The following is a 120,637-nucleotide window of genomic DNA, read 5'->3' as shown; positions in this document are numbered from 1 at the left end:
TTCTCAGCATTCATGTGAGGACCAAATAGTACCTTGTACAGCTGTAGCTGGGCAGGAAACAGGGATTGCAAAGAAGAGGCATGGTTGCAGCAGCATTGGGCACAGCATCCCTCCCCTGGCCCTTGGGGAGCCCTCACGTTACCCCCAAGTCCTTGGAGATGCCAAGGGCTATGGCCAGCTCTGCTCTGGCTGCAAATCTGTGCTCCTTCCCTTCACAAACTCCTCACCTCATGCCCATAATTCAAGGAATTTGGGGGTTCTGGACAGTAAATAAAAAGCCTGGTTTCTGATAGACTTCTGTCTTGTGGTCAGTTTTGACGCAAACTCTGACCAAAGCTTTTGGGACCCTTTGCAGAAAAGACTGAAACCAGAGAACATTGTTGAGCCTTACTGAGGCAGACGAGGGCCGGCAGAGTTGCTCAGTCACGGGGAGGCAGCAGCACACACAGCTTCAGGGCAGACAATACGCAGCCTCTTGGCACTGACACTATGGGGAGAGGAGATGCTGCCTTTCTAATCAGGTGTTGGCCACCACCTGGTCCACGTAGAGCAATACCTAGTACCATCCCGAGTGCTTTGCAATTGTTGTACTCAGTGGTGCTATGGGTGAAAGCACATCTAGCAAAGGTTGTTCAAGGTATCCCTTTCTCCAGTGTCCGAGCAGGATCTGCAAGGCCACCGCTACCTGGAACACTTTCTTATTCACCACATGCTTCTCCAGAGGTCTCATCATCCTAATATTCAAGCATTTGAGCACTTGCTTAGGTAGGAATCTCCCATGGGAGAGCAGCAAGGTACTTCACAAATACAATGACAGCTCTATGAAGAGATGGGAATTTGTTGGTCTTTATTTAATAACCATGGCAGACAAGGAAAAGAGGATTTTAAGAAAGGGTCGTTGATTTGGGGGACAGCTTTTAGAAGGGCTGAGCACCTGCGGCTTTCTTCCAAATCAGGGAGTGCTGTAAAGGCTCATCACCTCCACGGTCTCACTCTTGGGTATTCTGAGACAGCCACTAGATCATGGAAACCACAGGACCACATGGCTGAAAGCAGCCTGCTCCATGGGACAGTGAGTTACCCAGTCCCTCATGGCAGGTACTTGTCCAAGTCATTGAAAATCCTTCATGAGAGACACTCTGCGCCCTCCCTAAGTAATGTACTTGAGTGCATTATTAACCTCACAGTTTTTAATATTATCTATCCTAAATCTTCTTTGCTGTACCTCCTGCCATCCCCACAGAGATAAAGGGCAATCAATTACCCTTTTTGATACCATATATTTTTTTACAACTTTAAAGTTTATTAGGATGTTTCAAATCTTGTAGACTAAACAAGCCCAGCCCTTTCAATCTTTCCTCATAAATCATGTTTTCTAGACCTCTGATCATTTTTGTTGCACTCCTCTGGACAATTTCCAGTTTGTCTGTATGTTCTTTATATTATTTAAGTGCAGGGCCATGGCTCATGCTGAGAAGGGCAATAAACCCCTTCTGCATCTTACCCACAGAACTCACAGTCTTGCAGCCCAGAAGGACTTTTGGGTTTTTGCAGCAGCAGCAGATTACTGACTTGCGTTCAACTGTGCCTGGGATTAGGGAATGCTTGCAAGTTTGGGCAAGGTCACATGGAAAGACTGCAGGAGATCCAGGATCTCCCAGGGTTATGCCATAACTCCATCTCTGCTTTGGCTCACCAGCATCCCGAGCCAGATCCCATTAAAAACAATAAGTCTCTCCATGGGCTTCAGCAAGGAGCTTTGGACCAGGCCCTAATTATTGTGTCCTCAGCTGGGTTCATCACTAATTCCATTAATTTTAACAGAAAATATTTAATGTTTGAGTCATTTTTTATACTAGGGGAAAAGTTTCAGGGAAGAAAAAAAAAGGAAGGAAGGAGATTGCATTTTCTTTTTAACTTTCTTCCACATCCCTTGCTGCAAACTCAGAGCTGAATCCTGCTGCACAGGAATCTTTGCTTTGATCTTAGAATAAGAGCTTCGTAGGTTAAGCCTGTGCTTTTTCACTGCAACCATTTATCAAACAATACAATCCTTTCCAAGGGCAGCCTTTTTCTTGCGCAGTAATATGTTTATAATTGTAATGCATTTCCTGCTTCTTTTTTATTAAACACACCTGACAAGGTAGGAAAAATGTTGATGCATAAACAGGCACTCCGAGTTCATCCCTTTGTCCGTTCTTTTTTTCCAAATGCCAAGGAGTTCACTGTGAGGTGAACCCTCTAGCTGAGAAGGAAACAACTGGGGAGAGCATTTATGAATAGTATACAGGGTAATTTATCCCTGGCATTGTTTCTTAGCCTGACCTGAGAGCCATTAATAATTGACAGCAGCAAAAACAATCCCTTTTTAAAAATATAAACATCCATACTTTTTTTCCAGCTGCCTGAAAGCTCCCACACAGAAGTTACAGTCATATTCTCCATGGCACAAATGAGCATGAATTCCTTGGTGCAAGCTTGCAAGAGCAAAGGAGATGAGACCTGCTAATTAGTGGACTGCTAATAATGTTTTCAGCGGATATTTCTGATGAGTTTGACTAAGGTCCAAATGAAGCACAGTGCATATGGAGAAACTGGTGTCTCAGGCTGCTGCTGCCACCAAAGTCAATGGGGCTCCTCAGGGTTTATGCTGGAGCACTGAGAGGTTGATCTGGCCTCTTCTGTTTATTGAAGTTTCCAAAATAGTAGCAGAGTAGCGAGGAGCCCAACTGCTCTGTCATCCACCGGCAAGTCACCCGCCAGCTCCAGCTGCTGCTTGTCACTTCTCTCCCTGGGGCTCTTTGTTTGCCTGCACTTCTTTCATTTTGCAAGAACCCTTTCCGAGAAGAGCAAAGGAGCAGCATGTCTTGAGCAGTCCCAGGCTGTTAGGTGGATGCCTTGTGGCTGCTTTAAACATGAGGCATCCCCCCAGCTGTTGGAGACATTTGGCTTTAGGCTGGAGGTGACCCATGTGGTAAAATACTGCTGCAGGTAGGGAAAGGTGGGAGAATCTGACCCACTTCTGTCAGGAAGACGTCTATAAACCATTCTCCTATATCTAATCCTTCCATGTCTAGTCCTCTGAAGTTTGTTTCTTGATCAGGCTGTGTCTTCTGATGAATAAGCCATATCCCAGCACCCTTCCCTAAAGCAGACATGCTGGGACAAGGGTAAAGGCATGTCCCCTTCTCAGGTCCCCCAGTGCCACAGCTGTAATGACATATCCTGAGTTTTGCCCTGGTCTTGGTGCATCGCTGAGGTTTCTGCTCTCAGACACCTTCTCACACCAAACAGCTGGGCAGATGTGCTCTACAGGTGCCCCGCAGCCATGTTTGGAAGTGGCAATGACTGCCCAGAGCACCAGGAAGTGAAAACAAGGACACCCAAGCCCAAATTTTCAAGCTGATGGGATGCTCCTGGTCTGGCAAATTAGCCAAAGCCAGTCTGAGCCTTAGAGCAGAGCCCTGACACCTCTCTGTGAGAGCCGAGGGACTGTAAGGGAATGTGTCCAGCCCTGAGGAGCAGAGAGCAAACTTCATGGAGGGTGCTGCAAAGTGAAACTAGACTACAAAGCTTCAGTGCTGGGAAAGTGCAGTGTTTTATCCAGATCAGCAGCAAGCCCTGGAATTAATAGGGTTGATTAAACCCGTTTTGATGTGCATGGTATGTGGAGATAAGGGCCCAATTCCCAAGGGCTTCCAGTGAAAATTAGATGTTAACCATAACAGTATGTGACATCCCCTGACAGGGGTGAGGAAGTGAGGAAGGCTGCTAGAAGACAAGAGACAAGTACAAACCAAGGGGCAGAAGAGGCAGGTCTTGGGAGAGCAAAGTTACCACAAACTTGCTGGATCTGTTTTGATGCTGAAATGACGTGGACCCTGGCACCAGACAGATCAAAATGCCTGCTTTATGTTGTTATGACACATATATTTCCCCAAAAATGACATTAAAGAGTACCAGAGGCTCAAACATTGTTCTGTTTATCTGTTCCCTGAGCAGGGCTCTTACTCTTAGAGACAGCTTGAACACTGCAGAATATGGCCCCTGTCAAGAAAACTTTGCCTCTGGCATAAGGATTTTTAGCAAGCACAACACAACACGTGAAGCCAGCCCAGGGGGTCAGCGCATGCACAGCTACTGCCTGCTGCGGCCTGGCAGGATGGCATCCCTTTGAGACAGGCAAAGGGATTAGCCACCAAAGGAGACTCCCCTGCCACACACTGAGGTTCTCAGACAGGAGATGATTCCTCCCTGAGTTGTTGGCCCAGGGTTCATCCTGTGCCAAAGTATGGAAAAGCTCCTCATCACCCAGGCTGTGTCAATGGTGCCTCCATATGCTTCAGGCCCCATTTCAGCCCTGGGACTCCCTTGCATGGAGCTTGCACCTGAGTTAGCCATTAATGGAATCCCAAATTCCCCCTACCCATGGCATGAACTAGCCCATGCTTGTGTAAGCAATGCACACATAGCTATGGCATCCTAAGGAGAAGACTCCCAGCAGCTTAACTGGGTGCCAGCTGAAGCCTTGACCGAGGAGGAAAGCAGAGAGGTTCTATGGATGTTCTTCAAGATGCTGTGATATTTAATGGATAATTCAGACCTTTTTAAAAAAGGAGGCAGACTTTGGGTTTGGGAGGTGCTGGCTGAAGCTCTGAAGGCTTCTAGCTGAGAGTTCCTGTTTAGAGACTACAAGAGCTGTCTTTCTGCTCATTATAACTTGGAACAAATGTCAGTAAATAGAGTCTGATTCTTCTCCAGGCACAGGGGGCTCTGGAAATTTTCTCAAGAGAAAAACAGCAACACGCAGTGAAAGAAGTGGTGCCTGCAGACTGAAATACAAATGGCAGAGAAGCCAAAAGCATGTTCATCCTTCCAAGATTGAGCTTATGTTTTTCATGGCATGAAATATGACATGCACAGTCAATCACGGATTTCAAGCCGAGAGTCCGTTATTTGTGATGGCAGCATAAAATACATGGGTCTTTACTCCAAAGAGCTTATGAGAGTTTCAGAGCAGAGGACACAGATGACCTTCAGAGCATCATCAGCTGGAGTTTCAAAGCATCCAGGTCATTCATTAGGCAAGAGCAACACCTTATGCCATAACCCGGATAACTGAAGTACACCTCAAAAAAAAAAACAAACAACCCAGCTCTTCCCTGTGGCTCCCTTGTCCACAACCCATCCCACAGATCAGCACACAAATTCAATCAAACAAGTTCCAAGGCCCAGGGCTTCCTAGAAACTCAGGCAATGCATGGCAGATGGGCATTATCTATCTAACACCAACCTCTTCTGTCCCCAGGTGCCCCATAGCCAGAAGGGCATCATTACACTAAAACACACCTAGAAGAAGAGTTTTTTCCCTGTTTTTCAACATCTAGATTTTCCCCTTCCCCAGGAAAGGCAGTAGAAGGTTTGGGACAACTCTAGGAATGGGCACACAATTGGGAAAGTGTATCCCTTCTGCTTTTAAAAACAAATCCTTTATAGAGTGAGGAGAAAACATTCAGACAGCTCAGGGCTCTCTGATTTCCAGGAACAAACTATAAAAGCCATTTAAACTGACCGAAAATACTTTGGCATTTCCCTTTCATATTTCCAAAGCAATTTCAAAGATAAGGTGATAGTGCAGACTGACCTTACTAGGACTGTCACCAGGGAAGGGAAATGCAGCATGGATCGGTAGGGTTTTGCCTTTATCATATTTGTTTGGTTCTAGAATACATGGTCCTCTGCTGATCTGTGGCTGAACTACTGCAAATAAATGGATTTTCATGTAAATACAACATACTGCTTTGTGGCTGCAGAATGTTGGTGAGCTCAGCTTGATCAGGAGAAAATCCCTGCCCAGGTTTTAGTAGAAATCTGCAGACACACTGCTAGCAGAATCGTGGTACTGCCAGGCTCAGTGGGATATGGCACTTGCAAACAGCGTGAGTCATTTGCCCTGGAGCTGCAGAAGCAGAGAACATCTGAAGATCTAGATCAGATTGGTGAATCAGCAGCATCTGACACAGTTTAAGAGGTTAAGCCTATTTATAGACAAATGAGGGTAATTTTCATAGCTGAAGGGATTGGATTATTTTTTTTAATAAATTCATAATAAACTCTAGGAAGGCGAATACTGAGTTCTGTACTCAGTTAACTCCTTGGAGACAAGAGGAAGTTTGTCCAAGACAGGGATGGAGTCAAAGGAGCCAGAAACTCCAGAGTGCATTATCCTCATGGTTTTGCTTTTCATCCACTCGCAGTATTAAGTTACGCTTTCAGGACAGTACAAAGCATCCCTGTGGACCTTACCAGGATTCCCCTGGCACCTGTGTGAGCACTTTTGATCGGGGAAACTGGGAGGGACAAATAGGATGTGCGCCCATGGGGAAACAAGTCCCTTCTTTACAGGGGACTTCCTATTCATCATTTCTTGCCTTACTTCATACTTTACTCTTGGTTATCACTAATGGTGGACCTGAGAGTTAGTTTGCCATTGTGTATCAGCAGCGGAGTTACGTGGCCTCATCAGTCAAGTGAGAAAGATGGGACTTGCTGAGTGATTGTGGGTAAAACATTATTTCTTTTATGTCTCCATTGCCACATCATTAATATAAGGATGATACCAACCCCACAAAGGCACTGTGCATGAATCCACTAAAGCCCGAAAAATGCTGTCTTTTGTGAATTGCCAAAGACTCCTGTTGTACAATCGCACTGCAGCTACTTGCTATTTAGGAAGTAACCACACCTATAGAAACAGTACTCTTAAATGAATATAATAATGCTCTTAAATGAACTTGTAATCAGCTGGATAAGTACAAAGACTTATAAAATTAATATGGGTCTGATTTTGACCGAGACTACCCGCCCCCCCCCCAAAAAAAGAAACCTAAAAGCTCCTTTAAAGACTACCAGTGTTAAGAAAAACCTTTTATAAATAATAGGGCTGAAGTTGACCCCCACCTCCTCTTCCTACAATGTGTTTTTGTACACTGCTTTCCACAGAAATCAAGAATGGATTGAATACGGAGTTATAGACTCACTGGGAGAATGGGCCTTATGAAAAGGACATAAACATTTGCAGGGTCTGCAGGTGGATCATGCCAATACACTAGTAATGCTTTTACTTAAGCAAGGGCTCTTCTGCTTGGCGGCAATCTCCCAAGTAAGCTTGAAGATATGAAAATTATCCCTTTGAGGTCATAGGAAACTTTTTTTCAAATTGAGAGTAATGATGTATGGAGCACTCCACGCACTCATTTCATTCCCAAGTCTGCAATTTCAGATCATGCCAAAACATGGCATTTCCATAACATGTGTTTCTACATCTAAGGTCTGTAGGACCAGGTCCTTGCTTGTTCTCTTGGAAAAAGCAAGTTTTTCAGTTCTTTCAATGTTTTTGCACCAGCCTTTCTGAGACGCCTTCTTATAATCTTCCCTCAGCATCTGTTTTATTTTAAAAGGCTAAAAATGCACCAAAGTCTCACACATTCTTTCTACTTTCAAGGTTCTCCAATTATGTTATTTATATGAACCCATTCCCTTTTTTTGTTAGTTCTTTTTTTTCTAGTTTAAATTTCATATACCCAGTGGCAAGGACAGAGACCTGCAGGGTGTGTTGTTTTTCAAAACCATTTTATTTTGTCTGTTCTGTGATGAAAACTGCCTGCAAACGTAGGATTGTAAGGATGTTTGGGCACGCGCCATCACTCTATTAACTTTAAGCTGATCCTAGGAACTGGCAGTACTTGACTATCCGGTTCCCAAGTAGCATTTGTAAACTCCAGGAGTCCTTCAACCTTGTCTTCCAAGCATGACTCCTTAGGTCCCTGCACTCACTGCTTGTCTTGGTAAGTTCAACTCATCCTGAAATCTTAAAGCTAACACGAGGCATCTCCATTCTTTGGCCCCTGCATGCCTGTCTTGGCACAAAAGGTCACACTGTGGAGACACCCAAGCTGGCAAAGTAGGAGACTCAACAGCATATGCTTCATCTGTGCTTGTCCAAGTGAAAATTCCCTAATTTATACCCTGGAGTTTGATCTGACCATAGATGGGTCAAATGCTTCAAAGCAGCCTTGGGGCATTGGTTAAGTCTCCCAGGACTAGCATGGGGCTCCTTGGTGCTCCACTGTTTCTCACACCTTCCCAAAAGCAGCTCCACTCAGCGTGCTTCAAGCAAGGCAAACAAACCAATTAACTGCTTTTGAAAATCCTGGCCTTGGTCTGTTATGACAATACCCTCTTGATAACAGCACTGCCTGGGGTGAGCAAAGAGTTTTTCTTGTTTCCTCAATTCAAATTCAAGCAAACTTCTTAAGACCTCTTCATTTTGGCCATTTCATTTCAATGGGAAATGGACTGCACATGGACCTTTGACCTCAAGCCTTGATTATTTTCTCTAATATTCTTTTATCTTCACTAAAAAACATTTACTAATATTTTAAGCTAATGTTTCTCTTCAGAGGGTCACACGCAGTTCAGCATGCATCTTGCATCCAAAGATTTCTTCAGGTCTCTAGTGTTAAGTTTTTCTAAACAGGTCAGGTATTTACTTGCTGTTGCCGAAAGGAGCAAGCAGAGCCCTTCTAGCTGACATCTAATATAATGAAAGGAAAACCATATGTAAACTATACTTTCTGGAAATAAACCGACCCTTCTACATTTACAGGGTCAGGGGAGTACAAATGACCCCACGTGTCCCCATGTGACTGCCCAAGTTTCTACACAGCAGGAGAGAACAGGTCACACATATGTAGTTACAGAAGTTGAAATGGGGATGCAGGGGAGACGAGGAAACGCCGCCAGATTTAGAGTAACAGGTGGTTCCTCCACGGCACCCATGAGGGATGAGCAGAGCTGGACACTGAGAGCAACCTCTGCTGAGGCGCCTGCATGGCATGAGGTGGAAAAGTGTCTGCAGGGATGGGGCACCGTGGAAATAAACAGAGGAACTGGCACCTGCAGCATCAGCCCTTTCCTAGGATTGGTCCTGCAAGGAGCTTGGGAGAAACCCGAGCCTGCGATAAGGGCTGTACCTTAGGACTTTGGAAACATGGGGTTTATGCACCTGCTGTCCCAGACTGCGTGTGACTATCAACAAATCATTTGGCCATGATGTGCAGATCCCAGTGGGTGCTTAATACCTTCATAGATGTGGGCGTTGGTGTCTTAGTTCTCCTGTTTCCTTTCCATGCTGGGGAGAAAATAACTCTTCCCTACCTCGCATGTTGAAGACAAACGCGTTCTGTCATGCCAAATGCTATTTGAAATGAGGTCCTTATTTTAGGGGCCCACTCGACTCAGAAGAAATAACCCATTCCTGTGTTTCCAGCTCAGCACGGGCACCTCGTGTGACCCTGCAGGTTTCTTCCCAGCAGAGGACAGGTCACACAGAGGCGGTGACAGAAATCCTAGCAGAGCACTGTGAACTGGAGATTATCAAGCCCCAGGCAGCTATGGGAGTGAACTCATAGCAGGTCAGGAAGAAAACAACTAACACAAGGTTTGAAACACAATCTCTGGGGAAGTTCAGAAAGACTTCCCACAGACATTTCAGTGTCTCATGTGGACACTGAGCTTGGTTCTTCACCATCCTACCCCTCATGTGGGCACTGGCACATAAAGTGCATGAGAAATACCATTCAGCTTTAAGTCATGGTTTATCTCCAATTCATGCTCTTGAGCCTGTCCAAGAGAAGGAAGAGCTGAATTTTTACATACTAAGTTTACAGGATTACACTGCTGCCATGTGGCTGGGGCTTTCAGAAGCTGAAGCCAGCTGCAGACAGACCCTTCCTAGTCCCACTGACCTTTTCCCATCGATGACTAACCTCAGGCCTGCCTGTACGAGCAGAGAGCAAACAAGTCCAGAGTGGCAGTTCCTTGGCAGGGACTTAGCTTACCTTTCAGTGCCACATTTAATAACACTGGATGGCACTTATCGGAATAGATTTTCCAGCAAGTGGCATGCCAAAGCCTTGATGAAATCAGGCCTTCTGTCTGATGTCAATCACCTACCCTTGCCAGTTCAAAAGTGCTATCCATGCTGGAAAAGCAAGACCCAAGGAGCAATTCAGTCCAGAAGCACACAGCTAAACCTGGCCTAGCAAAATGGTGTAGTAAAAAGAGGTCATCAGTGCATGGCCTTCAACCCATTCTTCTACACATAGCGTTAAACAACAGACTCACCAAACCACTGGATGTGTTTCCACATGTCTTCCCATCTGTTTTACAGGGAATCTATCTTGGACACTGGAGCTGGAATATGTGCATAGATAGAGGTGCAACAAAGTGGAATTGTATCCACCACCTTATTTCGCAGACATTTAATAGTCTTTACAATAGATTGACCCAAACAGCTGATTACAAATGTGAAGATTTTAGGATGTGGGCAAAGCTAATTCTCAGCTTGTGGCCTCAGCCTATCCTTGTTTAATATGCAAAAATAGACATTGTTCTCACCCTAGATTAGGTTATAGTTTTGGTTCTTGTTGTTCCCTGGTGTCAATAGGAAGTATGTTCTCTGGCATCTGCATTAGGCCCATTTGCACCAGTCCCCAATGGCTGAGGAGCTGCAAGTTCTGCTTGTGGGTGGCGACTTTGCCTCCTGATCTTTTGTTTTCGAAATGCAGCTGCAGAGGAGAGGAACATGGCATCATTACTGCTATGAAAGGTCTTTTCATCCTCTGTGGTTTCCGGGTTAGAGCTGTGTTGGCTAAGGATTCCTCCCCCAGGGTGGAGGAGTAATGGAAACACAGCCTAAAACAGGATCAGGAGGAAGATGTGAAAATGAGCGCAAACGTACAGTGTATGAGTCAGTGCCACAAGGAATCTCTATCCCATAAGTCAAGATCACACCTCCTCTTGGTACAGCAGAGCTGTTCCCACACAAGGAGAAGGCATCATGTGGCATTCAGCATCTTAAAAAGGACTTATGTCCTGACTGAAAGTTTAATAGTGGGAAAATGTTTTCAGGTCAGTAATACTGCAGCTTCAGAGAAGGATAAGAAAAGAAAGCATGACATGTTGCATTCATTATCTGCTGTAAAATAATATAGACCGGGCACTGAGGCCAAATCCTCTGCATGTGCAAATCAACAAAGCTTCACTGATGCTAAACTGATGCTGAACTGATTAACTCCAGCCGATGAGCTGGCCTTTGTCAACAAAACCAGTTCTTGTACTATGAGGGGGGTCTCTGATGGGGTATTATGTTTTTAAATTTTCATTATCAGCTTCACCTCAGACTGTTCAGGGGAATGAAACTGTAGCTTTAGCACAAGGAGTAGGCAACATGGGCTGAGAAATACCCAAAACCACAGCTCTGCTGTCAAGTGTCTCCAGAGTCCCAGGCCCTAAAGAGACAGTCCATGGCAGCCTGGGGCTGCCGGTGGCTGGAGCTCAGACCTGAGCCCGTGGGTTCTCCAAGGCATATATCAAGTCCATCAGAGTGGGAAGAATTTGTACCCCAAGGAAAGAGTGAGGACCCAACAGAGAAAGACCTTATCCTCTTAGATAAGCATGAATAGGGCAAGGCAGGGTCAAGCCCAAAAAATAGGGCCAGGTTTGAGCCCAGGCAGGATTAGGATGTTGGCACTCAAGTCAAGGCAGCCACAAAGCAGACTATGGAAACTGCAATCTGCTCTGAACCAAAGGTCCAAGGGACTGGCATGGTTGAGGTCAAGGAACAATATAAAAAGAGTTATTTTTATTGCTGTTTATGTCTTGAGGACCAGACTCTTACCTGAAGCAGAAATGGGATGTAAGGGGGCAGGGTAGAGCACAGCAACAGGGTGTGGAACTGCTGATGGGACTGCTACATAGATCTGACCATGGGGCAAGCATCAGCCCCACTTCAGCTCCTCCTAGTGAAGCTTATCAAGGCCTGCCTCTCCCACAGAGCTAGCTGCAGTCAGGGAGCAGAGCTCATAGCCCAGGTAGAGCCTCATGGTCCATCCAGCTAGACATCTGAGCACACATCATGCTTGACACAAGCCCACCGCTTCTCCGGATGGGCCCCACCAATAGCTGCAGAGCAGTGGCACGCCACACCGCCTGCTGCTCATCCATCATGCGGCAGACAGAGCAATGCACCAGCTGTGCAGCCGATGCAGCACTGAGCCTGCCCACAGGCTACCTTGCAGCCCAGGGAGGCACATCGCATTCTCCTGTCATGAGTGTGGCTCGTCCGGCCGCACCCAGCGCCCTGCCACATCAACATTGGGTGTTGCAGCACCAAACCTCCCACCAGCAGCTGTTCTGGGGGATAGGAACAGCTTTTTCAGTGGAGAAGGTGCTCACAGAGGTGGTGGATGGCAGGTCTCACCCCCCCACTGGAGTGGGCAGATGGCTTTGGGGACAACTACCTCCAAGGAAATGCAGGATGAGGATGCCTCAGGTCTCCCTGCATGCTTGAGCATCCTACCAGCCTGGGAGATACCCCAAGGAACCCAGGACAAGGGAGGCCCAGGACTTGGCCTGCGAGGGCAGCCTGGGCCATACCTGTGTCTTTGACACCCATTTACCAACTGGTTCCTCAGAGGTGTCTATGCAGATGTGCACCTGCACAGGCAGAGGGGACACCTCTGTCACCCCCTGGATCAGTAGGACACGGCCAAAGGCAGGCCCTGACCCATAGTGAGTACACATCTCCTGTTTTGCAGGGGGCAGTGATATGGTACAGTATACTATAAAAGCCTCTGTGTAATTTCTCACAGTAACTGGTCTCTGCTGCATTCAGTTTATAAGCAATGACTTTCTTCCTAAGAGCTGGACTGATGAATGCTGCTGGCATCTGAGGTTCAGGATGTTCCCAAATAAAAATCATGTTTCCGAGGACCGATACACATCCTCCTCTCTTCCATGAATTTGCATGGCTGGAACCTGGTGAACTGCTGACCAAGGCATGAGAAGGAGCGGAATGCAGGTCATTCTCTGGTATCCATCCTGGCTTATTTGAAAGCAGACCTTGTTTCAAATACAAAGCGCTAAGTAGAAGATGTCATTTGTCACTCTTGGGAACAGATTTTCACTGTAGAGTCTCCACTCACATTTACAATAAATCACCTCATAATGTGCAGGTGATTTATGCCATTCTTCAACTATAAATTATATTTACATCCACTCTATGGTCTCTTTAAATTGTTAAAGTGTAGTAATGTGACTGTGGAGTAAGTGATAGAGATAACTTGTCTACAAGGAGAAATTAATCAGAATAACTGTGTGCATGAAGAAGAGTCTTTTTCATCTCAGAAAAATATCCTGTCTGGTTTCCTCATGTGAAAAAAACATTCACATCACAGATTCGATCTGCAGGCATCATTTTCCTTGACCCAAACACCACAGATATGTGCTGTATCTTCCTCTGATATGGGATCAGGAATTATGAATCTCTTCTGTAACTAACATTATTTTTATTCACATCCAAAGATCCTAAGCAGAGAGTAGAAAGCTTCCATCAGAAGCAATCTAAATTGTGGAGGATAAATTTGTCCTGTTTGCTTTTTTGATTTGTTTTTCCAGCATCCAGAGAATATATCTCTTCCTATTATAAGCTATTTTTCAAGGGTGATTTTACTTACAGTCAAAAATGAGCATTGTGAAATCAACTGTTAAATTTAGATCTTCAAGCTGTTTTCATCAGAACAAAAACACAGGGATTTGTATCTGTCAGCTTCCCTAAAACTGATTCATACAGAAAGACGAAATCCTGAGCTCAATTACCTTAAGGTGGTTTCCAGTGATACCGGAGCCACAGGCATGAAATCAAGGTCCCTTTGGACCTTAGGATAAGGGATCTTTTGAGCATTTCAGGTGATGACCAGATCAGGAGAGGTAATTGGGAGAGAGCCGTTTTAGCAGTTTCTCACTGCTAGCTTCCTGCTGAAACTTTTGAAAGAGGAAAAAAACATTTCTGGTTTCTCATTTTTCTTTCTATTTTAGGATGTTACTTTGGCTACAGTTGGAGCTTTCTAGCTTTAAGAGCCAAATTCTACCATTGGATCTGCAGGGCATTTTATGTGGGAGAGGAAGAAGAAAGTTGGCTGGAACACGTAATGGAGGACCAGCAGAATTCTTCTGCACTGCAAATACTGGTCTCAGTGGATTCATGCTGATTTTGTGCTTGGGATAATGCTGTATTTTATATGAGATGGGGGCAGTTCTAGTACAACCTGCACCACTAAAACACATGCTATTATTGTCTGTACTAGAGGCTAAATCCTCCCATTTACTGTCTGATGACTTTTGAGGCCAGATTGCTTAATATGCTAAATTACAACCAATTATCTTATTATTATGGATAGAATATTTTCATCCAACATGCCGGGAAGATGAACATTGTACATAACACGATGCCTCTGAAGTTCACAACAGTGTTTTCTGAGAAGTGATGTCCATCTGGTTCACCGGTAAAAGTGATGTCTTTTATTGCTTCCCAGCAGAGGGAATCAACCAGTTGCTGGATGAGCTCCTGTATTCAGAGTTGCGCTCTAGTCTTGGAATTTAGTCCAAGAATTAAATTTTGGGCCAAAACTCTGGTATCTGCCAGCTTGAGTTTTTATCCTCCTCTGTTAGTCCAGCAAACCAGATCAATGGTCTGACTGATACTTTTGTCAGTTTAATTGCAGGAATCGTGTTGCACCACTTAAGCTTTCATGTGCAGGCTCATTTTTATGTTGTTTTGAATGTCCTTTACATCAGGTTAGTTTGTCCCAGCCCTGACCCTTCACATCATCTCTGTGTTGCTTTTTCTAGGGGGAGAATAACAACAGCTTGCTACCAGACTGCTGCTGATAGCTTGTACAGCATAAAGTAAATTACAACCATGCATGTGGTTGGGCAGAAAATTAAGTTTACATGTGAAGAGGCATAACTCCAGTGCTGACTTTTTTGTATCCCTGTTAAACATTATGGAACCTGTAGTTAATGTACTTTATGCTGCCAGCTGTATGGGTCATTTCACTGGTAAAGACCAGGAGCCTCAGGAAGCACTGAAGTCTGTCCTCCTGGAGAAGGAAAATGGTATGTTGTGAGAGTCATTGATGCTGGTGCACCACAGAAGACCTTCTGTGGCTGAGAAGGACAGCACATAGAAAAGGATAGAAAAGCAGAGAAATAAAAGTCCTGCCTCCTGGGGCACACTGAGGTAATACCACCATGGCAGTGAACTCTTAATGTTTCGAAACCCAGAGTTTCCCTGGAAAGCATACACTTCATGAAACATGTCATAAAGTTGATTTTAACCTTATCCTGCTGGAAACATTGCAGCCAGACATTTTGCCTGCTGATAGAGGATGACCCTTTTCCTTTTTCCTTTCTTTTGTTAATGATAGAAATATTTAGGCACATTGCATGGACAGTCAGGACGTGACCGGGCTGGAGGTGGGGGAAAAAGATGGAGTCAGAATTTGGGAGGCGATGTCCTCTTCTGCCCTTTGTGCTCTCCATGTCTGGGGAACAGGGAGATATTTTTGGAATATTACTTTAAATAGCAGGGAGGGGCTATCAGATTTCGTTTCATCTGTTGATTCTGGTCTGTGGTGCCAATCAAGCTGTAATCGTAAATTATAAAATGGATTCCTATGTGGCGAGGAGCAAAGGAAGAGACAGTGCCCTCCTTTGCAGCTAGGTCATACCTGTGGCGATCTGTGTTTTCACCACTAAGCCCATGTTACTGCAATTACTGTCTGCCTCGGACTTATTTATTTGAAGCCTATTATGTCAGCTTAGTCAGATCAGTGCAGTGAGGTTTCAGCTCTCAGTGGGAGAGAAAATGCGTTTCTCTTTTTAGAGGGAACTGTGTTTTTTCTGACAGTGTGCAATGGCACATGAATTCATGGCGTAGCTGACATCATTTAAATCCTCAAGCCTTTACCCAAGCCCTCTCAGGAAAATCCATCCACCCATGCACCTCAGTGTAAGAGGATCAACAGGGAGCATGACTGGCCCCACACATACTCCCCTCCTCTCTAGGAATAGCATCCATCTGTGCTTTGCATTTTGTCCCTTCTTTACAGCCTACAAATCTTTCAGCCATTTTGTTTTTACACCAACTTCTGCTGCTGAAACAGCTGATGATCATACAGTCTGACCATATGGGGAAGATGGCCCAGAGATGCCCTGAGCATCTCTGTTTACATCCAGATAAGGCTGGGTATTGGGATGGGGAATGGCTTTGAAGAACCATCAAGATAAGGGAGTTGAGTGGTATCCCCAGTTGACTCTTCTTGAGAAATACATTTGGATGTAATCTTGCAGAAATCCCAGCACCAGGCAAGGGTGAAAAAGGGATCAACTGTTCTCATGGTATCAGCCATTCTTGTAACCCGTCAGCCACAGTGAAACCACACTAAAAGATGAGGTGGCTTTTGACTGTGATGACACAAATGCTTTGGGGCTCATCTTGGGTCTGAAGATTTTAAGTTGAATTTACCTTCTCTTTCTTCCTTCAACTTAAATGCTCTATTCAAAAGACAGCAGGAAGGCTTGTTCCAAAAACATTGTGAAATTGGTTTTATGGGAAAAGTAATAAATTTACATTCTGGCTTGCAGGGTTGTACATTGTCTACACTGCTACAGTGATCTAATTTAGCTGGAGGAATTAGACTCCAGTATGATGACAAAGGCTGTTTATTCACAGGCTAAACAATAACAGCTTTGTACAAGGTAAGCTGCAGTGCCTGGGAACAGGAGGAAAAGATTGGTTTCAGGCAGTTTAAGGTAGGTAGCTGTCTTACAATGTATCTCTGCATTTTAAATAGGTCAGAGACATAAAAATTCAGCTGTTTAATCAGCTGTCACCTGTTCAAGGTTTCCTAATTCTTCTATGCTATGCACACTGCCTTAGATGATATGTATTTTCCACAGACACATGATGATACCTCTGTTAGGCCCCATGTGTCATTACCCTCCCACACCAGAGCTTTCCAGGCTTTTTCTTCATTAAGTTAACCTCAATTGTATTATCTGGAATTAATTTTGCTGCAGTACTTGTTAGATGTTCAACAGAAAGATGAATGCTATAAGCTCTTACACAAGTTTCATGCTCAGTGGAATAGCTGGTCACTAAACTTGGATCTAGGAACATTTTCCTTGTGCTCCAGCTGGGACACTTACAGTGGTAACACTAAAAGTCAGCATACTCTGCACAGTGCTCAACACCCTACAATATATAGCACGATATCCACTGGGAAATGTTTTTTCTTGGCCACCAGCTCTGCCTCCAGACAACAGGGCTAGGGGAAGAGGACTACTGGTCTGCTGCAGCCATCAGCAAAAAGTCTTATTTGAACCACCATGGAGTTTCAAGCTATTCTTTATGGACACAGACTTCAACTTTAAGAACAAAACCTGTTCCACTAATATCAGTAGGAAAGTCCACAACAGCAGCTGCAGATGCCAAATTAGCTGTTCTGGCAGCAGAAGAGACTATTTTGCACTCTCAGATACAGCTATTGTGTCCCACCTGGCCTGGGCAAACCCCTGGTGAGTTATAGTAGAAGAACCTTAAAATTAAATGCAAACTTAAGAGGACTCACCTTTTTTTTAATGCAATATGTGGGAAATCACATTAGAGTATATAGCTCTGAAAAAAAAGCTCCAGGGGACCTGCAACCTAAAGAACAGGCTGAGACAGACTCAACTGACAGACTCATTCTTGCAGTTAATTACTGAAATTTAACAATTTCCTGCCTGTGAGGTGAGCCACGGTAACTGTCCCAGAGCACACTTCTGACTCCAGTGAAACACAAGGTAATCTGACCTCATTTAACAAGTGGGGAGGCAGATTGCATCACCCTGCAGCTGGTGCCCATGAAGAGCACAGAGCCACGGTGTTCCTGCAGCTCTCTCCTCATGCACAGGGATTCGGCTGCCAAAAAACAGAAAGGTCCTGTCCTGGGCCAGGTGATGCATTTTGGATCAGAGGGACAAAATTTTCTCCTGAACTGGCCTATAATTGTAATGTGGCAGCTCACATATCTTACCATGAGCCAAGGAAGAATGACAGGTAACTCTTTTTTCCCTTTAGGACTGATTTGCGGTGGCTGGGTAGAGCACCTAACTGCTTCTGCAGAGCTCAGAGGCTCTTAATGCACACCAGCTCTTGCCAATAAAAACCCCAAAATCGATGTCCCAGCCATGCAGGTGGCCTGCTTGGGCTTCTGAATTATGAGCCCACTGAGCTTGCTGAGTTACTCAAGAGTCCTGCAGCCCCGTACCCCAATTTCACTATGGCAGGGATTAATTTTTTTTTCCATCAACCTGAAACACCTGATCATCTGCCAATGTTTAAAGGGGCCTTTTTGTGACTTTGAGAGACTGTCACGGCTTGTACCTCAACCTTTAGGAAAGAAACCTATAATACTCTCCAAAAAATGCTTCTGCCCATCCTCCAAGTGCTGAGATGAGCAACTTAGCACTAACCTGTGTAACTGCAGTATTAGCCCCAATTAAGAGACAGGACTTGTCTTTTCAATGAGAAGACCCTCAAAGCAGCAAGTTCCTTTATTTCCTGCAGTTTTAATTATAGTTTAAAATTTAAAAATCAAGCCACTAGATATACATTTATAAAGACAGATCTTATTACTTAGACCTTCCTTCTAGTTTACAAGGAGAAGACTGCCTCTTTCCCAGCTAAAACTTGGAAAAGAGATAACTGCAGCCAAAGAAATATGGACTTAAATTCTGAATTCATTCCTCCACTCCATTCAACCACTGTTGTACCCTTTCCTTGCAGCTACCAGCCCTGGATTGATGAAAAACACCTTGGAGAATATTGTCCTTGAGCTATCTCTGGGCTGCTTCTCCTTTTCTGGCATCTACTAGGAGCTGGGCTCCCATTGCCTGCACAAAGACTAAAAGATCCTAAAGATGTAGTAGCCACCCATCATCATTTCAGCACAGTGTGTGCTGAAAATCCCCTCCTTGTAATAACAGTGATGCTGCTGTGACTCCTTGGCACTTTCTCTGCAAATCCACTTGCTTCCTGGAAAAATCAGGCACGCTCTACTCCATGCCTGGCCAAGAAAGTCCAGATGCTTTATTGCTTCATTCCCGTGCTGTGTTTAGTTTGTTAATGCTTTCATGTGAAAACAGTGTGACACATGGGAACCCTAAGTCGATACTCTATTTATTTCTTCTGTAAAGTCACTTCTTGGTGCGAGAGTTAAAGGTTACAACAAGTGAATGGCTGTTGACTCCAGGGGTTACTCTTGTAAAGCAAACCAACACTGATTTTTTATTTCTGTTTATCTGAAGCTTGCAGAACACTACACACCATGTAAACATCACAAGACAGCAAGGGGGAAGTTGAAAGCAAGGACTGACCACTGTGATTATGTCTGCACACAGCACAAGGAAGCACAAAAGAGCGGATTAAAAACTGTGGTTGCAGAGCCACAAAGTCTTTGCCTCTACTGGAGCAATACCAAGCCTGAGAGAGATGAAGCCAAAGCCCCTAAGATATGTCTTCATGTTACCTGCTGGAAGGGAAAAGCTCAGATGTGCAGTCGTCTTCAGCAGGAGGTCTGATGTTCCTCTTTCATGCAGCCATTCATAAAAAAATAAAAAGGTTATAAAAATATCTTACTTGTATGTATTTAGATTAAGAGCGCTGGCATTAAGGTCGCCTATGGGCAGTGATAGGTAGGGCAAGGGAAAGGAGCCAACCTGGTCTGATGCCTCCTACCTGCTCCTCTAAAAGGTCCTGGGCACAAGCGGCCCACTGAGCCCACCACTGAAGCTGTGCCTTCTCAGCACTTCCTAGGAGCAAAGGGAAGAATTTGTCACCTATTCCAGAACACCTAAATCCCTGCAGTCCTGTATCTCAAAATTATGGTTAGCTTCTCCATAACAAAAATGCCTGACACACAGGCATCTTTCCCCAAGATTGCCAAGTACTCAAGGACCACAACTTAGCCTTAAAAAACCATAATATTCCTTTCTGATTGTCTTCTTAACCAAAGCACAGGATATTTTGCATAGCCACGGGAGCACACTTGGAAGTCACTTTGCAGCTTCTCTCTGCAACAGCCAGGGCTGCAAATGTACATTCTGGGTTTAAACCGAAAGCTGAGCTTCTCACCCCAAAACTATGCTCCAGATTTTGGTGCTGTCAAAAGAAAGCCAGCTATCACAAGACTTACGATAAAAATCAGAAAGCTGGTGACTGCCCTTCCAGCAAAGCATTCTTGTGGCTATGAGTAGCCAGCTGAATCTCAGCTATGTGGTTTTAGAAACAGAAATTATTACCTCCAGCTGCACGACAACAAGCCTTAACTATATTAACTTAAGAAGGTGGGTCCGCCAGTGTCCCTGTTCACCAGCACCCGTGCTGGCCTGATGTGCAGCCCAATAGAAGGCAGTGATACATGCACAACATCTGTCATATGCTCAAGAAACAGAAAACAAAGCTGAAAGAGTGGTGGTGCTTGTAAGTCACGGATGTGAGAAATAAAGAATAGATGGTTTTGGGTAGAAAATGGCAAAAAGACCAGTAATTACAATACTTCTCTCCTGGTCCAAGTTCAAGCACACAGGCCAAGTGGCCCTTTTCAATTAAAGATGTATTTGGGAGAGGTCCCACACGAAGCCGCAGCGCTATTCCGGGTGAGCTACGCAGGCAAGGAATGTGTGCTTCAGGAATGCAGCTGGACAGGCTGTGTTTAGGAAAAGTTGTGTATCCTACCAACAGGGAGGAGGACCGGAACTCTCTAATAACCACGCTCCTCCCTCTGCAGGGGGTTTTACATGGCGAATCACCCTGCTGCCCTTTGCAGCAAGCTCCCGTGGCTGCGCTGGGTACTGGCCACCCATGAGACCCAGCCACCCCGAAGCAGCTTTGTACCACCCTCCCAGTCAGGCAGGGATGCTCGCTGCATCCCACTGATGCTGCTGGGGTGGTGTTGAGGTAAGCAAAATGTAGAGTGACCCAGGCTGGAGCTTGCCACAGACACAGAGGCAAGCATCCTGAGAAACTCCTGTGGGCTCCTCAGTGAGACTGAGCAGTTGAAGCTCTGGCTTTTGTGGAAAGCAGCTGCTGATGCAGGAGATTTCTTGCATACACAAAAATGAGTTGTTTTGTAAAACAGGTAGTTCTGGGTTAGAAACACAAGGGAGAAGAGGGTCAGCTAAGGGGCACCTTCAAACCCAAGCCAGGAACAACTTCCTGGGCTGCTTCCCCTGCAGTGGTTTCTATAGCATGACCATGAAATCTTCATTTGCTTAACAGCTGGTAAGAAAAACACCTTTCAGAGCCTGAGAGAGGGTAGATGTGCTGTGTGGTTCAACAGCAAGGGGTTACCTCCAGGTTTTCTTCCCCATCATCTTGAATGGAGGTTTGGAGCGAGCAGCATGCCCGATAGGAAGGGCTGTGACCCCCTGGCACTTTCCCAGACCTCACCTGGGGCCACCTCTCACCTTTGAAAACTGCCCTGCCCAGGGATGGCTCTTCACACCTTCACACAATGGAAACAGCTGCTTTCTGCAGGCTGCTGGGGGTACAGAAGGGCAGAAATTTCACACTCCATTCCCTCCATCTGTGTTCCTACCTTCCCTTCCAGGGACATCCATCCTCTGCAGCAGGCTCTGCCCTTTAGGAGACAAGAAAATTAAGAAGCAAGGAGGCTGCAAGAGGGAGTACCCAGTGTTAACCACCTTCCTGTAACAGGCATCCAGAAAACAAGAGCAGTGGCCAAAAAAAGGGAGAATTTGAGTCACCAAACTGGGTCCCCTGAGACTGTGGGAAACCAGGCAGCAATGCTTGTTGCACAGGGGGCCACAAAAGCCACAGAAAACACTGAAGTGCCAATAACAAACTTCAGACCCATTGTAAGAGCCACAGACATGATATGCCACAAGGAGGACGGAAGAGACGAATGGCATGGCCAACTGTGTGATGCTCCTGGGGTAATTACAGGAGCTCACTGGTTATTCTAGGTCAGCCATGACCCGCACTACAAAACCAGGCCAAGCCAACCCCACTGCGGACTTATCTCTGCAGGTGCAATACCCTCAGAGCTTAGTGCCTTTTGGTGGCTTTTGATTTCCCCAGCACTGGTAGTGCAGCACACACACTGCTGTGGACCTCGGGGAGGCCCTGAAGCTGATCCAGCTCTTGGCTTGGTGCATTTCTGTCTCACAGAGAAACCTGTGTCCTGCAGGACTGTCGCCATGGCCAGTTCAGGCGCCACTGGCCTCTTGCCCACTGTAGCTCTGAACTCTTGCTCTTCTCCATTGTGGAACTGAATGTCAAATACTAATAACTCCTGGCTGCAAAATCCTGGGCTTATCCCAGTGGGCGGGAGGCAGAGACACCCTTTGACATGGAAAAGATATATTTTCTGTGAAATCAAATCCCAAGACCTTCTGTCAGCTACATCATGCACAATTTACTATGAGCAAGAAATAATTCCTGGATATACTTCCAATTTGACAAGACAAAAGTCCCTCAGGCTGCTCTTCTTTTCAATCAATTTGCTGATATTAATTTGCTGCCAGCCTCTTTCCTCCTTTAGAGCTACCTATGGCGCGGGGAGGAGGGAGGACAGGCTGGCCCATCGCGTGCAACCTACGTGGAAGTTGGCTCGCAGACAACACCCTGCTGTTTGTCTTTTGTGCACAGGGAACTGCCAGTACTATTGTGGCTTTCTCCTCTCTATTATCTGGCCTAACCACATCACCCTGTGTTTAAGGGGTACGTTTCTGTTAACCGAGGTAAAGGCAGGGCATCCCTTTACTTTTCCTAAATATTTTCTATTTTCACACCAAACCCACTTGCAGGTATTTGCCCAGGAAACTATGTTGTTCCTCCTGCTTTGGTTCCCAAGGAGCTGCTGCTCTGCACCGCTCCTGTTTCATTGCAGAGCAGGCTTCTGCCTGGGGAGATCGAGTAACTCACCCAAGGTCAAGCAGCAGCTGGTGAGACCAAATCTGCCCTTGGGCCAGTCTTCTGGCTTGAGTCCCCAGCAGTGATTTACGGAAACAGCCCTCTCACCCCAACATCAGCAGCCAAGACCCCATCCAGAGGGCTAAAATCTTAGCTCAAACTTTCAAAGGCAACAAAGAAAATGTTTGATACTTGGATCCTGCCAGGAGCTTCTTCCCTCAGCCTTTCAGCATCCTTAACTGGGTGATCTCATACTGCTGGACCCTGGGAGTGAGTTTTTGGAGGATGCACCCCACGACTCCTCAGCCACATCCAGCCCTGCTTCCAAAGGTGAGTCATGACCCAGCACCTCCCCACAGGCTTCGTGACTTGCCACCAGAGGAGAGGCTGGCTCCTGCCCCTCCTTGAATACCAGCTACCTCCTTGATGACTACATAAGGTCTAATGGTCACGGGACAGGCAGGCAGGAATTGCCATGATTTCGTTGCAGCCGTGACCTGATTCACCCTTCATCACATCATTTACTCTGTCTCTCTGTGGAGCAAGGGTCATGAGACTCACCTGCCTGGTATGAGGATTAATTCCCACCAGCTAATGCTTTGAAGATGAGAAGTTATTGCTGTTAGACCTGTGCTCTGCCCACCTGCAACCAGGCTCTGGTAATGCACAGGCAGGAATCCGTGGTGAGGGACATTTATGTCATTGGCGTTTGTGTGACATCTGTCTCCCGGGAGGATCCTGAAGGGATTCACTGTCAGGTGCCTTGAGGGACCCACCTCTACCAGGTAGTCACCAGGAGGCTGCCAGGCAGGGGCAGGAGGGTCACCTCTCATGCCCAGAGCCAAAGGGAGGCCTGATTCAGGGTAGAGCTACTGAATTTTTGGAAAGATAAGGTTCTGCAGGACACCTGTGAATATCTAGACAAGAGAAATAGAGAGTCCCAGGGGAAAGTTAGCTCCCCTGAAGCATCCCTGTAATGCACAGACCAGCAAGCCAAGCTTATTTCTGGCATTTGCTCCCTCTCAGTGAGTTGCTGCTTTCAGGGAACAGAGGTGTAGGAAAATAAAGCTTGGGCCACACCATGACTCACCGTTCCCAAAGTCAGATGCCCTTCATCCTCACTGCGTGGCTTTGCCAGACAGCAAACCCTCCTGCAACGGCGTGAGCCACGGCATGCCAACTCATCTGCCAGCATGCTCAGCCAGGGATGACAGGGGCATGGAGGCTACCTGACCTGTCTCCCTAAGGAAATATCCATCAGCTGAAGCTCTTTTTTGGGTAAGAGGGACACGTTTGCTTCTGAGGTTTGAGAGCGCAGGCTGCTGCAGCCAAACATGGGCTCCTTGCCTCTCCCCATCAGATGGTGGGAGAACATCTGGGATAGCCTGAGTCTGTGGCATGGGCAGGATCCTGTAAGATGTCCCAAATGCGGGTTTGGTGTCCAGTTTTCTCTGAAAGAGGGTTTCTGGCTTTATCCCCATGCAGGAAATGCATCCTTTAATGCAGGCATTGATGATACAATGACCACATTGATAATTCTCCCAAAGTCCACTTACCTGTGGGAACCCAAGTGAGTCACAACCTACAGTCAAGCACCTATTGCCTTTCTGTAAACCAATGCTGGTGGGTTTTGTTATGCACTGCCTGGCGCAGCACCCTTCACTCGCAGCCTCGGTGCCCATTTTCACTGCCAGAGTGGATTTCCAGCGTTAGCTTTGCCCTATGGTATTTGTATGTGCTGACTGTGAGTCTGCACAGGTTGAAGTCAAGACACCGTTGGAACCAAGTCCTCACCACCCCTGTGCAGAGCAGCTGCACCACTGCCCCAGGACTGCATCCAATCCCAGGTGCACTCTGTGGCCACTCGGCAACATCGCCCTGTACCCAGCTCATCCCAGAAATTCAGTTTTTCCCTTCAAAACTGTGCTGCAACGAATTCCCCCTTGCTCCAACCAGCCATGGACAATGGCAGAGCCACCCTGCCCAGTTCATGCATGCCCTGAGATAAAACTCATTCCTCAATATGAGGAGCCCAGCCTTGGAGGGGTTCAAGGTTGGGGAGGTGGGGTTGTGTGCAGGAGCTCCAGGAGGAGGCATAAGAGGCTGCTTTGATGTCTGTGCAACATGCATGTGCATGTGCACACCAGGCTGGCTGCGTGCCGCTAATGCCGGCTGTGATGGACGTGCTGCACAGAGGCCCCTGTAAGAGCCACCACACTGGTGTAGGGAGGGGGACGTTCTCCTTTCACAGCTAAACACACTACTTTTAATCCCTCTGCTGCCAATTCTCAGATCTGTAAACACAGAGCCACAATCAGTCACAGATGTACCAGCTTTGGACAAAAATGATGCCTCCGCTGGGCTTGTTTGCAAATCTCTGCACCTTCCTAGGCATGTGCATGGGTTTGTCCATGCTTCATTAACCCCTGCAGGCCGACAGCCTGCGGAGGAACAGAGGCAGAGTTTGAGTGCCTGTGGTACCTGCTAAGTAAAGGCTTAAGTAAATAAAGGAGACTGCTGCCCTGCAACATCCTGGTGTGGAAACACGCTTGTCAGAGAACCCCTCAAAAAAGCCACCCCCTCCACGACCTGCTCCAGGCAGACCATTGCTGCTGTGCCTGGCCGGTGGGAGCGGAGCAGCTTGACCACGAGTGGATCTATTTTGGTCCCCGGGGAAAGGGTCTGTGCTCTGGAGCAGCAGCTCCGGTTTCCGTCTGCCCCACCATTTCTAAAATGTCAGTGCCCGTGGCAGGTTCAGCCTGGCTAACCCTGTCTCTGCACCTGCGTGTCCACTCAGCAAGCTTCATTCTTGGTTTTTTGTTGTTTTTTCAGTCATAAAATTTTTTATCTTGTGTTCAGGCTGTCCTACAGTGCTGATGGCAGCGGCTTTCCTGCCACACCATATTAAAATCTCCAGAGATTTTAACACACCCCTTTCTCAGTTGAATCCACGGCTCTCACTGGCGCATGGTCTGACATGGTGCTTTCAGTCAGCAGCTGATTGCCGCTGCAGACTGCCAGTGGCTCCCTGGCTGCTCACAGCAGTTTGACGGGGTTTGCGGGTTATCACCCCAGATCACAATGCTTTTTAAGAGGCGGAACACATCAATCCCTGTGTCTGCCTTCCCTAGCACACCCATTTCTCTCTCCATCCCCTTCTGCAGACTGAACCTGATCTGCACTTCAGAGCTGCCGAGCGATCCACATTGAAAGGATGAAGATATTTTCAGTGACATGGATCTGCCTGGCTTAACCCACTCTGCAGGGCTGGATGTGGGTGACAGGCAGCCACAGCCTTTCGGGGACACACCGAGCTCAGTGATGCTGTTAGGAGGTCGCCTCATCCCAAGCAGCTCCACTGCCACAAGCCCAATTCCCTCTGGTGTCTCCTGGCGTGTGGAGGGCAGTGTCACCTGCAGCAATGCTGTTGGAAGATGCTCACTTGTTGAAGGCACAGGGCACTTAAATTGAAGAAGAAACCTGCTGAAGATGATTTCGCAGCTCAAAGCACTCTTGCAGCTTAAACAGTATCCCCTGCCACTCAAAAAATAGCTGGCACTGCCTGTAAGGGAAGGTGGGACCACTGCCCTGAAGGAGTGGATCAAATGGGCAGAAGGAGGCCTTGGCCCTGGTGTCCTTGTATTTGGATTTTAATTTTTGCATGTGCTCTGGCTCACCGCTGCTCTCAAGTGCTCTGTTCCCAGGGGCTGCAAGCACCCTTCAAATGTGGCAGCTTTTAGCTAGTGGGTTTTCACTCTTCCCACTGACACCCATGTAACACCTGCCCCATGGCAGGAGACAGAGATGGGGTGGCTGGGGCGGCCAACGCTCCTGGTGTGGAGCTCCCAGCATCAGCCCCGCCACGCTCCTGCCCGCAGAGCTCCTGCTGCCTTCAGCCCTGGCAGCACCGCACCTGCACGTGCAGCCTTCCCTGAACCCCCAGTGCTTGTTTTTATTAGGGTTTTTTTAGGGTTTTGAGGGTGAATACATAACACCGTCACTTACAAGCACCAGATGTTGCCGAACGCCCCACAGTGGCAGGCAGCGCAGCCAGAGAACAACTGGCACCATGACCCGGACTGGGGCACTTTATCCCCCCGGCCTCGCAGCCAGCCACTCGCCATGGCTCTTCTCTTCAGTCCTTGGCCCCAAGTGCCAGTCAGGCGACGCCGATGGCCACCCCATCCTGAGACCCAGCCCCCCTTCCTACGGAACTGGAGCTGCTCCTGTCCACCCAGAGACCCCACACGCAGTGCCCCCAAGAAACGTCGACTTGGCAATTTGAAAATAAACATATGGAGATACGCCATAGCACAGGAAAAATATGTCATAATCCTGACACAAAATGTCCTATATTTATGAAATGAGCCATAGTGCATTCCTGGCTGTGAAGTACCCCTCAGCCAGGGCTTGAATGCAAAAAACCCCCATGTTTTTAATATTCAATATATAACACTTTTGCTATCAAGTACCAGAGCATGCACCCAATAAATGACATGTATATATCATATATATTTTCATATATAGTACTGTTTTATATATATTTATATATCTTTCAGTCATACATATTTATCTATAAAATATAAATAGCATTATGTATAAAAACATAACATATAAACCCACATAAATATAGGATACATGTTATACATAAACATGCAAGTATAAAATATATACATATGAAGCATACATTTAGAAAACATTCTATATATTTTTTTTGTCTTTATATAGTGTTCTCTGTATAGAATCACATATATATATTCTGTATGTTTTCACAAGGTTCTAAATTTGGCTAGATTCTATGTTTCTATATGTTTAGATTCTATGATTCTATAAACAGAATATAATTTTGTGACACATAAGTATCTAAACCACATTTATAAGCATAAACAAACATGTCTATGTGAAAATATTTGTATCAATAGATAGATGCGAGTTATATATGAAATTGAAATATGCATAAACATTAATTTCATACATATTTGTATTCTGTATTTAATGATTTTTATCTACAACTCAAACACGTAGAAACGTTTTTAGGCTCAGTATATAAATGCAATAGACGTACACACGTACGCGAGTTGGGTGCACGCACACAGCCAGGCACAGCCGAACCCCACAGGCGCGGCTTGTACCGCCGCGCACGCCGGCAGCTCGCTGGCCCCGCCCTCAGCAGCCGGGCCCCGCCTCCAGCAGCCAGGCCCCGCCCCGCCCCGCCCCGGAGCGCTCGCGGAGCGCGAGGGCGGTGCCGATAAACACCGCCACGTGCGGCGGGGCGGGGGCGGGGCCAGCCCCGCGCTTCCGGCAACACGCCGCCCCGCCGCCGCATAAATAGCGCGGAGCGAGGCGGCGCCCGCAGCCCTGCCGCCGCGGCACTCACCACTCGGCTCTGCTCCGCTCCGCCTTGCTGCGCTCCGGCCACTGGTGCCGCCGCCGCTCTCGATCTCGGTCCCGGTTTTGGTCCCGCTCCGTCCCGCCGCCATGCCGTTCCTGGGGCAGGACTGGCGCTCCCCCGGGCAGAGCTGGGTGAAGACGGCCGACGGCTGGACGCGCTTCCTCGACGAGAAGAGCGGCGGCTACGTCGGCGACCTCAGCAGGTACCGGCGGCGGCTCGCTCCCGTCCCCGCTCCTCTCCCTCCCCCCGGTGGCGCCGCCAGGGGGCGCCGCGGTGCGGTCGCGCGCTGCCGTGGGGGGGGTGGTGAGGGTGGCAAGATGGACGGCGGCGCCTGGCCCCGTCCCTCGGCCGGGGGCGGTCTGAGCAGGGGCCGCCGAGCTCCGTGGGACGGGGGAGGGTCGCGGTGCGGGCCTGCCGGTAACCCCGGGCCTTGGCGTCGCTGAGGCGGAGGGGCTTGGCGGCTTTCCCCCGGGCCTGCCGTAAGGCCAGAACGGGGCTCCCTCAGCCCCGGCGGGGTCCCGGGGCGCCTGGGCACGGAGGCGGCTGTCCCTGCGTAGGCAGCCAGGACGTCCCTACGGCTGCGAGATGGGGTGGAAAAGCGAGGTAAAAACAGCCGCTGCCCCGCGGCCAGGGCCATGTGCCCTCGGGGAGCATCGCTGAGCGCCTCCCGGGGGGCCCGGAGGTGTCCCCCTTCCCTTCCTCCTTCTCCCGGATCAACCCTGCCTCAGGCTTCCCGGCTCTCAGGCTGGAGAAGGATGATGTGTCTGAAGCCATAAATCTTCCCCAGACCATGAGTAATGTACCTTACGTGCTGCTTGACTAATCTGGCTGCAAAACATCAACAAAACCCCCAAGATGGTGAAGCACCGCGGAGCTGCGTTGTGTGAGCAGGAAGCCTTTGCAGCAGCGTGGGTGTATGGTCTCTGGCCAGATTGCTCCTGTCAAAACCAAACTTTTCTTGCAGAGCTTGTTTTCAGCTGTGCGCAGTCAGATTTGGGTTTGCAACCGGGCTAAGGGATGGGTCAGGAATGTCCATGACAAAAAGACGTGGAGCAAACAGGGATTCGCTGTGAACCTCAGCTGAGGTGTTATTGTGCAGGGAGGTTTATGTAGCAGGTCTCTATCTCTTGCTCTCTTTTTATGCAAACTGTAAATAAAAATCAATCCAAAGCATCTGATTTGTAAATAGGTAGAAAAATGTCTGGCTGGTGCTAGTGTGATTGTGTTGGGAATACTGAGTTTGGCACAGGTTTATACATTTCCCATTAGACAGTGAGGAGGTGACATACTGGCCCTGGCCTGAGGTCCTTGCAGTGCCAGGTCCTGGTGCCCAACTGTTTGACCTGTCAGGATGCCTTGGAGGAGTGTGTGGAAACCTGGCAGTACATAAACAGGGGAATAATCTGCCTCCCATATTGGAATTTGGCCACTGCTGTTGTTATGGAGGTTTCACATTACAGTCATTCAGTAGGAAGTCAACAGTCAAGGGTGTGCTGTTGACATGTAAGATTTAAAGCAGATCTGTCTTGAGTTCTTGGGCTTGGATTCCGCAACTGCATGGGGCATGTTAAACTGGCCCATTATTGGTTTTGTGTAACCCTAATAAAATATGAGCTTGAACATTTCAAAACTGCTTCTTCCTTAGTGCCATACTCTGTTCTCAGGTTTTGGTCCCCCCAGCAGAAAGCAGCATGGATGGGGGAAATGTGCAGCTGAGATGTTCTGCTCTCAGGTTTGGGTTGTTCTGAGCCAGCTCCTGCTGATCAAAGTGTCTGGTTCCCCGAGCTGTTGTTGCTGTGAATATTGTCCACCTGCATTGCTGCTGCTGTTCTCCCTCTGCAGTGTTGTGGTGGAGCCCGTGGGAGTGGTGCCTTCCCTGCAGCTGTGATGCCCTAGGAGGGGGCATGTGGAGTGGGAAGGGGGAGCTTATGGTGCTTTGAAGCTGGGGGAGATTTCCTCCACCTCTGGGGCCACGTGCAGGTGCCAAACCAGAACACCCATCTGGACCCTGCTGAAGGAGGTCTGGGTCCCTGATGGGGCTGAAACTCTGACTTGGTCATGTCACTTGTGTATGCTGGTGGTGTGGCTGTCATGCTGACAGACAGCAAACAGGGGAAATGAGGAGCCGTGTCTGCAGGTTACATTCCTTTGCAGGACCCTGTGCTGAATAGCTGTTGGTGTGAGTTAGTATGGTGCTTGTGTTAGTTTTTTGAGGCTAAACAGTGTGAACACTAAGTCTGTAGAGGAAGCAGCCTAGCTGTGTAAGAGTCCTTGTGGCTGTGACAGAGGAAGCTCGCCCAGTGCTGTGAGCAGCAGCATGTTTCAGTGCATGCTAGAGCTCCAGGGGTGTCCCAGTCACAGCAGCTGAGAGGTGCAGTGAGGTGCCTGGACCCTTTGAATTTAGACCTGCAGCCAGCCATTCTCCCAGCCCTTGCAAGCTACCAGAGCAGTGAGGGTGGCTCTTTCGTTCTCCTGGATGCATTGTTTGGCTTCTCCCCAGCACCTGTGAGGCATCCCCACAGCTCTGGGCTGTATGCTGTGTGCAGGGGGGCCTCTGCTGAGAGCTCCTGGTGGGTGCTGCCTTTCCCTGCCACCCCCAGGGATCTACGCTGTGGTTGCCCAGGGGCTTCTCAGTTTCAGGTTGCTGCTTGGATCTGCAGAATGTGGAGATGTTAATGCACAGCCTCTTTATAGATAGTCTTTCATTGCCCTCGAAGAAAATATGGGGTTATAAGCTCCCTTCACTAATAATATAGTTACAGCAAAGCTCCAGCAAAAGCAGATGATGGGTAGTCTTGGACAAGAGATCCTAGCTGTTAATTTGTATAGTCACTGCTGTGTGGGGTTTGGAAAACCACCAGCCAAGTCTGAACTTCAGCTGAGCTTTTCCTGTAAGCTTGAAAGAATGTTTTGTAGGGAGTCTTTTGTTAATAAATATCTTGAGTGCATATATATATGTTCTCAGAGATGTCTAAATATGTCTTTTCGTAGAAGTCTGACTGGCTCAGAGGCATCTACCACCTACAGTTGGAGGATATGGTGTTACTTAAGGATAGAAACAGATTAAAAGGAGGAAAAGGGTACTGCCCAGCAGTGTCCCAGCACTAACTGTGCAATCTGTATTACCTGCTCCTTGTCTGTTATGGGTGTCTTACCTAGCACAGAAATGCAGCACCAGAGGCCCATTTAAAAATACCATTACTGGATGCAAAAATTGCATGCAGACTTTTTGAGAGCAGCCTGCAAGGAGGCAGCTTTGAAGCTCACAATGAAAACCTGTGTATTTTCTCTCCTTGTAGGAAACATAGTGTTCAGCAGACCTCAGAAATAAACAGAATCCTTGCTTTGTGTCATTCACAGCTTTTGTAAAAAGGATGATTACAACAAAGAGAATCTCTTCAACAGCCTGAACTATGATGTTGCTGCCAAGAAGAGAAAAAAAGACCTGCTGAATAACAAAGCCAAGATTCAATGTAAGATGTCTATTTGGGCTTCTTTTATTAAAAGTTGCAGCAAGAGAATGGAAAATGCTTCATATCTATGGCTTTTGCATAGTGCGTGAAGAGTCTTCCAGAGTGTCTTGAAGGGCTTTGCGCCCATGTTTGACCTAAGTAGAGAACTTGGATACAGTTTAATGTGAAGATTTATGCCCCTGTTAGTAATCCCTGCTCTGAGGAGTTGTGCTTGTTGTGTTGAAATTTTTGTCATTTGTCTTTGTCAGAAGGAGGGTAATTTTTTCCTATGGTACATTCAAATGAACCAGTTCCAGATTTTTTCCCCCTGTAGACTTCCTTGTGCACAACAGGCTAAATTTATTCTTCCTTCCATATGCATGTTGAGCACTAATCTACATTACTGGAGGCTACAAGCCTGAATGTGAGCTTTGATCCTATCTCTGTGCGCAGAGTGCGTGAAAAATGAAATGAGATTTCGGCTCGCTCAAAACAATGGAAGGTTTGAAATCTTTCTATATGTGCAGCAAGCAGCCAGGGTCTCAGATGGCACACTGGGAGGACTCGGGGGAACCTGCAGGGACAGCAAGGTCTGCGTTAGTCTGATTGCAAGATAGGTGCTGGAGTTAGATGTGAAGGCTACAAATGTAAACATACACAGAGGAAATGAGTTACAATTCCCACACTGCTATTAGCTCATTGTGCATCCCCCAGGATTTTGGAAACTGATGCCAAAAGTTGGCCCCTCAGTGCATTCGGTTCTCTGAACAAACAAATGTTACCATGACAGTTTTTGGCTGGATTCTGCTGTGACCTACTATTTAAAAGAGCCTGATGTAGGGTCTGCATGCCTGTAACTGAGACTGAGTTTGTCCTTGGGCTCACAGTACCAGGCAGGAGTACATTGCTTCACCCTTAGGTGGAAAAAGACTCCAGAAGCACAGTATTTCCTTTAAGGAAAGGAGTCTAACGGGACAGGGAGAAAAATTTTTCTTACATTAGCTGTTGAATTGCCAGTGTGTGCTAGAAGTAGGCCCATGTGAAAATGGGGTGAGAGAAGGATTGAGCAGCATAACTGCTTACAGTAAGGGCTTTTCTGCAAACCAAGTTAGCAGCATGTGGTGGGTACAGGGAAGCTATTTTGGGGAGTGGATGGGACAACTCCCATTTCTGAGGGAAGGGAGGGGCAATTAGAAATAGGAAAATTTTGTTCCCAAATAGTTTTTTCTTTTTTAGCAAGTTAGCTGCAAGCACAAGCATGCTCCTCTGAGCCTGACCTCACTGCTAAAAGCGCTCTCCCACATGCCTGGTGTCTCATGACATTTTTGCTCAACTTCAAATTTGACATTCAATCCCAAGACTGTAACCAAGGTAATGAATAGTTAATAAAATCAATAACAACAAAACCTGGCTGTCAGCCATGCTTACTGTCTGGGACCAAAGAAGAGGAGGTGCTATGGTATATCTGTGCTTGGCAGATTAAACATTTACAGTCTTGAGCTGTGTCACTGAAACAGAAGCCCTTTCTAAGGCTCAGGGCTTCAGTCTCAAATGAAACAGTATGGAAACAAAGCATCTCAGCAAGTTGCTGGTTTTGGTTTCAAATGTGGCAGTGTAAACACAAAATAACTTCATTTGCACTAAAAGGGCAGTGTGTTATGAGTAGAACAGAGATCCAGCCCTCTGGAAGGTGGAAGATTAACTGAGCAAAATGTCTTTGTCCAAACAGATTTCCACCAGGAGAAGTGGATCTATGTTCACAAGGGGAGCACAAAAGAGGTGAGTGTCTCTGTAGATATGTTCTTTGTTCCCTTTTCTGCTGTTTTTTCCAAGCGGTGGAATATCCTGTGCTGATATAAATCAGCAGAAGCTCTTAAGAGATAAGTGGAAGATCTGGCTTGTGGCTGGAATTTCAGTAATGATTTTAAGCCCCAATCGGGGAGCCAGAGCTTGCTCTACAAGGCTTTGTACATGTGTTTAAAATATGACTTGTTTGCTTCCCTCAGTTAAAAAAAAGGCCAGTTGCAGACCAAGCCATAATACTGTTCTTGGCTTTTACCCAGTACAGTCCTAACATGGAAAATCATTGGAATTCATCACAACGGCTCACTTGCGCTTATGGAGAGAATCGGCCGTATGAGACCGCTCTGAACTTGCACTATATATTGAACCCCGGGAATGTGTGGCTCATTCTCACCCATAAATTCATGGGTCATGAGCAGAGCTTGGGTCACTCTTGGGAAACTACAATAATCTACATTGGCCATGCCCACTCTTGACGTCAATAAGTGCAGCTCTGCAGGAGGCAGGCCTGCCTCCTCTGGCCCTGACCTGGTCCCATGGTTTGTATCCATTAGCCTGCTATATTGAGTTGCCCTGTGTCATGTCTTCCTGGTGCTGTCTGGACTCATGTCTGCCAAAACATGACCCAGACTGTTTTTAATTCTCAGCGCCATGGTTACTGCACCTTGGGAGAAGCCTTCAACCGACTTGACTTCTCCAGTGCTATCCTGGACTCCAGGCGATTCAACTATGTCGTGAGGGTGAGTGAAAGGCCAGGGTTTATTTTGCTGTGATGGTGGTGGAGGCTCTGAACTGAGCACTAGTTGGATGGTAGGAAGCAGTGGCAAAGAGAGGTCCAAACATGCAAGTGGGGGTGCTGGGCTTTGCTGCATGAAGTAACTGATGAAAGTTGTGTGGATAGATGCCCAAAACCTCCTCTTCAATCTGTTAAAATGGAGAGGGAGGGAGGTGGTGGTAACATAGACGATGGGCTGTCCTTAGCCTAGCATTCCTACTACTTTTCATTTGTGAAATTCACTTCTGAAACCCAGTAGACAGTTTCTAATTCCCGAGTTCTCAGTTCAACTTCTAAATGTGATTCTTGTAGACCTGAAAGGAGTATGGGCTTTCTGCAGAGGCCACAGAGCAGTGGGGGACCTCTTTGCACAGGCTGTGGAGTTTTGTCTCCATTGAAGTGATACAGGAGAGACTCTGGGGAGCTGAGCATTTTGGGAATGGGAGGATGGGCTGAACCTCTTAGAGGCACTGGTCTTAAGCTCTCTGTTAAGGATCATGGTTGCTCTTAATTCTGTGTGACAGGCAGCAGTTTCAGTGGGTGAAGCATTTGGTTAGTCCTGACACCATTAGTTGGTAGGAAGGAGTCATCAGCCTCAGGTTCCCCATGTTCTTGGCTTTGCATAACAGATCAGGGCTTCACTTTTGGGTTTGGGTGGCCAAGGGGGGTGGTAGTGGTTGGGGGAGCTACTGTCCTGAGGGCTGCAGATGCTTGTATGTTTATGCACATGTGATCTGCAAATTGATCTCGAATTTCAAAACACTTATCAAGGTTTGGAATTCAATAAGCTTAAAAAGAAATCTGTTAATAACTTGAGGCTGTTTATAAACAGCTCCTTTTCATGTCTCATCAGCAGTTGATCACTGGTGAGGCACCAGCTGTTCAGGTTTTAGATTCTGAAGCAAGCAGCATTGGTATTGCTTTCCCTTTGCCAAGTCAAATGTCATGAAAAGTGTCTAAAGAAATAATCCGAGCAGGTTCACCTTAGTTTATTCACCTGTTGTCTAGGTGAACAAGGACCCCTGGGAGGGGTATGGGCATTGGGAGTGATTACCCACCTGCTGTGCAGGAAGTGCACTGGCAATCACTTGGGTGTCCCCCTGCAGGGGTGGTGGCAGGGAGTGGGGATGCTGGGGGAGGCAAAGCTGGGTACAAGTCCATGGAAACTCAGGCTGTCCTAGGTCTGCTGGTTCTGGGACAACTTGTTTTTCTGCTTGTGCAGAGAAGGTGATCACCAGTGCTGAGGTACTCAGTGTTTTCTGATACTGGATATATATATACACACAGCTGTGTCATCTCCAGGGGGATTATTGAGGAAGGAACACTTCATACCAAGGCTTATAACCCTTTAGTCAAACATAGAGGAGAATAAAACTTGTATTTGGTGCTCCAGAGATCCCTTTGACAGACTTCCTGTCTTATGAAAATGAAGAACTCCAAAGACCTCTGCTAAGCATGGCCTCAGGTCATGCTGTGACACTTGATGAGCTTCTACTGCTCAGCCCAGTGTGGTGGGTGTTTCACATAGGACTGCAACGATTGAGCAAAAGCCACATTGAATTTTTTGAAGAGCAAACTCAAATTTTAGTGAAGATGGTGTGGTCTGGTGGGGAGGCTCAAGCTGACCTTCTTCCTCCTTTTTCCCTTGAGGTCTTCATAAAAGCATTCCAAATCTGCTGTGTATCCAAAATATCAGTGTTCTGTGTGGAAGTCAGCATGTGTCCTTGTTTCTACAAATTACCTCTCTTCTAAGCTTTTAGGAGTAGTTTTCCCCCCAGTAGTTTTAAGGATACAGTGCTACTGAGAAGTATGAAGCTTTCTAATTGAGGCTGACTTGTGGTTTGGCAGATGAAAGAAGATATTAAACCTGGTACCATGGATCAAATATAAAACTGATGTCTTAAAATGAAAGGCTTGTATCGGCCAAGTCTCCGGTGGATAGTAGCTCACAAAATGCCTTACATGCCAGATTTACTCATGAAAAGGTCTGCCTAGATGTGGATCTTGTTCATGGTCCTTTACAAATTGCAGGCCTCCTAGAGCACATAGATGAGCAATCTGTCACATGGAAAATGCCTTGAACATTGGCAGGCAAAACATTTTTCCCTTCCCTCCCTTGTTCTTTCTAGTTCCACCCGTTGCTCAGGGTATCTGATTAATCTCACACTATTTAGTTCATCAAGCAACTGTTTTCTAAGGAGGAAAGTTGAGTTGGAGGCTGGGGGAGAACATGAGTATGTCTGTGGGGAAAGAAACAGCTGCAGGCTTGGGATTCTGCTGGCTACACCCAAACTTGCCCTATAGAGAAATAAGCTACATCACTGCTGATAGCAGAATGGGCTTTCAGGCTGAACATCAACTTGCCTTTCTCAAAGCATTCCTTTCTGAATTTCTCTGAACTTAAGTGCTACAGCGTCTTCAGTGCTGATTTTTTTGTTGTACAATAAGTGTCTGCTGCTTAAGATATACCTAAACTAAGTTCTTGGGGTTCCTAATGGTGCACTGCTAAAACGGGCACCTCCTTCAAGTGAAGTGAGCAGCAAGAAGCTTGGCAAGTATTCTTCATGGGCAAATACCATCAGCTGTAACCAGTGAGTTCATGTAACTGAAGCAGAAGAAATTTTCCTCCAACATCAATCTTGTCTTGACAGTCTGCTGATATAGTGCTGGAAGTGCTAAGTATAGGTATTGGTGCCATGACTTGGTCCTTGCTGATCTTTTAAACTACAGCATCTGCCTACCTGTTACAGGACAATGGTCCCTTTTTAGAGCTAGTAAGGAAGTTTGTGATTGACCCAGAGGACCCAAACTGTTCTTGGTCTTGAAGGAGCCCTAGTTTCTCTGGTCTTATGGTCAGATTTAATGAAAAGACTGGAAGCGTTCTGCAAGCATAAGTAATATGAGCAGAGACAAAAGTGTCTGCAGCCCAGAAGTTGTTGGTTCTCCTTCGGGAACACTCTGTTCAGATGACAGTGAGGTTTTGCAGGCTGTTTCCCTCAAAGAGATTTGTCATATGATGGTTGTGTAGTAATGTCTCAAGGGAAGGTGCTGTTTCTGATCATAAAAGCTTAGGTCAGGTTAAGCCACATGGGCACAGCTCTTCAGGAATAAAATTATCTAGATAGTGTGCAGCCTGTTAAAGTAGTCTCTTAAATTTGTTTCTTAAGTTTTTATAGCAGTTAGCTCTGGGAGTCCTGGATTTATGTTGTGGTGAAAGAGTATCAGCTCAATGCTGTCTCATGGAGATCTGTCAGCACCTGCACTGTAAATCATTATAACTTGCCTTGCTCTTGCTCTACCTCCCAGCTGAAAGCCAGTGTGACATTTCAGCCACAAAGTGAAGGACTGTGAGAGCAAGCAGAGGCTAGAGAAGGAATTTTTCATTGCAATACAGTAGTTTAAGCAATCAGATGTGAGGAGCCACATCCCCAACCAGGAGGACCTTATGGATCTTCACAGGGTGCATGTCATGGTTTAACCCCAGCCAGCAACTAAGCACCACAGAGCTGCTCACTCACTCCCCCCCTCCCAGTGAGATAGGGAAGAGAATTGAAAAACAAGAAGCAAAATTTGTGGGTTGAGATAAGAATGGTTTAAAAACAAAATAAAATACAATAAAAATATAACAATTGTAATGAAAAGGAATACAATATAAGAGAAATAAAACCCCAGAAAAGATAAGTGATACACAATGCAATTGCTTACTACCTGCTGACTGAGCAGTGGTCTGCCCCCAGTCAACTCCCCCCAGTTTATATACTGAACATGATGTTCTGTGGTATGGAATATCCCTTTGGCTAGGTTGGGTCAGCTGTCCTGGCTATGCTCCCTTCCAGCTTCTTTTATATACCTGCTTGCTGGCAGAGCATGTGAAACTGAAAAAATCTTTAACTTAGGATAAGTGCTACTTAGCAACAACTAAAACATCAGTGTGTATCAACATTATTCTGTACTATATCCAAAACACAACACTGTACCAGCTACTAGGAAGAAAATCAACTCTATCCCTGCTGAAACCAGGACAATGCAGTTCAGCTTCCCTATAGCTGGTTTGGGTTATTCAAAGGGGGATTTACACTTCAGTGGTTTCAAATTTGTGATTTTAATCATTACAAAGAATTTCCCTTTTTAAGGCAAAGTTATGCCCTCCTGCTCGGTGCCACAGGCCTGCTGAGGATTTTTTGGCTCTGTGTGCTGTAAGCCCCTAGCTGTGGGTTATTTGGGGCATGAATTGCCTGTGCACCCTGGTGTTGAACTGAGACAGTGGCAGAAGTGCCATCTGGCTGTAGCAGGTCTAAGCACTGCTGCACACAGTAGTCATGGGTGCAGAGCAGTGTGTTTTCATGGCCCTGAAACGGGCCCTTGTTCCCTGCCACATGGCACTGTTTTGTTTGCTTTTTTTTTTCCCCTTGTGCTTATGGGAGGAGGACCTGCTCTGTTCCAGGAGCTAAGTGGCTCGTTGCACCAACTGCTTACATCAACTGCTAATGGGGTTTGAGCAGGAGCCCCATCATGCTCATGGGGAGGTGAGCAGGTTATTGCCTTGTTGTGGAAGATGCTGCCTCCTGCCAGCTTTGCATAGGCTCTGGAATAGCCCACTGCATCTCTTGCCTTTTCTTCATGGCTCTGGCAGACCTCTGAGAGCAAATAAAATAGGAGTGAGGTGGTAGGAAGGATTTCCAGGGGAAGCTACCAGGTCACCTTTTTCAACTTCTGAGGAGCTGAAAGAGTGAATTGGGATCTAATTCCCTGTTTTCCAGAGGTGTTGCAGACTTCCCAGCTCCAGTTAAAATTGGCTGGAATGCAATCCCTTAGTATTTTTGAAAAGCAGGCCTTTTAAAATTTCTCTTAACCTTTTCCTGTGCACTCTCTCCTACCATCTGTCCCTCTCAGTTGAGCGTGGGCTGGACTTAATACAACTGCATCATAACACACGCTTGCAGCTCTCCAGCCTTTTTACCCTACTCAGCATTAATCTGAATTCATCAGGCTGCTTTTAGTCTGTATTATGTAAGTGGCAACATTGATTTATTTTTTTTATAATGATGTAGACCCCAGTTTGGCAGTCTGTTAACTGAGATCATACTCTGCTGGGTCTGTGCCAACACTCGAAGACCCTCAATGCACTGAAGCATGTGGGGCACAGATGTATTGCTTACCTGTTTTTTGTGTCTTATATGAGCAGAGAAGAATAAAAAATGTCTTTTGATTTGGAGGGCTAGCCAGTCACTTCAGCCAGTGGTCCCTGGGGAGCGGAGTAGTCCTCGAAGTATTCACAACATAGTTTTCATATGGAATTTCATCCTGTGTTTATTGCTGCAGGGGAAGGGAGGTGACACATGATATCTGAGCTGGTTCACTGAACATAAATTGAACCTTGATAAACACAGACAAGGCAAATTTGAATCTGTACCTTTGACTAAATTAATTTTGTACCAATTTAAAGTTCTTCAGGGAACTGAGATTTTTATCCTTGTTCCTCTTAAAGAATGGCCCTGCTGTCTAGCTCTTACAGTATTGCATTATGTGATGCTTATCACTGGGTGTTTTTTGGTGTTTTCAGTAAAGGGCACAACACTGCTAACACCCAGCCTGGAGGAAGCTGTCTCTGTGCCAGTTCCAGAACGGTGCAATCTGGAGACAGCAGTTGTTTGTGCACAGAAGAGCTGATCTGGGTGCATGTGTGCCTAATGTACAGATGGAGTCTGGCAAATTGATCACTATAATCAAAGGTCTGAAGGCTAAATAGTTTAGTGTAAGCAGAGTATTACAGACTACTTCAGGACACTGATTATTTTTTCTTCTACTTATTCCTTCAGTATTTCAAAAAAAGAAGAAAAGACCTATAAAACTTCCCAAGCATCTTGCAAACTGCCTTGTTTTTAAGAGTATCTAGTTATTGCAGTCTCAGTTTAGCTGATATAGCAAGAAGATCCATTAATGCCTGTGCACAAAATATTACCCAGCTCTCCTACATCTCTTGTTTCCCCCAAATGAGCCAAGAAAACAGGCAGCTTGCCCTTCACAGGAGTTAGTGCGAGTCTTTTTTCATCTTGTTTTCTTTCGGTCATGCGAGAGGTGCAAGATATTAATAGAGTGTAAACTCAGAGACATCTGATGATGGTGTTGGCGTGGAAATTAAACGGAAGAAGCGATCGGTCACTCTAGGCGACTTCACTGCTCCTAACTGGCAGTCACATGCCAGCGGCCCAGACGAGCAGAGCAGGCGAGCGACTGCAGTAATACACCTCCCTGAGCTCCCCGCTTCATGGCAAGCTGCCGGTGACTTTTTGGGTGCATTCCTGTCATTCTTATAGCGGGGCAAACAGTTCAGCTCATGACTTATCAAGTCTTGTCAAAAGCCATCTTAGTTACTTGACACAAGTAGTTGCACCTTCTCTGGACTCTCTGCAGTGCCAGCAACAGGATACCGTAGCTGCAGATGATAAAGGATTAATAAGCTAGTCATGCGGTAACGTGTTGATTGATTTGTAGCATAAAAGGTTTTTCCTTTCCTTTCTAAATTAAAACAGAAGGCTATGTACATCCAAAACAAATGGACTGACACGTGGACAGTCTGTGTATTTATATAATGCTGGGGGAAGGGAGGAAGGCTTGCAAGATCATAGGCCACATGTTCTGCAGAGCATGATCTGTAGGAAACTTCCACAGCTGTTCTTGTGGTGGTAGAGAGCTGGGAAGGAGAGGGCATCTTCCCCGTGGGAAATGCTTCCTTTAGCAACTGCAGCCCAAATTCAGCATGTACACAAGTCAGGAGATCAGTGCTGGGAAGCAAATCCTAATTGAAAGTAAAAGTGAGATTTCCATTAGGGGCAGTTAACAAGTAAACAGGACAAACAGGGAAAGGTGGTTTGGTGTTGCAGCTGTAAGAGCTGAACAGGGGAGGAAACCTTGGGGGAATAGGGGTTTGTTGGGGGGGAGAGTTTGTTTTTAATATAGTACTTAACCTTTCTGTCGTGGCGACAGCACTCTGACAAAACCCATGCAACCCAGCAGTTTGACGTAAATTGTGGAGTCTGATTCTCATTAATGCTCCATCAATAATATTCCCATCCAAACAGGCATTTGCTCGTGTTCCCTTATGACACTGCTTGTTTATGCCCCAGTGAAGGACAGTGACGTTGGCCGTTTGTTGTTCCCTTGGTGTGAATAGATGCTGTCAGTCAGAGCACTGCTCTGTGGTTTCTCTGCATCTCTGAACCATGAAATCAAGTTTTTCTTCCCCCTGAAGATCATTAGAATGCCTTTTTTTCCCCACCCCTTTTGTGTGTGTGAGTTTAATTATTTGGCCTCTGCTCTCCTCCCCCTTTGCATTAGTTTGCTCTGTCGTTCTGTCTCCCTTTTATTTTCAAGCAGCAAACAAGTCTCTGGACTGTTTTGCTGTGTCATGTGACCAGGAGTCAAGATTAGAAAGGTATCTCTGTGCTCTAAGGCTTGCAACTTCTATTTTTATCCACAGCTGTTGGAGCTGATAGCAAAGTCTCAGCTGACGTCACTGAGTGGCATTGCCCAGAAAAACTACATGAACATTTTGGAAAAAGTGGTGCAGAAAGGTAAGAAACGGAAACAGTGAGGGGGAGGAGTCGTCTGATTTAATCTGGTGTAGTCCGTGTGAACCACATCCTCAAGAACAGTCAGGCAATGCAAGATGGGTGAAGAGGGGCACCACTGCTTATTTCTGTAGTGCAGTTCCACTTTCCGTCAGTGAAGGACTGTAGGGGGGAGTGGGAAGAAATGTCTGAATTCTGGTAGGTATCTGAGAGGCGATTCCTCCTTCTCCAACTTTCCTCACTACCACCCCTTCTGCATCCTACTGAGTCCTATTTCTGACTGCAGAAGAGGTGGCTGCTCCTGCCCCCAGCCTGGCACATCTGCAGTCTCTGCTGCCGCCTTGTCACCAGTTTGCTGCATCATCAAGTGCTCCCACTGCTCTGGAGGAAAGGAAAGCTCGAGGGCTGTCTTCACCTGCTGGGGGGGCTGAATTATGGTTGAGATGTGGTACTTCCCTCCCTGATGCTTTAGCTCTGTCTGAAGCCTGGGAATTGAGAGCACCTTGTTAGTGCATGTATACATAATGAGAAAGGAGATCCTGAGCTGTCTCCCTGCACATCAGCTGGGGTAGATGGGGAAGAGGTGCATATAGATAACCTCTTGCACATACCAGAGAGGAAAACTGGCTGGTTGCCAGCAGCTGGAAATGGGAAGTGCTGCAGAAAGGGCAGATACCTCATCTGCTTATCCTGGGAGGATCTCTTTCCATCTGCTGTCTAACCTGCTATGCCTGGCTAATGTTTAAGTGCTTTCCTCTAAAAAGAATAGTGCAGGCTGAATTTCTTGGCCTGTGAGGTTATAGCAGATGACTTGCCTGAGAAACATGTAGATTCAGAAAAGGATTTGGGCAGTTCCCATTTTTAACCTTTACTGTTCTCCCAAAGTCCTTGAAGATCAGCAGAACATCAGGCTAATACGAGAATTGCTGCAGACCCTCTACACATCCCTCTGCACGTTAGTTCAACGAGTCGGCAAGTCTGTCCTGGTTGGAAACATCAACATGTGGGTGCACAGGATGGAGAGTATTCTCCACTGGCAGCAGCAACTGAACAACATTCAGATCACCAGGGTAAGCACAAATCCTGAAAGCTAGAAATAATGTGGCTCCTTCATGAAACCTCACTTAGCAGCTCTCATTTAGGTGACTGCATCCCACTTCAAGCACAGAGTGCTGGGGAAGGACCTGGAGTTGCCAAAACTGGATGCATTTGTAGCATTACTTGTGTCCCTTAATTCAAACTCGGTGTACACAACCCAGGATCATGATCCCTGTTACTGGTCACAGACTGTGGCTTTGACTCCTTAATGGCCATGAAGTGCTGTGCGAACAGAGATGGGCAGGAAACCATCTCCCCCTCTTGAGAGTCTTCAGAGACTAGGCCTCACTATGGAAAGTCAACTTGGTCTTTCAGACTTTCAAACTGAGAAGCTGCCTTCAAAACTTGTTTATCAGATAGTTGAGGTTTTAAGATTTGTTTAATCTGTAAATTAAATGCAAATTTCCAAATAGCTGCATAACTTCATGCTTCCTGGCTGAAAATATCAGTGATTCTTCCAGTAGTCTGGAGCTGCCTGTTCCAGCCAGACAAGTCCTGCTTTCACAACGTCTATTTTTTCAACAGCGTCTGTGGGGATGGGAAGGAGATGCATTAGCTGATAAATTCCTAACCTGGCTTTGCATGGGAATCAAATCTGAACTTGCTCCACTTCACAGAATCACAAAAGGGTTGAGGTTGGAAGGGGCCTCTGGAGGTCATCTGGTCCAATCCCCCCTGCTCAAGCAGCGACACCTACAAGCAGTTGCTCACCTTGAATGGATACTTACTCCACAGAAGTGCTAAAGCTTTCCCCCAGTGCTGATTTCTGTGTTGCTGTGATCCTTGTAGGATTTTCTGCAGTGAACTGGACTGTGAAATTCCCACTTGGGCAGACCAAGCCATGGCCCAAGGGAATATAAAAAGCACCTTTTTCCCTGGTGGGTCAACCCCATTTGCAAAGGATTAAGCAAAGGACGTGCTTTCATCATTTTACATGGCTGTGTTCTCTGGGAATGCCAGGAAACAATTTCCTACCCTTCAGTTAGAGTAACAACAGGCAACAGGATGCAGGAGATGATGAACTCTGGGAGGTCCCAGGGAGTTTGAAGATCTGCAAAAGCAGCAGTGCTTTATCTGATGGTGGTCTCTGCGCCACCTCTGCTGTCCCTTCTGGTGTCCAGCTCTTGGGATGGGCTGCAGCTCCCTTTGCCTTGCAGGGGAAGCAGTGGCCCAACTGTGGGGTGGCTCATGGAGCACAGCAGGTCTGCGAGATGGGGACTGTCATGTGCCTGGGCACTACCAGGGTCAGCTCCACCCAGGCATTTGCTGCCCTGAGTGCATCACAGGTCAGGACCTTCCTCCTGCTGCTCAACACAGTAGTACAACGTGGGGTTTTTACCTCTACTTTAAGGGCTCATAAAACACAGACAAGCATTTCACAGAACTCTGCCTATCTAGACAAAAGTGCATCAAAATACTGCTTGTGAATGGAACTGCCTTTTATGCATACTTAGTTACATGTAGGTTTACAGACGCTTTTCTAAAATAAATAAAATAGATGTTAAGCTTGCAAAAAAAATTTCACACCACTGAAAATGACTCCAGGTCAAGCTAGAACAAAACCAGCTGAGTTTAGAGGAAGGAAGAACAAGCTCAGCTCTGTAGCCAGTTACAGCGCACTGGGTGCTTCTGGTGTTTCTGGTGGGGGGGGGATGTCTTGCAACAGCCAAGACCAAAACCTTTTTAAAAAAAAAAAAAACAAAAAAAAACAAACTTGCAAAATATTGTGTGTGCTAGAGCTGCTTTAAAAAAAATCTGTCCAGAAAGTGACAGCTTACTGATCTGCTCTGATCTAATCTGTGTTCTTTCTCCAAAAAAAGTAATGTTTGAAAAGTCCTGGAAAGGAGTACTGAGGGAAAAGAAGTAGCAGATAAGTCTTTGGCCCTGACTCAGAATCTGTAAGGATTTGCTTGAGTCACACTGGTTTCTTCAGAAATAGGACATAAGCATGAGCTTTGGGAGTTTTTTGGCCCAAGAGCCTCTGAGCTTAGTCTAGTCTGTTGTGCCCTAGCAAAGCTTTTATGTAGAGAGAGTGCAGGAGAATGCTAGAGACAGGCTGGCAAGGGGTATCAATGGGAGGTAATCCAAGGCTCCAGTGCATTCTTCCTACCCCAAAATATGACCTCAGTTTGCACTGATGGGTGCTGAGTCTGGACTTCTCGATTGTACCAAGGAAGTATCTATATGTAGCCAGGCAGTGCACTTAGCTTAACAGTCAGCATGCAGCGTTAAAGCTGTCATGGGAAGAAATGTCCTCTGGAGATGGCAGAGACTGTTCACTCCTCCTGGAGGGGTTGTTTCAGGCCTGTCTTGCTGGTGGAGCTGGCCAAAAATGATGCCTTGGTTGAAAAGCTGTGGTCCTTGCAGGTACCAAGCAGTGCTGCGTGGTCCAGGCAGGCTGGTCACTGGGGCACTGAAGGGAAGGTGGGAGCTATTTGTGTACAGACATACTTGTTGTGCCTGTGGAGTTTCATATGCAGTAGGGTGGCTAGAGGTGGGACCGTATGATTAAAAGCAGCCTCATGCAATGTTCCCCTGCTGATGGCAGTCCACGTGCTTCTTGTTTGAAACAGTTAATAGCTCTGCCAATTGCAAGACGGGTGCTGTGACTCTGTGACTTAAAATAGCAGCATCTCTGTGCAGGGTAAATGATAAACTTGGCACATCTGTCTAACATTGTTTCTTTGTTGGGGCCCAATCCTAAAAGCTGCTGTTTGCCTTAATAAGGCTGGGGCTGGTTTTGGAGCAGCAGAGCCCAGGTTGTGGTCCTGGCTGATGCCTTGCTCCCATTTGTGCCCTGGATTTCCCCCGAGTGCAGGACCTGCAGATCCATCATTGTCAATTTGTCCTGGAGCTGTGCTGCCATGCGGACTTGCAAAACAGTCTTTGTAGACCAGGCAAAGGTGGATGTGGGGTGAAGGTGGCTTTGGGCTCCTTAGTCTAGGATGTGCTTTGGTGTGGCTGAACAGCCTGGAAAACCATGACTGCAGCTGATGGGGAAGGGGCAGGTCCTTTGGGTGTTCGCAGAGGAAACATTAGCCTTGCCAGCAGTGACCTGAGAAGCCATGCAGGGAAAAATCCTGCTGTGGGTACTCATCAGCCACTGCTGCGGTTACAGCAGGATCCTGTGACGACATAAACTAAAACACATGTCAGAAGAGTATAAGATTCCCAGCAATGTGTGTAACAGGAGGCTGAACTTGAGAAGTAATGTTGATGTCCCTCATGGTGGAGAGATCTGGATGGTTAAGAGCTGATACCATGATGTAGCCAATGTCCTGCTGGTGGTGGTGGTTCTGGGAGCAGTCTCACGAGTATGGACATGGGGCAGACAAAAAGGGGAGAAGGACTGCAACTCTACTTCTAACTACTATAATACAAATACGTGTCTCCTTCCTTGTGGATATCTCAGACTGTTCTGAGGCAGAAGGTCAAACATCTTTATGTAAAATATCTCCTTATTCAGAAGAGAGAACTGCTGCTTATTCTCTATGTGATGAGCAAAGCTTAAAAAGCAGTAACTGAACTGCAAGCTAGAATTGCTTGGGTTTTCAGCTTCCTGTGAGCTCAGTTTTGTCTGTCTCTTCCAGCCTGCCTTTAAAGGAACCACTTTCACAGACCTGCCGTTGTGTTTACAACTGAACATCATGCAGCGACTGAGTGATGGGAGAGACCTGGTTAGCCTCGGTCAGGTGGCTCCTGACCTGCAAGTGCTCAGCGAAGACCGACTGCTGTGGAAGAAACTCTGCCAGTACCACTTCACGGACAGACAGGTACAAGGAGTTGCTTGTTGTACCCCACTAGCAAGTGAACACACATGGCTGGGACACTCTTACTTGACTGTCTCTTGGATCTAAAGGCTGTGCTGCAAGCTAATAACACAGGCTGGCATGAGAATGGCTGTGTAGATGATTTATGTAGAGATTTTTGTGCTCATGAGGGCATGCCACAGCAACGATTCCTGAAATAGGAGCCTGAGGAATTAGTCATACAGTGAACTTCAACCCTAATCCAGGTGGTAACAACTGCAAGTCATGCAGTTGCTCCTCGCCCCATGTGTGCAGGGAAAATGTGCAGGCAAGCTCCAGCAATCACCCTCATGTCCCAGGGACTGACACCCTTGCAGAGAATCTCTGTGGATGCGGTCCATGAGCAATGAGTTGTACTCTCTTGCCCTTTAGAGCAAGAAATCCCCTCTGAGCTGTTTCATGAGTGACAGGACAGTATGTGGAAAACAGCCCTGCTGCTACCCACGTTGTACCTGTGTTAGCATCTTTGGCCCTTTGCAGGCTGGTAATCATCTGGAGTCTTCTAAACTTAAAAACAAACAAACAAAAATCCCCCTCTCTGTTTATGGGCAAATGTCTGGTGTGTTTATATCTGATCTCTGCACTTCAGGGACCATGTGCCAGATTTCTCTGCTGACTTGGCTTTATGTGCTCACTCTCAATCTGACTTTGGAAGTGACTCTGGGGAAGTTATTTCTCTTAACAAGTAAATTCACATTCAAGGTCTGCAACTAAGGAACCCTAAAAGAAAGATGGGTGTCTCCCAAGCTAATGTGACAAATCACTGACTCTTAGAATCCATGAAGAAGCAAAATACTTTAACTTCTGAAACTGTTAAATGCACCTATACTCATTGTCCTGCCAGCCAGAAGCAATGGCTAAAATTGCTCCCAGGGTTTCAGGCTTTCATACAGTAATGTTCATGAAATGAGGATAGACCCTGATAATGGTATCAGGTGAGGCTGTTGCCGTCAGGACACTGGTTATAGCTGGATATTCAGAGCAGGAATTTTCTTGGTGTTACAAGGGAACTGTTATGGGAGCGGCAAGGATGACACTTAAGCGAGGGAGAGAAGAATGTGAGTTGGAAAGAACAGATAATTTTTTTGACCTGCTACAATTATGATTATTTTTCCTTTAAGATTCGCAAACGGCTAATCTTATCTGACAAGGGACAACTGGATTGGAAAAAGATGTACTTCAAGCTCATAAGGTGTTACCCACGGAAGGAGCAGTATGGTGACACACTGCAGCTATGCAGGCACTGCCACATCCTCTCCTGGAAGGTATGAAGTGCTGGTGGGACAAACACAACTGGGGCAAGAGCCACAGGGCACCCAGTGCTTCCTCTGATTGGAGCTGGTTTAGGGTGCTGCAGTTTCTTTGCCTGCATAACCTAGTGTTTTCCTACATCCTAATCCTCCCTCAACTGTTAAGACCCTTTCTCCTCTGTGCTTCGGAGATCCCATCTTTACATTGAACATGAGTAGTGGCCAGAGGGGAGGGAGATGGGCATACTCTTGGGCTGCCTGCAGTAAATTATCTTAGCACTGCCAGCAACTACTTCTACCCATTACATGGAGGTGGAGATCTTGGCAACAGAATTAACTGGAACGAGAGCTGATGGCTACAAAACAGCCCAGGACAAAAATCTGCTGGCCACTGTGGTGATATCCAAGGCATGTGTCTGGAGTTAAACTCCTGTAGCTGATGGTAGGGCTCCAGCCTCTCTTCCGTCAGAAAAGGGGAAAAAAAATGAATTGGATCTTTGCTGGTTTTATTGCCCATGACTTGCCAGTAGCCCCTAAAATATGAAGCCCAGTTTTGAGCTGTCTGCTTTGGCAATAGTAGAAATATTATTCTAGGCTCTGCTCTATTTGCAAGCGGGATGTCTGGCAGAGGGCAGTGCTAGGTTGGCTGATGCTCTGGTGCCCTTTCTGCAGTCTCTCTAAATGGAGTTGTTTTTTCTTTTCCCAGGGTACTGATCACCCTTGCACAGCCAACAACCCAGAGTCTTGCTCCACCTCTCTTTCACCGCAAGACTTTATCAACTTGTTCAGGTTCTGAACTTGGGTCACTGCAGCTTACGTGATTTTTACAGGACACTTTATGCCACTGAGCTTGGACACTCCATTTGTAAATAGTGTAAATATTCGTGTTTGTTCGAAGCTCCTGAGTCAAGGAACAAGAGGATCTTGGAGACGAAAGGTGAAATTGCTCACTGATGCGCAGCACTTAAGGAGTACAGACTTCCACAGGACTGGTGTATAAATGCAGCATGTTGTACAGAGTCCCTTTTTTATGATCAGAGTACAAGATACAGGGCAAAAAACTTCATTTTTTTGTTTTTAGAAGTTAAAAATGAATTTGCCCCACAACCATTTGAGAACTCTTTTGGTTTGTTTCTAATAGAGAGAAAGCAATATGAGGCTAGGACTGTTGAACTGTTCCTCCATCTGGTTTTATTTAGCATACATATTTATAAATATGATGTTTTAAAAATATTTATGAAAAATATCCCTGTGACAAGTTTAATAATACTTCTACTTTTTAAAAGGACACATTCTGAAATACTTAGGATAGAACTCTAGCCTACTTGCGAGAGAATCGCAACATACCACTTTCTACCTCTAATAGATTGAGTACCTTTCAAACAAAAATCCAGTGTACAATGTGAACTTTTGTATTTTGTACAATGATTTAAAGGGAAATGTTTGTGATAGTAAGCATCTTTTCTTGTATTAATGCTTACCTCTTTACATTAGTTTTCTTGCTCTACTCAGTGCTTGAATGCCTAGATGATAGGCACCATATAAATACCTAAGACTTTACTCCATCCTCTTTTAATTTGTTGGTTTTATGAAAGACTAAGCAAAAGGGAAAAGAGAAGCCACAAGGATGAAGATTGTCTAAAAGGGAGTAAGTTCTGTTATAGAGAAAAAAAGGACTGTATTTAATCTCACAATGTAAATTCGTATCAACTCCACTAGGAGTTAATTGCACTGGTTGAAATACCAAATGAGGTTAGAATCTGGTTCTTCAAGCCCATGTTTTCCAACATATACGCTGCTCTGTATTCCCACTGCTGTCAAGTGAATTCTGTCATCTTGGAGCTGGTAAAATATAGGGAGAACTGGGCTGTTGAATCTAGTGAAATGATGCGGTTTTTATTCACTGGAGACTGGCACCATCATGTTTAATTTCAGACTACTGGAGTTTAGGGTGATGAGCGAGACAGCATGAAGAAATTGGTCAGCGTTTTCCTAAAACCAGCAGTCAGGACTGTGATAAGCAAGGAATTTCCAACATGGCACTTGACATCTTTGGTTATTCTTCCATGCCAGTGGCAAAGACCCAGCCTAGTCCCTTCCACTTCCAGTGCTGAGCTTCTTTATGGGATCTTCTTACACTAGCCTATAGCTAAATTTTCAGTCCTGTGGAGTAAGTGGCCATGATCTGGATCACTGTCTCCTTTTTTGCATACAATGCTTCACTTTTCCTTATAGTGGAGCTAGAAGAATCCAGCTCGTATATAACAATTTGAAAACCTGCAGTGGAAAGTTCTTGCTGTTTGCCAGTAGATTTCCTGGATAGCACTTTCTCTGTGCATGATGTAAGCAGGATACCTCAGAAGGGTAAATATTTAGTAGGTTGTGTGTGACTATGTACAAAGAATTGTGAGGAAGAGGAGTACTCAGGACAATTCAGGAAGAACTACTTGAGTTAATTATTGTTAAATATTCTGTTCCTTTTTTTACATTTTTATAACTGGCTTTCAACACTTTTCTGCAGCTGTTTATATTTTAAAATAGTTGACAGTATTTGCATTTTTGCAAACTAAATCAAATCACTTTGCATACTCTTGGAAGAGATGCAAAAAGGGAAAAAAGCTGCCTCTAGATGGAGCGGTGGAGAAGTGGGGAGGAAAATGGGGAAAATGCTGGCAAGAACTACCCTTCTTCTGCCTTCCAACAGTAATCCAAGCTTTTGCTCTTCCAGAGAGCTCTGGGAGCCTGTGCCACCCTTAGCCATGGTCAAGAGCTTAGCACTCTCCAGAGATGAGGAGAAAACACGTGCAGGATAGGGAGCTTTATCTGGGTGTTGATGCCCCATCCATCAGTTTGACTGCTGGTGGAAAGCGTAAGCCTGCTAATCATATTCAAGTCAACTGAAAGTGATTTAAAAGCTGTTACCTTGGCAAAACGGACTTGTGCTGGTTTGGGGGGATGTTTGTGAGTGGAAGAGGCCAGTTTCTGTTTTCATTCCTGCATTGATGGCAGTGGGTAGATGAGGCTAAAATCTGGCTTGGTGTATGAGGACATTAAGGACAGAAACCTGCAAGTGAAGTGTGTAAAGCATTTCCACTGTATTTGGAGATTCCTGTAGCTCCTTTGTCTAGCAGTGAGGTGACCCGTGCCCCTTGACATCTTCTGTTTCAAGCTCTGACTTTGGGTTGGTTTGTTTCATAGTCTTGCTTCTGCTGCCCATAGTGAGCCAACATGTTGTGATGGAGAGGCAACAGTATTTCGGTATGAAATACTGGGGGTTCTGCCTAATCTGAGTCCATGCTTAGCAGATGACGCATCCACTGTGAGATTGTGACACTGGGTGAATTTTAAGCTCAGGTTTGAATCCAGTCTAGTGCATTCCCTGCACAGCAAGACAGAAAAATCTCAGTGTTTAGCTGCGATTTGGGAATGTCTCGGCTCTAGTCATTGCCTCTATCAGCCCTTCACTGGTTTTGAGTGAAGAGTTTATTCTGTGTCCCCTGCCCAGAGAGCATGGGTTATGCTGACAACATACTTAATGTGCAGCTGAGGCTCCTATTTACAAAACTTACTTCAATTAGAGGTTTTTTTTTTTATTTTAGCACTGTGTAATCTTAAAGAGTCAAAGTGCTGAAGATGATTTCTTAATACATACAGACACTTGTGTGTTGCTTGTGTGAGGTCCTGAGATGTTGCCGTCAGTGTCCAAAGCAGCAGAAAGCCAAGCAACTACTGTACTAGAGAACAAAACAGACTAAACAAAAAGAAACAGAATAAGCCTCATTCAGTTACTGCCTCAGTCATTACCCTCCTGCTACAGCAACTGTCAAGTAAGATCTTGGTCTCTTTGGGAGACTTATTGTTTCTGAAGTGGCTGGTACAGGGAGATATTGTAGTGAATTCAATACTCTTGTTTTCTATTTAAAATGAAATGCTGTTGCACCCAAATACCTTAGTCTAACCACTTATAAACAAAGCGATCAGTATTTTAGCAATGCAAAGTTATCTGCTTGGCTGAGGATGGCAGAGTAACAAAACTGACGGTGATAACGGGCTTCCAGCAAGATGGTTTAAGGCTGCTCTCGCACAAAAAGGACCTCTTTATTTTAAGACAATTGTGGCAAAGCTGTTGTAAAGGGAAAACAGACTTTTACTTGTGTTTTGGAAATAGAATGTTCTGTTCAAACAGCATTTCACCTTCCAGTTAGTTGATGCATGCCCGTTAGACATGCATCAGTTCTTATGCTAGAAAAGGAGGTTTTTTTCTTCTCTTTGGGGTTTTTCTCCTGCCAGCATATCCAGAGAAATCTCATTATCTTCAGAGGATGTGTTAACCAGTGCAACAGTGTGGAACGTGGTGCTGTGAAGAGGGAAAAATAGATCCATGCAGGGGAGGAGGCTTAGGAAGGGAGAGATCCCAGAGATCTCTGTTCAGCTTTCTAGAAGAGGCAGGTGTTTGGACTTTGTTTCAATGTGATAGCCACTTCAAGAGGCACAATTTCAGCTGTACATACCTTAAGCCATTTATACTAACTATGGTATGGTAAAGTTTGATCATAAAACGTGTGTACCTCCTCTTATATTGTTTGGGTTTCTTTTTTTTAATTGTGGGCGTTTCTAGATCCTTTTATTTTGTAAAGTGATTAGGAAAACTTGTATTGCTCTGAAGACATTGCTTTATATGTAAACATTTAATTGCACCCTGCCACTTTCTGTATATGGGAATATCTTTTTTTTATTATTTTTCTTTGCCTCCAGGTTTTGAACTGTTTGTGTCCCATTTCTGTTTGACTTCAATTACTCTTGAGAAGCTATCACCTTCTAGGACATATGCAGGTACTAAACCAGCTTTTCTGCCCAGAAAATTCCTTGGCCCTCAGTAGCTAAAATTTGATTTAGGACAGGAACATTTCAAATTCTGTTACGTAGCTAATAAATCAGATGTGCTGTTTCATGCTTATCTCCTGCTCAGTACAGCAAACCGGCATTGTCCTCTGCAGTTGTTCTTACAAACCTGTGGCACAACTTTCCCATAGATCAGCACCTTGCCAAAAAGACATAGCTTTAAATTAAAATGCCACTCTTCCTAGCTGGCCTGTTTGCAGAAACATAGACCCTGTGGAACTGATGGCTGATCAAGACTCCCTATTTACAAGGTTTGGGACTCTGGTGTTCTGCTTGTGCTGCTTTTCTCAGCTCTTTGCTTATAATGATGCTTGTTAAAGGATCTGAAGATGTGGCCAGCCAACCACAGAGCTCCCAGCGTGTGGCTGCTGGGCTATGTGAGTGTCTTTACCAGCACCCGACTTCTATCCCATGTCTTCCTCCAGTGATTTTGTTGGTAGCAAATCACCTTTTCAGGATCTGACCCTAGGGGGAACAAATCCATCTTGTCCTTGACACATGCAGTCTCTAGTATGTTAGTACCTTGAACACCAGAGAGGTTCCCCCTCCATTGACCAAGCATTGCTGCTTCTCCTGGGAGGGCAACCGAGCGTGGAACTCACATTTCTTTAGCCATCATGTGCTGCAAAGAATGCTAACAGGTCTGCTACCAAGAGAACATTTTAATTTGAAATAGCAAATACACTCATCTTTAGGAACTAATCTACAGTAATTATAAATACCTACTTATATATGGAAGAGAGCGTGTGTTCTGTTTTGTTTTTCCTTAAAGTTGTAACTAGAGATGATATGAAGTGAAAGGCATCCCTTATATAAGATTTCTGTTTAATATTCTTGTGTGGTTAAAATCCTTCCATTATAAATTTGCACACTTTTTTCTTCTTCCCTTGCATGTTCAACTCTGATTTTTACAGCTGTTCTGTGCAGACAGTAAGGTATTTTTGTAAAAAACATTTTTGACACTGAATTGCAATAAATGTTCAAACAATGTGAACCACAGAGTTGGTCGTCTCGTTGCTTCCAAGTTGGTGACCTTATCAGCCTTGAGCTTCTGGTGACTGTAAGCAAAGTCTTCTGCAGGAACATCCAGAACTCAGGTGGCTGTTGCTTCATTGTACCTCAAAGGAAAATGAGGTGAATGGAGCCCTCACTTCTAGCAAAAGCGGTGCTCACATGATGCTCATGCATCTGTACTCTCCCAAAGCATGAGAGTGATTGTTGCCCCAAAACAGATCACCAGTGCTCACACTGGTCTAGTAGCTTCAACTCCAACTTTTGTGGCTTACAGAAATGTTGTTTTTCCGGACATGTTATCCAAGTGATGTTGATTTTTATCTTTTTTTGGTTACAATTGTATCTGGTTAGAGTCAGCACTGCAACAGTCTGACCCAGGCTCCTGTTCAGCAGAAATGTGAGTAGGAGGCCACTGAATGGACTCCCAGTAAATTGGGGAAAAGCAGTTGAAAAGGCAAATGAAATGTGTCTTGGGTTGGAACAGGAGAATTTAACATGGTAAAACAGGATCACTTGCCTCATGAAAGCTATGCCAGCTATAAAAATAAGCACAAAATGAAGATGCTTTGGTTTTAATCTCATTTGCACTGTCAAGTAAGGTATGCTTGAGTGGTTTCATAAGTCTGGTAGTTACGCTGTGCCTCAGGTCTATAGTTAGAGGGTTACACCCCCAGACACAAGTCTCTGGAAACATGAGACAGTCTACGAGATCACCAGAACCTTTTAAACAAGGGGATGAAAAAGCTGTTGTTAAAGACACATTTCTTACTCAAACTTTTGTGAAAATATTAAATTCTACTTATTTTAATAGACTAAATCCTTTAAGGGGAATACTTGATCTTTTTAGGAATGTGTTGGGTGGGTCAGTGAGGTCTGTCTATAATTCTTCCCATCTTCATGTTATTGCTGCTAACACCTCCCTTTAAGAGCACTTGGGGATAGATGGAGGGGCAGCCTGAAGCATGGATGAGGTCCTGCCTTGATCAGTAATAACAAGTCACCCTGTATAATTCCTTGAAGTGCCCTCACTGTCTGTCTTAGAGCCTAATAAAGAAGTAGAGTTTGAGGAAAAAGCATTTTGAAAACTACTTACACAACAAATATTATGACTCAGCTTTGCCCCAACTTTCCCTAATCCTCAGTTTTGCTTTACAAGTGGTGTGGGGTGAACCCCAGTCAATCATGTAGGGGTTTGCTTTATTTTTGACAAAGCCTGAGCTGCTCCTGTCATACAAATTGCAGAAACTGGGAGAGCGCTGTTTTCTAAAAGGCTCTATAAATAACTTGTGTGGGTTCAAAGGCCTTCCCTAAGCTGGAAAGACAACAGTTCACCCCTTGCCATTCTTGGTGTGTAGTATACTGTGCTTTTTAGTAGAAAACAGACAAACTAATGTCTTTTTAATATGTTTTCCTTGGATCATTTTGGTCCTGGTCAGAACAGGCCTTGAATGCAGGAAGCAGCACCCGCAGGTTTTGTGGCCAAGGTGGCAGGTCCGGCCCGGCCCCCCCAGGAGTGCTGCTGCTTTCAAGTGACTGTTGAAAGTGGGTGGTGGGACAGGAAAGACACCCACTCCCAGCTTCACAGGATAAATAAACAACCAACCCTGTGGGGTTTGCATGTACAGACAGAGAAACACAGTCAGTGCAGGAAATGCAAGTTCCTCCTCTCCACGGAACACCATGATTTTTGACTTGCTTTAACAGAGCATTGAGTTAAGCTTATTCTTATAGACTTATATTTTTATTTGTGAAGTACATTAAAAATGATGTCTCTGTGGGTAATCTCTGACAGGCACAGTGTGTGTGACAAACTGGCAGCAATGGCCTAGAAGCTGCCTCGCTCCCTGCCTGCACCCAGCGCTGGGCTGGGGTGAGCTGCAGTTTTGTTTTCTCCTTGCTTCTCCTCCACAGGCAGAACTTGCACTTTTGTGAGGGATTTAGCTCACATTACAGGCCAGAAATCTCTTTCTCTCCTTCCTCCCACTCTGGTGCAGCAGCCTAGCCTGTGGGAAGAGTGTCAGAGGAGGATACGCACCCACAGGGCAATTGCCAGGTTTAACCTAGGGCCAATGTCCAGCCCAACCATAATCCATCTTAAACTGATGAAAGTCCTGTTGGGTCTGGTCATGACTGAACAAACGTTTAAATGCTTTAGTAGGTTAGGACCCAATGCACTGTGGCCTTGCCTTCCTAACACAAGGTGCCTCTTGGTACCACAGTAATCACTTTTCCCCTTGGGATTTGGGCACCCTCCTCAGCTGGGCCTAGGGGACATTTTGTCCATCGGTTTCCCACCAGAACCTGACAATGGTTTTCAGCATGGGTTATCTCTTAAATTACTTTCTCCCGGTCTTTTTATAGCTCTCCCGCTGAAGTGGAATTTATTCTTTCTTTTATGGATATAGCTGGAGGTGTAAATCCAGACAAATATAACTCCTGAAGGGGAATCAACCTGTCCATGCCACAGCTCAGCAGCGCCTGTGTTGCTGGTGTATATAAAGCAACCAGGAGCCTTTTTAAACCTCTGAAACTGAAGTCACTTTATTTGTGTTTTTTCCTTGCTTATAGACAATTAAATGGTTCTCCTTTAAAAGAGCTGGCTCCTGGTGGTAGGTAGAAACCTATAATCTTTCTCTTACCACACACTTTTATATTTAAAGCCTCTATTTTTAACCCAATGGTGGGATTCAGGGTTAATGCTCGTTAGATCTGTGTCTAGACAGTTGTGAAAAACAGGAAATGAATTACATTATAGTACCAAAGGAGAATTTAACCTTTTCTCTCCTCACTAACACATGTGACTGGGGAAAATATGTTACAGCAGAGTATTTTGGAAAGTTTAAGGAAGCAGAAAAATGAGAAGAAAAAAAAATAAGCTGGGTTTCCACAAGGCCTCGTGGGAATTATTTCACAGAAAATAATGAGCCAGACTCTGCCCTCAGCTACACCCAGGCAGTAATTTTTTTCCTCTAGTCCCTGCAGAAAAGTTGCATTTTATTATTCCCTGCTTATGCTGAACATTCAGAAGAAAAAAAAAGTCAAGTTAGCCAGTTTCACACACGTGCACGCGCATGTGTGGTAGCTGCAAGAGAGACGCACCACCCACCACCCGTCCTCCAGCATATGGAGCCAGGCAGAGTGGGTTTGTAACACCCCTGGGTGTAACAGCACCTTACACCCCTTCTCCTCAGGCTGCCTAAGGCCTCAGGGTCTTTTTTTTTTTTTTAATATTTATGAAGTTATTTATTTGAATTAAAGACTGCAAAAATGCAAAATTCCCTCGCATGGCCCTTCAGGAAAGTAAGAGCCCGCAGGCTCACTGACCCTGGGCAGCAGCACAGTGATCCCACTTTGTCTGCCGACATACAGGGTAAGACCCGAGTTTTAAAAGACTGTTGCAATGACCCCAGAGCAGGAATTAAGCCTGAACTAATGTGGACAGCTGGTCTGCTCGGAAAGAGGAGACCTGGGTGCTCTTTACCCACTTATCCCTCCCCACCCCCTGCAAAATGACTGCTGTTTGGATGCAAAACACACCACGATCAAAAGCGGTACTACAAGCATCTTCAATACTGCTTCTGAGCTTTTTCCTCAGACCCCTAATGTGCCCCCCCAACGGCGTATTTTTAACCCTTTCTCAACCCTGCCCAGGGTCTTGGGACGAGCCAGCGGTTGGGAGCCCCAGGAGGCTGCAGAGGCACCAGGCAAGTGCCCTGCTCCGCTGCAAAACCACTGTCCTCCCACCAATGGCTGCATCTTTGCCCGGGCCTGCTTCTCCCCGAGGGTGCTGTGGGCCCTCACGCCTGATCCCGCTTGCACCCACCGGAGACAGCCCTTGCCCAGCTGGGCACTATTGCAAGGACCCTGTTTATCTCGTGCACAACTTGCCTCCCTTGTCTGCAAATGCTTTGCTGGAGCCAAATGTTTACGCTCGCCGCACATGCTGTCAGCTGGCCTGAAAAATTAATATCCCCGTGGCAGAGCAACAAAGCCTTCGCAAAGATCCTCCGTGCCGCTCAGCCAGGGCCCTGCCGGCCCTGCCCTCCTGGGACCCCGCTGGCTTCAGGGGCTGCTGGGAGCATGAAGGAAAGGGATTAGGTCCTCCTCGGGTTTATTTGCTTCAGTTTTATCATGGTTGCTTTTAATTTTGAAGGCACATGAAGTGTACAAATCACTGGAATAACACTGTAGCTAATTTTATGGTGTCTTTAGCACCATCCAAAAAGAAATAAAAACAACAAACAACCAACTCCCCCCTCAATGGAGCAATCTAAATAAAGTTTTTTAAGCAATACAATATTTGCCTGTATAGTTGTCAATGTTTCCACTGCCAGTTTGTCTTCCTAAAGGAGCCAAGCTTTGGCACAGCTTATATTAGAAAAAAAAAAATAGTATCTTTAAATGTTTCCAAGGGGGTATGGGATGGAGGGGACTAGGGGAACTGAAATCACTAGGAGTGCAGTACAACGTTGGCCTAAGAGCCTCAGAAAAGAAAGTGCCTTGATTTATCCAGATTTACTTGCCTGTGCTCATGCCAGCAAGGGAAGGAGCGGAGCAGGAGCCCTCGCAGCCTTTACACCCGGCCAGGTACCAGCAGCCAAGGTGCTGGTCCTCCTCAGGACAGCCAATGCTAATGGGAGCAGTGAGAATTCAACGCTGCTCATTGCTAATACCAAGGTGAGTTTAGCAAGCACGGGAGGCAATACCCACTGCAAAACATGCTGCTGTGAAAGAGGTCGTCTATATACATACGCATAGAGAGGCACACAGACATGCATGTGCAGACGTACAGACACACAATTAATAAAAGCTGTCTTTCAGAAGCCTTGCTCTGTAGTGTAAGGAAGGTCAATAATTTTGTCAGCAGCAGCTTTGCTTGAAGGAGAGGCTTTAGGACATGGCTCATCCTGTGGTGGGGAAGGAATGTTTCTGCATTAATCACGAACCCCTTTTGTTTTTTTCATGAATATATTCTGCCTGATGTAAGTATAGCCTGCTCGGCAGTCCAACACAGGCAGAAATGGTGTTTTATTTACGGAGGAGGTGGAAATCCAAATAGAAGAGGATACTGATATTCCAAGGGTCCTCATTTTGATCCCTCTCCATGAGTACACATGTTACCCCAGAGGTCTCTTGGCACTGGAAACTGATGGAGGAACCCCAAAGCTCCTCTTGCTGGTCAGGATGGTAGTACCCTCTCAGGTATCTCAGGAAGCCACTTTTACCTCCAGCCCATCCTCAGGTTACCAGATGAACTGCATCAGCTGGGATCTTGCATCCCACTTAATATTTAATCAACCTTTGCCCTCATTTTCTCAAGTTGGCAGTGAAACCCTAACTAGCCTGTGTGCCACAGTACAGCAGTATTTTATTACAGAAAGCTCGAAACAAAGCTTCCACTCGCTAATCCAGCCGTGCTAATGGCTGTACCACTGGAGCTCCATAGATCATTCTCCAAACGGCATTAAGCAGCAGCAGCAAAAAGTAGTTATAAAGCTATTTGGGAGCAGGCTCTACTGCACTATTCAGGCAGGGCAGAGGACCTTACTGCGAGATACAACAATGCCATCTCAGATGAGACCAAGTGACAGTAAAGATAGCAAATGTCTCTTTTGGACCCCACACATGTGCTTTTGTCATGTGTCAGGCCTCAGATGTCCTCAACACTGGACAAGCTCCATGTGTGGGTTTTTTATCGTGATCTCCACCAGCTAAGCCTGGGCATTTGCTCATTGAATGAGCACAAATAATCCCCATTTCTGAGGATTTCTGTAAACCCAGCAAGCATCCTGAGTGGGGTGGTAATGTCCTTCCACCTCCACCACCTGCACTGCCCCTGCAGGGAGCCAGCAGCAGGGACGCCATGGTCCCCAGCAAGGGCTGGGGACCTGAGGCCTGTGCATCTGGGGCTGGGCTGAGCTGTTCCATAGCCGTGGATTTCACAGTGGTTTAAAGGAGCGAGGCCACAGAGAACAACAGCAGAAAGGTTTCTTTCACTCGGGCTCTGCAGCCATTGGGGAGGGCAGCTGCTTCGCCCCTGCTCACGCAGCCTCTGCCAGCAGCTCGGAGGCCGGTGCTCTGCCTCCATGCATGGTGTGAGCTTGGAGAGGCTGGTGAGCGGGAGCTGCTGGGACCGTGTGTGGGTCTTCTCTGGTGGGAAAGAAGGCCCTCATTTGGCCTTCCAGATCTCAAAAACACCTAACCTGGGGTTTTTTATATAATAATTATCAAATAAGTTAAATGAGACCATGGATTAAGGAAACAATCTTCTCAGTAAAACACCTCTGACAAATATGGCAGGTAGGGCACTGCAAATCCCCTCCACATCCCTTCTTCCCAACCTCCTGCTAGGAGCAAGGTCAGGGGGGAGTGCTGTGCCTGTGCCTTCCAGCCAGGAGAGAGGCTTGACCCCTGCAGCCGTTCCCTGGTTATTTTGCATCTTAGGACCCAGCTGGTTGGGCTCCGTTTACTTTGAAGCAACTCCATGGAATGATGCATTTGAAAACAACTGGCCAGACACATACCTTAGCATATTAAAAGGTATTTTTAGTACCTCTGGCAGAGCAGATCAAACTCTTCTTTCAGCTGTACTAAAAGACAACTCTATGGACTTCGCTGGTAGCGCTGCATATTCATACCGAGGTAGCAGCTGGTAGAAGCTACTTGACTAAATAGTTGCATTTACTTCACGCAAGACAAAAACACAAGTGCAGATAAATGCTGGTAGGATTACTGACTTACAGTGGGCTGTATTTTCTTCCTAGGAGCATGACTTTGCCAGATAAAAGTTTGAATTGCCGAAGAAACAGCGTCACGTAGCAAGGAAAAAATACTCTGAATGTCGCCTCCTCGATTTGTGATGACTTTGTTTTTACACTGGTATAAATATAACTGTGACCATATCATACAGCAAAGTGCTCTGTGGTGAGTACAGTATAAATAGCCAAACTGATTACACTGGCTATAAACAAGGACTGGAAACCCTTGCTTCACCCCAGCAGTTAGAAATGGTGGAAGCGAAGGGAGCTTTACAGCTAAATGGTTAAAAGCCACAGCAGAACATTTTCTCGGGATGGCTCCAAGCGTGGAGCTGGTGTGCTGCCATTTCAGCAGCCAAGCTGAGACGGTGGGAAGCACGCCGCCACAATTGCATACTAAAAAGAAGGGAAGGCTGAGATAACTACCATCTTCTTACTGTGTAGGCCGTTTAAAAAAAATAACATATAATGATTCCTGCCTTATTGCAGTGTTTGAGTTCCAGATATAGCCTTGCATGGGAAGGCCGGTATGACACTGAACCAGGCCAAATGAGCGTTTCCTGCTTTTAAGTAATATAATGTCAGGAATCCAGCTTGTCAGAAACACCCTGCTCATCTCCCTCTGCACCAGCGCCAGACACTCAAAATGAGCTTCAGGTGAATAATGCCACTTCCTCGGACCTTGTGAGTGACAGTTCAGAGCTTAGGTACTTTGAATGCTTATTTTTATCGCTATAAAACAAAGCTCGGTACGCCTCATGCCTAGGAAGTGGCTTAGCTCACTCAGAAACTTAGGGACTTGCCAGAGGCCTTAGATAACTAAGTAAGATTTGTTTTAGCTGCCCTCAGTATCCAAGGTATTTCCTACTGTAAGTATAAGGAAACATTGAGGATACTTAAGCAACCATATTTGTTTATCTTAGGCCAAACTGGAGAGATTTTCCAGAACCACTACTGCAGCTGCACTTAACTTGCTGAAAGGCTGCATTTGTATGGAGTGCTTTGCTTCTGACTCCATGATCACAAACGAAAACCTTCACCAAGAGCCGAGCTCCACGGGGAAGGCTGCACGCAGCTGCTGAGCAAACCTGAGCAGATGTCTCCAGACACTCACTCTCCGGGTATGCTTCATTAACCTTGGCCTCAACTGGGCCGACTCCTGCATAAGGAGGAAGCCAGAAGGGAGAAGAAAATCACCAGTATTCCCTCCCTCAAATTTCTGAGTAGGTAATTACCTGAAGAGAGACAGATGTCCAGACAGGTTTCACCTCAAAGAGGAGACGAGATTCTCCAAGCCTGCGAATCCAAAGTGTCATAGGAGGGCAACCCCGACAAACCCGCAGCCATCTGCTCAGCCAGGTGATGTGTGAAGTGATGCTGGTCCTCTCCTCTGGCAGTGTGGCTCGTGCCAGTTGCAGGGGACAGCCGTCACTTGGGTCATGGATGGTGTCTCAGTAACAGTTTTGCAAGGCAACCGGTGGGAGGTAACTGTGACTACTGCAGGGACAGGGCAGGATTTTCACACCTCTTGCCTATTCCCTACAGCTTTCTCAGGTCATTCAGTCCACAACCCATGTTTGCTGAAAAGGTGGGGGAAAAAACTACAGCACCATAAAACAAAAAAATTTGCACCAAAGTTATTCTAACAAAAGAAAAGTGGACCCCAGAGATGGCCATTTTACAGTAGGTGTTTGGAGAGCAACAGTGCTTCAACGCATGCATGAGGCTCTGGCTGGACAATGAGGGGTTGAGGAGCGGAGGCCATGCAGGTCAAAATGTCTCAACCTGGGCTCTCATCCTGGAATCTGATTCATACAAATGCACCCTGGTGCCTCTCTGCAGTTTATTTAATAGCACAGATCAGATTGCAATGTCCTGGGTGCCTAAATTTAGCCCCTGAAATCCACATATTGATAGCAAAGTGATTAGTCTGATAATCTAAGGTGTCAAACACCCATTTCAGCAGGGATTGTGAATGCTGAATAGATCCCAAAAAACTGGTAGGTGCTTTGATGATGCTCACATATAGTCCTTGATGTGCAGAAAGGACTTGCACTGACATTAGAGAGTTAGGCAGACAAGGGCAACACATAACCCATTAGCTGCAGCCTTGCAAGATACAGATCACCTCTGCACTGCTGTCAGAATCTTTTTTTTAACTGTAACAGCTACTGGCAGCGCCGAGTGTGCAGGAGAGTGCCTCTGGCTGTGTCCCAACCTGCACATCCACCAAATGCTGACTGCTCTCTCTGCTGGCCAACTGAGAAATGGTATTTTCTCAAGACCTGGACATTTATGTTTCCAGAAATGAGCTGATCAAGCAAATACATGCCAGAAATGTGGCCCTTTTTTTTCCTAAAGTCCCAAAGAGGCGACTAAAGGAGGTTAGCTATTAAATAAACTGTACTGTTAACTGAAAAGTAGCAGCAAAGAGGAGAAAAAGGCAGGAGAGACATGGGTGTCCCAGCTTACTGCATCAACAGTCTGATGGAGGCGAGAACTACCCGTGAGATAGAACATCCTGCCATTATGAGTATTAAGGCTATCAGAGTCTTGCCCTAATGTGTCTAGAAGTGTTGGAAAATTTCCAGTGACCAGCAGAATACAGAAGCTTGGAGACCGTGGAATTGTGAGTAACTGACCTGAGGGCAGGGGGGGATTTCTCCTCACTTTGTTCAGTGCCTGACTCAAGGGTGACCTAGTCCAAAAAGCCACCGCACACTGTGTTATTACATACTGTAGTAATAACTGGACAACAGAAAGACTTCACTGTGGGAAAGGACAGGGTAAAGAAGGCTAAAATGGAATGGAAAGCACTAAGATAATTGTACTGAAAGTGAATAAGCAGCGCATCTTTGTGCTGGACACATCGGGAAGTCATCTGGACACACGGAAGATTAAAAGTCTCAAGGGCTATCAACAGCTATAGGTGAGCACATGCTGATCCTGCAGTGCCAGTGCACCCAGCAAAGCAGCTCTACAGTAACGGCTTTCATTTTATTTCATATGTCGTAGTAGCACGAGCCCAGCTCCCCTGCATGAAGGAGTGAGGCTCTCCCTAGAGCACCACTTTGGGTGGCTGTACTGGCCAGCCTGGAGCTGTACCTGAGGACCACCGAGTCGTGCCCTGCCATATGGTGTACCCCATACGTATGTATGTTCATGGTAGAAAGTCGCTTGAATCTTAAAAACATCAATGATCACAGAGCTGATAATTTGTGATGTCTGGCAGAAGCTGCCTCCTCACCATCAGCTTTACAGTGGCAGTTCTTTGCTTGTACTTGTGACATACTCTGCTTCTGCAGGCATTCAGCAACAAACTTTGGTCTTCTGCCTGCAACTTACTGTGGTGCTCAATGAGTAAACTGTGCTAGTGGGGACACATCACACGTCAGGTCTGAGGTGACAGCAGAAAAGTTAAACACAGCAAGTTCTCCCAAAACAGTCAGGACATTAATCGAAGAAAGGAGTAAAGGGGGGGAGAGAATTCACTTAGTCCATCTGATGGGACACCGAGGCTACCAGCATTAGAAAAAGGGCTGGTCTCTGCTAATTATGGTGAAGCTCCTCTTTGTATCTGGAGCCCTAAATGAGCACTTGGTGTATTCTTGAATTCTGTCTTCCTGACAGTACACCTTCTGAAATGGTGATGATATGCCACGAAGCTTGAAGGGCAACAGAGACAGCACCACAATATCAACACCCTCAGCACTGAAAGAAGTAATTCTCTGGCTATTACCTATCCCTCTGGAATGACAACTTTTTACAAGAGCTACAAAAAGATTATTAATTATAGAAAAGCTATCATCATACACACCCAGCCTGCTACATGTAAAATTAAGCATCTGTTCAGAATGCTCAGAGAGAAAAAGGACTATCTTCACATTGATTTTTTTTTAAACTTGTATATTCTGAATAACGGTTGTGACTGTTCTCCTTCTTAACAGCCTCGATCCTGAAACTAGATTAAACCAGGCAAATTCCTTTGTCTGAGCCCCACTAAAGGGAGTGTGTCATGGATTTCAGTCACCGGAAACTAGCTGAGGATGGCAGCTCAGTATTTAAATCAAATGACATACTCAAGTAGGGAGGGATGAGAACCTAATGTTCTGCAACAACTTAAAGGGTCTGTTAAGCAACAAACAGGAACTCTGTGTATATGAGAGTCAGTCACTTGAAGGATAAAAAGTGCTTAACATAACCCATTCAGCTAAACCATGGATCTTCAAATTCTCAGTTCTGCTATTGTCTAACCTGGGCAGTGCATGCAATGGCCTGGGCACTGGGTTAGCATCTATATAGGGCTGAGCAGACAAATTTCTGCTGCTGTGCACATTCACAACCGTCTTGACATCACTCAAAACCAGTAAGGTCTTCGCTCATTCAGAGCACGCCTGCCACATCAGCGTCATGCAGAAAGAGCTGCCATTTCATCCACCATCAGACCTTTTATGGAGGTGTATCTAGTCAAACCCAGAGTTGCCTCCTCACAGGAACGCTCTGAGCACCAGTTTGTCAGGAATCCCCAGTTCCATCATCTCCATCTCATCTAGTGAAGCTGGTTCAGATACAGAAACTACAGATCAACTCTCCCGCTCTGCAGACAAGTGCCCTGACAAGTGGCCTCCTATCCGTAGTCCGTGCTGGCACCCAAGAAATCCGTGTGGTACCATCCTATCTGCACAGCCAAGCAGCTGTGCTGCATCTGGCAACAGAAAGTGTAAGTTTCTACATTCAGCAAGCCCTTACAACACGGAAAAAGAGATGAACTGAATCAATCCCAGTCATTCAATGGTCTGTCTCTGCTGTTAACCTGCTGAGTAAATTCTCTGGAACTGATGTGAGATACAGCAATAGAATATGCGTATAATAATACACCTATATAACAGTAATATACATATATAAGCATCTTTGAAGTTTTTATTTTTCTGTACTTACAAATAAAATGATCCCTTAATACTTAACACCTGTTACTGTGCTTTTCCTCACCAAGACTGAAGTCCATCACAAATGTTTATTGTAGTCTCAATCCCTGTCGGTTTCCAAGGCCCGACTGGATAAAGCCCTGAGCTGCCTGGTCTGACCTGATTTGAACAGGAGATTGGACTAGAGACCACTTGACCCTTCTAACCTGAATTATTCTACCAGACTGTGATTCTATGATATGCGAGTATGTAAAGTAGACCAGGTCCAAAACCAGAGAATTAAATACCCCATTTTAGCCTATTTCTGTAATCCCATGTTTAAGACGCTCTCTAAGACGTGGGAGACTGCTCCAAACCTCCAAATCAAAACGATGGCTTTCCTGGGTTCCCCTGCAAGGATGCAGCTTGATATCACCTCGAAGGAAATTCAGCAGCAAGCGACCCTGTACAGGGCAGACTTTCTCATTCCCTTCCCCCCAACCATATGTTCCTGCAGATTTCCTTACAGCAGCAAGAGCAGCTGGCTGACCTCATGGCAAGCCAGTTCAAGGAGCTAAGAGGCAGGAAAAAAACCAAACAACCTTATTTCTTTCTGTCGGTTTAGCTTCCTACCCTGGATTACCATGGGACCAGACAAACGCCAAGTGCAAGCACACAGGGGCAGGTAAGAATGTGCAGCCAGCATAAGAAGGAAAAGCAACTGCATCTTCCAGCAACCATCAGCACAAGAACAATTTAACTGAAATGGCAGGCGTTTAATTCTCCCCTTGTACAGCACAGAAACCTAGATACTTACCTGGTTTTACATAGTGCCTGGGACTTTAAGATTGTACTGCCAAAACTCTGTTCCCTTTGTGGGTCTGGCCTTTAGGCTTCTGCTAAATAAGCCTAATTGATAAAGCTAGTGACTAAACTGAGATGCACCATCTGTTTATGTAAGTGATAGAAATCATAACGTAAAGAAAATATACTCACTTCTAAAGTATCTCACTTCTAAAATATGGCGACATTTAACAGTTTGAGCTACATTGTTCAGTATTTTATGCATGTATTTTTCCAAAAGCTTTTCTTACAACACATAAATGCTCTTTTCAATTTGGGCACAGTAGATAGAAAAGTAATATGCTTAAGGTGGAAAGTCTGCCTTTGATTTGATGTATTAAAAACCAAGTTCATTCTTACATAATCAAAATAAAAGTTTTTATTCAGTTCATGGTATTTCTGATTGGGTATTCTATTTGCCCAAATACTTATTCCATGTAAAGAAATGTAAACCATACAGTGTAAGAGCAGCAGAACAAAACACACCCACTCAAAACAGAAGCAGGGAGAACTTCTTTGTTCACTTCACTGTTCTTCCAAAGAATAGCTGTAATCACTGTCTGCCAAATCGATGCACAAAGTCCGGGAGGAGGAACACTGAGCCCCATCCCACTTTGGGATTCATACTGATGAAATCATCCAAGTTCATCTTGGAGTCTAAAAAAGGACCAGAAAAGGGAAATATTTAAATTTCTGATGCAGCTTCTGTAGCACAGGTATACATCTATCACGAAAATGCCCCAAAACCCCTCTTTGATAGTTCAGTTCAAAACAGCAAAGAGTTCATAGCACACTTGCAGAGTAGCAGTCCAGCAAGATTCTGCAAATTGTACGGTGCTACAAAAACATGTATTTCCAGTCTCTGAAATGTTGCTTTTGCCCCCGATCCCTCTCTCTGCCCATGGCAATAATTACCTTACCGGATCACTAAACACCCTTAGTCATTAGAAACTAGTACGTGTAAGAAAGAGTAAGATTTTCCCCTGCAACAGCAGCCTAGAAGGGTTGAGTAGTGTCAGAGAACCGGAGTGCAAACAACCAACACAGGGAACTGCAATGCAACAGGTGCTTGTAGTCTCCCTATATCCACACAAATCCAATTACTCAAAAGCAGGGGAGATACTATTCCCCCATTAAGTTCTGAACCAAAGTCAACTGAGTCAGCTTTTGCACTGACTACAGAGGAACTGGATCAGAGCAGCAGTCAGTGTCTCTAAGAAGCAATCAGCCCCTCGGCAAACCTACAATTTGTTACTCCTCAGGCTACAGTATTTGCTTTGTATTTGCTCTCTCCAGCCCTGAACTTTGTCCTTGCTGAACACCAGCCCACTGCAAGGCCAGAATATGCAAACAGGAGAAAGTGTCTGACATAACCCAGCCCAGAGCCTAGAGGGATGCTCAGGCAAAGAAGGGCGCAAACATAGGCTGGGGGCAAACACTTTTTTTTTTTTTTGGTCTCCTGAACCACTGAATAAAGTCTGAGGGGGAAAAGGTTAATTGCCATAGTTTCAGGAGAAAAGTAAGCATGACTGGCTCTTTTCCAGGAGTTTGATCTGCTGTGACCCTCTCAGGAGAGGTAGAAACCATTCTGTCCCATTCATGGATCCCAGAGAGCTCAGTGCAAAGTGCTGGTGTGCAGTTTTGGGTTTAGGTGCCTTGTACATCCTTTTTCTAGAGCTGGCCTGGTACAAGCTTTGCTGGCTCAGAACCATGCTGATCAGAGGTTTCCCATTCCTCAAACTATTCAGCTCTGACTACAAACACCCGTGGGTTTGTTGTTTTATGTTCTCACTGACGATCTGCGCAAATAATCTTTTAAAATGCCCATTAAAAGAAAACTGGAAGAGAATGAGTTTAAAGAACAGAGTGGGAGAGCCATTGGATTTACTGTTATAGCTTTCCTGCTATATTTAAGTATTTATTTTAACATGGATGATTCATGTGCACATTTAAGGATTAAGAACCAAACAAGAGTAGGCTCTAATGAATGGATTAGAAAATCCATAGGATGGAATTTGCTTCAGCTGCAAAAAGCTTGTGTAATTAGGCTTACCATTATGGACAGCGTAAGCGAGGAACGGAAGACAATGCTTGGGAATCCCAGACCCAGGAGTCCCAGTCATAATCCAGCCCCTGAAGCCCTCTATTTGCACCACATCTACACTATGGCACAGCTTTGTGATTTGCCTAATCCCAGCTCTCACCACTTCCGAGGTCTGGCCTCTAACTCTTTTCTTGTTAACCTATTTGGGCTCTGCACATTTGAAAATCCTTACGTTCAGCCAAGCGTCTTCCTACTGCTGAAGTGAGTCTAGCAGAACAGGACCAATTTCTGCCTGACTATGAGGGGATTTAAAATAGCACAAGTCCAATTTGCTGTTGTAGCTCAAGAACAATTAGTAGCAGATAACAGCTCTTGCTTGCTGGTAGACTGGTAAGCCTGTTTTCCAATTCCCAACTTGTCTTTTCCTCCCTGATGCTTTTGTTTTAAAATTGATGTGATTCTTCATAGAGTTTAAGATTTGAAAGATAACTAATCCCCTGCTTTATATGCACTGAGCATAGCAGAACAATAATTTCATAAAACTGTTCTATGAATGGTAAAGAAGCCCAAAGGGGATTGCTCCAGTAGAGTTGAAAACACAGCTGCCGCTGTTAGCAACTTGGAAGTTGCTGTCACAATGTCTGTAGGAAGTGAAATACTATCTTAAATTCAGAAAGACTGTGGCAGAGCATAACACAGTCCATCGGAGAAGGTTAATGCAATGAAAAATTGTTTTAACAAAGCAAACAGGAACATTCCTGTGAAGAGCAGATGGTCTAAGAGCCGGTCAGTAGATGGCACTGAAGCAGTACGAGAGCTATCCATAGGAAAAAACATAGTGAGACCTCTCCTGTTTTATTCAATTCAGGAGATAATAGTCTCTCTATGCCACTCTTCTTACTCATGTGCTGTATCTGAATGTCATGCATATTATATTAGACCTTGCAGCTTTAGGAAACAGCTCTGCAAAAATGCATGAGAACACCACAAAGTCCTCTTCCTGAAGCAGATGAAGAGTAACAAACACCAGAATTTACAGGAGAGACCTCTGGATGTTACAGCTGACAAACCAAGAGGATTTCTCCACAAAATCAAGGAGAAGCATGCTTTATATAACATTTATGCAAGGTCCAGAGGAGCAGAATTTTTTTTTTTTTTTTAAAGATTTACATTATACTTGCAGTCCTCCTCACATGCTGTGGCTATTACACTAGCTTGCATTTGTGCATGCTCAGAGGTGATCTTCCTCTTTGACCAAACCCACTTTGTTATGCACACACACTGTCAATGACACCTAGCTGGCACATTCTGGGATTCTTGAATTTTATCTTTTTAATCAAGTCTGACCCTTTTGCCCTGAGCAGGGACGAAATAAAAGGCCATACACAGTCAGATGGCACTGTTAGCCATGATACTTGTGGCTTCTGCCAACAGTAGTTAGAAAGCAATACTTCAGCCAAGCCTTAGCTTGGCTCGCAGACCTCGGACTAACTGCATGACAGCTGCCGAAGGGCTGCTGGAGGTGAGCGAGTCAGAAGCAAAGCCTCCAAGATCAGCTCTGCTGCTGCCTAACCTTGGGGGCACCTAAAATACTTAGAAAGTTGGGCTCTTCAGAGACTTGCGTAGGTGTTTACAGTTCTTTTCTGATCCCCCTCCCTTGCCTGAGGAGGGAAGAGAAGTGTTTTTGCAGGCTGTTACCACACTCAGCTAGAGGGTGCTGTCCCCACAGCAGAGACATACCTGACTGCACAAACCATCCTGGTCCATCAGTGTAAAACAAAAGCTGGTCACCTTAAATTATCTTTCATAGAAAGCACTGTAATTTCAATAAGTCACTCACAGAATTTAAATACTTCTAACCTTAGATGTATTTTTACTGGCTCTATCCCGAATTGATTCTTTACTTCCATAACGGCTCATGAAGTAAGGACGTAACTTGGTAGACTAGAGTTTTATTCTCAAATGAGAGGAGCAGAAGGTTCCCATGAAATGCATATGAACTACTTGTATCTGTAGCAGTGCTCCTTTTTTGCTTTCACTAGGATCCTACCACCACCTCAGGAGATACAGAAAGAAACTGCAGACATCTGCCTGGCCTCTGTCTAGTAGCTCTTCTGTTACATAGATGTGTCATACACAATGCCTCCAGAATTTCTCAGCTGTCCTACTCATGCTCTTCAAAACAAAAAAACCAAACAAGCAAAACCCCATCATTTACAACTACCAGGGATTTTAATAATACTAAGAACAAAAAGCCTTTACGAATCAACCCTGCCAGTGTGCTACCAAACACCCAGGGAGAACTGAAATTCAAACCAATGCTTTTCAGTGTTAAGAGTTGATACTAACAGTTGTGTATAACCCATAAGACCATCTGTTCTGAGTAATTTTGAAAGGCACTGTGCAAGCTGTATTTTACACAGGCTTGCAGTAAGGAGAGCTGATCTCATCAGGACTCATACTAAGCAGAATCAGGCCTCATTAATTTGTGGAGAGAAGACTTAAAAGAAAACTCCAGGATGGGCTTACCAACACTGGAATGATGAATCTATGTCCCAAATTGTATCTTCTTAATTTTTATTATTTGAACAAAACACTAGACTTGCCCCTGTTTTCTTTCAACGGGAGGCCACTGGCAACCAGATGGGACCGAGGGAATCTGCTGCAGCTCAGGTATGCTTATCCCAGCAGAGCTGCTTTGAGGATAGGGAAAGCACCATGCACCCAGTTAGGTTATCCAGCTTCTCCTGGCATGCACAGCAGCAGAGCAGAGCAGAGGCCAGAGCAACGCCAGTAAGAAACACAGAGGCCTAGCCCTGGGAAACAGTTAGAGCTGAGCCAGTTGCAAAATGAGCCACTAAACATGTGAGTTCCAATGAGATATTGAGGAGTTCGAGGGGCTTTTTAGTTGGTTGTTTTGGGGTTGTTTGTTTTTTTAAAAAAATAATGATAAGGTCTTTAAAAAAAAATCACCCAGTTTTGCAGTTTCAATTTTTTTAAGCACGTACTGGAATTTATGACTCAAGATAAGCTTGTTTTAGAAGGTTTATTTTGCAACTCCATGAGCAGCACAAGTACAGTTTAAGAATGATTCCTTTTGAGTTAGTGGTAAGAAAAAAAATGCTTCATTGGTTACTGATAGAGATGCCTCAATTCAATTCCAAAAGGAATGTCATGGTCATTAAACATTTCCTGGTTTACTTCATAAAAAAGAATCACTGGCCCCAGTATCCTGTCCTAGCTCCACACTGAGTAATTACATTTTCCTACCAATGGTCCTTATTTAGCTCGCATCTGACTTAGATACTACAGAATTTACTCTTCCAAAGTGCTACATCCAGGCTTAACAGCTGCTCTGCAATATTTTAGTACCAAGAGTACCATTCTTGTCTTTTAAAGTGGGATATGGAGAGCAGTGTATATAAATGTAACTAATATGCTTTAACACATAGCAAATTGTATCAATACAATAGTAGTGGAGTGCTGATTATCTTTAAAAACCAAGAGTTCATGGGCACGTCTTTTTAACAGCACAATGCTCATACATTAAAAGAGACTGATACATTTTTATTGTATCTTTTTAGTCTTCAAGCATTGTTCAACATCAAAGACAACACACAGAGAACAGAACTAATATAAAAGCCTTGTATGCTTTTGTAATCATCTTCTCAAGAGCTTAGGAATTTGGCTACTCTAAATGACAGCAAAATAATAATGCTCTGATCTAATTATGCTTCACAAATAAACTGATACTAAAACAATCTGTGGTCAATTCTGTCAGTCATTAAATTGCAGTTACCTCTAACATGAAATATGTAAACAATTTAATCTTATGCAAACACAAATTATCATGGAAAGCAGAGTACTCTAAGTGAAACGGCAGGGAGAAAACAGTTATCTGCAGTGGAATTTGGCATGGACGTGAACATTAATAACCCTGGCTCTTTCATGATAACAAAAGGTCTGCCACCCAGCTTTCCATCAAGTTTAAAATAAGGCACTTTTCTGCCTGATAAAACCGTGCTGAGACATTACCAGTCTCTGAAGAAAGAGAATTACCAGTTCCACTTGTTGGCAGCAATGCTTTCTAAACTTGTATGTTACCCTGCAGGACACGTGCTCATCTACTAAGCACAGGACTAGATTCAGCTAAAAGTCACAGCACATGATTGTTCTGCAACAGTTAAACCCAGACTCCTTGCTGACTTACAGCACTGTGCATGTTGAAGCATTGTTACAAGATATCCCAAGTGAATACAGTGAAGACAAAAAATGAAGCTGGAAAAACTGGTACTGACTGAAAGACAACTTGAACTAGACAACCTAGCTCTGATACAATCTATGCCTCTTCTGACCCAGATCTTGAAGCTACCTCGTGAAGGACCTTCCACCTTCAGTGGGTGCAGGGTAATCAGTTTCTTTCACCTGCAACATTCAGGCAACTGACCAGAAGACCAGAGCACATCAGCACAGAGCTGGAATACCGGGTCCAGTTTGGAGCTCCTCAGTGCAAAAAAAAAAAAACCCAAACCAAAACATTGACATCCTGGAGCGAGCCCAGAAGAGAAGCATCAAGTTGTTTGAGGCAGGAGTACCTGATATTCAAGGAGAGGCTGAGACAACTGGGCCTGTTCGGTCTTGAACAGAGAAGATAAAGGGGAGCCCTTATTGCTGTCTACATCTACCTGATCTGATGACACAGAGAGGATGGAGCCAGAGCCTTCTTGGAGGAGCCTGGCAACAGGACAAGAAGCAAAAAAAGCAAGTTGGAACATAGGAAATTCTGATTACATACTAGGAATTTTTGGGTTTTTTTGTTACTGTGACAATGATCAAATAGTGGAACAGATTGCCCAGAAATGTGATGGAATCTCCAACCCTGGAGGTGTTCAAGACTAGACTGGACAGAGCACTAAGAAATCCTTGTTTTGAGCAGGTGTTGGACTGGATGATCTTTCACTATCTACCAACATCAGAGAGACAATCTGGAGGTTGGGTTGAGACCATGTGGCTGCTGCTCATCACAGAGGTAAAGCTCAGTAAAGTGAGACAGATAAGGGAGAGTTACAGGGTTTGCAGCTATGAAGTCATTCACTACAGCTGGAGGTACATGTACACACCTGCAACTGTTTGAGTCATTCTGTAACTTACTACCCACAAGTAATGTTTTCTAGTCTTCTCATTTGAGTAGAATTTTTTCAGCTTCCTGATCTGGCCTGATCTATATTCCTCAGAGTGTCATTAGCTCTCAATTATCACAACAATAAGGTTTCCGCAGGCAAAGCATCCTCAGCACCTAGAAGACTCCAGCTAACAGTGAGCTGTGAACTGCAGTTCAGGCATTCTCCACTCACTACACTACATTGGTATAAAACCTTACTGGAGATAAGGACCAAGACACAGGTGCTTCATAACCTTCATAGGTGCTTCAGTTTAAGGGGCTTCATAACCTGGATTGTCTAGAAAACACCTCAAGCTTCACAGTGAAGACTACATCCATGCTCCTGCCCACATTCATAATTAATTTCTACTCCAGTGTGAAACACCAAGCTTCCTTAGAAGCCAGAGCAAAGATTGAGAATTAACTTCCCAGCAACCTAAAACCACAGTAAACGTGGACCTAAACACAAAACCTGTTTCTTTGACCCTGCCTTCTCTAACATAAATACATAGCAGTACTGCATTATTAAAAAAGCAACAAAACCAAACATGCAGAGCAATAATATGAAAACTCTTTCAAAGCAAAATTTCACCACACTTTTCTCCATCTGGGAAGAAAATGAGAAAACAAACACACACATGGCAAATGTTAGCCAGCTTGCCAAGCACATCAGAATAAGCTGAAATGCGGTATGATAAGAATGGTTTCAGCAGTTCTACAAAATAGAAGAGATGGCAAGTCTCTACTTCTCTGCTTAGCCCAGAGGCTGTTATCTAGACGATCACTTAAAGAGGCTTAAGGCTTGGGGAAAAATTTGCTGACTTGCTAGTTCGCCTTAAAGTGTCCTCAGGTTCATTCACCCGGTAGGAAAACCTCAAACATCTCGTGCAGGCAAACCCAGCACACTGAGCAGAGCCTGAAAACTGCCTCCTGTCAAAATAACTGGCTCTGGCAGGATGGGACCTGCCAGCTAAAGTGTGGTATAATCAGTGTGTTAAAAATTCACTTTGTGACCTTAAGCAAATTATTTGGCCTCTTTGCTTCAGTTCCCTGCTGCTACGAGAGAACAGTATTACTTAACTCATTCTCTGCTCAGTTTATGAAGATCAGTAATTAACATTTGATAATGGTAAATGCCAGGAGGCATGCTAGACTTTACATGTTCAGAAAAGGAAGTGCCAAATGCTTCAGAGCCCTATTTTTTTTTTTTCCAGATGAAATAAGAAATGAGCTGGATGTGCTTCCAGACACATGTTATGGAAGCGTATTTATTTCTGGTGTGTGTCTTGGACTATGTCATTCAACACTGTAAGCAGGAAAAGGGAGCTCTGGCAGCTTACCTGCAGTTTCAATGCAAGGGTATGAAGGAGGAGGTTTCTGCCATCTCCCGTTTGCATCTTTCATATGAGATCTGTCTGAAGCAAACGTCTTCAAGTACAAATCTGCTCGAATCATTCTGATTTTCCTAAATAATAATGCAAAATTCTATCAAAAGATGCGTGTATACAACACTGCATTAGTCACTTGGAACAAGAGCCCCTTTCTCCCATCAAGGAGCATTAATTTCACTAAATACATAAATCAGCAATATCGTGCCAAGCAGTTAACTAGCTAACAAGAAACTGCAGTAGGAAAGAAAAGGGCTTTTTATGACTAAGATAAAGAGTTTTAGAAAAACAATAGATAGTGCATTTATTTTACTGGAGTTCAGCAAAAATCTTCTGTCACTATGCATCCACAAAGAGGACTTCAACTTTGACTTCATTTAATAACATTCAGAGTCTTTATCTTTTATGTTGTCACCTGTGAAATTCTGGATGAAGGCTGTCATCCAACCTAAAGGCCTCCACGCTGTACACATCAAAAGGACACGGAAACGGCAACACTGTGTCAAGATCATAAATGAAGTTTTGCTCCCCGCTGGAAACATGAAGTAGAATAACATGGTAGTCCTGGGAAGAAGGGTAATTGCCATTAGTTAAACAACTGTTAATGAGAAACTGGCCACTGGAGTGAAAAAAATGCTTCCTAAAAGCAGAAGCTACAGATCCTTTCTTTAAATCCTGCTTTCTGCCCTTCACGTATTAAGCCTGTAACATTTCTGGCACCAGGAAAGAGATTTCCTAATGCCTGTCTCGTCCATTGCGCCTTTCAAGAAACCTTGGTATTTTCCCCCTTCCTTTCCAGCCTCCTTTGATTTAAGCCTCAACAGCTAAACTAAAGTGTACGCTACTCCTAAGAGAACAGCAAATGTCTTTCAGGTCCCGCACCAAAAGGCAAAAGTTGAATGGGGTAAGCATTTTTGGCTTAGACCCAGTCCTAAATAAAAGCTCACAACAATACATGATAATAGCTTAACATTATCTAGTGATCTCTTCTAACAAGAGATGTTGTACCTGTTGCAGTTACGTGATCTGTGGATTTGAGTCCTGAGTGTCTAGCTAGCAGAAGCAGCTGAAAAAAATGCATGTCACTGAGAAAGGAGCAAACAACTCAGATCAAGAGGACCATAGGAGCAAGATGAATTCCTGTAGCAGCTCTTGAAGCAGGGAAGAAAAATGCCTGTGGGTACTATATCACACTTCTTCAAGGTAACTATTTTGTCTTGACATTTGGCTATGAGGTGCAGTTTTATTCCTTAACTTGCAAGAAACACAGGTGTGGTGGAGGTTTGGAGACACTGTGGTTACTTATGTTAGGTGTCAGGTCCGTACACTGCTGTTTTCCAAAATTAAATTGAAGGTAGCTGTTAACAGTTTACTAAAGCTTACATTAAATCCACTCACAAAAAGATACTGAAGCACTGGCTTTTGACACTTTTAGTATTAAATAAATCCACAAAGGGATTGGAATGGAAAAGCTCTTGGGCAAGCTATTTTGCCAGACTAATACACATATACAACTGTTTGCAACAATATTTAGAAGAATCTGTTACAGAGTGTAAGAAAAATTAACTACAAGCTTTGCATATCCTACGATCCACAGAACCATCAAAGTTAAAACACCTTTCAATCCATTAATTTTCATGAGAAATCCACATTCTGTGGTGGCCTTTCCTGACTCTCCTATTCCTTTTTAGATCATTTTCACAACACTTGGATCTCTTTTTAAACTAAACCTATTGTGTACTATAAATATACCCATATTTTGGGAGAGAATGAATGATTCAGCAATCGCAGAGTTTCAGAAGTCTGCAGATTATTTTGAAGAATTTCAGAAACAGAAATTGCCACAAGAAATAGTTTTTTCCATGCCAGATAACTGAAAGAACTCTGTAATGATACATACTTGAAAGGAATTCTGTAGTGGCAATTACTCAATTACATTAATTGATCAAATGACACTCCAAAGCCACCACTGACCACTGGGTCAGTTTAACTGCTGACACTGAATACATACGCCGCTTATATTTTTCTATCCTCAGTCAGGCCTACATGGATATTTTCACCCATCTACTTCTTATAAGTACAGACATCTGTTTCAAATTCTACAAACCTGGTAGCCCCAACAATATTCAGATAATAATTTTCACAAATCTGTTACGTACTCTTGCCAACATTAAGGTTTGTCACCTGTACATTTTACTGACTGTCTCACTGTTAATTTACTACGAATGGCAAGAAGGAGCACCAGATACAGGTTCTTTATAAATCTGTTGTAAAAGAGTAATAAATATTAATACAAAACTATAAACCGGTTGAGGTTGGACCTCTGGATATCATTTAGTCCAACCCCCTGCTCAAGCAGGGACATCTAGAGCCAGCTGACTGGGACCATCTCCTTTTGAATATCTCCAAGGATGGAGACTCCACAACCTCTCTGGGCAACGTGCTCCACCACCCTCACAGTAAAAACGTGTTTCTTTATGTTCAGATGGAACATAAACATAACAGTTTGTTACAGTGAAGATGGGTGACACTGCCCATGTCTGATCCTGCAGCTATCAACTACAGAAGGATGCACTTGAAATTACTGAGAGAGAAGAGAAGGCCTTACCCAGACAACAGGCTCATCACCATGTCCCGATCTCTGCTTCCAGAGTGGAATCTGAAAGTTGTAAGTGAATGGATCTGAAGTGAATAAAACCTTTCAGATTAATACAGATTAATTTCAGGTTAATTGGTCAGTTCTTTGCTAACCTACCCGCTTCATCACTCTACATCTGTGCTGCAGTCAGAAAATTTTCTCTAGTTTCTAACTTTCAGGAGCATGAAGTTGGAGATACTATTCTGGGCTGCACAATATAATCATCCTCCTAAACTGACAGATTACAGGGAACAACTACACCCACAGCTCATAGTGACATCACGCCTCTTCCCACGGTCCTGAGTGCATCAGATAACTAAAAAATCTCACGTGGTGTGGTGTGCGTGCCTCCGAGCCAACAGGGCTTTGGACCACGTCTCACTTACAGGTTGGGCTACAGTCTAAAGGCCTAGGAGCACCTCTCACCTATGTTGGGCTGTGGTTAAAATGCCTGGGACCACGTCTCACCTAGGCTAGGCTGCGGTCTAGGCCTGGGACCACAACTCACCTACACTGGGCTGCGGTCTAAAGGCCTGAATCTCTCCATAGCCACATTCAGATCACATCTCACTGACTCACCATCCTCCTATCATTGGATATGAAAACAGCATAGAATTCTTCTAAAGGGTATTGATCCTGACTCCTGATGTAGTCACAAAGTTTCCAAACATTTTCTTCACTGTAAGACACAAGAATTGATTATTTTTTTTTTCCCCCAGCTCCACTTCTTGTGAACAGCAGCGAGCCGAGAGGCGATGCCTGCTGCAGAGTCGCCCGGTGTAAATCCCCTCTGTGGCCGGAGTTCTCCAAGGTCACACACCTGTTTAGGAAAAGCCTCCAGCCTCGGCGCCTTGCGGGGGTGGGGTGGGGTGGGGTGGGGTGGGGTGGGGTGGGGTGGGGGGTACCCGCCTCCCGGCCCCCGCCCCCGGCCCCTAGCGGACCTTACCAGTAGCAGCTGGTGTAGGCGCAGGCGGGGCGGGGCGGCACCGCCGGTTCGTAGGCGGCCGCCGGCCGCGCCATGGCCGGCCTCAGCGGGGCGGTGAGGGCGGCGCAGAAAGTGCCGGGCGCGGCGGCAGCCACCGGCTACGCCTTCCCTGAGGAAACGCGGCCAGGCGGCGGGACCGCCATCCCGGCTCGCCGCAGGCGCTTCCCGGGCTCCGCCGGAGTAGCGGCCAGGGGTGCGGGAAGCGCGGCCCCTCTCGGGCGGGGCGCGGAGGGACGAGGAGGAGCCGCGCCGCCGCCGTCACCAGAACGAGCGCGAGAGCGAGCGCGAGCGCGAGCGCGGCTCCTGGAAGCGCCGCCCTGGCGGCCCCGCCCCCTACCGGCGGGAAGCGGCGGAGGGGCGGGCCCAGCGCGCGCCACCGAGCCAATCCCGCGCTGTGAAGCGACGCGCTTGAACTTTGACGCGCCAAAACTCTGGACGGGGCGCGGCACCGCGCGTGTCCTTCCGCCACCAGGGCCGGGACCAGCTGCCGGAGGGGAGGAAGGGAAGAGAGTGCGGGGGCAGAGCGGGTGGAGGGCGCGGGGCCGCCTCCGCTGGAGCGGGGCGGCCCAGCCGCGGCGGCGGAAGGAAGACAGGAAGGCGGCGAGGCGGAGGGATCCTGGGGAGGAGTGGTGACCCCGCGGCGCGCGGGCGGGCGGGCGGCGGCGGCGGCGGAGCCGGGCGCGGGGTCGGCGCGGCTCCCGGCCATGGTGGTCCTCCGGAGCGGTGCCGCCCGCATGCCGGGCCCGGCGGTCCGCGACAGCCGCTGCCGCCGCCCCCCCTTCGACCTCATGGACTCCAGCTCCGAGTTCATCTCCTTAGAGTCCCCCTTGCTCAGCAGACGCCGCATCTGGACGCGCTCCGGGGTCGCCTCGGCCGCCACCAGGGCCGCGAGATCTCGGCAGACCAGGAGAACCGACGAGGCCGTGAGCACCGGGCGGGGCGCGGGGGGGCGGGGGGGGAGGCTGCGGCTCCGCGGGGAGACGGGCCTCGGCCCGGCGGGGGAGCCGTCGCCGAGGGCGGGGGGTTGGTGCCCGCCGGGGACCTTCGAGAGCTGCTGCGAGGAGCGGGGGCAACCGAGTCCCCGCGCAGAGGCGCCGGAGATCGCTGTCACGTGGAGGAAAAAACAGGGAAAAAACTCGTCTTTCGGGTAAGCGCCTACAGCTGCGGTCGGTTGCGTGGCTGCGTGTGAAGAAGCTTCTAGGACCGCAGCCGGTCCGGTCCCGTCCCCCAGCCCCGCCACCCATTTCTGGTCGCCCTGCAGCGAAAGGGGGGCTCGGCACAGCGCCTGGTTCGTCTGCTGCCCTGGGGATAGAAACTTTTCGCATCCCCGTATGGTTTGGTGTGTTATCTGTATTTCCCCTTCCCCGTTTATTTTGATTAAATTTGTTATCTCGGGTAAAAAGTTATCTTCAAAAGATCTTCTAGCCCGCTTTGCTTTAATTGTGGCAATGCTTACACAGCACTTGCTGTTTTGATGACAAAAATGCATCAAAACCAGCGCTCAACACAAAAAACGTCAAACCTATAACTGCATTCTAGCTGGCCTGAAGTGCCTGTGAAATGCTTCTTAGTCAAGTGTATCTAGGTACTGCTCTGGATGCTTTAAAAGCAAAGCTCAGTTTAGAAATTGGGACTAATTTGTACTCAAAGCACTTATGTCTGTAACCTAAAAGGATGAAAACTTTACTTAAGCTTTTTACAATCTGTAATTTTAATGATAATCTATATTTTTATATTCTATAATTTTTCATCTAGAAAAGAGACAACTTCCATGATGATAAAGGATGTTTAGTAATCCATGCTATCTGCCTCTGTGTGGCTACTTTAATAACTAAACCATTTCACTTTGAGGAGTTCATTGTTTTTAATGTAGCCTTCAAAAACTAAAACTCTTCTTTGCTCTTTCCAAGTCAGGCTGTTCTCGGCAGGGTGTCTTGCTTCCATGACAAAAAAAGGCAGACCAGATCCAACTCAGAAGTGGTCTGCTCTTCAGGGGACCTCTGCCTCTGAGTGATGCTTGTAGTGGACTCTGTTTCCTTCCAGCAGAACTCTTTCAGGATTTTCAGTTGTATAGAGTCTTTTTTTTTTTTTTTCATTATTTTCAAGACTAATGAACTAAGAAGGAAGAAATCCTTGGCGGGTTTGGTTTTGGTTTGTTTTTTTTTTCTTTGCTAACAGTCATGGATTCTGCTTAAAGATCACTGCTATGCTTTTGCAGTCTACACTAGAAACGGTTGTCAGAGGCTACAGGGAATTCTGCTGCCCATTGTGTGCAGGGGAAGGCTGTGCAAAGTTAGGCAGGTAAAGCAGCTGGCACATGTTCTCAGCGTGGAGAACAGGAATGAGGAAGCTAAATGTAAACATTTCACTGAAACCAAAACAGAATCATCATTTTGAAACTGGCTGTAAGGTGGTTCTTCCCCCCCCCCCCCCCCCCTCCCCGTTTTTGCATGCTTTGAGGCATGGAGTCATTCTTACCTCATTTGTAGGGTGGCTGGAGTCTGCTGGAGTGTTTTAGCTGCAGAGACAATGCGGAAGGGCCCTGGATGAGAGAGATGATGATGCTGGTGCTAGCTACATGTTCAAGTCGTAATGCCTCTTTCCTAACTTGTTGATGTGCAAGGCCTTGGTGTGGTGGCAGCTTTTGCAGTTTTTCTGATATCAGCAAGCAGTTTATCTCTAGTTATTCAGCTTATTTAATTCATAGTGAGTAAAGAGCATACAGCAGGAGGTCTAAGGTAAACCAGCATCTGATGGGGGGTATCCTCTTCCAAGTTTCCAGTCCCAAGAAGTTCCATGGCAGATCCAAAGTGGCTACTGTCCTTTTGGAAGCTGTGTGTCTGCAGGTCTCTAACCCTGGTGTAATTCCCCAGGCTGAACCAGATTGTTGTCGTGACCTGTATTTGAGGGCAGTGTGCTCCAAAGTTCCCTTTTTGTCTGGACAAAGTGGAAACTCTCACTTTTCCAGGCTGAGCCTTCATGACTTGTCTGTGTATGGATCTCATCATTAGAGCTCACAGCCTTGTTGCCTGAGCACATTTATCTGTTTTGACAATACTTCAACACAGAGTGACTTCCTCAGGGATGCCAGATAGCTAAGCACAGTTTTTGTAAAAAGACTTTTTAGAAATAATTGTTAGTCATTTCCTGTAGCACAAGAAAAGTAGTGAAATGTGAAATGCTTTCAAAATTTGAAATACTTAGAAAATTCTTTCATCCAGTTGCCTTATCTTTCCAGTTGAGCCATTTGCTTCTACTGAATTTCACTTCTTGAGTGTGTTTTTTCAGCCTGATACAGTTGATAGTTACTCTTGCTCTGCTGGAAGCTTGCTGGAGTTAACCTCATGGTTCTTGGTGTCTGCCATCCCACTGAACTGAATGAAGGATGGTCAGCGTTAGCAATATACATTGTTACCGTGTCCTAATTTGAACCAAAATTAAAGTAAAAAGACAGTACAAAGGATAACAAATACAACAGGTACTGTATTGTGAACATTGCATAAAAAATATGTTGAAAAAAGCAAACAAGTGCTTAAGGATACATAGAAAGATTTCCCAGGTCACCATACTGTTTTTTTCCCCTAACATCTGTGCTGACATTCTCTTAGTGTTTGTTCTTCTTTCAGTCTGGGATTTGGCCCAGATATTGGTGAAGCATACTATTGCAGTCATCTTTTAACTGATGTGGCAATTTAAGATTTCTCCCAGGGAATACTTACTTCTAGATCAATGAAGTAGAAATATCCAAAGCAGGAGTTAGAACTTGTGTATCTTGGAGTTTAAGCAAGCTAAATCTTCCAGAGTTGTTCCCAGCTTTGGAGTCTAATTTCACAAGTGATCATTTATTTAGAAATAAAGCCTCTTAGTTAAAAAGTTGTCCTTAGTTGGGAGTGCTGTATGATTGGAGTAGCTGAACCTGGTAGCCCTATGAACCCTACAAATGGCCTGATCTTTCTTCCCTCTCTGTCTGAATCAAGATGTAAATCCATGAGGGGATTATACACACACAGGTGCATATATGTAATACGGATCCCTGTATTATTTGGTGTTGGGCACCCAGTCTGTCTGTAGCTACCGCCAGGTGCCTGGGGCTGCCCAGGGGCTGGTAGTCCCGCTCTGGTTGCTGGTACGCAGACCCCGTGTGTGTGTGTGTGTGTGTGTGCATCCCTCTGTAACTGTCCTTGGACGCTTACTCAGACTAGTCGTCGGCCCCACCTGGCCTGCTCTCCCACTTACCTCATGCGCAGGCACAGACGAATCCCTGGCCCACACCTATGGCCTCTCCAGTAGCTGCCCCCAGCCCAGCACTTGGCTCCGACCCCCCAGTCTCCCGTATCTGGACCAGACTTGTGGCCTTTCCAGTAGCTGGTTCCCAAAACTTAAGCAAGTTGCCAGCTACGCTGGCTTGGTGTCTGCTGGCAATGGCACAGGCCGTGAGGAGGTGCAGCCCCTTCTCCCCTCGCTGGCACTTGGACCTCTCTGCTCCTGGACACAGACAGAAACACTGTTGAGTGTTAATAAGAAGCCAGGACAGACTGTGGTGATCGGTGTCCCACAGTGAGTCCTCTTCTAGGCAGAGGCCCTCACTCGGACTGTTAGGTGACCCCCGAGGCCTCTCCCGCCACGGCCCACAGGTGAGCATTGGGCTGAGCCATGGCCTTGCGAGGAGCAGGGGCTGTGCTGCTCCCCTGGCGCTGTGTTACTGGGGTGCCTCTGCCCGCCAGTGCTTCCCCACTGTCTTTTGTTTACACAGATTAGCCTTTAATCATGTAACCTAACATTACAGGTAATTCCCAGGCATCCCATTTTGTGGGATGATACGTAGTCATACCAGCTGTAGGAATACTATGAGTACATTTGCAGGTGAGAGAAGATCATTATTTCTTGGTCTAGGGTTTTTTTTTTTTCTAGTTGTCTCAGTGATGTATGCTGAAAGTATTCGTTTAAGTCTTTATGTACTCCTGTGTGTGAGCATGTACAAAACCCTGCCTTCTTGAAATAAACCTAGGGCTCTGACAAATTAAAAATAAGTTGAAAGGCTTTCGGTTATGATTTCTTTCTGAAACCTTTGAGATGAAAACTGTTAAAGGTGACTCTCACAGACCAGACTGCCTCTCATTAAGCTTTAGGTCTTGTTACATCCATCTACAGGGGATCCAAGAAACAGAAAATGTCTTTAGGGGTTTAGTCTCAGATGCCCCAATTCAGAAACCAGCTATGGGAAGCATCTTGTGAGGCCTGGCTCTAGCCTGGAGAACAGCAGGAAGAGAGGCGCTCTTTAAAACGAGCGGCAAAGGAAAGGTGATTGAAATCTTCATTGTAGAGAGGCTTGTCTTATCATGAGAGGTTGTCAGGTGAACATTGGGGATGGCGTGTTTCAAGCCTGTCTGAAGAGAAGACCATCGGACAGTTGCAGAATTGCCGAGCTCTGTGGCTCAGGGCTGACCCTTCAGCAGTGGGTGGCCACAGCTCTCACTGCGCAGCCCTGCAAGGGCCTTGCACGTGCATCGTTGCCCTCCTGTAGCGACCTTCTTCACACACTTCTGTCATCATCTCTATCAACTACCAATGGAAGTCCCTCTTGGTAAAGTTAGTGTCAAGAAGTAGAAGAATCTGGTCTGTTTTCTGCCCTTTGCAGGGTGAGACTTAGTTTGGTGGACTTTGAAACTTTGGGTTGTAAACTGAACAAGCCCCCTCTCATGGTCATCACAGCTTTCTTTTCATAGTAAAAGCAAATAGTAGTACTCCTCCTTGCAGAAATACAGAATCACAGAATCATTTAGGTTGGAAAAGACCATCTAGTCCAACCACTAACCTAACATTGACAGATCCCAACTACACCATATCCCTCAGTGCTATGTCGACCCTACTCTTAAACACCTCCAGGGATGGGGACTCCACCACTGCCCTGGGCAGCCCATTCCAACGCCTAACAGCCCGTTCTGTAAAGAAATGCTTCCTAATATCTAGTCTAAACCTTCCCTGGCACAAAATGTGGCCATTACCTCTTCTCCTATCACTTATTACTTGGTTAAAGAGACTCATCCCCAGCTCTCTGCAACCTCCTTTCAGGTACCTGTAGAGGGCGATGAGGTCTCCCCTCAGCCTCCTCTTCTCCAGACTAAACAACCCCAGTTCCCTCAGCCACTCCTCATACGACATGTGCTCCAGATCCTTCACCAGCTTCGTTGCCCTTTGGACACACTGGAGTAATTCAATGTCCTTTTTGTAGTGAGGGGCCCAAAACTGAACACAGTAATCAAGGTGCGGCCTCACCAGTGCCGAGTACAGGGGTAAGATCACTTCCCTGTCCCTGCTGGCCACGCTATTTCTGATACAAGCCAGGATGCCATTGGCCTTCTTGGCCACCTGGGCACACTGCTGGCTCATGTTCAGCTGGCTGTCAATCAACACCCCCAGGTCCAATACCAATGTGAACAAGATCAACAGGCATAAAAAAGTGTATCTTCAGTTTCCTTTGGTTTCCTGTGGATAAATGCTGTCCTCCTGAAGGAAGTCTTTTAATGTTCCGCTGAATGCAGTTATAAATGGAACAAAAATAGGAGAAAAACTCTCCTAAGTAGTTTTTAATCCCAGGACATGCATGGTCAAACTTGACTGCTCCTCAGAACCAATTTTGAGATAACAGGTTTTGGTTTTTTTCATTAAATGCTAAGTTTATATGAAAGACTTTGCTGCAATAATTTTTTCAGAGGATATTAAGCTCAAGTTATCCACAAGAAAAGCATGGCAGAGGGGAGCTTTAGCTTTGGAAGCTGGTTCCTCACCCCCTACCCTCCCCCACCCACCACCCCCACCCCCCCCGCCGAGAATCTACTTCTTGGTATAGAAGCAGTCCAAGGCTTGCCTGCCGTTAGTTGTAACACTATCAAGTCAGGAGAGTTAAAAGAATAGACTTGCCTAAATGAGGCAGAATTTCCTTCCCAGCTCAACAGATGTGGTTCAGATAAATGTGTTCTTATTTCCTTCTTTTCCTAGGAATTTTCCTCTGGCAAAATCAAGTATTTCAAGGGACACTGTTTAAGATCAATGCAAAAAAACATGCCGCCCTGTTCAGACTCTAGCTTTGACAAAAGCATGGAAATATTAAGTGAAAATGTCAATCGAAGACACTTGATGAGGTATTGTATTTCGAGATATCCAATCTCTGTTCACTTTATAGAATGAAAAGGAAAAGTGAAAGCATGCACAATGAGTCACATCATGATAAAGCTACAGCTAAAAGTCTGTGGGTGAATAGAATTATGTTAATGTCAGTGCCAGTATCTTAGAACTAGAATCACGCTTCTTAGGAAATGTCTTTTGCTTGTATAAAAAAACATGCATCTTTCCCTAACTCCTTTGAGACCTCTCCTCCACTTTGGTTACTGAGAGGGTTACTTGCCCTACCAAGACTTAAAGATTGCAGGTTTAGGGAATGTCCATCCCTATAAAACTGTTTGCACATAGTATGCAGCAGACTTGGGGTCTGAATCCTTGTGGTCCACAGGCTTTTATTTGCATGACGTGGAGCACTGGATTATAAACTTGAAGTTCCCTAGTCTTGAGGGGGAACTATACAATGCAGTACGATATGATACAGTACTTCTATACAATAATTCTAATCCAGTAATTCTTCTCTCCTCTGTCCTCTTTATTAATGTAGAGAGTTGGCAAAGCCGAACTCAGACCAAAAAAAGGAAGACTATAAAGAAGGTAAGTAGTGGTAATTCCTTAGGATTCTTTTTTAGCCTGGTTTCTGAGAATGATTGCATTTGGTCACTCTATTTAACTTGCCCCCAAAAACTTCTGAACACATGAGCCACAATCAGTTGAAGTTGTGAGTATAGATATCTCCAAGATAGTGAATTTCCCATGAATTTTGTGAAGAGAGGTAAGTGCAAATAGGAGGATATGCTGTTAATTCCCTTCAGGCTTTGGGAGAACACAGTGTGAATTCCAGCCTGTTCTTAGGCACTAGAGAATCTGTTCCTTAGCTTGGGTTTCTTGGGGACATGGATTTTCTGGAGTCAGCAGGACACCAAGTAATGGAAAATCTTTCTTGCAAGTAGGAGGGAATGTTGTGGTATTATAGAATCACAGAATGGTTTGGGTTGAAGGGACATTAAAGCTCATCTAGTTCCAACCATGGGCAGGGACACCTTCCACTAGGCTGGGTTGCTCAAACCCCGTCCAACCTGGCCTTGAACACTGCCAGGGACGGGGCAGCCACAACTTCTCTGGGCAACCTGTTCCACTGTCTCACCACCCTCACAGTAAAGAATTTCTTCCTTATATCTGATCTAAATCTACCCTCTTTCAGTTTAAAACCATTACCCCCTGTTCTATCACTACACTCCCTGATAAACAGTCCCTCCTCAGCTTTCCTGTAGCCCCCTCTAAGTACTGGAAGGCCGCTGTAAAGTCCCTCCAGAGCCTTCTCTTCTCCAGGCTGAACACCCCCAACTCTCTCAGCCAGTCCTCATAAGGGAGGTTCTCCAGCCCCCTGATCATCTTCTGGGCCCTCCTCTGGACCCACTCGAGCAGGTCCATGTCCTTCTTATGTTGGGAGCCCCAGAGCTGGACACAGCACTGCAGGTGGGGTCTCGTGAGAGTGGAATAGAGGGGAAGAATCACCTCCCTCGACCTGCTGGCCACACTGCTCTTGATGCAGCCCAGGATACGGTTGGCTTTCTTGGCTGCAGATATACATTGCAGTGTCATGTTGAGCTGCTTCTCAACCAACACCCCCAAGTCCTTCTCCTCAGGGCTGCTCTCGTTCCACTCATTGCCCAGCCTGTACTTGTGCTTGGGATTGCCCCGACACTTGGTCAGGACCTTGCACTGGGCCTGGTGGAACTTCATGAGGTTCACACGGTCCCACCTCTCCAGCCTGTCCAGGTCCCTCTGGATGGCACATCCCTTCCCTCCAGCGAGTCGACAGCACCACACAGCTTGGCATTGTCAGCAAACTTGCTGAGGGTGCACTCAATCCCACTGTCCATGTCTCCAACAAACAGATTATCATATATTGCAATATTTTATGATACTGTAATACACTATAGTATTGATTTCATTGTAGTGTTGTAATCTTTATTGTTTATACTATTTAATTAATTATTGTAGCGTGTAAGTTAATAATTCAGTCACGAGATGCACAAACCCACTGATATCGGGAAGGTGTCCCTGAAGATCAGCGTTTCATCTTGGAACTGAATTGCCATGCTGAGAGCACAGGAAGGCTCGGTGCCACGAGGCTGCTTGCTGGCAGCTGGGAAAATCCGTTAGCTCCAGGCAGTGTCCTGCCAGCCATGGGCTGCATGCGGAAAGGGGCCTGAAATGCACTTTGTGTGTAGTAATTCAAGTTCTAGGTGTGCAATGTATGTTGTTATTTAATGAGCTCTGCCTTAGTTTTATCGTTGGTGATGATGAGATGGAAGCATAGCTGTGTTTATACTGACTGTCTCACTGACCTGTCCACTGTTTTAATGATAGTGCAAGTAACAAACCCATGGCAAATGATGGTGTGTGGTAAGTACTGGGCAGATCTTTCTTTGCAAGCAAGCAAGCGTTTGAGTTCTTTGGTATTTGGGGATTTATCTTGAAGAATTTCTTACCTTCTAGAGCTTTTGTGTGATGATGGAGAAAATTAAAGTGATGCATGCTTAAACAGTGTACTAAAACCACGCATCTTAAGGACAGACTTCCCACATAAACAATTTTTTAAAAAAACTAGATACAGTTTTACATGAATGGAGCAAAGCCACTTTATATGGAGTTATCTGTTGTTTTCGGGAAGAAGTAACTGCACGGAATGGAAGTTGTGTGTTTGTTTTCATCAGAGTGTCTTTTTAGTCTGTTAAAAACTTGTGATACAGGTCATGCTTTTAAGTAGGTAGTTTAAAGAGAAGTAATTTAAGTCGAATGCTGTGGTCACAACAATAACTTCCAATTCAGTATTTAAAGAAAAAAAACAATCTACTGCATATTTTCTTTACATTTTACTAGAGCAATGGTGAAATAAAGGGGAATAATGTATTTTCTGCCTCAGAATATTTTATATATGAATGCATTTTAGTCACCAGAACACTGAGGACGAGAGCTGAAGCAAAAGCTGCAGAACAAGTCCATGAAGAAAATGAGGATTTAGAAGTCCGCCGAAGCTGCAGACTTCGACAGAGTCATTACACCGCTACAAATCAATCTGTTTTGTTTGACAAACTTATAACAAAGTAAGTGGGCTTTTTTTCATCACCTTGCAAAAGTACTAAAATGAGCCTTATTAGCAAGCCTTTGTGCTATGGCATAATATTGGCTAGGGACTTTCTCCTTCTTTGGACAGCAGAAAAAGGTGCTATTCCTGGCACCCAGAGCTAAACGTATTCAGTGGTTAGGATGGGACGTTTCTGCGTGCCCCTACATAAACATTCCGTCCTAGCGACAGTTGCTAGGCTGCAGGTGCCCTCCATAGTTGTGGTCCCCCATGGTTACATGGAACTTTCTGGATGTCGTTAGCAACAGTTGCAGTGGTGAGACGGAGTGGGTCAGGTAGGGTCTCCTCCTCCTCCTCCTCCTATGCCCATATGTCCTGTAATTGTTAATATATTGATTTATATAAGGTGGGAGCCTTTTTACTTCACAGCCAATCTGTTGAACCCATTTTTGGGGGAAGTAGGTGCTTGTGGCTGTTTTAGACTTCCAGATGTGCGAGTGTGTGTGGGAGGATGTCTTTGGAAAGTGCTTCATGTGTAAAGACTTTGGGCACAGCTTACGTTTAAATTGGTCACTGGTGTCTGTTTTGGGATTGCCAGGTGCAGAGACATTTTCATAGTAGAGCATCTCTTATGTATGGGCTGGGTGGATTTATGTGTTGTCTTGTGAACCCAAATGATCACTTTATGTTGTGACTTTTGGTAGCTTTAACTTGCCCTCTGAATCCATTTTCTTAGCATCCAAAGTGCCTTCTTAAATTTTAATTAACTTTTCTTCCATGCTTAACGAATATTTTTATAATGCTTGGTTGAGTTAAGCTACTGAGCAAAGTTTTATACAGCAAGGGAAGTAGTCCTAGTGTTTCTGCTTGTCTGTCCATGTCTTAATTCTCTTTGTGAAGCCCAAATGGACATTGTTTTCTGAAAGGTTTGTGAAGTGTAACAGCACCAGGATGTTTTTTCCAGCATATATAGTCACGGAAAATCAACGTGAACCTTAAACTATGGTTAAGAGAAGAATAAGCAACCTGTTGTCTGAGGAAGGCTGTGAACTAAAAATGACTTAATGCTATCATGCAGAGCAACTTAAATGCTAGTAAAAACTACCATAATTTTTTTTTGTTACTATGATCTTCAGAGGTCTTTTTTTCCTACTAAACCAGATTTTTTTTAACTGTGTTTAGCGAGAGGAGAAAATAAACCTGAAAACAGTGTATGTTTGCAAGTCCTCAAAGCTTGTTCTTAAATCTCTCTATGCTCTTACATGTCAACTTTTTATCTTAGTACTGCAGAAGCGGTCTTGCAAAAAATGGAGAAGATACGTAGACAGCAAATGATAGAAGACTGTGAGATGTTCCACAACACAGAAGAAGTAAGATATTAATTTAATTTACTATTTTCGTATAGGCAGTGTATTTCACATAGAGAAACTAGTTGTAATTTTAATTTAGTTGAAATAACTTTTTCCAAAGAGTAGTGTAGTCTAAAATAACATTTGGTTTTGCTCTGTAATTATTATTTAATATCTTACTGTTATAGTTATGCTACAGATACGCTCTAAGGGTGGAGGGAATATCTTAACGGTTGGACTAAAAGATCTTCAAGGTCCTTTCCAACCTAGATGATTCTGTGATTCTTCAGAAGCCATGAAGTGGCAGTGAGATGCTGAAATCCATGTCTTCTACTACGCTTTCTGAATTGCCTTACGATTTTTGAATAGACACTGTTTACAAAGAGCTGGTTTAGGTCTTGGCTTTTCACTTCAATTCTTACTAAAAAATGAATTCATTAATGTTTGCTTCATCTATGTTTGTTCTTGTGCCAGCCTTGCCTGGGAGCTGAAGTACTCCTCTGTCCCTAGAGGAACTTCTGTTAAAATTATACACAGCAATCATATTTTCTCTTCTTATTTTTGCTCTATTAAATTAAGTTCTTGCTGTCCTTTTGAATGACAGGCACTTCATTTGCCCAGGGCGGTGGTGGAGTCCCCATCCCTGGAGGTGTTCAAGAGTAGGGTCGACATAGCGCTGAGGGATATGGTGTAGTTGGGAACTGTCAATGTTAGGTTAATGGTTGGACTGGATGATCTTCAAGGTCTTTTCCAACCTAGATGATTCTGTGATTTCTTAAACATCTTCATAGCCTGCTTTCATAGTGTTTTATTTAGATCTGAAATCCTTTTTTTTGTTTTTTCTAATGAAACCAGAATTGTCCCTAGTACTTTGTATATCATCTCTGAAAGGCCTGTATTAATTTTTTTTTGTCTGCTGGGAATTGATTTTTTTTTGGGTTCTGGCACACTCTTGGATTATTAACCTGTGAATGATTGATATGCTTTGGTTTTGTATCTGGAGAAGTATTTAACTATCACATGTCCTAAGCCCTATTTTAGAGCAGAAATTCTTGTGCTGAAATCCTGGATGCCAGAATGATGTTCCTATTCTCTCCTCTTGTACTTTAATTTCATCTTTTGTGTATATGGAGTGCCTTGATAATGTTACTGTAGAGGCACCAAATATGCCCGTGTTAGGTTTTCTGCATATTTGTGACTGATCTTTCTTGTTTCTTTTAATTAGGAAAATCTCGATATTTACTCCCAAGGAGAGGAAGAAATCCAGAGAGGTGACAAAGAAATAGATGATAAGCCAGATGACATTGTAGGTTAGTTCTGTTTTAGATTTTCTTTACTGTGCTCTAGCCAAAAGCCTTGTCTTAAACAATTAAGATGAGATGAACTACTGGGTGTTTTTCACCTCTTGAAACATTCTGTATTGCTGTTGACATTATAAGCCATAGTCATGGACTCTAGGTCTGTAGTGTAGTGAGCTCAGAACAGGTATTCAGAAAAAAAAAAAAAAAATCAGTGCTTTTCCAAAATGCTTGCAAGATAAAAGGCAACAGATGGCTGTGGACAGGTGGGAATACAAAGAAATGAACGGTGTTACTTAGAATGAGAAAGAACGATCTTGCTACAGCACGAGCGTGACAGGTTTCACGGTTTTGAGCAGCACAGCGAGAGCATTTTGCGGAAGTCAGGTGGGCTGCCAGATGTGTATGGAAAGCTCTTCCCGAGCGTGAAGATCAGCAGGGGAGAAGATAGCAGTGTTCCTTTTCGTGTTTAGCAGTAGTCAGTGGAAGCTGCTGTCCGGGCCGTTAGTTAGGAGCTGTCATCCTGGTACTCAGTGGAAATACCATGAGGAATAAGGTTAAATTGTAAAAGGCCATTTTTATGTTTGAAGTGAGGGGGGGGAGACTTGAAGGTTTTAAGGAGAGTGATAGTTGTGATGAAGGCAGTCAGTGCAATGACCCTTGCAGGAGTTTTCTGGGTGGAAAAGAAGGGGGTGAGACTGTACTTAAGGACAGAAAAGGATGTGGCAGTAGTTGAGCCAATAAGTGTTAGATTTGTGATAGATCTCTGCACACCCGCAAGAGAGCTCAGAGAGACAGTAGCAGGAGGGGGAGCCCAAATAATAACCTGCTGGGCTACTCCCAGGCCCATTCCAGGGCCATCAGCCCATCCAAGTCCTATATGCACGAGCCCAGAGGAGCACAGGGGTGCACAGTGAGAGGCAGGAACCCAAATCAAGGAGGAGCAGCTCCCTTGTCTGGGCCCCTCCCAGGACTGTCCCAGCAGAGCCATCAGCCCCAGTGTGCAGGTGTGAAACTCATCTGGATGAGTCGTTGGGAGAAGCTCTCCAAATCACCTTTTGGACTAAGGGATTACTGCCTAGGGGTGGGACATATTGTGGGATGCAGGGGAAGAGCAGTTTGCACAGGACTTATTATGGGATCTTTAGGGCAGGAACCAAAGGCGGGACAAGGGAGCGGTTGAGGTAATTTCAGGAGGAACAAGAGTGGGAAAGTAGCGGGGCAAGGGGATAAAAAGGGCTGGTGACATGTCAATACTTTGCTTGTCAGTATACTTGACTGATGGTGCCCCACACCTGATCACCTCTCTGACCATCAGAACTTGAATAAGGGATGATTTGTGCAATACCCAGTGAGGGCAGTATCTTGTGCATGTTACACAGACTGCGTGAGACTTGACCGCTGGCAATGGAACCTCACAAAAAGGTTCAGGGTAGATGTTCAGGTGTCAGTGAGCCCTGGGGTGATCTTGTTCCTAATCACGAACAGGCCAGAGAACAGTCCATGGCCTGTTTTTAGGCCTATGATTAGATCCGTCCTAGCCTGTGTCTCCCAGGTGCACACCTTGGTGATCAGACCTCCTTGTAGAGCAGTGAGAGAACACTTGGAGCCATAGGAGTCATCCAGTGAGAGGCTGACCTAAAGAAACCAAGGTAGGGCAAGGCATGAACAAAAAGAAACATGATCAGGTATGTCAAGGCCATTTGACTGGAGAGGAAGAAGGACAGTTGACTCATCATTTGGAGATTAGTAGTTAGGAGAATATCAACTCACGGCTTTAGCAAGAGCAGCTTTAATAGAAGGCATGGGCAGTCTAGAGGGAGGAACTGTGTGGCTTGGTTCAGGTGTGTGGATCCCAGGCAGTTGGGCAGGAGAGACTTGTCCTTATAGATAGTATGTGGAATGGGAAGTAAGAGTGGGGCAATTAATTTGTGATCAAAGTGTAAACTCTGGAATTTTAATTTAGGAAAAATCTAAAATATAATTATAAAAGGACAAGCATGCCCGGAAGGAGCGGGGCAAATGTTTCAGTGTTGGTGTAAAGAAGATCAGTGGAGCAAGGGGAAGGACTAGAGGAGCAGAAAAACAGAGAAGTTCATGCCTTTGAGAGGAGTGTTGGAGTACCAGCGACTGGGGATGGTAGTGATACCAAAATATTTTTTCAGTTTTCCATGTGTTGTCTATGTATCTTGTGTAACTTGGCTTGCATTCAGAAAGCGGTGCAACCTTTTGGGAAGGAAAAAATAAAAGGGGTAGTTCTTTCCAAGGAATGAAATTCACTTAACTGTAGCAAGTGGGTGGGTGAACAGAGCATGTCCATTCCTCACCTGGTATACAGCTATAAAGGTAAGAGGGTATTATTAAGAACCTGCGAGGTAATTATACTCTGCTTTTTTGCACTCTTACAATCTTTCTTGAAAAAACTTCAAGTTACTTTCCAGAAGCTAGTGGCATAAACTGTCTGTGTTTGACATTGTTTTCTGATTGGGGAAGTTCAAACCATTGTCCATTGCCCATTGTTGCTCATGTAATCTGTGGCAGAGGCAGGACTTGGAGCTAGATTACCATGCTTAGTCTTACCAGTGTAGAGTATTAAAAATATTTCCTTGAAACACTTTCTCAAAAGAACAAGAAATGACTTTATGAAATAGTGGTTTTCATAGGAGCTGCATCTTAGCTAAGCGAGATGACAGAATTGTTGGTACTAAGACTGATTAGAAGTCACCCAGCAATTGGAGCGAGGGCAGAACAATGTATGTATGCTCCTCTGTGTTTTCTGATTTCTGGAATGTCTCTTGCATAAATTGGTCTTAACGTTTTGCAGGTTTTCAGATCTATTGTGTCCTTAACATTAACATAATAGTAAAACCTATAGGCATCTGTGTAGTGCATTTTTAATCTAATTTGCAACAGTACTTAAAACCCTTTTAATGTTATGTCAATGTACAGTAGTTTCATCAGAAGAAAGCGATGCGAAAGGTGATGGTGAAGACACTCGAAAGCGTTACTACTTTCGACAGAGGAAAACTGTTGAGCGCTATCAAGCTCCGATGGAAAGTACGTTACATGCACAGTTCCTCTTCAAGCTAACTTCTTGCATATGAGTGAGGTTTTTTTGGAATGAAAATATATCTATACATACACTCAACTTCTATTTACATTTCTTACCTTCATTCTGCAAGTAAATTTTATTAAATGCATGTATCCTGTGCACGTGATATTTCGTTGCCGTTTGTCATACTTACTGTTGATTTTCGGTAAAAAAATGACCTACGTATCCTTCAAAGAACAGTAACTAAACATACTTCATAATCTTACCCTTGTGTTCTTCAGTTCTCCTTAAAAAGCAGGTGTGTGTTTTTTCACTTCTACTGTGCACTGATTTAAAAAAAAAAAAAAAATCCCCTTCCCCAAATCACTTGAAACTTCTGAAATTAGAGATGGTGGAAACACATCATGTTTTCTGCCTCCTTCACTATCCTGCTTTCTCTTAAACTTGTTTGTAACATTGTTCTAAATACTTTGCTTTCAACAGAACCAAAACAACGTAAGATATATTTTTCGGGCCAGTCTTCACCTGACAGACGTTCCTTTAGAAATAGTCAGTCACAAGGATCTTCCAGAAGAGCTAACAGGTTGGTGTATAGTTCTTCAATAGAATAGTGATAGTTCTTCTTTATCAATAGTGCCATCAGTCACATTACTGAATGAAGCTTTCAAGGGTTTCTGTATTGGTGGTAATTACAGGCTAATAGTAGGATTATTGCTGTGGTCTGAGGGTATAAAGATAACGAATGTTGGGGGGGAGGCTATACTTCTTATTAGCCATTAAATTTTTTAAAAGGCAGTTTTACTGCCTTATCACTGATAAGGTGATTATGGAGGTTGTGGCTGAGATTGTGGAACTGAGATTCTTTTATTCGGGAATTGAAGCCAGAATATCTGTCTGAAAATTATAGACTATTTAATCTTGAGGGATACAAATTATTTTCTTAAAATTGAAGATAATTGAGTTAGAGGGAGAACCCGTATGGAAGTTTTAATTTTTTGTTAATCACCCAAATACTAATTCCTCTCTGGAATCAGTTAATGTTTCTGTATGAAACTATCCTTAAACAAGAAAAATGCTAAGTGAGATTATAAATTGCAACAGTAATGACAAAGGGATTTTGGATCCTGTAACCAGTTGGAGCATGGAGAATGGGGTCTCTTGCTAGATGGGAAGCACTTTGTTTTGCATCCTTGAAAGCAGGCAGTTATGGAAGGAAGGGTTTTTGAAGCCATATTTTTAAATAAGTTAAAAAGGTTTATGTTTCCCAGAGTGGATACATAATGCTAAGTGAAACTCTGTTTGTGTGTGTGAGAGAAAGAGATTGGACAAAATGAGTAATCTGTTTAGGAAATTTTGCAAACTGGTTAAACATTTTACCTTCCGCAGAAAAGCTAAATTTTCCTGTCACAAGGAAAATCATGTAATGTAACTTGAAATCAGATTCATTCATAAGAGTGCAATGATCTGGAAATTTAATAGATCTCAAAGTAAATTCTGAGAGAGAATTCACTTAGATTTCGATATGATTTAGTGCGTACTTCAATTTTGTTACTTGCTTGTTTCAATGTATGCAGACGGAGACAGGCAGTCCATGACAGTGATTCAACATCCTCATCTGATGACGAAGAGCAGTTTGAGAGGCGTAGGAAGCACAGCCGTGACAGAGATTTAAGGTTAATGAAATTGGAGAATCTGGGAGGAGTTTGCATCTGCCTAACTGTGAAGTGTTATCCTCTTCCTCTTGTACACTTTCTAAACTGTGGCAATATCTAATCATATCTGTTGGTAGTGACAACTGTAACTGGACTCTCTAAAACTGGATTTTTAGAATTGATTTTTAATAAGCAATTTGATTTCTAGGCGGCAATGGGGGGGAGGAACACTTTTATGTCATGTTTTAATTACTGTGCTTTACAGAGGTTTATTCAGACAGAAAACCACCGTAACAGAAAATGTTATAAATAGAGGAAATGACTGAGGTTTTGTTACATAACAAATGCTCTAGAAGAACTATTTTAATGACAGTCTAACAGATAAGTTTTCAGCCTGATGTCTTTCAGACATGAATGTCTTCTGGGATGTATATCCCAAAGTCCTCAGCAAGTACCAGCTGTGGTGGACAGCCTTTATAATGTTAATCCACACTGAAATAAGTATCCCCTTGGGCTGTAACTTTTTGAATGTAAAATCTTTGAAAGATGTCAGTGTGTTTTGGGGGGTTCTTCCATCACACGAGTCAAGGTCAGTTCATGGTCTCCACGTACAGCATAAATGTTTCTTGCATTCATACTGGCGTGGATATTCGTAAGTGCTAAGAGTTGTTAAAATAATTAATGGTTTAATGTCTGGAGTGACCATTTTCCTTTATTTACTCACAGATATTAAATGTAAACCCATTTGAAGGAATATTTAACTATTTAGGAAGTTTATGGTCATTCTTAAGGTTTTCTACATTCACTTTCCATCATTATAAAAGCAAAAATCTTCTATTGGCATCCTAAGTTAGAAAGCGCCTTTCTCTTTCTCCTTAATTCAAATCAGGTGTCTTCCACTAAACTTGGGGAAAGATGAGTTAAAGAGAATTCACAAGGAGCGAATGAAACTTGGAGGAAGTCTCTCTGATGGCAATCCAATGCAAACAGATTGTTCGGTAAGTATTTTTAGTTCATTGTCTCAGCAAGATGTTTCCAGGGTTTATAAAAGCTTTCAATAACGTGCTGTCTACATCTACCTTGGTTTATGGTTTTCTCTCAAGCAATCTGAAAACTGCCCAGAACATTACCTTTGTGCTGACATGTGATTTCTGATGGAACCTTGTTGAGGGCGCAGCTTTCTTTAACGTGCAAAAATGTGTTCTATTGAATTTATCTTTAGGTACGATTTGATGGCGTAGGTGGACTTTCTGACCACGTCGCAGCTCTAAAAGAGATGGTGATTTTGCCATTGCTTTACCCAGAAATCTTTGAAAGATTGAAAGTTCAACCACCAAGGTAACAGACATTGCTTAAAACTATAATTCACTTGTTTTCTGGAGAATATTTGACTGAGGTATCAATATATTTCCATGCTTCAAAATTTTCAGCGATGTTGATGGGGTTTTTTTGCAGTAGCAAAAAGTAATTTCTTGAAAATGGATAGAATCCAGAATACATGTGGGTTCAAAGATTTCGTGTGTGGCGAGAATACACTTTAGAGGTGTCTTGCCTTTAAAAGGTGGGGTTATGTTGTTTTTAATTTGAGTTCTATGTACAAGTCAACTTGATTAGTTTACAAGCAGGAAGGAATTACTGGTAGTCATCTGTGTTGCTTGGAAGTCCGCTTGTCTCTCCCACTGACTCTTTTTTTTTTTTTTTTCCAAGTGCTCAAGTAGCAATTTTACAATTGATAGGACTTGAAACTAGAACCTTGCAGTGTGTGTTTGTGCTTGGGCTAAAACAAGAATGTGTCCACTTCTTACACAGCTAAATTAGTTCTGCGTTATGAGATGAAATGATTAGAGATTTAATTGTTAGCTTTATATATTCTTGGTCACCAAAACTTGATCATGGATATTGAAATATGACTTTAAATTCTTTGCTTTCAGTAACTTAAAACTATTGCAAATCATCAAAATAAAATCTCTCAGTGTTTTGCTTCTTTCTTCATTGGAATTATCTTTGATAGAGCAGTGTATTGGGTTTTTTAGATGAAGAGTATGTTTATCTGGAAATGCAGAATACCCTCCCAGCTTTAGAGTTCCTCCTCATTTATCATCAGCAATGGATGGTCTGGGAGACCAAATCCAGTAACTTAAAGCTTTTTGATGGAGAATGAAATGCTTTACTACCAAATCTTGATTCGTGTGAAAACAAGAATGAATATGCAGTGCATCACTGAAAAATGAACTGGTGATTCATGTTACAGCCCAGTCTCATCCTTCACTGAAGTTTGTTCTTGTTTGGCTCCACCGTGCTGTAACCACCACTGTTGGTTTGTCAGCAGCTTTGGAAGTGTCCTTCTGGGACACTATGATCTTTTCTCAAGCTTTTGTACATTTGTGTTATCCTCTTTATTCATTTTGTTTGCTGCCTTGTTGAATTGTGTAGGAACACAAAACTTTCATCCCATTTGTCTTTTCTTACACTTCAGCTGTTACCGCTGTTGTATAGATGAAGTCTTTTATTTAGGAGAGAAGAGTTGTGCGTTTTAGGGATGGGGGTTGTAATGGGTTTTTTCTTACTTAAATATTTTTCTTTTTTTTTTAATTGCAGAGGCTGCCTATTCTATGGTCCACCAGGGACTGGAAAGACCCTGGTGGCTCGTGCGCTTGCTAATGAGTGTAGCCAAGGGGATAGGAAAATAGCCTTTTTTATGAGAAAAGGTGCCGATTGTCTGAGTAAATGGGTGGGAGAATCTGAGCAGGAGCTTCGTTTATTATTTGACCAGGTAAGGTTGAAATGTGCCATGTGTTTTGTCCGCATTGTAACTGTAATTTTCTGTGGTCAGTATTTTTAAGAACAGTTCACTCCTTTTTGTGTTTTGTCAGTTCCTTCCACTGAAATGGATTGCTAGTGTTTCCTTTTTCAGTGGGTTTTTTTAGGGGCTTGAATCTTGAGGTGATTGGGAAAGATTAATAAACAAGAAAACCTCACAAAGCAAACCCCCACCCTCTGCCACAAAACAAAACAAAAACCCACAACCAAACTTACCCCCCGCAAAAAGACAGCCACAAAAAGGGTTTCAAGAGGCAAGAGATATGAATCATAGAATAGATTCATAGAATCACAGAATCATTCAGGTTGGAAAAGACCCTTGGGATCATCGAGTCCAACCATCAGCCCTACTCCACAAAGTTCTCCCCTACACCATATTCCCCAGCATCTCATCTAAACGACCCTTAAACACATCCAGAGTTGGTGACTCCACCACCTCCCTGGGCAGTGTATTCCACTGTCTGACCACTCTTTCTGTGAAAAATTTTTTCCTACTGTCCAGTCTAAACCTCCCCTGTTGGAGTTTAAAGCCGTCCCTCCTTGTTCTGTCACTAATCACCTGTGAGAAGAGACCAGCACCAACCTCTCTACAATGTCCTTTCAGGTAGTTGTAGAGAGTGATGAGGTCTCCCCTCAGCCTTCTCTTCCTCAAACTGAACAGTCCCAGCTCCTTCAATCGCTCCTCATAAGATTTGTTCTCCAGGCCCTTCACCAGCTTCCTTGCCCTCCTCTGCACTCGCTCCAGCACCTCGATATCTCTCTCATATTGAGGTGCCCAAAACTGGACACAATACTCAAGGTGTGGCCTCACCAGTGCAGAGTACAGGGGGACTATCACCTCCCTGTGATATGGTGGCTTTAGATCAGAGGGAAAGAGATACGGGCTAAAAGCATGGTCATTTAAATTCATAATGGAAGCTTGCTTCCAGAACCTGTAATTGAATTAAGTCCTGGCTCTGTTCTCAGTGGTTGCCAAAGAGCTGTAAAAACTACTGGTATGATTTGTTTCCTGTCACCCAGTCTCAGGGGGTTGACATAGGCTGCTGTCTTCTGTTACTTGTGCCACTTACTCCATTCGCTCAATTAGTAGAGATCCCTGATGCTAGTCTGAAAAATCTAGTTCTAGTGACCTTCCAACCATAACATTTTTCAGGCATTTTCTCTTTAAAATAGTGCTGGTTTACTTCTGTCAACATTCCTGTGTTTTCATTCCAGGCCTACCGGATGAGACCCTCAATTATTTTCTTCGATGAGATAGATGGTCTAGCACCTGTGCGGTCCAGTAAACAAGACCAAATTCATAGGTAGTACATTTTTTGTACCTACATAGAAACTGCTTGATCTTTGTTGAAAAGAAGACCACAACCTATTTAACTTTGTGACACATTAATTTATCCTGAAAACTAGTAATTCAATGCTACTAAATTTCCGATGATTTTTAAACAATAGTTGGAAACAATTCACTAAGCTTGAGATCAGCACAAGGCTTGTGTTACCTTATCTATTTTTTGTATGTCTTCAAATGAGTCACTAATCTGTTAAAAATCAATTAAAAGCTTGTCCTTTCGGGGTGATCATTGGAGAAGGTCATGTAGAACATAACAAAATTTACTAAACCAGTGAATGAAAATATTTTCCTGTTAGCTCTATTGTGTCAACACTTCTGGCCCTCATGGATGGCTTAGACAGCAGAGGAGAGGTGGTGGTAATTGGAGCCACCAATAGACTGGATGCCATAGATCCCGCTTTACGCAGACCAGGTCGCTTTGATCGAGAGTTGCTCTTCAGCTTGCCAAATAAAGAGGTAAGAACTTAAACTCAGTCTTAACGCTAATGTGGCAGAGTCCATCTTTATAACAAAACCATGTAACAATGCAGTATCACGGAGCAGTTAAAATCAAAACCAGTATTGTACAACTTGGACAAAAGAGGGATATCTGGAGAGACTGTCTTGTACTGTGGAGGGCAGATCTGGTACTGAATATTTATGATGAAGATGACTTCACCAAAGATCTGTAATTAGTTCTGGTTTCACTGTGACCAGCCAAGAAAATGGGATGCTTCTATCAAATGTTTAAGAAAGATTGAATGTATGAATTAGCTATAAATTACTCCTATCTCGTCTTGGAAATGAAAGAAATGGTGTGCACACAAGAATTCTATTTTGGTAACAAAAACTTTTATCAAGGTGTAGGAGTGAATGAAAATATTTTGTTCCCAAAGCGGTTCATGCTTGCTTACTTATTTAATCCACTTGGGCACTTTCACCCTGAAGTGTTCTTGCTCTCGCTTCTTGGTTTGTGAAGGGATAGCGGCTCTACCTGTGTTGGGTTGTTCCCAGGCTGGGTATCCTGGGAGACACCTCTGAGCATTTGGGGATCTTGCGTTCTTCCTGGTACTTATTAACAGGGATTTGGACAAAGGGGTGAAGGACGCCGCACAGGTGGAGGGCTTGGGAAGCTTCTAGTTCAATGGTGATAGCTAAGCAATGAAAATATTATAGCAACCAAATAATAATAATATAATTTTCATTATATTATAATTATTTAGTTATAATACTATCATATATTGTATTATAGCAACCAAAATGTATTGAGGGGGTGAAGACAGTGTGCAAAACTGGAACCCTCGTTTTGTGTTTTTCCTCTGGCTGTCACTGACACTTCTTTTTCTTTTATTAGCGCTTTTTGGAAAAAGGATAAAATACTTAACTGGACTGAAGGCTGGTGAAAGTGCACTAAACAGTGTATTTAAAACAAACATTTGTCTCCAGTTTTTATCTGCTTTCAGCAACAGGAGAGGGGGTGCCATGAAACAGATACATTACTCCCTGCTGTGGAAATCTAGAAATCTGCCCTAATTAATCTGTGTACCAGGAAATACTTAAATGAAAGTCTTGCTAATCGGAGATGAGGATAGGCAACATTTGACACATTCTGGATCAGTGACAGTAGTTTGAGTCATAATTATTATTCTTTGTTAAAATTTTAGCAATTTGAAATGTCCTGCTAGGACTGTTTTCCATGAATGAACCAGCAGAAAAGCAAATTTTATGAAGTAATGAGACTGTCACCATGAAGTTTTGCTGAATTTGAGAGAATTTTCTTAGGTGAAAAATCTGTGTTTGCATATAAGTTGTTTTTTTTTTTTTTTACTACACGTTCTTCCTCAGGATCATTAGGTCTTATACTTGTGGAAACTTACTTTTTATGGAAGCTATAAATGCATTTGATTTCACTGCAGACCCCCAGGAACAAGTTGAGAATGATTAAATGTTGTGCTTGAAAAAGCAGAGAGCATATTAACTGAACTTTAAAATTCTTAAAAGTTTAGCAGAGAAGAGAATTATTTGTATTATTGTGAGGTTTTTTTGGGTTTTGTTTTGTGGTTTTGAGGTTTTTTTAAGAGAAAACTTGGGACAAACTAAAAGGCAACCATTCTGTTTCCAGTCTAGAAAAGAGATTCTGAAGATTCACACACGAGGCTGGAACCCTAAGCCATCGGACAGGTTTCTTGAAGACCTAGCTGAAAAATGTCTTGGTAAGTTTGAAAACCAAGTGAGTTACTGTATGTGACTGAGTCCCAAGGAATCTGGGCTTGTGTCAAGCAGTACCCCAGCTCTTGTGCCTTGCTGCAGAGTGAGGCGGTGAGGCAGCTGGCACATCTTGGGAGCAAACAAAGACAAAGTCAGATGCTTCTTTTCTTTTGATTTTATTTTTTGTGTCAGAACATAGAATGGGTTTTAGGCATCTTCCTTGGGAGCAAAGTTTTGACTGTGAGGCTGCTTCATAAGTGCAGGATATCAAGCTACAAGCCACGTAACAAAACTTCTCCGCAGTGCAGTCACTCTAAATTCTCTCTTAACCGTTAATGTTGGGCTGTATACAAAGTCTTTCAGGGCTGCACTTTAGAAACTTTGGCCTTGACTTCTATGTTGCCTGAAACTGACCTAACATTTGATTCTTGTTTTGTTTGTTAGGATACTGCGGTGCTGATATTAAATCCTTATGCTCGGAAACTGCCCTTTGCGCTTTACGCCGGTGCTATCCTCAGATATACAAAAGTAATGAGAAACTGCAGTTAGATCTCACTTCTCTTAAAGTAAAAGCAAAGGATTTTGTCATGGCTATGAGGAAGATTGTCCCCGCTTCACAGAGGGCTGGAATGTCACCTGGAAGACCGCTGCCCCCTCTTTCAAATCCACTGCTTGAAAACACATTAGCAGAAATTTTACAAGCCTTACAGAAAGTATTTCCTCATGCAGTGGTTGAACTAAAGAAGGACCAACAGCAAGGTACAAGAAGAACATCCACTTCATTAAAATTCTGCCAGAGCAAAAGTTCTGGTTTGTGCAATCAACATAGGCAAACCTCTCAGCTGTAATGATAGTAGAATGTTATAATATGCATGTGCACAGTGCTGCATGGGAGCTGTGAATGACTCGCCATTTGGAGTAGAGCGCTGTGTGTTCTCTGCTAGAGCACCCTGTTTCTGACAGTAGCTAACATGGTATTTGTAATTTCTAGAGATGGATCTAAAGTTTAATGTATGAGGCACCTCTTTCAAAATAAATGTTTAAGTGGGGAGACAAGGGTATTTTTACATGAATGCTTCTAATTCCTGTCTGAAGAATGTCAGGACCACAAGACAAGGGGTTTAAGCTAAATACTAGTTTAGGTGTTATGACTTTTAACCACAGTCTCTGAATTGAAATGTTTGTGGATCGCACTGTACACTTGCACATGAGATCAGAATGTTTTAGGAGTGGATACTTCAGGGCTTGGCTTGCATAACATATGTAAGCTCATGCTCCTGACTGCATCAGCCCTGATCAGGTTTAGTCTGTCAGTTGGTGTGAGCAAATAAATGTATAAACTCACTCCACTCCTGATTAATGGAAATCTGTGAATAGTTAGTTATTATGCTCATTCCTGGAGAATATTCCACCAGTATTGCTCCCAGTAGAGCTGGGAGATGTATTTGCATTGGGAAAACAGGCAAAACTCCACCAGCCAAAACAAAGCAGAGAGGCTCGGGGATTGGTAATTGCATCCCTTCTCTGCTGCCCACTTTCCCTTATCTCCTCCTTCAGTGATCTGCAAGGAGCCTTATTTAGCAGATGTGTTGGTCTCTATATTCTGACTTACTAGTCTGAGACAAATGGAAGTCTGTGGCCATCGCATTCACTTAATTGCCCCACATCCAATGGGGGAACCTCCTCCAGAAAGAAGTAGCCTTGTTGGCTAGAAACTACAGAAGTTGTTCCTAATCGTCTTTATTCTAAGAAAAAAACTCCCAGTTTTCACCAACAGAGGGATAATAGCTTACGCAAATCACAGGATACAGGACAGCTTTGTAGAGACTTGTGCCGTCTCCTTAGATCTGTGGTAGAATGAACTCTTCAGAAAATAGCTTTCAGCAGGTGCCCTCAAATACAAGTGGTTTCCAACACTGATTTAGAAACTCTATTAATGTGATAGTGAGAGATAGACTATTCAGGAAAGTTAACAAACTTGTCTTGTCTTTCAGACAGTTTAAATCATGTTTTAAGAGATGATGTGATAGAGAGCAATGAGGAATCACCATCAATCTTTGAAGAGGAGCCAACTCATAATATGCCCGGTAGACAAAAGGAAAACCTCCTCACTTTCAGCCGGTAAATGTTTATCCCCTTTATGTTTATGTTTTGAAGATGGCTGGGTCTGTAAACAGTTTTGATGTGAGGGGTGATAGATGAAGGAGTAAAGTGGTGTTGGGGGGGGTGGAGTGATCAGTATTTGCAAGAAGCAAGGTTGAAGATCCAGCTGGGTACTAATGTTCTAACGGAGTACACTGTCATAACCCATCAAACTGAATGGCCCAGCCCTCTTTTCCCAAGTCAGTGGTCAACAGACTATTAGAACATGTTGATTTAACCCATGGTATTTCTTGAAAGACTCAAGACCAGAGAAATGCGCTGTCTGTCCTTCTAGCTAAAAAACCCCTATGGATTTGTGTAGCCGTCTTTTGACCCTTCTACCTTTCAAGAGTGTTAAACCAGTAGCAAGTTATGTAGCAGAAACAAAATTGAGAAATGGCTCGTTAAAACACTGTGAGAAAAACCTAAATGACGTCTGCATTTTGTACCTTTCATCTACTAAGTTGATGTTAATCTTTTGACATTTTACTGTGGAAGTTCTATAAGCCAACAGTTGAAAAAGTAGATTCCTGTTGTCACTGTAGGGTCAGTTATTTTTCTCACTTTCTATCACTGTGCTGTCCAGAAAGTCTTCGGACTTGCTGAGCTTGGTTAGGTCTCTAGATCTCTGACTTCACCCCGTAAAGGTACAACAGTATTGGGGTGGAAAAAGCAAATGCTTTTCACAAATGTGTTTTGTGCGAGTAAAGCAAGACGACTGGGAAATTAATGCATAATTCAAAGTGAAACAATTAGAGTGACTGAATAAAACAAATGTAAATCTTCTACGTCTTCAGTGTACCGCTGTAATTTAACCGATCCAATTGTGTACTTGGGATAACAGCTAATGTGTTTCAGTGCCTGTGTTAATTTTTTTCTAAAAATGTGGTTCTGCCCCTTCCTTCCCACCATCTCCAGTAACTATGGCCAAATTTCAGCTAAACTTGACAGATGCAGAGATCTCACAGTTACTTAAACTCAAGACCTACTGAGAATTGGTGTGTATGGGCGGTGAAGAGATCCAGATTGGCATGTGCTGAGAGTTTTTTCCCCCATATCAGGTTACTGACCAGTTGTCATGTGTGTATTGAGCTGGACAGTCCCCCTGTGGGATTTAAGAGCTGGTACTTAACCGAGCCCAACGAAGAGCAGACATGCTGGGGATTGGCAGGTTTTCTTAGGGGAAGTAGAGTAACAGTTTGTAATAAAATGGGCAGTGATGGTCTTCCTGATCACAGACCAGCTTCTTATTTGCTTGAAGATGGAGAGTATTTACCAAAAGAAAAAAGTGCATAGGAAAAAAAACTTTAACTCTGCATGCCTATTCTTCACTTCATTTTTAAACTTACTTTCTCCTTACTGTTCTAGAAATGCTTATTATCAGCCAACATCTTGCAGGCCACGGTTCTTAATAGCTGGAGAGTCAGGATATGGGCAAGCTTCTCATTTGGCACCTGCGGTAATACATGCCCTGGAAAAGTTTCCAGTTTATACACTAGACCTAGCCACCTTGTTTAGTAGCAGCACGTCCCCGGAAGAAACGTGTGCACAGGTATCTGTTTCCTCTTTAATCTCCTAAGATACATGAACAGTATGTAAACAAGTAAAGTAAGCAAAATTCATTGTTAATGGAGTTGGCCTGGCTTGAATGTGCTGTTACATATACTTTTGTCTGAAAATCCACTTTTCTTCTAGATCAGATGACACTGACTAAGGATGTTGTACATGCCTATATTTTCCATTTCAAATTAAACAGCGAGGATGTTGTTAGCAGCTGGGGAAGATGGGAGGTGCTGCTAACAAACCTCTCCTTATGGCAAGAAATCCTGCCGGACTCGGTGGGATCCAGAAAGTTGTTTTCATTGCTGCTTAAGACTCTGTGCTCCCAGGAGATGGCTCTGCATCAGCCTGGCTGTTTGTCATGCACTTTCTGTAGCCGCCTTTTACATTTGTAAAGCAATTGAGGTTTTAGGGAAAAAAAGTGTTTCTTTTTTATACATATACAGCTGCCCTGCTGCAGTATATGCAGTAAAAGCATTAGAATTCATGGAACACTTACATTGGTACTATGGTGTGGGTTTTTTAACTAGGAAAATTAAATGTAAGCAGATTTAGCGCTGTTTTCCTTTTTACTTGTAGGCAGGAAATCCATTTCATTGTTTGACATCACTGTATTAAAATATTCTGACCTTTAGTAGCAGCATTTCAGAGCTGTACAAGTAAGGACAGCCACATTACATGGCTGGATACTCTTTTGTCGCATAAGAGGAGCAATTCCTTTCTTGTTACGGGATGGTTGCATCTGCAGTCCTATAACCAGCATGTCTAGTCACTGCGCGGATATACCACGTGCCCTTCTCATCTTGTGACAAGAACTCCCAGAATACTGATAATCCCAAAGGGTGCACAGAGAAATTTGCCATGTGAAAGGACTGTTGCCACTCTCCTCATGCAGTAGGTGCATGTCTTCCTTTGTGGTTGAGGTACTACCTGTAGGCAATGGCTTGTGGTCTTTCAAAGCACGTGATCTGTTCTGATGGATCCTTTGGTAAGGAGAGGCTGTGCGTGACTGAGCTATTCAGGCAGGCTAAAGACAGGTCACCTCTTATAAAATGTACTTGAAATTATGAATTGTAACCAGGCTTCTTCTACAGTGTCAGCCCTCATCTTCTCACATAGGTCTCTGTTTGTTCAGACTCTGCTCCAGGCTGACTTGGATATGTGCCCACTCTGAATTGAAAATGGGTGTCGTTGCAGTCATGTAGCGATTTACCCAGACTAACACATCTTGCTGAAGGGTTAGTCTTGTTTTCCTGCTAGTCTTGGGCACACCAGCACACCGGCTGAGTTGTGAAACTCTAGGAGTTATCTTACACTTAAGTAGTTTTGAAATCCGTCAGAGATTCAGGTCTGTTTCTATCTGCATAGCAATGTCTATATTTGAGTCAAAGTGAAAATTTTACCTTCTTGTTAAGAAGTTGTTCTTTTGCTGGTTTGTTTTGATGTTTTGGCTTCATGTACTCCTGTTTCATAAGATAGTTTGACTGATACGTAGTTACTCATTGGCCTATTCTACATGGTTTAGTTTTCTCATCCAAGAATTTCTTTTACCAGCTGATGCGAGACGCTCAGAGAACAGCACCGAGTGTCATTTACATCTCGCATATCAATTTGTGGTGGGAGGCTGTTGGAGCTACACTGAAAGCTACTTTTATAACACTGCTGAGGAACATTCCAGCTTTTGCTCCAGTGTTGCTGCTTGCAACATCTGATGTGTGTCATGCAGATCTCCCGAACGAGGTATTTCTGTTGATACTTTTCTTAATTTTTTATTCACTTTCTTGTTAATTGAGCAATCCTTTAAGCATTGGAGTACTGTGCACTGTTAAGCAAATTCACACTGTTAGTACTCAGGCACCCTAACCAGGTCTCTTAAAATCTGCTTAGATAAAACAATGCTGAAGGCATTTGTGTAAAGTGTTTTCTGAGTAAAGAGATTGACTTTGACCCAACTTTTTCGCCTTCTCGCACATTTATGCTTATTAGACAGATGTATAAATTTACTTCAGATCATAATTCCAGTGACTTATAGATGGTTAGATATGTTCTTAGTCAAGAATATACAGTGTTTGCCATGTAAATGGGAAAAAGATATTTTTACTAAAAACGCTTTTACTGAAAATGAAAGATGAAAAAATACAGTGGTCACAGCGTTAATGATGGAATGTCATTTCAAATTGAAATACCTCCATAAAAATTTCAATCTCTTTCTTCATGTAGGTGGAAGCTTTACAAATTAGAAAGCTACGTTCCAACTTCTCTTTAAGTAACTTGGTAGTCGATTTTCAGCTGTATTCCTTAACACAATTCAGTAGGAGTACGTGCTTAGCTTTCTAGACATCTTAGAGTGTGCATTAAAGGAAGGTGTTCCACATGTGAATATGCTGCTCTGATTATTTTGTCTCAGTTACTGGGGGGGGTGTGGGGTGTGTGTGCTTAGCTAGACGTGTTTATCATCAAAGGCTGTGAAACGGTTTAACTTTCTACAGAAGTTTTTAAGCTGTTATTAAATTCCTTCTAAAATAAGTATTGAAATTCCTTCCATACCTTGTGGTAGTAGAGATTGAAAAATAGAGTAAAACTTGGAAGTATGCAACTTCAGATACCTCATTGAAATTAATTTTCAAAAAAACCAAACCAAAACAGCTTACCAAAAAGCCTACACTCGTCTGCTGAACCCTGCCCATTCCTTCTGTAGTTGCCATAAAGATTCAAACTAAAGGATAGCAAGGCAGGTAAATGCAAAATCAGCAGTCTTGGAGTGGTGAATGTCACCACTTTATCAGTGTGTCATATGGTCCCTTCACTGGGCTTGAACTCTAGGGGTGTTCCTTAGAGAAGATACGTAATTTGCTGTGCTACCCTATGAAAATCCAGCCTTTTAAGGCCAAGAAGATAACTTTTTCACAGTTTGTCTTATCTAGATGATTATTCAGTCTAATTTAGAAAGGTACTCATCTTTTTGGAAGAGAATATAAACTTGTGTGGCCTTCTATCTGTAATATCTTTTCTCCTTGTGCTTTAGATAAAAGACTTGTTTATTAATGAATATGAAGTTTTCCAACTCCACTTGCCTAATAAGGACGAAAGAAGAAAGTTTTTTGAGGACTTAATTATAAATCAAGCTGCTAAACCTCCTGCATCAAAAGACAATGCAGGTGAGGATATACTACATATAAACCTTTGCTAGCTGTAAGTTAATAGGTACACAGTATTTGCTGTGGTGGTAATTTTCTATCAATAATTTTCCGTATGCTTGTGTTTGAGTACCATAAATTGAGTAGAAGTTTCTGATTGATTTAAGCTTGTCAGCAATTGGAGGAACTGCCTGTAGCAGCACCACCACCTAAGCCTCGAGAGCGGACAGAGGAAGAAATAAGACAGCTCGAGGAGCAGGAGGAGGATGTGCTGCATGAACTTAGGATTTTCTTGCGGGATGTGACTCACAGACTTGCCACTGATGGACGTTTCAGAGCATTTACAAAGCCTGTTAACCCAGGGGAGGTAAATGACTGTTGACCTGTATACTATTTTATCTGTGTGTATTCATAATTTCTCTCTGTGTATTTCTCAGCATTTGTGTGCTCTTTATAGGAAGGTTTATCTTTGTTTTTAGGACCATACTGTTCTGATCTTTCAAGAAGCAGGAAGTGAGTTTTGCTTTTGCTGACTCCTTGAGGCTCTCAAGTGTCTGTTCCTTGACTATTCACTGAAAGCCCTGGGTTCCTTCTAAAATGCCTTTAGAACTTTAGAATATTTTAGTCAGAAGGGACCTACGGCAATCATCTAGTCCAACTGCCAGTTAGACCAAACGTCAACACAGTTTGCTCATTAAGAGGCTTTGACATGTAGGCGTTACAGCACTGAAAAGCAGAGATACCTCTTTCTTTATTCGAAACAGTATCTATAGGACTGTTTCAATAAAGTCTAAAGCTCTTTCACTGACTGACAGTAGTTTCTGTGAGAACAGGAGTAGAAGCAGTAGTTTTAAAATAAATGCTAAGATTCTATTCTCCGTTTCATCTGGGGCTCCTTGGTATGAGATCAACCATAAGGGCTGTGTGGTTTCTTCTTCCTCCCATACACTTCTTAGTCTCTTTCTCATTGAATTTCCTCAATAAGTCTAAGCCAGGGGCATATACTTCCAAGTCAGTTATAGTTTTAATAGAGCTTTGTGTTTCAGCAAAGTCCTGCTCCCCTAAGCGTCCACTGACTTGTCTTTCCCTTTACTTCTAGTTTCCGAGATGTGAATAATCTAAGTAAACATAGATGTCCTCACCTAAACTAGTCATTAGGCTCCTTTTACGGTCTGGGTAAAGAATGGTCTGGGTCCAGTTAACTCATTCTAAAGTGGATGTCTAGGACAGATGCTTCAAAGGTGTAATTCTTGCAGCCTTTTTCTTGCTTCCAACAACAAAGAGAATCTCGGGTGACTTCACTGAGAAAGGTTTCTTCGCTGTGATTTTCTAAAGCAAAGTGAAATGAATCCCACTCTGGGTGTCTGTTTTCTTCCCTGCCCCACACAGGCTTCTGACCTCCCTGCTGCTTTCTTTCCCTCTTCTGGTCTGTTTCTTCAAAGCCAGTTGAAGTAGCCCTTCTATTTTCAAGAAACGAACTTGTTAATTTCCATGTTTTCAGATGTGTCATAAATATTTGGGGTTTTTACAAAGTACTTTATTTGACTTTAATAAAATAATTAATTTTGGTAGACACTGTGTTAAATCTCTGAGCACACTTATTTCATTTGTAGGCATCTGATTATGACAGAGTTATTAAACAGCCCATGGACCTGTCAAGCATTCTTACTAAGATTAACTTGCACCAATACCTAACTGCAGAAGATTTTCTCAAAGACATCGATCTAATCTGCAGCAATGCTTTAGAGTACAACACAGATGAAGATCGTGGAGGTGAGGATGTGTTTTCATCCTGAATTTGGAAAAATTTAAAATGTATAAATTGAGAGATGTCATCTGTGGGATTAGATCATTTTAAACACCCACAGAGAGCGTTTCTTGCCAGGTTGCTAATGTCGTAGCGTTGAACTACTTGGGCATGAAATGGCAATAGAAGTGTTGATCAGTAACTAGTGCTTTTGCTTTAATAATTAACTCTTATGTTGTTATATATATATGTGGAGATATATATATATGTGGAAAATACTCACTGAGATAACCTTTCAGAACCTACCTATGAGAAGAACAAAATCTTTCTAAGTGATCAAAATAAAGGATTTCACTGGCTGGTAGAAAATACTCACTTCTAACTGTAAAATTTCAGGTTGCCTCATTAGGCACAGAGCTTGTACTTTGAGAGATACTGCATACGCCATAGTGAGGGCAGAACTGGACAAAGATTTTGAACAATGCTGTGAAGTAATTAAAGAATCTCGTAAGGAAGGAGGTATGGTTTTTGACACTGAGGACTTTAATACTTGTCTTAGTATTTGTGACCAACAATGCAAGACACAAATCTTTGGTCTGTTCTTTCCTGCAAGGCTGTAGCTCTTCCAAGTGTGTTCCATCTTACTGCTGTGCAATGCCAAAGGAGAACTCTGTTCCGGGGTGTAAGGAAACAGAACCAAAGTGTAATGAAAAAATGAAGATGCCACCAGCACCTGTAAATTCAAGTACACCCCGCCCTAAAGGCAAGTTGCATTTTATTCAGACTTCTTGGAGACGGTGTTAAAGTCAACGGTACCTTCTCTGTTCTTGTGACATAACATGTTTCTGTGACGCCTGGTTCTTCATGCCAGAGTCCTCATATTTTTTAAATTGCTTCAGAATGTGAGATAAATCCAGAGATCATTCATTCGGTATGGTTATGAAGATCAAGTACAGTGGTTAGTTTACATCGTAAGATACTGGCTTTGATGGCCCAACTGATATTTAATGGCTCCTAAATTGCTACCTCTTGAAGTCAAAAATGTTGTACCTGGCAGTTGCTGAACAATCAACTAGTTCTTAGTTATATAAAACAGCATTTTTGCCTTCCCTGCTCTGAAATGCTAAACTCTATGCTCTCTCTTCCTGTGATTTCCAATTGAAGGGGGAAAGGGGAAAAAAATAGGGGAGCAATCATGATAGATATGTAAAGGAAAGATCATGATTTCCTCACTCTTCCTGTGAAAAGGATATGAAAGAATAAAGGGACTTGGGTGTCTCAGTTAAAGCACATGACATAGTGTGAAGTTTCCTGGTCTCACTGGCATGACTGAGAATTTTGCCATTGACTTCACCCATATGCTTTGAGCAGCACTCCGTGAATACAAAGAATGGTGGCTTTTTCTGGAAGGCAAGAATGCGAATTTTGTTTTAAACAAGGTTAACTGAATCAGAAAGCATATGAGGCATAAGTGTTTACGGACAACGTTTTCTCCAGCAAATATTGCCTTAGAATTGTCTCTTTAACTCTGCCCAACACGCATTTAGCTTTTGAAGTTTACAGCTTTAAAACGGATTTGAAGAAGGGCTTGTCTCCAAACGCTTTTCTGTTCATCTAGATTAGTTCACGTAGTAAGACAGTAAGCAACTTCACCTAATAACCTTGCTTTGCAGTAATACTTCCTATCAAAAGTAAGAATTTTCTGCTCATAAAATCTTGAAGCTGATGGTTTTGTGAATGAAATTCTGTAGCTGGCCTTTAAAAATCTAATAGCAAATTGACCTCATTAATTTGCAACTCTTTCTCTATAGACACATGTAGGGAGACAGACAGTGGTACTTGAGCTCCTTTGATCTTTTTCCTTGTAAGTCAAGTAAGGTGAGGATGCTGGATTTTGAAGGAAGAACTGTTTGGGTAATGTTTTGGATTACTTTTTCTGGTATCTCTTTGTAGGTATGTCAGAAAGAAAACGCAAAAAGAACAAAGGCTCTTTGGGTATTGGGGCAAAGAGGAGGAATTTTCAGTTCAATAAAGAGAATAAAGTTCCGGAAGATCAAAATGAGGTAGAGTGCGGTGAAGAGTCCCCAGAAAAACATTTTTCTAATGTGAGTCGGACTGAAGTTGAGCCCACACAGGATTACGTGGTGGAAGAAAATGAAAACATACTTCAAGAACAACAGAAAAATGGGAATGAAAATAAATCTGGGGCAGAAAATGAAAGAGAGAGCATTTTCCTTTTGGCCATATCTGCTTTTGAAAAGGAGAGTGTCGTGCTTCTTGAACGTTCAGAGCTAAGAAATGACAGTGAAGTGATGGATTCCCAAGTAGCAGAAAGTTTGGAAGAAGGAAATTCAAATGGTAAGTGAAAGGTCAAACGGGTCATGTAGCTCCTTTTTCTTCCTAAGGAGGGTTACACTACTTAGTAGGTTTTAGTCATCTTTAATGCCATTCTGTTATTGCTGTTGTATCTCCTTAGAACCAGCACTCAATGTTTCTTGCATAATGATGCTGCCCTGTCCTGATCCAATATCGGGGCGGGTTCTTAAACGATCCCAAGAGTGAGATTAAGACACAAACGAGGTCAGATGCTGTATAACCTTGTGAACTTTATTTGCCGTAACAATTAGTAATAGCGATAGGACAGAGAGGAAAAGAAAGGGAAAGTCAGAATCCCTAAGCAAGAAAATGGTAGATATGCAGCTAATTACCACCACCACCAGGGATCCAGTGATGTTCCATTGGCTCGGGCTCGGTGCAGGTGATGGTGCTCCAAGCTCCGCCGAGGTCCCAGCTCCAAGTAACAAGCATCACAAGCATCGAAAAAGGGATGCACAAGAGAGGAGTACGCAGTCTTTTTATTGTCCCAGTCCCCAAGATTTCTCCAGCTCCAGAGTCCGCCCATTTCCACGGAGGTCATTGTAATATGTGCCGCCCCGTGGTCTTCCATGTGTGCGCGCCCAGGTGTTCATGGTGGTCGTGCTGGCGGGGGGTCGACCTGTGGTGCCTTCAGCCTTTGCACGTCTTCCTCGCCCCGATTTCCTTTTCACCCAGCTCGCGTGCAGGTACAGCTTGGCAGGCACTGCCAAGGCTGTCGTTGTTCTAGCCTTGAGCAGATGTCATGGTTTCATCTGGGACTCTGCGTCTCCTCCAAAGCGTACTCCTTCAGAGCAACAGGATGCTGAGGCCAAGAAGTGGTAGTTGTGAAGCAGCAATGTTGAGACAAACAAAGTCTAACACAGTTCCTTACATGCCCCTCTAGTTATGCTAGCCAAACTCATGTTTTTCTGCAGCTGCTGGTTTTTTGATTCTGAAGTTTGTTTTTCACATGGTACCTAATTGAAAAACACTCGTTGACTTTCTTTTATCGTATGAGCAGTAATGAGCAGCATAAGCTAAAAAGCTGTGCTTCAAGCAGTGTGGACCCAGAGTCACATGTGGAATAGAAGACTTATGTCCTAAAGTTTGCAATGTAAGATGTGTTTCCTAACCTAAATTACTTTGGAAGTTTTACTGTGCGGTGCTGTAATGGCAACGTGACTATATTTTTCCTCTGCCTTCTGTAGTGCTTTTTTTTTGTGTCTGAGTTTCTGATTTTTATGGAGCAGTGACTTTTGCCAGAAAGAAAGTGAAAGTCAAGCATTTCTCAGTGAAAAAATGGTAACAGTTTTGTCTCTGTCATCCAGAGAGAACTGTGTCCAGGTACAGGATACTTCACTGATACTGTATGCCAGATAAACGGAAATTCTGACTTAAGAAATTTGTGTCATTCCAGATTTGTGGGTACACTCTGTAACTCGTTCAAGATGTTCTCAGGTAGAAGAGCAGCAGGTGATATGTGTCGAGCCATCCATGGGAACTGTCACACAGCCAGTGACTGTCAATTACCAGGAGCTCACAGTAAGTCTAATTTCTATTTTGTTAATACTGAAGTAGGACGTTTTCTTGCTACATGTACAGTTGCCAATTAAATGCCAATTAAACAATGCCAATTAAAACAATTTATGGGGAGGATATATAGCTTGTGAAATAATTGAACTGATAATGGGCTATGACTGTTGTGTTTCCACACCTGGTGTACACTGTTGTTCTTGCTTTTCGTGATCTAAATTTTAGGAAACTGGGTTCTCTCCCTCATTTTTTAATTTAAGAGGACTTGTTGAATTTTAAAATAGCCCACTGACAACCTGCTGGTACTGTTGGTTATTGATGTCTTAACAGTTTCTATGATGGATTTGGGGGTTTTGGTTTGGTTTCTTACAGGTTTTCATTTATTAGGAACATGAAAAGGACCTCTATTTCTAGCAGTGATGACTTTAAACCTGAAGGTAGCAGGCTGACATAAAGCTCATCATGGCTAAAGTACGAATACCTGCTTTTCTGAAATAACCAAAATCCAGTGTTAGAATTTTGCATTCATACAGTTACAGTGTGATAAGGATTTTCCAGTCCCTTGTAGGAGAGAAGTTGCTATCCTAGGCTACAGCTGGGGAAAGGCGTAAAGATGGGCCTAGCTGCAGGGAGTAAAAGAGGTTCCTTTACATGAATTGGAGAGGGTAAAAGAAGGAATATTGCAGTGAGGAAAATTAGGAAAATGGCTAGGTTGCAGTCCTGGAAGTTGGCCAGCGCAGAGGAGGGCTGCTGTTTACCTGCCATGATGAGAAAGGGAGTATTACATGGATGTTTCCCCTGTGTTAGGAAATTGTGACCAGACAGGAGTCCCGTTTGGTGAAGGGGCTTGTCAACACAGTTCTGTCACGTTTTTAAGCTGTGACCTAATGTGTAGAGGTGAAACTAACTTTTTAAAGCTGGCTTCCTAAAGAAGCAGATTTCAGGGAGGGGGTTTTGTTGTTCATGTCTTCCTGAGTATGCAGAGAAGCCACATAGGTATTTCATAGAGTCAGGGTACTAATAGCATGTTCTCCGAGGTTATTGTCCGCTGGACAGGTGGTAAGTACGATAGAGCCTTTATATATGTTTCAGCTGCAAGGAGTAATACAGTCATGAAATGCATCTGATGTGAGGGAGGCAGAGTTTGATGACGGGCAGTTGTGAGGGAGTAGTATTTTCATTTGGTATGGCTGCTCTCTTAAGCTACATCTTCACAGCCTCACACACCATACAGATACTAAACAACCACAGCAGGGGAAGAAGGTGCTGCCACTCCCTTGTTCCTGTTGCTTTCCCAGAGATTATCACATTCACATCTTTACCAGAAACAACTATGCGAGAGATGGGTCATCTGCTACAGGCAGAGTTACTCTACTAGTTTATCCACTCGTCAGTTTAAAGGCAGGAGCTAACGGATCTGACTTTGCTTCCTGATGTGCTTCAGATACTTGAGCAATGTGTTCTGCCAGTAGCTGTAGGCACGGTACACGTTCAGCTAATGGGTAATGGTGAGCCCCTAAGGATGCTTCTCTTTCCAGCTGGCACAGCTGTATCTAGAAGATCCATTTTGTGGTGCCCTGCATTGCAGCAACAGTTTCTCTCATGAAATGCAATGGTGGCTTTGCTGTGGCAGCTACTCTACAACGAAGTGGATTGTGTCATTCCCTGCTGTTCTGGAAGCAGTTGATTCACAGTTACGATTGTTGATGTGATTCATCAGTAATAAAATATTGTCTGAAATTTAAGCCTGCCTTTTTTCTGAAGTGTGAAAAAAACCCTCATTTTCTCCAGTTAAATCTTGTGAGGTATTTTATCTGTTCTCTGAAGCGTCACTCATTTTATTTAACAATATAAGGAAGTAGGATGTCACTTGTGTTGTACTGTTATTGTTTAGCTTCTGAAAACATAAAGAGCCTATGCAAAGTATCTTGCACTATTCTCAACTTGCTGTTTCCATTTTTTTCTTCAGCAACTGTTGCATTATGTCACTGTGATAACTGAGAACTTCAGTATATTTCACTTGGAAAAACTCTATGCTGTTCTTAGTCACTGCATTTACCAACATCGGAAAGATTACGACAAAACCAAATTAGTGAAGGTACGTTTTTCTTGTCTTACAGCACTTTCCATCACTGTTATGCATGTGTGTGTTATGCATGTGTGCGTGTGCACTCTGGACATCATGCTTACTTAGCATGACTCTTTACTGCCTAGTTACCTGTGTTACAAGACTTTTTTCATTTCTGTCTGGAAGACATTTATCCATATTGCAAAACCATTGTTGTATTTGGCATAATTGTTGGCAGTTTCAGCAGGAAAAGGCTTGAACTTGAAGTCAAGGGGTCCACCCACACAGCCCTCTCAAAAGCAGTTAACCTCAGGCTGTCAGTAGTGCTTCTCCAGAACCTTTTTAGGGGCGGGGGGCTATGAAAGGAGGGTGCTTTTCTCAACCTGTCGCTTCCTCTTTTTCCCCTTACAGGCAGAGGTGGTGATACTTCATATAGCACTCATTCTATTCTTGAAAAGAAATTACCTATGAGACATAACAAGAGTTTGAGACTCCTGTAGTCTCATCGTAACCTTTTTTTAACTAGCGTGACTCAAGCATCTTTAATTTGACATAAGGGGAGATTTCTGCCTATGCTGGTTTAATGCTGAGTCAAATTCTCTGATCTCTTCCTGTAAGAGAGGATTTCTGAGTTGTCAGAACTCAGCAGAAACCTTCCAGAGGCACCCATGGTCCCAGTCAGGCATTCCCAGTATCAAGTCCATTTAGATGGGCTGGATATTCAGTCTTCAGATTCAAGATCGTTGAATCCAGTTGTCTTTGAGATGCTTGTGCTTTAGAGGGATAAAATTCTTTACGCCTCTCAGTCTGCCTTAAAAAAGAGGAAGCCTCTTCTCTTTGGCCCTGGTCATCTCAATCTCTTCTTCTACATCTGGTAAAGAGTTAGAACGGACGCTCCATTCTGATTGTGCAACAGTGAGGATTACTTGGATCCAGGGAGGCCATTCCTGAAAAATGTGCCCTTCTTTCATCCCGTAGAATGACGTAGTTTAGCGTGAGAAGGGATTTATTTACGTTATCTCAGGGCTTGTAAGCTTTTGTGACTTAACTTTTAATGCTTAAATTAAAAGTGTCTGGGTTTCTTTGTTTTCTACTTCTACCTTTAACAAAAAAATATCTCCTATTCAGAGTGACTGTGCAAGTCAGTCAGGAGCAAGCTCTGCTATATAAAGAGATGGACTTTAACAAGTAATTCTTCAGAGTGCAGAAAATAACACTTCCAGCTTTTAGCTGTGGCTTTTCAGGAACTGCCTCCTCTTTCTAACTGTTGAAACCACTGTTGATACAGATCCATTAGAGTCTCTTTAGCCTCCTCTCTGTTTTGGATGCATAAGGGTGTGTTTGAAGCTACTAGTGGGTATAGAAAGATGTGGTGGTGGTGGTAGCATGGGTATTTGCTAAGTATTACTAAGATTTTCATGTATGTACATGGTTCTTTCTTTTTATGAAGACATAAACAGGGTTCTTAAGCATATATTCATGCTGACTGCTACTGTCTTTTTTTCTTATTAGGAAATGAAGAAAGAAATTGCAGCCTTCAGTAATGCTCAGCGATCAACTTGATTTCAGCATACTTCTACTCTATGATGTTTTCATTGCATGTTATATGCGTGTAATTCAACAAAGGTTACTTCTACGTATTTATACATATAGTAAACAAATAGATCTTAAAATTTTTAAGAAAGCTCAAAGTCTTTTAAGAGCTTTGATATTTTTCCCTATACATAGAAATGTATCTATGTGGCATACTGCTGTGATTGCCTTTGGAATGCTGCAGATCTGAGTATCTCCCAGATAATTTCAGTACCTTTCTTTAAAAGAAAACAATCGAAAACTTGATACACTTTTATGACTGTTTTCCACCTTGTGCAAATACATTTTTCTGAAATAGTCTGTGGTGTTGTGTAGTCCATTGCATATTTGTGGTGGTTTAATCCCTGCCGGGGTCTGAGACCACGCGACTGCTGCCCCTCCCCCGCAAAGGGAGTGAAATGCAAAGCCCTGGGGCTGAGATAAGGAGAGGTTTAATACAACAGAGCAAGAGCAACACAACAAACAACAACTTTAACAATAACAGTAACAATAATAATAATGAACAGAGCAAAATATCTACCAATACAGCAGTGAGAAGCACGATGGCACAACACACACACGTGTTAACCGACCCGTCTTGCTTCCGCGCGCGGATGTGACCTCTGTCCACAGGGTTATCTGAATAACCAGGCTAGAGCTCCCCCCCCCCTGCTGGGGAAACTTAACCCTATCCTGGCTAAACCAGGACAAGATTACAGAAAGGTTTTAAACCACATCTCATTTTGGTATATGAAAAGCAAATCCTTTAGAAACCTCTTCACACATTTCAGAGGCAGGTTTTTTTTAATTACCTGATAGCACCTTAAGTGGTTTTCATAAAGCAACAACCTGAAGAATGTGGGAAAAACACTCCTTCCACAAATATAAGAACTTTTGCTGTGGCCTATTTTTGCCAGTCGGAGAAGCCTAACTTGAAACAAAGCAAGATTTACCACTGTAACTTTCTAAGGTAAAGTTTATTCTTGCTTGTAATGACAATCTTGATACTGGGGAGTAGCATTTTAATAGAAATTGCTAGTTGCGGATGAGGTGATCTTCTTGTAGTTGAATTAATTTGTAACTATTTTTCTAGTTACCTGGAGAGAATTGTATCTCCTTATTACATAGAAGTGAATATATTATTGGTGATAAATATATTTAGAGTAAAAGCAAAGCAATAGCCCGTTTTGATATGCCTCTTCAAACCAGCACATTTCTCAGTTAATTGGACAGAGTTATTTTTTTAAAAATAGATGGGCAAAGCTTAATTTTATGAGAATAAAATTTTGTATCAGTTTACAATAAGTGGCACGATACATTGCTCTTGTGTAATGTCATCTCACATACAGAATGTCTGGTGATGGTGAATGCCTAACTGCAATCCCTCTGTGTGTGGTTGGTTTCTTAGGTATGTTTTAGTTTTCTTTTTTTTGTTTCTTTCTAGTGTGTTTGTCCAAACCTTAGTGTACTACACAGAATTTTTTGATTTATCTGTATTGTTTGGATGGGTATTGATAAAAAATGAATCACCTTGTTGGGTTTTTTTGTCTGCTCTACCTACTTCCATCACAAAATAATTTTGATCATTCAAAACCTTACCCTTAAAAACCAGTGTGAGTCTGAAGACTTCAAAATAAGGACTGTATGTGAGCACCTTACCCCACTCTTGCTGTGTTGGTTATACAGCAAAGGCAAGCTCAGGAGGAAGAAAAACGACATTGAAAATTTGCATTTCAGTGTAATGTCTTCCATTGGAAATGTAATATAGGGATTAACGTCATTTTTCCTTAACTTGATCTCCACCTTGGCTGCTGTCACCAATTCTCGATGGGACTGTGGGGGTGGTTTGCCGACCCTGTTCCCCAAAAACTGAACCGGAGTGACTGGAAATGAGGAACCAGGAACATTACTGGGATTGGAACTTTTGCTCTT

General features: G+C 44.1%; 3 protein-coding genes across 6 annotated transcripts; 2 read left to right on the top strand and 1 right to left on the bottom strand.

Moving 5' to 3' along the window:
• Nucleotides 1–28,185: 28,185 nt before the first annotated feature.
• FBXO32 (F-box protein 32) lies at nt 28,186–53,931 on the top strand. 2 transcript variants are annotated; one of them, XR_012631336.1, is made up of 10 exons: nt 28,186–28,479; nt 31,638–31,750; nt 33,459–33,508; nt 34,180–34,272; nt 41,788–41,881; nt 42,764–42,948; nt 46,567–46,749; nt 47,907–48,050; nt 48,742–48,972; nt 52,791–53,931. XR_012631336.1 is itself a non-coding variant. In XM_074887461.1 (9 exons), the coding sequence occupies exons 1-9, from the start codon at nt 28,364–28,366 to the stop codon at nt 48,829–48,831; spliced, it is 1,068 nt and encodes a 355-aa protein (XP_074743562.1). In that variant the 5' UTR covers nt 28,186–28,363; the 3' UTR covers nt 48,832–53,931. The 2 variants fall into 2 exon arrangements, 1 of the variants encoding a protein (XP_074743562.1); XM_074887461.1 differs by having other exon boundaries at nt 48,742–53,931.
• Nucleotides 53,932–66,817: 12,886 nt separating this feature from the next.
• On the bottom strand, nt 66,818–78,939 carry NTAQ1 (N-terminal glutamine amidase 1). 3 transcript variants are annotated; one of them, XR_012631334.1, is made up of 7 exons: nt 78,634–78,939; nt 78,267–78,366; nt 77,658–77,708; nt 75,465–75,613; nt 75,002–75,126; nt 73,096–73,234; nt 66,818–67,113 (listed from the first exon to the last, which is right to left on the bottom strand). XR_012631334.1 is itself a non-coding variant. In XM_074887434.1 (6 exons), exons 1-6 carry the CDS (start codon nt 78,705–78,707, stop codon nt 67,010–67,012), a joined length of 603 nt encoding a protein of 200 aa, XP_074743535.1. In that variant the 5' UTR covers nt 78,708–78,939; the 3' UTR covers nt 66,818–67,009. The 3 variants fall into 3 exon arrangements, 2 of the variants coding, with proteins under 2 accessions (XP_074743535.1, XP_074743550.1); XM_074887434.1 differs by lacking the exon at nt 73,096–73,234; XM_074887449.1 differs by lacking the exons at nt 73,096–73,234; nt 78,634–78,939 and adding an exon at nt 78,508–78,628.
• Nucleotides 78,940–79,310: 371 nt separating this feature from the next.
• ATAD2 (ATPase family AAA domain containing 2) lies at nt 79,311–119,026 on the top strand. Its single transcript, XM_074887420.1, has 28 exons — nt 79,311–79,595; nt 85,672–85,814; nt 86,339–86,388; nt 88,751–88,904; nt 90,168–90,255; nt 91,460–91,544; nt 94,482–94,589; nt 95,068–95,167; nt 96,159–96,257; nt 97,126–97,234; nt 97,459–97,574; nt 98,835–99,009; nt 100,272–100,360; nt 100,701–100,860; nt 102,506–102,596; nt 103,036–103,350; nt 104,586–104,712; nt 106,102–106,285; nt 107,848–108,033; nt 109,319–109,451; nt 109,598–109,797; nt 111,044–111,203; nt 111,574–111,696; nt 111,791–111,940; nt 113,131–113,535; nt 114,950–115,074; nt 117,035–117,163; nt 118,646–119,026. Exons 1-28 carry the CDS (start codon nt 79,377–79,379, stop codon nt 118,694–118,696), a joined length of 4,074 nt encoding a protein of 1,357 aa, XP_074743521.1. The 5' UTR covers nt 79,311–79,376; the 3' UTR covers nt 118,697–119,026.
• Nucleotides 119,027–120,637: the final 1,611 nt, after the last annotated feature.

Source organism: Strix uralensis, chromosome 1, assembly GCF_047716275.1.
Source record: "Strix uralensis isolate ZFMK-TIS-50842 chromosome 1, bStrUra1, whole genome shotgun sequence".
NCBI classification, from domain to species: domain Eukaryota; kingdom Metazoa; phylum Chordata; class Aves; order Strigiformes; family Strigidae; genus Strix; species Strix uralensis.
Note: the sequence above shows the minus strand (reverse complement) of the source record. Positions and strands in the feature narration are given on the sequence as shown.

What these genes read in the sequence shown, in the direction of transcription:
- FBXO32 (XM_074887461.1), top strand. Translation starts at nt 28,364, where the DNA reads ATGCCGTTCCTGGGGCAGGACTGGCGCTCCCCCGGGCAGAGCTGGGTG. An exon ending in TAACAAAGCCAAGATTCAAT is followed by an intron (nt 31,751 to 33,458) that starts GTAAGATGTCTA and finishes TTGTCCAAACAG; the next exon opens with ATTTCCACCAGGAGAAGTGG. An exon ending in ACAAGGGGAGCACAAAAGAG is followed by an intron (nt 33,509 to 34,179) that starts GTGAGTGTCTCT and finishes TTTAATTCTCAG; the next exon opens with CGCCATGGTTACTGCACCTT.
- NTAQ1 (XM_074887434.1), bottom strand. Translation starts at nt 78,707, where the DNA reads ATGGCGCGGCCGGCGGCCGCCTACGAACCGGCGGTGCCGCCCCGCCCC. An exon ending in GCCTACACCAGCTGCTACTG is followed by an intron (nt 78,367 to 78,633) that starts GTAAGGTCCGCT and finishes TGTGTCTTACAG; the next exon opens with TGAAGAAAATGTTTGGAAAC. An exon ending in TATCCAATGATAGGAGGATG is followed by an intron (nt 77,709 to 78,266) that starts GTGAGTCAGTGA and finishes TACAACTTTCAG; the next exon opens with ATTCCACTCTGGAAGCAGAG.
- ATAD2 (XM_074887420.1), top strand. Translation starts at nt 79,377, where the DNA reads ATGGTGGTCCTCCGGAGCGGTGCCGCCCGCATGCCGGGCCCGGCGGTC. An exon ending in AAAGAAGGACCAACAGCAAG is followed by an intron (nt 103,351 to 104,585) that starts GTACAAGAAGAA and finishes CTTGTCTTTCAG; the next exon opens with ACAGTTTAAATCATGTTTTA. An exon ending in TGCATCAAAAGACAATGCAG is followed by an intron (nt 109,452 to 109,597) that starts GTGAGGATATAC and finishes GATTGATTTAAG; the next exon opens with CTTGTCAGCAATTGGAGGAA.